This window comes from Ischnura elegans, chromosome 12 (assembly GCF_921293095.1).
Source record: "Ischnura elegans chromosome 12, ioIscEleg1.1, whole genome shotgun sequence".
NCBI lineage: Eukaryota > Metazoa > Arthropoda > Insecta > Odonata > Coenagrionidae > Ischnura > Ischnura elegans.
In genome coordinates, this window is record NC_060257.1 from 4066138 (window position 1) to 4201108 (window position 134971).

Sequence of the window (134971 nt, forward strand, 5' to 3'; positions counted from 1 at the left end):
ACTCCTAATTGTATGTTTTTTTTCTTTGGATCTGGAGCGTTGTACACTTGAGGTTCCACTATATAACGAAACTGCAACATGCTCCCTCACTCACACACTGACTGACTCATTGATACAAAAGATGATTGCCTGGGAGGTTTCAGATATTTCTGAGCGTCTTATTAATAATCCAATGAGTTGACACGCAATAGCAAATCACAAACAAGTGGCCCCTTAGTACCCAAAAAATTTCAATACCGAGGAAGCAAAACATTTCATTCAGCCAGGCAGGATTTATTATTTCATATAAATTACAAAAAGAATAATCTATGAACTTAAGACTTTAACGAGGGAAAATGAGTAAATAGATGGTATTGCAATCCTCAGATTGGTATACGTATATACTAGAGATGTGCGAATAGTATCCGCGAATACTCGAATACCTCGAATATTAGAAAGTATTCGATATTCGAGGTTTCGAATAGTTATGCGAAAAGTACCGCCTCGAATACCTCGAATACTTTGAATTACGCGTCATACACTGTCGCACGCACGTCGTTGGTAGTTGACTCGGAAAAATGTAGAGAACTGTAGTCATTTAGTGCTCGCAGCGCCGTTTTACGCAAGTTGACGAATTAAATCAAATTCGTGGATTTTAGCGGTGAAAAGAGTTCGACGAGGGGAACCGAAAATCGTCGGGTGAAAAAATCCGAAAATCCCCGATTCCCCCCACCAGGAGAACCTCAGTGCCGTGGGATAGCAACCTTAGGGCATTTCCCACGATCCGCTATCCCCCTCCATTCAGCACTCGCCTCAACCACTCTGACGCTTTCCTCTTCTCCGAAATCAAACAAAAGGTCCCAGCTCGCGCAGGGATCGCATTACGAAGACCCCTGCTTCGAAAAAAAGATCGAGTTACGAGAACAATAAAAACGTGTTTCACTCCCTCCCCCTTTTTCTCACCCACTGACCTTTTTCTGGCTACCTGCTTCGAAGTTACCCATTTCTGGAGGTCAACTGCTGTGTGAGTACCGTGGGATACTTACATTAGCGCATTTCCCAAGATCCGGTATCCCTCTCCATTCAGCACTAGCCCACCCCTCTGCGGCTTTCCTCTTCTTCGATATAAAAAAAGGTCACAGCTCGCGCAGGGATCATATTACGAAGACCTTAGCTTCGAAAAAATACCGGGTTACACGAGAACAATAGAAACGTGTTTCCGGCCCTCCCTTTCCTCCCCCACTGACCTTTTTTTTCCTACCAGCTTCGAAGTTCTCCATTTCTGTGGAGGTCAACCGCTGCATGAGTCATCTATTAGCACAAAAGGTGTCTAAGAATAACTTTCGTCGATTGATGTTACACCTTTATTGAATTGAAATATTAGTAATGTGCGCGTAATTTCAAAAAGAATAAGACCAAACACGACGTATTTCTGAGTTTATTTAAGCATTTTACGCAAAGAAATAAATGTCAAAATACGACGGAGACTTAGCATTCTGGCGAAACTCGATATGAGCAGCAGAGCTTCTCGGAAGTTGATGCGGTATTTTTTTCCGAAAGCATATATCAAGTTACAATTAATGAGTGGTGCTATAAATCTTTATTTTTACAGTCCCAGACAAAGGGATATTTTCACAGAATATTTGGTTTCTCCCTGATAGCAATTCCAATTCATCTTCTTATCCCGTGAGAACTCTCAAAGATGGACTGAAAATAATTGAAGAAAATCCGGTGGAAAAGAGCTTGTATTTTGCAAAATGCCTCAGATTGTCAGCTAGCACTTGGCAGCAGAAGTGGGGGTAAAGCGATGTTAGTTGAATTAATTATATGCCCAATTGTTTCCATAAAATTAAAATATTCATTAATCAGCTAAATTCCTGTTCGAATCCTTTTAAGGAAATCAAAATTACTCCCCAAAATCTTGTGTTGCCTGCTGCATAGGCAACCGAGTCAAACATTCCAGCATTCATCATTTAGTATTCGAGGTATTCGAAATTCGAGGTATTCGAAATTCGAGGTATTCGAATATTTGAGCAATGATTTAATATTCGAATTCGATATTCGAGAAATCTGCTATTCGACCCATCTCTAGTATATACCCTCAATTTGTCCTCATCCTTTGCTAGTTCTTTCTGCCTCCCCAAGCCCTTTCTTCCCCATATTCTTCTTGAAATTGTCTCTTGGTCTTTTCTGGAGACTTTTTCATCAATCCTCCCTGCTTCCCACATGTCTCAGTACATGGGCAATCCATCATGTTCTTCTTTGACCAATGATCCAAAGAGTCCTTTCTTCTCCTATTTTCCTCAAACTCCTCTATTTTTTTCCGATCACTTATTCCAATTGGTCTATTCTTCTAAACCATGGAGTGCCACTGCCTACACCAATGTTTTCACATCATGTTTCCTGGTCGCCACTTTTATGCTCCACCATCATGTGGCCTCTTTTTCATAAACGCTGCCTTTGCTTGAGCAACTCAACGCTCATTGTCATTCGTGGTTCTACAGTCTCAGGTAATGGTGCTCCCAAGGTAGATGAATGTCTCCTAATGTTCTTTTTGGGTGAATGTCAGCCACAGTTTTCCCTCCTCCACCTGCATGTCAAGTCTTGGGATTCTTCCCATTTATGTATTTTCATATTGTGCTCTTGAAATAAACTTTGTTCATCAAGTGCCATAGGTTTCTCTCGCAGCCTGTGATGATTGCAACATCATCTGCATATCATAGCATGTTTCATTCTTCTCCATACACCCAATTTGTTCTTGGCTTTCATTGCTTCCTCCATGCACACAGTGATGAGCACCGTTGATGGGTTAAATTCCTGCAAGACCTATTGATTTCATTTATTAAATTTTCCCTCTATATTTAATTCCCTTTCATGCCACCTAGTCCCTGCAGAGTAAGTTGCTGGTACTTCTGTCTTGCAGTCTTAAGTTTCTCTATTTTATTGAACATCTTATTCCATTTGACATTATCGAATGCCTCTTCAAGGTTCACAAAGGCTACATATGGTGGCTCCCTTACATTGACAATTTTCTAACCAGTGGTCTCAGACATAGAATTGCCTCCCTATTGCTTTTCAGACAACTTTCTTTGATTTTGCCTTGGTTCTGACTTCCTATTATCAAGTGATGATTTTAAAGGCATGAGATACCAGCCTCTAGGATCCTCACATTTGTCAGATCTTGCCTTTTTCAGTAAGGTTACCATTGAGCTCCTCTTAAGAAGCCTCTGACAGCTTTCTGGATCTACCTCTCTAACAGTTCTCTCTCATTCTCTTCTTACAATTAGTATTACAAGACCACCTTTGTTTTCCTCAACTTAGTCATCAGGGACTTTCTTTGAGGGGTTTAGGGTCTCAGCACATGTAGTCTTTCTAGGTATTGTTTCCATCTATTGCTTACCTCTTATCATCCATTAAGTTTCCCAATGGCTTTGCAACTTGTCCAAAGCATCTTTTGATTAGGCTGTATGCCGATTCCCCTTCATCGCATTTTCTTTTCAAGTTCTCACAGCAGCAACAGGAAAATGAGTAGTTTCTTATTTTAACAGCCATTTATTTCCTCTCAATCTCCATCCACACATTAATTTCAGCGTGACTTTTTGATGATTTTTATTGTCATTAGTGGTACGGTTGCTAAAACAACTTCCAGCATAGTTAAAAGCAAATAGCGTATTCCATGAATATTTATTGCTAATAAATGACATGTTTAGATTATTTTGGTACCTGGAACTGCATATGCACATAACAGGGGAAAACATGTGGCCTATTTATGTTTCTACACCTATGATTACCTACTTCTAAGCATTAATCAACTCTTTGTACATACTTTGTAACCATATGAACTTATATACCTGATTATGTTGCCTATGTGAAGAGGTCCTAATTTTCAATTGACCAATTGGTTTCGAAGTTAGCAGAGATTTGCATTGTTTACAACAAATTCATCAATTTTTGTCGTATAAACAATTTGTTTTCTGAAAATTGTCAATAATAGATCTGGCTTTCTCATATCAAAATTACAAGTAATTGGAACAAAAACTACAGGAATACCAAGCGCTCAAAGTTGGGCAACATGATTTCACGCACAAAAAACTGGTTCTTTTTTTAGAAAAAATTAAGTAGAGGAAATACTGTGGAGTGGAAATTTTTTTTTAGTAAATGATCCAACGTAGAACTTAATTCTCTTTCATATGCTTTTTGTTGCATTGAAATTGATTACCTTGTTTAGATGATAGAGCTCCTCAAACTCAGGTGTCTTGCTTTTGTTTTACAGACAGTAGTGCAGTATAATCTTAATTCTCTCAATTGGAAATCTCAAGTAATAGGTGGTTCTGGTCAAAAAACATCAGCATTTCCCGAGGATTTCAAAGGAAATTTAAACAGGTGCATTTATCATTCAATTACTTTACACCACATTTAAAATCCAATCGCTTCACCCACATCTCCTCTCAAAAATATACTTAAGGTATTTTTCAAAACAGAACTGGGCAACACAATGAAGATTTTAATAACTAATGTGAGAAAAATTTAAAGCAGCACTTAGTCGTTGACCTAATTCTAGTGATTCCTTGTTCAGAGAATAATTGGAAACAATATAATTACTTTCAAATTTTCCCAATTTATTGTCAATCAGTCCAATTATAACCCTTAAGAATTTTCCCATAAGTGTTTACTGCATAGGATTCAACAAATATGTAAGGATAAATGATTTGAAGATTGAAAAATAATTTATTCACGATAAGCTCTACTTCACCTCATTCCTGGAAACTTTAAAATGAGAAACTCTAATACCACGACGCTTGCAGGAAGAAAATGTCCAGACTAATTATCATTTAAAATTTAATCATTTATCTACAATGTCTTTGGATATTTAATATATACATAAGTGTACAATGGTTTTGATGCACCATACAATGCCCACCGACCACGTCTTCACACTGGACTCCAGCATAAGAGATCACCATAAAGGCAGGATTCAACGTGATGGGAAATAAACGCAATTAAGAGGGACAACTGCACTAGGTTCATACTAAGAATTTCACAAACAACCTTGGCCCTTATGTAGCAGAGTTTTGTCACCATCACATCCTCTGCAATACTCCACAAATATTATTTCGTTCCCGACTGGTTTCAACACAATAGCTGTGATTTCAAGAGATTGGCAAGTTTGGAGCAGGAGAGGAGTCTCAGTCTCACTTAGCAAACTAGGGCACGGGAGTGACAACGCAGCAGTGGAATGTTGAGGGGGGGAGGGGTGCCTGCCCATTCTCCACCCCACGCAATTCCTATACGTACTATTGAAAAGATTTCCATCATCTTTCAATTAGTTTTCATTTCACCAGCTTGAAAAAATGGTGTTGAAAAATGATCAAATAAAATCCTCGTAATTGGCCTCCTCTTCTAAACCTTCATATTACAATCCTTCAAAACCCATCCAAGCACAGATCTTATAAATTTTAGAAAAGTGTTGAATGATGCTGTTTCCAGGCATTTTACTTTCATGCACGCCCTGATGGTCAAAATCTAGGAGTAGACAATTTCTAAAATATTAAACCATTCATCTAATGGAAAAATAAATTTAAATATAATCCTTCAGCTGTCCATTGCAAATCAAAGGGCAGCACGATGAATGGCTGGCAGTCAATGTGAGAGCAAAAAAGGTGGGCCACAATACCCCGAGAGGCGAGAACTTCAGTAGCACAGTGGTCACTAGGCAATTACGTGGATGTTGATTCTCCATTTTTGGGGTCAGCAGAAACAAGATAAAAGAGAGGAAAGACTGTACAGCCATGGAAAAGTCTGTGAATCACAGTCACCACAAAGCCAAAGCACACTTCTCATAATGCCTTATGTCACCGACACTTAGGAGAGACAATCCAGAATTCTCAGTAAAAATGACGTCGTCACTGAATATAGAAGTACATCGAAGACAGTAGACTTACTTCCAGGACCGAAGCAGAAAATCCTGTAAGACCTTCAAGAAGGCTCATTAAATGTGCCATGTTCATATGGCGGCAATTACATTGAGAGAAAGGCAGAGATTTAAAAAGCCACAAGAGCACAAGAAAGCCACCGAGATAAGGCATTTCATCCTCTCCATGACTGCAGAGCATGCTTTGAGTGGACACGGCCACAAATTATAAAACTATAAATAAAGAGAAATGCTATTAAGAGGAACAATTGAGATCACAAAAACCCAGAACAACATGAACCGATAGATGGGTTATCCACTCCACCAGTCACAGAAGAAAAGGAAACCAATCAGCAAACAGATAGACAAAAAGATAGCAAGGCAGAGCTATATCACAACAAAGAAAAATGCAGAGTAGAACCCTCGACCTTAAGACCCCAAGAGGATCACTGGCAAAATGGTTGTCAACGGCTTATCTGGATGCAGTGTAACCCGAAAAATTAGAGTTGATAGTCACTCCGCGGAAACCCGAGATGCATAATTACGCAGAACAATTCACCCACACCACTGTGCCTGTTTAAGTGAATCAACAAGCTTCCGCCTCATTAACCCATAATGCTTGTATAATGTGAAATTTTACCACCATATGTCATCACACCTCCTGCTCAACCATAGTTATTGTTGATGCATAATTCACAGAAAAGTAGACCATATTCAACATTTTGCTCTATCTCAGTTTTGTAACTTTTACCTCACTGTTTTCTTAGATGCAATTTTTTCATACTTGAGAAACGTCCAATTTGGGCCTAGATCTACTTTAATGTTCTGAAAATTTCAAGATGATAGCATACCTTTAAATCACTAAAGCCTCACCAAATATATATAAAGTACAATTATTCAAGAGGTAGAGATTAGATCTCTGAACACATTCAGTCAATCGATATGGTCACGTGAGTTTTTCAAAAGCCCTATCGGCTGAGTTCTGTCTCGTGGCTATGACCTTCAGCAGACTCCATTCTTTTACTGTCTTGTCTTAGACCTGATTTCAGCCTAATTTCAGACTTCTTCTCATGGGCTCAAAAAAAAGTAGGACTCATATTCAGAAGAGGTTTAAAGAGTGTGTCCCTCCTTTAATGCGTTCAGCCATTGATATAAAATCACTCTTGTGCATTACGTAAGACTTCTCTAAGCATACACCAGAGTGACAATTGCAATTTTTAAAATCATTTCCTTTGGCCAGGATTTCAACCCAGATCTTCTGATCGAGGGTCAGGTATGCTAACAGTTGCAACACTTCTTTAAGCTCCAAACTTGTTACCCCCAAGACGATGACACCTAATACATTGAAACCAGTCAAGGAAAAAAAAAATTCGTGTAGTATGTATAACAAAGCATATCAGTTAAAAAAAGACAGACAGATAGGATAGGGAGTCCTCCAGAAACATCATCAAGGATTCACATTCATCACACTCATTTTTAAAACTCGGAATATTATTATTATTATTATTGTTCAGTACAACTTTTTCACCGGCTCAAAACATTCAATCCAAACTGTCTTTCACACTAGTAATCAAATTTCAAAAATCACTGTCAGTCTTCCTGTGGCCAAATCGTCCCACTCTAATGAAACATTCACTCTGTAAAAAACCATTCATCACAAATCTCCATACAACGTTCACGCCAATCACACAATCTGCTGCACGACCCAATCACACAACCCGTAGTTTCAAGCACACATCACTGGGAGGCTTACAAGTCGCTGCAAACAACGCAAGCACAACGCTCACGTGTTTTGGACTGATACAATCTCAAGAGTTAACCACTGGAAAAGATATTACATACGTACCTACATACACATATCATCATATTTTTACTTAAGGATCTGTGCTTAAAATTTATTATCACATTCAAGGATGCCTTTTTTCCTGCACTCAAGGGAAGGATTAGACTACCAAAAGCCATTTATCACAAAATGACTCGGGATAAAAATAACTGTCTATACAATTTGCCAATAATTTGAAAGCATTGAAAGAAGGAATTATACAAAAGATAGAGAGTAGTAGAAAGTAACAAAATATACATCTATCCTTATATAGTATAGATTACCATAAAAGCTCAAGCTCATAAATATCAAGAAAATAAACACTATATTTTTAATCCCCAAGAATTTAAAATAATAATATCTATCAGATCTAATAGAGTAGAACAGCTAGGGAAAGTTGAGTCAGAGAGGAGGAGAATAGACTAGAGGGGGCATAGCAGGGCTTCTCAGCACAAATAACAACCACAGCCAAACCGTGAGACTACAGACTCATTAATCAGTACACGCACAGAACAGTGGCTCAGTTCCGTCTCTGACTCGGAACTGTTGGAGCATCGTCGTCTTTGTAATCAAGCAGTGGCCGAGGTGTGCATTAAAACAAGCTTAAAAACTAAAAAGACACAGGGCTGTCACGAATGCAGCGGCAGGCAAAGCTATGGTGAGATGATCGTCACCCGTGTCTCTCCCGTCTTTTCTTTCCAATTGGATTCACTTAAAAACTACACGCAATTTACAATCAACCACTCATGTTAACAGTCACAAAAAATATATCTCCTCCGATCTAAACTAAATTCCACATTCTATTGGATTTGGGAACGTAATAACAAAAAACCCTTCATTGACCGCAGTGACACACATTCTTCACCACAAATAACGAGATGCAGGCAAAAGAAACAATTCTAAAATTAGAACAGAAGGGATTTATCACCTCAAGTCAATGACTACTGGAGATGCCAAAAGACAAACTGGGAAAAAGATTATTCCAAAAAATCATAATTTCCCAATAGTATGAATGATTCTTCAAAACCCTTTAAGAACACCATAATATAACCTCCCAGACTAAAATTTCCTACAAAAACCAGGTAAAAATATAAATTTTCCTCTCTTGTTCCATAACTTACATACCTTAGCAAGATACTACCAAGCCCAAATGTTTACCAGGGCAAGTAATACACCTCTTACCCTCCTACGGATTGATATTTTTTTTATTAACTGACCTTTGCAGTGAATTTCTGACCACAGCTTTGGTATCACCCCTAAGAAAGCATCTGCCCTGACATGATATTCTTCCCTTCTGGTGGATGATATAGTATGTAATTAATTTCAAGCCATTATTACTCACACGCACACAGTATTACCTCCAAGGGGTACACGTGACTCATTTTCCCAAATATCTATCACATGATGGGCAACTATGCCAATTCTTTAGAATGCACACGGCCACGTCACACGTCTTCGGCTGCAAAAAAAAAACCACCTACTCTTGTCCAAAGCCCTCCGTCTCTTCAATGGCATAATTTAACTTTTCAACCAGCTGGTCATAGCTCTTGTATGGAGGTAAATCAAGACGATTGAAGCAAGTGTGCGACCTTGGAAGCCACGTCTCCTTGCCGACCTTCTCGACACAAAAACGTTGGGGCCCGTTGCTCCCTGCAAACAAATCACCACAACATACGTGATAATGTAAGTACAAAAAAAAAACAGTTTTTCCTTTACTAGCAAACGGAGGAAAAGACAAATCAATATAACATTCACATTCCTAAATGTAAACTAAAATCAAACCACCTTCTACTAAAGATGTTACTTTGATTAACTTACTTATTATGTTACTTTAATTAGGTGAGAAACTACTGGGACGCCACATGTTGCAATTTTTTCCTCAAAGCAGATAATTAAGTTGCATTCAAAAGAGTTTGCGTCACAGTGTGAGCTTTTGTGTCAAATTCAATGAATATAGCACTTGCAAATTAATAAGATAATAATATCTCTAACCACCATTAGGTAGGCTTGAAAAGTTAAAAATGATGTCACTTCAAAGCTGAAATTAAATTGGCTCCATAGAGGCTTTAAAGTTATACGTAGTCCAACACAATAATTGGAAGCTTTAAAATACTTACATGACATTAGTCCAGTTTTGGTGAATGCAATATTAATCAATACTTATCAAACATCAAAATAGCGCAATATTAGAGTAGGGTGTTTAATGTATTGACTAGGGATGATCGGACACCTCGGATCCAAATATCCGTGGATATTGCCCTTCATCGGATACTTTGGATCCTAATTCACTGCAGACATCGGATCTGGATTGGAAATTTTAAACTAATGCTTCAATGAATGCAACGATGTCCCATTCGAGGGAGTGGAAAGAGTTCTGCTGATCCTCTCTTTGCTTGCACCGCTGTTCTGCCATACTTGTCCTCTTACTCATGAATCAATTTGACCTACACACCAGGAATTATTTAATCATGAACCATTTCGTTTGGAAGGTTTCGTAGGAGTTATGCAACAAGAATTTCAGCCATGGAAAATTTTAAGGCAAAATACTAGGGATGAGTCGATTCCAAATGTTGATTCTCGATTCCACCGATTCTCGGGCACAGAACCGGAATCGAGAATTGCTCGCCTAAAGTCGATTCCGATTCCACCGATTCCTGGAAGATACGTGTTTTGAGCATAGACTATAAGTTTGGGGCATAAAGGCTGCCATACACCTAAGCGGTGTCTGCCTTGCCCACACGTAGGATACAGTGAGTCCTTGTTCTACGTCACCCCGTTTAACGTCATTTCACGATAACGTCACGAAAATTTTGAGATCGTCATTCGTTTATCGCCCCTTAGCTTCGCAATAACGTCTTTTAAATTTCGCGCGAGAAAAAAAGCGAAGTGGCAGGCGTTGCAGGTTGTTTGTTTCGTGGGCGGTAATACGGTCATTCTACACAAAGTGTAAAACGGTGTGTATATTGTTAATTGCGATTACGGTTTTAGTGAATTTAAGCATCAGAGACATTTCCACGAAAATGCCCAAGAGAACAATGTTCACAATAATTTTGGTTCATGTTACTGCGACGATGTTTCAGCGATATGATGCCCAGGCGACGCCCGCCCGCCTCAATTCGCAATAAAAACCATCTCTTCAATTTCATAATCCCAGTTTGCCCGCCCTCGTTCATTTCTACCATTTGCATTTCGCTCCAGACCGGTCCGAAAAGAAATTCTCATAGCAAACGTAGGGCCGGTTCTCCAGATCACTGTCTGTAGTGTCTGGGAAGCCGAAAAGCAATTGCGGGAAGATACAAAAATGGAGAAGGATTTACGTAACTGCTGCTATTGTCGTCGATGAAGACAGGAACTCGTATTTTAGCCATAGTTTGGCATTCCCATCATTAAAAAATGCCCCAGATATGATACGCTAAAATTTTTTCGCGTAGGAATTGTGAGGTCTAGGAGCCGATATTAACTTTTTACATTGTTTTTTATGGGATATTATGCTTCGATTAACGTCTTTTCGTTTATCGTCACATTTTTCAGGAACGGTAAGTGACGTTAAACGAGGACTCACTGTACGCCCGGCACAGGGGTGCTGCGACGAACATGCCTAAGAGGCCTCGGAAACATGAAAATGTCGGCAAGAGCGACAAACCGACGAACCCTGAAATAGCACGTGTTCATGAGCAACTCTCAGAGAAAAAAAAATTGGAAACCATGGGATCGGGAAGCAATACATGCGGTTGGAAGGAAATTACTTTGCTTTTCTACAAAACACACACTATATTGCCGACTAGTCCCAATTCGCTACCCATCTTCGGGAGGAAGGCCACCAAGTGGATTTTACCCCGGAATTACTGCACCGAGTCAAGAAAGGAACACAGCTGGACATCAGAGAACAGCTGGAAATTTTAAAAATTGTAAAGAGGAAAGAACCCATTGCTAATGACCACCTTTTCCCTTTCCACTCCCCCCTCCTAGACATTCCACTATTACACGCCAAAAAATCCTTGTGACGCCAACCCACGCTCCCCTCTGTAACTACCTCTGGTTTTTTCCCCTATCTCTTCCCACCTTCCCCCTTCCCGTCACTTACCTCCCCTCTCCCCTTCCCCTCCAATCACCCAACCACATAGTATATATCCCGGCAAATTCTAATGTGTATCACTAGTCTTGAAAATGGTACAGTGTAACCGAAACTAGTCGGCAATAAAGTGTGTGTTTTGTAGAAAAGCAAAGTAATTTCCTTCCAACCACATAATGGAATTCTACAAAGTAAAGGCCTCAACAATTCAGTGCAGCAATACATGCGTTTTCCGTTCTTTTATTAACCGCTGGTCACGGCAAATCAAATTATTGCGATTATGAATCACATTCGGAGAATTCTGGACCACCAATTTTAAAGTATAACAGACCGAAATACCGTATAAGCGTGTGTAAGAGGCGCACACGTGTAAGAGGCGCTCCCCTATTATGAGGATCGAAGCTATAAAGAAAAAAATTTTCCTACATTTATTTATCCTATCGTGCGGTGTTGCAGACGTACGCCTGGAATTTCGACAGTTATCGAAATGTCCTCTTTCAGTACTATTTGAAAGAGGAAATTTTGATGACTGCGGCGTTATAAGAGGGAGTAGAAAGAGTTCCGATCCTCTCTTTGCATACGCCATCGCTCTACGTTGCTTGTCCTACTCACGAACAATTTTGTTTGAAAGCTCTCACAGGAGTATTGCAATAGAATTGCAGCCGTGGAAAATTTTAAGGCAAAACACGACAGGCAAATGGCATGAGCTTTCCCAAGAGATTGAACAACAATCGGGGCAATCTCAGCGCCGTAGGATAATAACCACGTCGTAGATTTAAGGCCCCTTGCACACACACCGATTTTGGGCGGCCGGTAAAATATCGGCCGTCCACATTCCAATAGTGAACAATGGGAGAGCATTGGAGCTTGCACACGTACTGACCACACGCCGGCACAGGCAAAATGCCGGTTAGCTGCCGGCCATTGTCACTGTGGATCGCCGGCGCCGGCTCAAAAACATAGCAACGTATCATTTGACCGGTAAAAATCCGGCGTGTGTGCAAGCATCGCTTCGCCGGTAAAATATCGGCCAATATTTTACCGGCCGTCCAAAATCAGTGTGTGTACAAGGGGCCTAACGGAACTACACTCGGCCCTCCATCAGCCAATGCCTCTGCTGTTTTTTTCCTTTCCGAGACTCCACAGGAAAATATCAAGTTACAGGGGAACAATGGAAACGTGTTTCATCCCTACCCCATTTCACCAACTGACCTTTTTCGGTCTACCAGGTTCAATTCCCCGAGTTTCTGGAGGTCAAATGCTACGTGAGTCACCTTCTGAGCTCGAAGATATCTCGATATCTTTCAGCAATTGTATGACACGCACGAGGTTCTAAAAACAATTAGACCTAACGCGACGTATATCTGACAGCATTTAAGTTTTTTGAGCTCTAATTGATTGACACAAAGATTTATAGCTAAAATAAAGCTACTACTAATATTCAACATAGTCCAAACAGCACAATTTCGGAAGAAACAAGCGTAGCATAAGCGCATTCAAACAAGACGAAACGGACTGGAAACTCAGGCAACGCAAACTGCATATATCACATTGCTGCGCCTTCGCCCCTTCGCTTTAAAGGCAACGACGTCACATGCAAGATCGGACGTGTTCTTCCCTTGCTCCTTTGCTCGTAGCTTTAAATACGGAGGGGAGGGAGCGCGCTTTAAAAAGTGTTAAAATTAGTTTAAAACCCATTATTTAGTGCCCGGTTTTTTTTTTTTATTTTCCCCCCTGGTTTTGGATCCCCCCCCCCCCACGATTGAAAGTCCTGGCTACGCCACTGCTCCTTCCCCTCCACCTCTCCTTTACACGCTTCTGCTGCCCACTCCTTCCTCATGCTGAGCGGTCGAGCACCTCGTCGCACGTGACGATAATGCCGTTTTACATACTGTTAATTGTGTTGCTAATTGCGCAGTTGCAATTCAATTTAATGATACTCCGATAAAAATGTCTTTCATTGTGTATAAACATTTCCATTGAGATAAGGAGAACCAATGAATGCCGTGTGCGTGCACTGTGGCGTAAATTATCGCGAGGATGTGCTAAATCCACCTCACCATACTGAAGCATTTTCGGATGAAACACAAGTCCGTATGCGATGAGAAAGTAAAATTCGGGGGAAACGTGCGTGAGGAAAATTTGAATTCTGGCGATGGCAGGGGGGTAGCCAGGAATTTAGTTAAGGGGGTCCAAAACCAGGGGGGAAAATTTTTAAACAACAGGGTACAAATGAGAGGGTTTCAAACTAATTTTAACACCCTTCATAATAGAAAAAACCTTATTTTCCAAAGATTCATTTTTTTCATTTTTCATTTTTGTAAATTCATGATTTTTAAATATTTTGTTTCCTTTTATGAAGGAATCCTTTTATGAAGGAAAGTAATTGTGTTTTTATATTTTGGGGGTCCTCTCACTACGCCACTGGTCAGTGGTTCATCCTAAGATTTTTCCTATTTTCATTTCCAAACCCAAGCGTAACAGTTTAGGCCCTGAGTATGTAAAGATATTTAAAAAAAACAACTTGAAAGCCCATAAAATAAATTTTAATTTATAAAAATATTAATATGTGTATGAAAATCTAAAAAGGATTCCATTGATTGTATGTACCCAGAATAAACTTGAATAATGACTTTGTTTAATTGCAGGAATTTGAAAATGCATTTGGATTCGAAAATATCTGATTCGAAAGATCTGGCTCCAAAAATCCTAGATCCGTCCATCCCGAGTTATTTTATTCTATTCAATTCTTAAATTTTAATGACAGCAATGCTACAGATAAATCAAAATCCCACCTGTTAGAAGGAGTAAGAATCGATGGAATCGGAATCGAGAATCGGGAATCGATTTGAAGGAATTGGAATCGGAATCGAAAAAAAGTGGAATCGACTCATCCCTACAAAATACGAGTGGCACATAGTGTAACTCTTCCCAAAAGATTGAACAACCTCAGGGGAATCTCAGCACCGTAGGATAATTACCAATTGTTTAAGTAAACCGGGACTAGCCACGGTAACTTTAACTTTCACGGAGTCGCTCAAAATGCACAATTTCGCACAGTTGGTTTTTTCGCATGATAATTACCACGTAGAAAGTAACTATGTACATCACGTATTTCAAAAAACCACCTTCGGGCATCCATCAGCCTGTGCCTCTGATGTTTTCTTTTCCTTTCCGAGACCATCCAGACCATAAATCATTATCTTCAAAGGAAAATATCAAGTTACATGAGAACTATGGCAACGTATTTCATCTCAACCCCATCTCACCCACTGACCTTTTTCGTCCTGCCTGCTTCAATTCTCCGTTTCTAGAGGACAAATGCTAGGTGAGAGACTTTCTCGGCCTGAAATTGTCTCGATAGCTTTCGGCATTTGGATGACATGCATGAGATTCAAAAATAAAAAATGAGACCAAACGCGATGCATTTCTGACAGTATTTCGATTTTTTGATCTCTAATTGATTCATACAAAGTTTCTTAGTTAAAAAAAGACTATACCACTGGGATTATCAGATGAGTTGGATTATCACAAGGCCGGATTTCAGAGATTGTAGTGTACTACCAATTCTTGTAACTTCATGAAAACAAAGATATCACCTACTCTGCTGGACATCCACACCATTCAGACCAGCATCATACTCACCCATTAGTTCAGCAAAACCTCCCACAGGAACTCGGCACGTGCCCGTGACAAACTGCAACAGCCTCGCACGCTTCTCATTGTCCGTCTGCCGAACAAACTGCACCAACAGAAAAGAGAAATATGCAATGCATTAACTAACCAGGGATTGGGAAGTCCACACCAAACATATGACAGCTCATTTCCAATTCCAAACATGAACAGGAAAGAGCTGATGAGAGGATACTTACGAAAGAGTTTAAAGAAAAATCTATTGAAGAGTCTTATCTGGAGTGTAGTGCTTTACAGTGCGGAAACATGGGCTCAATATGATCCCCTCCTCAAACGTACGCCAATATTTTTACATGTCATCAGTGCCATAAATATTCCATGGAGCATTTTGTAAATCAGACCACTTATCTCCCCAACTTGGACTTCCCTCTTTAAATTGCAATAAGCCATACTCCATTTCATTCTATCTAAAAATCCCATTCTCTTCCTTCCCCTCCCTCACTTCCCAAACATTCAGTTTTTAACAAATCCCCTTCCCACACGGACTCCCTCCATCCTAACCCTCAAAGGCTAACCTCCGTAAGAATCCCCTCCTCACATCACCTCCCTCAAAGCACGTGAATATTTGGCATATAATCAGCAACCATTGCCATTGATATTTCACATCAAGTAGCTCTTACCTTGGAATTGAATAAAACCAAGCCACAAAACTAAGATGTTCCAATCATCCTCGCCTAAAATATATCATTGAGGAGGAGAGAGGAAATACATAAGGCACAAGCATCGTATAATTTGTGCAGTATTGTTGAGGCCCTAACCTTGCAGAATTCCTTTTTAAGATAGGAAAAATAACAACACTGCTTTCTACAACTTAACCTTTATTTAACTAATAACTTCAGGCTTTACTTTGTGAAACCTCTCCATATTGGAAGTAAGGAAGTGTAACCTTTATTCGTTGATAAGTTTCAATACTCTGTATCATTTTCAAGTCTGATGGTACAAAAACATAGCATAAAAAGCATGAGCTTTGTACCACTAGCCTTGAAAATGATACAGTGTATTGAAACTAGTTGACAATTAAAGGTTAAGTTGTAGAAAGCAAATTTGTTATTTTATCTAACTAATTGTACAATTTTTTTAAATCCTGGCTTCAAACAGATTCAAAGATTAAGGTTTCATCATTTCAGTTTTTAAACACCGCCGTCACATAAAGAAACTCATGACCCAGTTTTCAACCCTCTGTATCATCATCAGGAAATGGATGGAGGTGTTCTTGTCCAATTATCTTGCTAATGGTGGGTGAGGGGTATGAGAATCTAGGGTTTAAGAGTGGTTGATTTCCATTGTGAGAGTCTGGGGTGTAAGGGGTAACGATGTGGAGGGTGGGGAGCCTGGCTGTGGCTTCAGGAGAGAGAAGGGAGGCATACAATTATGCATAAGGATGATGGGGGATGAGACAATATCTCACTGAAAACAATGCCTTCGGGCTCATGTGATATTTTGAAAAAGTTCCACTGCCTTGAGTGAGGCCAGTCATAAATAATTCACACTAATTTCTCTGTTCCAAAAATTTTTGAATTCAAGGGTCATGTGTAGCTGACACACATAACATCTCCTCATTAAAAGTGCTCAAATGAACGACAAACGAAGTACAAACCTGCCAAAACCACACAATCTGCTTTGAGTTTCTCGTGTAGTGCCTGTAGATGGTGTTCCGCTGCCAGTCCTCCACGTCAATCTCCTGCATTCCACACAGCATCAACTCCAACTCCCGCTCGTCAAAATACTTGAGCCACTCCAGGGGCACCACCTCGTTGAATCCATCGAGGAAGGCTTTTGTCTGCTGCTCAATCCCCCTCGTCATCCGCCACTCCGTCATAAGCCTGCATCGGGGGGACAAGTCCTGAATCGTGAATACTCTGCCCCTCTCCCTCATCCTCATTTAAACAAACAAACAAACTCACCTTATGTACTCCTCTTTGTTTTCCTCCGTCACGCGTACTTTATCTCCACCTTCCTTTAACTCGTGATGAATTACCTTGAATAAATGAGCCATACAATTATTAAATGGCACCACTCACTCAGACCAGAAACTGCAATTCATTACATGAATTTGGCAGGTGGAAGTGACATGGAAATTGGAACCCTGGGCAGGCCAGAAGGGGTACACTCGTGGAGCAAAGCTGCCAAGTTAGAGACTGTTATTCCCAGACCCCAGAACAAGGGAGAAGAAGGGGAAAGGGAAGGAGGTGCCACAGTGACAAGTGGAGCCCACCGATGCCTTCAGGGTAGGAATGGGTGCGGAGGGAAAAGGATCCCAGCATCACTTGGGCCATGAGGGCTAACACCAAGGGCAAAACCAAGTTTCCTGGAGACCTTCCTATGTGAAGAATTATCCCAATTTTTTCTTTAAATGACAGAATAGAGAGATAATGTACAAAAAAATGCCAATATTCCTCATTTGGTCACTCTCTAATACAGTAAAAATTGAATAAAAAATTGGGTAAGTTGGCTTGCACTTCATGTGAGTTGGTGAAGTCAGTACAGTGGAACCTCGTTAAAGCGAGTACGGGCTATAGCGACACTCCCGCTATAACGAGAGATAGCCGATGCACCGTCAATTGACCCTATAATAAGCGTGTAAAAAAATTTGTTTTTACGAGACCCTTTTGGTGCTGGCTCTCGCCATAGCGAGGGTTTCACCACCGGAAGACTTTCATCAAGACTCCTTAACCTCTGTAATTGCTAGCGATCTGTTAGAAATGAAGTTAATGGAGTGCTCAGTCTCAAATTTATGTGGTAAATTGTCGTTCGATAAAGAAGTAGTTAATTTTAGTGAAAATATTGTGGCACTAGCATTCGCGAATGCTTTATCTTCTTTTGTTCCTCGGCCGGCAGAAAGCAGTCGGCAGCATATCCGCACGTCCGTGAGTTGCGTGAATAGAAAGCATTTGATGGCAGTCACCACGGCCAAAAAACACCAAACACGTCTAAGCGAGAAAATAATAATAAAGGAGTAATATGAGAGTGTCGAAATTAATTTATCTTCCTGTTCGCTCTGCAAAATTATAAAAACACAGAAGCGCCCAAGGAATGCAGACGATGAATAGTTATAAGGAGCTTTGTTCGGGTGGTTTTGCTCATTCCAATCTGCGGGAACTTCTGAGAAAGGGGCTACGCCCAAGCCTAAAGCGGAACATTTCAGGGATAGATTGCGAATCGAGAATTTTAAGAGTGCAGAAGGTTGATTATACTAATGCGAAGCACCAAAGCGTTATCTCCCCTCATAATTGCTGGTGATGCCTGCGGTGTAAACCCGAAGTCGTAGAAGAAAGGACTCCGATCATAAGAATCTTTAGAAGTATTCCCCGCGTCATATAACATAGACGAAACGGAACTTTTTTACATACAACTCTCCGACAAAACCCTTGCAGTATGAGGTATTTCTCGCAATGATGCCTCCAAAGGTAGGTAGTGCGCCTTAGCGATGATGTAGGATGTACGAAGCAATGATACTCAGCGTGAATTGTCAGGATGGACGTATTTATTCTCCGTTGCGGATTTACAAGGGTGAACTATTCGCGTCAGTGGTCGGAGTCGTACTGGCGCTCTCTTTTGTAACGTGGGTAGCCGAGCATCCCCTGGTGGCCGCTGGAAGAACTCACAGAACAACTAATTCTCGTTTGCAGTGCCGTGGTAAACTCTGTGTATTATTTCAAATACGTCGCGAGCGTAACACTCAAAAAGAAACTTTTTTCAACAACGGCAATTTAAATCACATCACTTTTTAAGCTTAGCAAACTTTTTACCGTAGATGATGTAGATATTACATTATCTGATAGAAAAAGTCTTCCAAGGCAGGAACGTTATACAACCTTCCACCGTTTTCGCGTGTAGAAACAAATTTAATGCGTTATTTCACTTCACTGCCGCTTAACGTACAGAAACAATAAACATACACCAATGGAAACATTTGAGGCATTAAATAACCGCGATATGTACTGTTTTATCAGTTAATTTTTGAATTTTCAGTGGAAAATACCAAAATAATAGAATGATCACGTAAATGAACTAATTAAGTGCATAGAAAAATGGCTTCCTCGGTTGCGCATTGGCATAATGATTGACGAAACAATGCTTTCCATGATTTTTATTCAGTGCGGCGCTTATAAATTGTTTGAATAGTAAGTCGTTGTTTGAGTAAGGAAAATAAGTGATGCAAAAAAACATCGCCTTTCGTCTGGATTTATGCTTACGTTTATCGGATAGATGATTATCTGTCGCCGCACCACTCCTGTTCCTGTATATCTGTTCGAAACAGGTATATTGGCTATTATTTGCTCCACCTCCGGTAAAGCGACAATTCGCTATAGCGAGTGTTTATTAATGCACCGTGGGGTGTCGTTATATCGAGGTTGCACTGTATATTGCTGCTGTCTGTCAACTTGAATAGGGAGCACCACTTTTTGGGGGAAGATAGAACTCACAAGAGTGAAATAAGGAAGAAACCACTTTAGGCTGATACATGAGGCCGAGGAGAAGTGGAGAATCCCAGGGCAGGAGTTTGTGACTTCATCAACTTATCTGAGAAAGGGTAAAGGCTTCCAATTTTTTTGCTGCAAATAGTAACTCCGTACTCATTAGAATAATCATCCACCGTATATGTCATCAAAAATGTTCATGTAACAGAGCTACTGCAGAGCATGATGATCAATACACTCAGTAAATTTTTACGTAATTCATGGATTATTAAATCAGTGGAAAAATCTATAGTACATTGCAACCACATGAAATTTTCCAAATTTGACACGCCATGATAACGATATTGAGAAGGAAAATTTGATTTTTGGGTTGCAGCCTAGATAAAAGTAATAAAATAATTACCTGGCCAAGTATCTCGAAGTCTACGCCAAAGTACAGCTCCAGACCGCATTCTTCAATGTCATTGTCCCTGAACCACACAAGGGAGTTGTAGAATTCAGGATCAATTGATTCAATATCCTTGGTAGTTAGTTTTTTATTAAGCATACGCTTGTAAAATGGCATTGTGAAGCCAGAATAAATGAAACGTCCATGATAAAGAGCCTAGGGGAAGAAGATAAAATATTGGATGAGTTAAATAAAATTTCCTGAAAAAAAATCATCTAACTATTTCACCATGCCTTACCATAGCAATAAACCTCCCAATAAACTTGAAATATAACAAATGGTCTGGATTCACATAAGATGCTGGATTTATTTGTAAACTGTAGTTGTTTTTATTGGCATATTCAAAAAGGCAGTACATTGGGTTTAAGACTTCATGGGACAGCAAGAAAAACCACTCCCTAAATAAGAAAAACAAAAAAACAGAGTAGTTAACAACAACATTCCAAGACAATCAACTTGAATATCGAGCTTTCATTAAACCACAACAGTGAAACATACCACACTTAGCATTTTTCCATAATTTCATCAACAAACTATTTCCGCCTTTATTTGTTTAACATCATCACTCATACCCGATATTTAAATTGTGCACAAGCAAAAAGACAAACAGAAATAGCAATCATGACACATTTCACTAATAGTTTCTCTCACAAGTTAGCTTCAGCTAAATTTTTTAATAAAAATGTGTCCCAATCAAGTCCCAAAGACCCATCCACCCTCCCCTGGGACCATGACACGTCATCACTTATACAACACACTTACTTCATTCTCCTCAGTCTTACCATGTCTTCTGACACGCTAAGATGCATTCCCCTCTGCAATGATCATTGCCCAGCCAACCGAAAAACCGGTTTCAAACCTACTTTGGAGATGAATAAACGTTTCTCGGGTTTCCAAGCGAGTAAGAACATCTAAGAGTGCCAACGTTTTGGGTTCTGTCTCGTTACCCATTCTCAAGGCTACTGATTAAAAATTTGAAGTGACTGTTGAAGCTCAGCATCAGGAGGATTGGGATTGGTCGAGTGCCAATTGTTGTGGCAGAGGCCTGTGGACCAGCATAGACTTAGCATTGGCTATCATAATTCTTTTCAGAGTTTGATTCTAAGAGTTGCTGATCAAATAACCAGTATCTCTGTTGACATTTTTCAATTCATCAGTAGCCTTGAGAATGGGTGATGAGATAGAACCTGAAACGTCAGTGCTCTTATATTTTCTTACCTATGCAACTCGACAAAAGTTGATTCATTCTATTCGTCGGGAAAGTGTTAAATAATGCACTATTTAGGAGAATTCTATTTCAATTGGCTCTAGGACATACACTTCTAAATTTCACTTGAGCCAATTAATTAGCAACTCCAGCCGATTTGGTTAAACCCTAGTACTTACCTGGACACGCCTCCATAGTCAAGGCCCTCTTCCCCCCTGAAGATTATGTACAGCCTCCGCCTCAGCTCGTAAGCAGGCAGCCGCATCACTTGATGATACGAGTCCTCGAAGAGCGTGGCCCTGTTCACAGTGACCTTGATGTGAGAGGGGAGCGCGTTGCTCTGGCTGAGATATCGAAACTGGCTCAGTTTCCACCGGAACGATCGCTCATACGCCCGTGGAACACCATACACTCCTTTGGGCCTGAACGAAAGGGAAGCAAACCACTCATAAAACTAAATGAAAGAAGAAAAGTTAAGAGCTATACATATTTTTATGTATCGGGAAACATAATGAAGATACACTTTTGTATGTTCCACAAGAGTTTTTAATACCTACCCAGGTTTCGGCAGTACACACTGTCATTATCAAGGTGAATATACAAAAATTTTTTGCGAGCTTATACATACCTTAGGGAGAGAGGGATTAAGACAGGGAGGAGGTGGTGATGGTCACCACCTCCTCCCTGTCTTAACCCCCCTCTCCCTAAGGTATATATAAGCTCGCAAATTTTTGTACATTCACCTTGATAATGACATAGTGTACGGTCAAAACCTGGGTCGGTATTAAAAACTCTTGTGGAACATACAAAAGTGTATCTTCATTATGTTTCCCGTCAACAAGTTCCACCAAATATCGCCTTCCAACCTTAAGCTGATTTTTATGTATCATTAGAAATACTGGAAATCATAGTGTTATACTCTATAAATTCAATTTCTATATCCCAACTTTTAACCAAAGACAAAAAAAATCTTCTTCGTCGATTTTAAAAAGATAAAATACTGCTAAAACTCTCCTCTACTAAGAGTGTGCAGAGAATATAATGATAAGTGTAAGCTATATGATTTTACAATGGGTATATGTACATTTAAACTAACTAAGAATTTAAAAACTCATAAAAATATCTTCTCAAAACAAATGTGAAAGAAGTACAGTGAATTTAGCATAAATTGCATGGAGCTGTAAATTCTTAAACTATTCCAAAGCAATAGTAACCAAATGACTAACAGTCAACCAACCAAGAAATGAAATGCTTCCCTCCGTGTTTAAAAACAATTTGATAAGAATTTAAATTGATTTTTTTGAGCTATGTAGTAAAGAGGGTTTAACTTAAACACACTCCAACGGTTACGCAATTAATGTGACAGTGATGAGGGAGCCACACATACCCCTTCGGAGCTCCAGGGCGAGGATCTTGGAAAGTAGTCGTCCTGGTGTTGTGGTCGACAAAGTACCGCACGCCGTCTTCCGTGAGCCTGATCTCCCAGCCATCGGGGAGCGGGTGCTCTTCCACACCCCCCACCTCTTGCCTGCAAGCAAACAAACACTCTTCTCAACACGACTGCCGCACAATACACATTCTCAAATTCCTAGACCCTCTTCCGCAAATGGTAAAGAACATGGGCAAAGGAAATCACAGGGTCAGTATGCACACACAATGTCTGAAAAGAAGGAAAAGGAAGCATGAGCTCTGGAGAGGCAATTATTGAGCATTAAAGGTGAGAGACGAGTGCCGCCATGGCCAGATTCCAAGTTGAATAGAATGCTATGATCTTTATTGAATTAATTACAGTTCATAAAATAATCCATTAATTATATTTCTCAATTTAAGACCTTAAAAAAATACTACATGTTTTCCTAAATTCCTTATTTCCAGTGATATGATGTCCATTCCAGGAAGACTTTGATAAAATTTCAGTTTTACAATATTGCAGTACATTGTAACATGCTGCATATTTATACGACCCTCACTTGTACGATGACCTCACTAACACACTGATTTCTTTTGGTCACATGAATAACCCCATATGAACCCATGTACAGTGAGTCCTCGTTCTACGTCACCCCATTTAACGTCATTTCGCGATAACGTCACGAAAATTTTGAGACCGTCACTCGTTTATCGCACCTACGCTTCGCGATAACGTCAAGTCTTTTAAATTTCACGCGAAAAAAAAGGCGAAGCGGCGGGCGTTGCAGGTTGTTCGTTTTGTGGGCGGTAATACAGTCAGTCTAAACGAAGTATAAAACGGTGTGTTTATTCTTAATTGCGATTACGGTTTTAGCAAAAATTTCTTAACAATGAATTCTTGCGTAGGTGCGCAAGGTTTTACTTGACATAATGGTTTTCAGGAACCTAAAAAGTGAGTTCGAGTCATTTTTCCGTATAGAACTCAGAGATTTGTCGTCACTTTTTTCGCCGTGTTCACAATAATTTTGGTTCCCGTAACTGCGACGATGTTTCAGCAATGATGATGCCCAGGCGACACTCGCCCGGGCGACCACCATAGCGAAGCCGAAAAGCAAATGCTGGAAGATACAAAAATGGAGAAGGATTTACGTCACTGCTGCTATTGTCGTCGATGAAGGCAGGAACACGTATTTATGCCATAGTTTGGCATTCCTATCGTAAAAAATGCCCCAGATATGATACGCTAACATTTTTTTTCGCGTAGAAATTGTGAGGTCTAGGAGCCGATATTCACTTTTTACATTGTTTCTTATGGGATATTATGCTTCGATTAACGTCATTTCGTTTATCGTCACATTTTTCAGGAACGGTAAGTGACGTTAAACGAGGACTCACTGTATGAGATTCCATCAAACCTACCTATTGATTGATTTATGACTGATAATAATCTCTATAGTCACAGGCTCAACTTTGTGGAAGTTCATTTCAATAAATAAAAACGAACAAACTTTGTATTAATCCACCAATGACGGAGTCACCAACAACCTTCCGTTACTCCCGACCAACGGTCTTCCACACCCCGCCCCTCTCCAACTCTCACCACCCTCCCACAACGCCCAATCGCCCACCTCAGATTTCCCATCCACCCCTTCCACCTACCTTCTTCCTCCCCCACAGATACCACATGATATACAGTGGAACTTGGTTAGTACGTTCCTCCTTAGTACGTTTTCCTCCTTAGTACGACGATTTCTCTCGGTCCCGGTACCATCGGAACAAAATACAGGTAAAAGTATTTGGTTAGTACGTTTGAAAAAATTGCGCTTTCCTGGTTAGTACGCTAAATTGCTAGCCGTGACGCAACCCGCAATTCGTTCTCCAGTATCTTCTTAAGGGTCGTAAAGCTCCTAATTCATGATTTAATTTATTATTAATAGCCATTAAAATTCTTGCACTCATTCCACATATCTTTCTTCGACCGTGATTTATCCAAATGCATTTCTCAATTCTTATGACGCGATGAATAATAAAATATGGCCATTTATCAGCAATGTCTGACTATGCAAAACTGCAGCCAATGAGAAGCCCCAATTTTCCCCACCCCGAGCTCCTCACCTTCTGTTGCCTCTGGAGTGCCCACTGCGCACAAATTTCACGAGTGGGCAACTGTTGCTATTGCACGAGTTATCATGATGAAGAAATGAGTCTTATCCAATTCCCACTTTATCTAAAGCAGTACTGCACGACGTCAATGCTACGTAGTACTTGCGTATTTGACTACTGCTGCGGGAGCAGACGATGCTCTAGATCTCCACGCGATGCTTAGCTTAAAAATACTTGATCTCGGCACGAAAGCAGACGACATTAAACAAATTTTAAAAGTAAATTTCAACTGTATAATATAAAATCTTCTTGAAGAAAGATCTGAGGTTTTCCCGGCGTATGATGTTGTTGAAGTTTATTCGGGATTGCCACCGGATAAGGTTCTCCATCTCTGCCGACGTTTCGATGGCCGAGTCGTCCATCGTCATCAGGGCTTATGACGATGGACGATGACGATGAAGCCCTGATGACGATGGACGACTCTGCCATCGAAACGTCGGCAGAGATGGAGAACCTTATCCTGTGGCAATCCCGAATAAACTTCAATAAAACTTCTTGTAATTACGTCGTAATCTAATAATCTTGCGTGTTATTATTCGATATATCGATCGCTATAACAATCGATATGGCTTTATTCCAGAAGCGCAAATGTGTACGGCTGTAGCCGTAATTTAAGGTTAATATAATTTTGTACAATTTTTGATGTTTAAAAATGACCCGTTGACATACTCAGGGTTGTTGTTATATTCTCCGAGTATGCTGTGACAAAAAAGAAATGACTTAGCTATACTTGTCCTCTTTCTATAAATACATATAGGATAAATCACGGGAGAAAGACGTCGTTTTCATGTAATTGTCTTCGTGAAATCTATGAAACATTGTGATTTTTTATTCACATGGTATTGTTTTTCAATGTAGCGCCCATTTTCTTTATTTTAAAGGTGAAAAGAGTTCAGGAAGGCGATCCCACGAGAACTACCGATAGTAATTGTAATTATGACGACTTTTCCACAGATTGCAATTACCCCGACTGCTGTTATTTACTTTCCTCGTTAGCACGTTTTCCTGGTTAGTACGTTCATTTTTTGTGGTCCCTTCAGAAACGTACTAAACAGGTTCCACTGTATAAGGATGTTTGATTCTTTGTAACCTTTGTACCTGAGGATGACACCGCTGCGTCGAAACTAGTCGTACCGCGTAAATAAATTGGTGGATTAATACAAAGTTTGTTCGTTTTTATTTAATGAATGATAATGATGATGACGAAAGCATTCTACCATCTTGTAATTTTTAGGGTTAGTAGCTAATAGTATTGAGAATAGTATAGCCTTAGTCAACATTTTTCTTTATCATATACCGTATATCTCCGAATATAGTCCCCCCTTTTTTTCCAAAAATGGCCGCGGAAAAGTAAGGGGGGGGGACTATAATCGAGTGTAATCCAATTTAGCATACTAAAGGTGACCATAAAGTAATAAATAACGGCATAATGGCTAATGTTCTCGTAGTCTTTCTATTTGAGTATATTTATGAGGATTATAATCGGAGATATTAGTAAATACTGCCACGTTTTACCGGAAATTAAGACAATTTTTACCACAAATGTTGTACAGATACGATTATTCCGATTCAAATAGCATATCGAATATGCGTTTTCACGGAATCCATCGGGTAGCCGCTAACTTTTCTTGGAAAAGTATTGTTAGAATAATTCAATCGACACTGATCACTTAATGACGCAAAACAGTAAATAATTAAAATGAAAACTAAACACACACTATCATTACATTAATCGAACACTAGAATTGAATCAATAGTATATGTACCCGTCGCTCATTTAATAACTACACGATTTAAATAATTGCGAAAAATAAACAGATAAAGTGAACCTTTCGTGACGATTTAGCATTTCATTGCGTCCGTAGCTACTATACGTCCGTGCGGTTCGTGTTTACAACCACTGCCATAGAGTTTCTTCACAGAACAAGAATGCGCAATAGGTGATGCATTTGTTTCTGAAAAGGCGCAATAATCGACGACTTTAAACCAGAAGCGCCGGCATTACTGCATTTGATCGAAATACAGCGACTCAGCATCGAAAGTGTAATCAATTTATTGAGGAATATCTTCAATTCGTCAGGGTAAATAGGATCGATAAATTACGTCGCATAACGTTTCGCAATTATTTCCGCGATATTTTCTTTATTAAAAATAATTTTACGTTCAACAGTGAGGTGATGGATCAAGTAGAAAGATGAGGATCAATCCTGCCGCAGATTAGAGGCCTTCAAAGACGGAGTTTCGATGCCAATTTAAAAATAGCCGTTGCAGAATACGCCGTAAATCATAGTATTTACAGCGCTAGCAAAGCGCTAATACATCGCGGAAGTCATTTCGGGGGTCTCGATGCGGCAGATTCAAAGAATTAGAGGAAAATATCGTCGAATTTGTGCGCAAATGCAGAGCAGAAGCTCTTTGTGTAACTTATGCAATGATTCGCGACGAGGCATTGAAAATTGATATAATTTTTTTTCAGTTTTAATGTTTGTTGGAAAAAGTTTATTTCTTAATTTTATTACTTTGATATTTGTAAGTCCTGTAGTTTAATTGTTTTGCTTAGCAGGCATTTGATAGCAATATTTTTATAATATTTATAATTTATTTAACACAATTTTATTTAGATTTCCTAAATTCTTCAGGTCACTTGGATTTGTGATGACTTGATGGGTGTGTTACACTGGATCTAAGGAAGTTTCAGGGCCAAATGCAATACTGTTTATGGGCTTTAAGTTAAAGCTTATATATTGACATTGTCTGTAGTCATTTGGAAATCAAAAATATTAATAATTTGTGAAGGTTTAAAAAATACAATAGCCTTGGATAATTAAAAAAATTTCTCATTTCTTCATTACATCTGGTTAAGGAACAATAAATTACTGATACATGCAATGGATCACAACATGTTTTAGGTATAGTTATTTTGTTGTGATGGAAAATATGTGAACAGATTTGTTCTTAATCTTCACAGAAAATAATAGTTTTTATCGAATCTAGAATCTTAACTTGCTAACCACAGAAAAATTGCCTTCCTTTACATTTTAAAATTTTTCCCAAAACTGAGGTCTCAAAATTGGGGGGGGGGGGACTATATTCGGGGGGGGACTATATTCGGAGATATACGGTATTTGAAAATTTACCCTCGGTATCTTCTCAGGAACAAATTTACTGTATTTGACAAATGCAAATGCGTATGGTGTACTCTAAATTCTCTGAAAATTTCGATATTCTTATGGTAGCCAAGTGATGATGATGATGATGAAGGGGAATAAAGATGATGCTCACCCTTGTGTGCGTGGATCTTCCCATTGGGTGGTTCGGTTCGTGTGGTTGACAAAGTAGACACGCCCGTCCGGCTGCACCCTCTTCTCCCAGTCGGCTGGGAGCGGTTTCTCCGTGGGCGACACCCCTGCCGCCTCCCCAACGGCCCCCGCACCCTCTTCCTCCACGCCCCCTGCCCCAGCCGCTGCCGAGGCACCCTCGCCACCACTTCCCACGACACTCGCGCGAGACGAGCCGGCCGGCTGCAAAAGACAAAAGCCTCGCTTCTTAGATTGAAGCCATCGCTCAACTCATGATGATAATACAGGAGGCTTAATAATAAGATAAACCAAAATTTAAATCAATTAAGAAACAGAAGGGTTCATAAAAGCCTTAGAAGACAAGGTTATTTGCACCAAACACTGAGCAAAGATGGAATTAATGATAAAAGCACAACTTATGATAAATACAGATATTTCCAGGTACCAGAAACGATTCTGCAAGTCACTGCTGGTTGTAATATGCTAGACAATACAGATTATTTAAATAAAAATAATCATGTCACATTTTTCAGGAACAGTAAGTGATGTTAAACAGGGAGTTAAAGCGAAACACTGTAATCATTTCTGCTACAGAAACAATACCTCATTCATTGCAAAATGTAGGACAAAGACCAGAAAAATGTTGGACAGCCAAAAAGACTGTTTGTCTTTAAACTAGAGATGCGCGAATAGTATCCGCGAATACTCGAATACCTCGAATACTAGAAAGTATTCGATATTCGAGATCTCGAATAGTTATGCCAAAGGTGCCGTCTCGAATACCTCGAATACTTTGAATTTCGCGTCATACACTGTCGCTCGCACGTCGTTCGTAGCTGACTCGGAAAAATGGAGAGAACTCTATTCTTTTAGTGCATGCAGCGCCGTTTTAGGCAAGTTGACGAACTACATCAAATTTGCGGGTTAGATCGGCGAAAAGATTTCGACGTGGGGAACCGAAATTGATCGGGTAAAAAAATCCGAAAATCCCAGGTGTCCCCCATCAGGAGAACCTCAGTGCCGTGGGATAGCAACATTGTCGTATTTCCCACGATCCGCTATCCCCCTCCATTCAGCATTCGCCTCAGCCACTTTCACGATTTCTGCTTCTCCGAAATAAAAAAAAAGGTCCCAGCTCGTGCAGGGATCGTATTACGAAGACCTTAGCTTCGAAAATAATATCAAGTTACGCGAGAAAAATAAAATTGGTCTCGCGCCCACCCCCTTTTCTCACCCACTGACCTTTTTCTGCCTACCTGCTTCGAATTTCCCCCTTTCTGGAGGTCAACTGCTGCATGAGTCATCTACTAGCCCGAAAGGTGTCTAACAATGACTTTCGGCAATTATAATTACACCTTCATTGGATGGAAATATTAGTAATGTGCGCGTACTTTAAAAAAGAATAAGACCAAACACGACGTATTTCTGACTTTATTTAAGCATTTTACGCAAGAAAATAAATGCCGGAAAGACGAAGAAATACGACGGAGGCTTAGCATTTTGGCGTAATGCTCAAATAGGGCGCTTTCCTATTATTATTTTATTGCCTACATCGAAATATTAATACTCCTGTAGTACGTGTTTAACGCTTTTAGATTTTTATAAGACGATAACTATTTTTCGCGATTAATTTAAAAGTGAAAATTTTCAAGCGTGCGAGTAAGTATGATTGCCGGGAAAAACTCCGCGTGACGTCGTTCTGCTTCCCGCTGCCGCGAGTGAGGTGACCTTGGAGCGAGGCTCTGAGCGCTAATACGACGCAGGATGCTAGCAGGTAGCGCTTGGCTTAAATAAGGATTATTAATACCTTATCAAACGAAGAAAACTTTCCGAACTTAGTCAGTTTTAATAAGTGATTATTAAGACATGTTTCCATGAACCAAATAATATGTATATTATGAATACACCAATGGTTGTTAACGGATCACAATCAATGCCTTTCGTTTTCTTTAATGAAGGAAACTACCCTATTGTTTACATAAAATTAAAATATTCCATTAATCAGCTAAATTCCTGTTTGAATCCATTAAAGGCAATCACAATTACTCGCCAAAATCTCAGGTTTCCTGCTGTATAGGCGACCTAGTCAAACATTTTCACATTCATCGTTTAGTATTCGAGGTATTCGAAATTCGAGGTATTCGAATATTCGAGCAATGATTTGATATTCGAATTCGATATTCGAATTCGAGAAATCTACTATTCGACCCATCCCTACTTTAAACACATGTTGATTGCTTGGCTTATGCTGCCACTCGACGAATTCCCCGAGTTTTCCCCTTTGTTTTTCCAGGAGACTAAAATTCCTCGAAAGTAACAGGTTTTCCCGACTTCCCAGAGTAGAGCACCCTTTAATTGCGAAGACAGGTGAAACGAAATGAGAGACACTTACGTGAGGGTAGAGGAACCTCTGATTTCCCTGCTGCACAACGTGTGCCCTCTCTCCCTGCCATTGCTGGAAGTGCTGCAGCCGTTCGGACGACGGCCTCTGCCACGTCGTGGAGCGCGTGTTGTGGTCCACATAGTAGATACGCCCCCTTGGGTCACGGCGGCACTCCCAGCCGGGGGGAAGCGCCTGAGGACGCTCCCAAGATGTGCTCTTCGTGTTGTGGTCCACGTAATAGCGTCTCCCATACATGTCGTAGCGCATCTCCCACCTGACCAAAAACCAACACACCATTCATTACCATCAGGAGGAGGAGGGCAGACGAAGACGGCACATGAGGACATTTGAGGGAAAATGTAATCCACCAAAGAATGCATCCTATAAACATAGAGACCTGATTAAGCTATCTATACATCAAATTTTGGCACTGCTATTTCGAGAGAGCTATGTAATACATAAGAAACACGCACTGCATTCTTTGATGTGCCCAAGCGAGAATGGCATGGACATCCTGACTATGAGAACGGTTTACAAATTATTCAGTGTCTTCAGGTGGTTAATGATTGTGCAGAGACAGGGTTCGTTCATTTGCATCAATATCTCGCATTCTTTAAATAACTTTTATCAAAATGCGGCTGATTCCACATTCAAGTCTCCTGTTGATACATAAGTATGAGTCATCATGTGCGTTTAACAGAGGATAGTGTAATTACTTCCAATGTTGTGTTTAAAGAGGTCCTCTGACCTCAATTTGTACATGAACATTCCAATTAAATTTGTACATAAGACCCTGCCTTTTTTTCTACATTTTTAAATTAGAAACGCGCCTCTGTGGACCTGCATTGAAAACAGCGGGGGAAGCCAGCTGGGAGCGGGCGCATCACGCTCGTTTAATATTATTTTTGCACATTGTCTGTTATTTTAGATTGCTTACCGGAATCAATAAGAGATTTCTTTTCCTGAACGCGATCTTTTTAGCGACAATTGCGTGATTGTACTTGTATTCCTACTGCTCCGTGGTAATGCCTGGATTCTGAAAACCACGCACCCATGTCTACAAGGTCATGGATTCAGAAAATTGGTTCGCATGAATGCTTCAATGCTGCGCAAAGCCGCAAACTACAGCGTCAGGCACCACACTGCATAGTCATGTCTCGCACAAGTTGCCCAGTATGAACCTGCTGCAGGACGCAGTTCCGTGATTGCTGAATGCGAAACGTGCACACTAAAAATGTTTAGATAACATGAACACGGAGCTTCAGTGAAAGTAATGGGCACGCAATCACGTCATCGCGCAGCAGTAATTATAGGAAACCAGGACTTTTGGCAATTTGTCTACGCAGGCGAGTGGCTGGCTATGAATCATGCTATCTCTACTTCCAGTTTCCTTGCTGCCTTCACTGCTACTATATCCTTCCTCTCCATTTTGACCTTGACTAGTCACGGCGTAAACATGCCCGAGTGCGACGAAATCCTTGGTTCCCTTGGGCCATATTCAACCACATGCGAGTCCACGGCAACAATTGCACATTTGCTACATGAAATATACATTTAATGATCGTAGATAACATTTTTCTTAATTAACGATTGGCTAACCATTGAAGAATCTTCTAAAATTACTCAGGAGATTTTTTTCCTGCCGCTGATCGTCAATGCGTCCTGTAACATAATGTAAACAAGCCACCATGTTGTTTGTAAATAATTTAAAACTAACAATGGTAGTGAGGGACGCGGAGAGAGGATGGACAAGGGGGAGTCGTGTATGGAGAGAAGGAGGAGGTAGACGTGTTATAAAGAAAGGTCGGGAGAAAGACTAAAGTAGCGGTGTATTGAGAGAGCAGAGGAAGAGATACGGCAGAATTCAAGATCGGCAGGGAGAAGAAGAGAACGCAGAGAAAAGGAGGCGCCTACAAGAGGAGAAGAGAACGGGAGGAAAGGAATAAGGCAGAACTCAAGATCCCCACTGGTGCAGTTCATGGCATTGGCTCAGTGAGCGGTAGTACGGGTAGTACAAATGGTATTGTAATAGTCATGGTGGCTTTTTGTTTTTTGCTCCCAAGTTAAAAAATATAGAGCTTGTTTGTGAATTGTACTGAAATTATTTGTTAAGTTAGTAGTGGATATTTTGAAAACGTTACATTTTGGCGCCGCAACGTGTCGGGCACGACAGCAACACGTGACCCGATGAAATCTATGCATATGTAGAGATCTAGTTAGGCTACGGTGTTTGTTAATCCACGAGGATACCCTGAGGAAGCGGGATACATAAACAATTGCACGCGTAGTCTAACAACCACTACACACTTATATAATAAGTGAACTCTCGACCGGGTACACGAGAACTTGGAAAAATGGCGACGAAAGAGAAATGTTTTAAGGAATTAAAGAAGGCGGAGATAATAGAGGAATTAAAAGAGCTGGGTTTGAATACCGCTGGGATAAAACAAGAATTGATGGATAGACTGAGAACCGCGTTAGAGGAAAAGGGAATTAATATTGAAATGTATCAGTTTAAATTGAAAGTAGCACAGACAACAGAACCTGACATAGTTACGTGGCTGTAGGAATTCAAAAGAGAACAGGAGGAGAAAGACAGACTGCAAGAAGAGCAGAGAGAAAGGGAAAGAAGAGAACGAGAGGAGAAAGAAAGACTGCAAGAAGAGCAGAGGAGGAACATGGAAGGATTATTAAGAGAAGTGATCAGCAAACAGGTAGATGGAATAGCAGAAATTCAGCATGTAGTTAAGCAACTTATTGAAGAGAAAGTAGAAGGAATAAGAGAAGAATGGAATCAAAAGCTATCCGCACACAAAGAAGACATGGAGAAGGGGAAGAAAGAGATTAGTGAAGAGATTAGTGCATTAAAAGAAGATGCACGACAAGAGAGGATTGAAGTTCGCGTAGAATTGAAAGACCTACAAGGAAGAACAATGCAGGTGATTGAAAACATCGATGAAGAAACGAAGAGAAAATTTGATATAGTCAGCAAAAGAATACTGGAATGCGACGTGAAAATAGATCAGGTGTCGGAGAGAGCAAGCGTGGAAGCGGCAAGGCTAGAGAAACGGATGCAATCAATCGGCCGGAGGGAGACGGAGTGGTTGAGAATGCAGGGCGAACGGAGGAAGTGTATCACAAATACCTGCAATCAACGTGAAGATTCCACAGTTTGATGGACGAAAAGGAGCAAGACCGATGCGACATATGCATGAATTGGAGGAGTATCAAGGATTACATCAGCTGACGGATGGTGACATGCTCAAAATTATTCGGCAAGGCATGGTAGGACTGGCTGGGGAATGGATGACTGCCACGTATCATTTGCAGACTGATATGGAAAATTTCAATAAATTATTCTAGGCACAGTTTTGGGGAAAACAACAAAAGTTGGAAGCTACGGGAATTAAAGCCATTTTCTGTAGTGTACATCATCCACAAGGGAATCAAGTTGAACGTTACGACAGAACGGTGAAGACGTTGCTGAGAATATTTTCGGAAAGATGTATGAATGACACCAGAAATAGCACTATTGAAGTAACTCCTACTGAAGCACATTTCGGTCATAAGCCCGCACGTATTTGGCACAAATGGTTATCTAACGAAGACGCCGTGGAAGCGGAGAATGATGAAATTCTTATAACAAAAATCCGTGAACATATTGCGAAGAAAGGGGAGAAGAGGCGGTTGAGAGAAGAGAGAAAGCACAAAGTAAGGATAAAAAAGCTTGAAGTGGGAGACCTAGTATTGATACGCACGGATCCAGTTTCAAATAAGGAAAGAAAAATTTTCAAAGCATTCTTAACTATCTATGAGGGTCCATACGGGATCAAGGAGTCCAGGGGAAGGTTTACTTTTCTACTAAAACATCCCATAACGGAAGAAGAACGTGGTGTATTCCATATATCCAAGCTTAAACAGTATAAAGGAGAATAATGTAGGTTCGAAGATTTTCACGGCGTTGGTTAGATGATCTTTCCATTCTATTCGGGTTTTTTCACCGCGTTTGTTGTATTTTAAAGACAACAGTTTCGCCGGCGTTACAGTCGGCGTCTTCAGGTCGAAGGTAAAATTTTTGGAAAATTTTTCCGCCTTTTATAGGCATAAAATTTATAAGAAAACTTGACCTTATAGACGAAACCTTGGATTGTGCCACAGAAAGTATCCTAGCGAAAGGTTTCAACTTCGCCATTGCTCCTAAGACAATTCCGAAAGAAAAAATCATCACTGGAGTTGAATCCGCCATCCGGAAGCTGCCAAAAGGGATTGCAGATGAGATAAGGGAAGACGTGGGGAGTATCCTCCGCAAATCAAGACCACCGAGACCGAATATAACAGCTGCAGAGAGACGAGCGTTGAGAAAGCTCCAGGACAATGGTAATATTCTCATATTACCCGCAGATAAAGGGAACGCTACTGTTTTGATGCGAAAGGAAGACTACGAAAAGAAAATATTATCTCTTCTCCAGGAGCAAACCTACAGAAAGATGAAGGCCGATCCAACAAGCAAATTGGAACGAAATACCAGGGCCATCATCAAGAGTTCATCCATTCCAAGAGAATATCAACGAGGCCTCCTCCCTTCGGCTGCGAAACCACCGAGACTATACAGCCTACCAAAAATCCACAAAGAAAACGTACGTCTGAGGGCGATTGTGAGTCAAATCGACGCCCCAACTTACTGGCTATCCAAATATCTAGCCCAATCACTCCAGGAATACGTTGGACGGACTTCATCGCATGTGAAGAACTCATCCCATTTTATTGATATTCTTAATACGGTCTCCGTCACAAACGAAGACATCATAGCCAGCTTTGATGTGGTGTCTCTGTTTACAAACGTCCCTATCCAAGAATCAGTGGATATCATCCGACGACTCATCTCTGAAGGCATCCCGAATGACTTTCCCAAATTAGTGGAATATTGTCTAAGAAATTCTTATTTCTTATGGAATGGGGAATTTTACGAACAAACAGAGGGGGCAGCTATGGGGTCTCCACTATCTCCAGTTGTAGCGAACCTTTTCATGGAGGATTTCGAAGAAAAGGCCATCGCGTTGTACGAAAAGAAACCGTCGCTCTGGCTGAGATACGTTGACGACACGTTCATCATTTGGCCCCATGGTGCCGAAGAATTGCTGAAATTCCTACAGCATCTCAACTCGCAGCACCTCGCTATCAAATTCACAATGGAAATGGAATATGATGGTCAACTTCCCTTCCTGGATGTTTTGGTAAAAAGGAAAAGAAATGGGCTCCTAGGACATGCCATTCACAGAAAGAAAACGCATACTGACCGCTATCTGACCGCTATCTGAACGCTTCTTCGCACCACCACCCAGTGCAAAAAATCTCCTTGGTGGCAACATTAATACATCGTGCCTATGCCATCTCAGACACCGAGTCACTATCTGCGGAGAAGAAGCATCTCATTGAAGTGCTGGTAAGGAATGGCTACAGCAGTAGCATGTTGAATAGAAGATTTGTGGAGCAGGAGAACAAAGACGCAGCCCCAAAAAGGACCTCTGAGGAAGAGAGCCGGCCGGAGCCGGAAGCATACGCCACAATTCCCTTTGTGGCGGGCACATCAGAAAAGATTGCCAGAATGCTCAGAAAACAAAACGTAATTACACGTTTCAATTGCGTGGCAAAGATATCAGACATGCTACCCGGAGCGAAGGACAAACTCCCAATGGACCTTTATGAGGGTATATATCGAGTGCCTTGTTCATGTGGTAAATATTACATTGGCGAGACCTGCAGATCATTGAAAGTCCGATTGCAGGAACATCGGAGGGCTACGAAAAACAAGCAGCACCAACTCTCAGCCATATCTGAGCATGCTTGGAGTGAACCTGGGCATAACATCCTCTTTGAAGACGCCAGGATAATAGCTAAAGAGAATAAATACTTCCCTCGCTTGATCAGAGAAGCTATTGAGATAGCGAAAACGCCCGCAAATTTCAACAGAGATCAAGGCTACAGCTTGCATACCGCATGGAAGAGGATTCTCCGACCACCAACAATGAGAGATGGACAACCGGCCAATGAGAGAGCAGCAGCGGATCAGCAGCCGCCGCCGCCTATATAAGGCGAAAAATTTTATGCCTATCAAAGGCGGAAAAATGTTCCAAAAATTTTACCTTCGACCTGAAGACGCCGACTGTAACGCCGGCGAAACCGTTGTTTTTAAAATACAACAAACGCGGTGAAAAAACCCGAATAGAATGGAAAGATCATCTAGTATAAAGGAGAGTTCACAACACACACCACCAACCATAAACACCACACACAGCACGATTGGTACCCCTGGGGGGACACGCCACTGAAGTACACACACCAACGTCTGATGAGAGTATGATTCGCTGTGTCTAGCGAGGTAGGTGCCCGCGAAACGATAGGAGAGGGGAGTTGTTACATTGTATGTCGAGACATTGTATGTATTACGAGAGGTGTCGTAGAAGGTGGTGGTACTAGGGAAATTTAATGTGTAATGAAGATACTATCTTTTAATTTTAAAAGGTGGTTTGATATGACATTGTATTGTGTTAGTATTGTGGCATTTTTTAGTGTTCCCCCCCCCCCCAAAAATTTCTGGTACCCCTCCCCCCCCAGAAATTCCTCGAACTTCCTCCGAACTTATCCGCAGAACTTCTCCCGCCAAGAACTTTTCGCGCTAAGGTTTTTTCGCGCAAAGGATTTTTCGCGCAAAAGGCCTGTAGCAAAATCCTGTCTCTGCAAAATCCTGTCTCTGGAAAATCCTGTCTCTGAAAACCCTGCCTCTGGAAACTCAGCCTCTGGAATCAGCCTCTGAAACAGCCCCGAAACAACCCCGAACCAACCTACCTGCAATGCAAGACTTATATAGGACTACTGCGGAGAAATACTTACTCCTTGGCAAGCAAGGGGAAATCGGTGCTAAGGCTTTAGTATTGCACTTGGAGTGAGAAGTTTTACCATTGTCCTATCACAACTCTCTCTCCCTCCAACACCTCACCCAGTATCTCCTTCCCCTCCATGTGTTCCAATGAATATCCCTCTGATTCAACTGATGTCTCCAACCCAGAAGTTGAGGGGAAAATTCTGGCGGGTATGCTGTTGTCTCAAAACCAGGGAATGGTTTTTTGCGGAGCGGCCGTTTCTGCAGGAGCAGTGACGCATCAGTGGCGCAGTAGTTGAATTCGCCTGGCTACCCCTCCACTCCCTGGAAGAATCCCTCCCCTCACATCCTGTCTTGTCCTGCATAGCCAAGCTCTCTTGTGCTCGGGGAGTCGTCGTTGACACATGTCTAGTGAGACATGGCAAATTTAGTGCAATTTTTCTGCTGGTTTTTAGCTGGTAATGTTTCCTTTGGCATCATGAATTACTATCATTGTTTTATGTAATACTTATGATTTTTTGAATACTCTACTTTGAATAGATATCGTACGGTAATAACTCGTAAATTGTTTTTGGCTACCTTTTTCTTGTGAGCTGTTTTTCTTGTTTGTGGAGTCTTTCCCTGATCCAGCTTGAGACCGACGGTTGGAGTATTTCCCTTGTCTGGGCCTACGTGATAAATCAACTAGATTTACGACGTAACGTTACAGTATGTAAAGATGTTTATGGTTTAGGGGTATATAAATGTGGGAATAAAAAGTGTTTGTTTATTTTCAAGAAATGTGAAGGAACATATGGGTTGATGGGTGAGACAGAAGGGTTTATAGTGTGTATGGAAAGGGAAACGTTTAAGTGAAAACAGGTTGCCATGATACAAGGTTGACGGAGAACGCTATGCTGAGTGTCGTTATACGAACAGCTGTGTCACCATGGTAACGGACGGAGAATGGTGCGATGACTGAGTAGAAATCAGTGCAGCCAAGGGAAAGGGGATGTGAATAATTAAGTATAATATTGTTGTTTAAGTTAACGACTGAAGTGTTATTTTGTTTATTGGTATTTGGAGGGAGTAATATGGTATTCAGTGTCACTTGTTTAAAAGATAATATTTTGAAATTGTTTTGTAAGTGTATTTTGTAAGGCCTACAGGTTGGAATGCCGAAATTTTTAGAAAAGAAATACCAGTCAAATTAGAGGTGTCGGGGCACTTGCTCTCCACCCCCTCCCCACCTTCGGCAAAGTGAGACGTGTTTTAAGAGGACAAGTTAAGCTGAGTAATTTCTTCTTTCTCACAGCTTACTCGGAGAATATGACGATAACTCTTGAGTATACCATTTGTTTGTTTTAAAACATAATAAAAATTGGCAAAACTTTATTTACCATAGCTTCCGGCAACCACCTTAGGCATTCGATCTCGGAATTCGGATCTCAATTGATATATCAATATTGATACGACTTAAAGATTATTATAAGCACATTTTTAAACTTTACAGTTTAAATTCACTAAAAAATTTGTTCAATGTAGTCTAATTTCAATTTCTTGTACCGAGATCAAGTATTTTTGCGTTACGCTTAGCGTCGAGATCCAAAGAATCGTCTGCTCCCGCAACACGACTTGCGGGTGGAATCATGGAAAGAAATTGTGCGTTTCACCCAGGAGAGCCCACTACTATTTTAAACGTACAAACCAAATAGTTTTACCTGTATTTGGATGGTACCAGGACTGAGAGAAATCGCCATGTTAAGGAGGAAAACGTGCTAAAGAGGAATGTACTAACCAGATTCCACTGTATTTACTTAACCCATTGGCTTAAAGAGACGGCGATTCGCCGGCCTACGGGACTTTGCCGTAAACTAAAGAGCCGGCGATTCGCCGGTTGAATGCAGCGCTGTCTTTCAACACGCCTAATTAATTAACGAAATAAAATATTTGGATGAAATCTTAACATTTGTATCACAGAAACATTGTTCTTTAGGTCAAATGCATTTGCAGCTATCATTTTTCGGTATTTTTACTCTTTACCTCGAAATGTATAACTGCCATTTTTTAGGGGTGCGTCTTTCCGCCAGTTATTTTTCCTCACAGATGAAGGCCTACCCGTTGCCTTTCATAGGCACTTATTATTCACTGTTTATGCAATTTTTTTCAAAGTGATTACCTTTAGTATTTATCGGAGGCAATTTTTTGACTGTCTATTCATCTCTGCTGACGATAAGAAGGACGCATAAACGAGACCACTTCGTTTTCGTGGACTCAGACGCACCCATTGAAATGACTGAAATTTGGCTTCGTGCGTGCATGACATGACCGACAAACGGCTGTAATGATATTACTTTGTAATGTCTAGTTATCAATTTCACGAATCACTTAGTATTATTGCCTTGCAAGTGAGCAGTTCATTTCGGATTAAGAACCTCTCTTTCTCTCGCAGATGGCCGCAGAGGCCCGTCTCCCTTTCAAAATCACCTATCGGTTTACTATCAATGCTGACGTAGTGTTGTGTTTCACTTCCACTGCAGGTGCCTAACCTGATCCTTATACAGGTGTTTTATTTCTTTATACTTAGCTGACAATTGTGTTTTGATATCGGATTCATGTCTCTGGTAATATAATACGCAGTTATTTGAGAACCTTCTTTTCTGGGTTGAAAATTGGTGAGAAGCAATTACTTTGTTTTCGTTCGCTTTTTTATCAATTTGCTTCTTACTCAGACCTTTGTTGCTCACGTTACATTATCAGAACTAATCACATTGTAAGACATTCTTCTCTTCTCTACGGCTATATAAACCCTGGGTTTGGCATTCAGATGGTCAGTTCGGAAGCACGTAAGGATTTATTTCGTCGGTGTTTGTGCTCCTAGCGAAAATGGCAAGCAGAAAAATGAATTACTGTGAGAGTACCGATATCGAGAATGCTCTGTTTGACAGTAATAGTATAGGTAGTGGTGATGAAGATTCGTCCGATGAGCGGGGGAGCACCAATGAAACCGCGGACTGTGAGACAGGTAGCGAGGACTCTAGTGAAGAAGAGGTTGAGCGTCAACCAGTAAAGAAAAAAAGTAAAGGAAGACAGCTGAATGTGGAATACATGTAATAACCTCGTGAAAAAGTTTAATTTTTGTGGTGCACCTGGCATGAACTCGAGAATGCTTCGGCATTTTCCGGAAAATGCCAATGAACGGGATTATTTTTTACGCTTTTTTGCAACCTGACTTTTGGGAGTTGATTTGCCAAGAGACCACCAGATTTGCTGAAACGTTTTTGAATGCAGCGATGAATCGCAGAAGTAGTTTGATGGGCGAATGGTTTCCAACCACTTCTGAAGAATTACGAGCATATTTTGCATTGTGTGTTTTGATGGCACAGGTGAAGAAAAATAAAATTCAAAAGTATTGGAGTCCGCGAGCGGTCACTGAAACTTCTTTCTTCGGTAAAGTAATGCCCTATCAACGCTTTCTATTGCTGTCTAAATTTTTGCATTTCACTGATAATTCAACTCTCGATGAAAATGACAGGCTAAGAAAGATTTCTCCCATCATTCAGTAAGTGAACAAAAAATTTCAGCCTATATATATTGCCCTTCACAAAATCTTGCTGTCGATGAAAGCCTTATGAAGTTTCGCGGCAGACTTAGTTTTAGAAGTAAAACCGCAACAAGAGAGATAGATTTTGGATAAAGTTTTACAACATTTGTGAAAGTTCCTCAGGATATTGTCTCCAGTTTGAAATATAGTGAAAGTCGGAGGGAGTGTGAGCAGAGCTGTGTTGCTCTTCAAATACCCGAATGCTTCAAGGATTTTTATACCAAAAAACCATGAAGATAACGAAATTTACATTAAATAGTATTAGTTTATATTATTGTTCAGAGTACCTACCAACCAGAAATATACATTTAACATTAAATACGAATAAAAACAAAGTATGATGGCAACTTTCACTCAAGGAACTGATAAGTCAAAATTTTTTTTACAGATTTCCTGAAATGAATTCAACGTTTGATTGTTTCCATATAAGTGATTTGATCACTGTTAAAAAGAAATATATATAAAAACACACGTACCACTATTACTTTTTCCAATTTTACCTTCGAAATTTCACTTTGTTGCATTATTACAACAATTGTTGTAAAAATTTACAATTTTGCTATTGTTAATAATATCGCTTTGTAAATTCAAACTTCTTGTAACAAAAAATTAAATAACGTTCGAAATTGTTTCATTGTAGTTAAGTGAAATTTTCAAGTAAATAGCAACATTATATGCGTAGATAAAAAATATTATTCATTTAAAGAATTTGGCTGAAATAAATCGTAATCCTCGGTAAGGGAAACGCTCAAAAAATACTAAGCCAATGGGTTAAATTCATGGACAGAGTGAAAATGAACTGATCATTTTTTATTGGAAATTTTGTCGTGTCAACCAAATCCTTTCTAAGGAAAGCACATTTCATCACAGGCAAGATCTTGCCAGGAGACGCAAAGACTTGGCCGAATATGGGGAGGGGGTGGAGGGCAAGTTTCTAGTGTGGGTCGTACCTCAGCGGCACCATGGAACAGGGTGGTGGTAGGGTGTATCACATTACAATAGACGATATCTCATTAACACTTAGAGATACGTAAAAACAAACGGAAATTTGGCCGTTAAGAACACCCACGTTTTCCATTAGGATAGAGCCATTTCAACCCCAAAAAGCTCAATTGAAGGTCCACAGCACTTAGGGCCCTTGGAGTACAGGTTCCCATTATTTCAAAGGAACCAAGTTTTAGCACATGAATATAAACCACATTTGGATCATTTTGAGACAAGGAAATAAATTCTAAGAAAATGGACTGGCCTAAGGGATATTCACCAACACATGCTCACCTAACCATCAAATATCTTATAAAAGAATAAAAAATAGGAATAAACAACATTTTTTCCGACTCTATATCTTTACCCCCGTAATTATAATTCCTAAATTTCCTGTAATGTTCACTCATTTTGGAGCAAAATTCCAATATTTCATGTAGGGTAATACTAGTTGGGCATTATTCGCATTAAAAACAATTCACCCACATGTTTTATCACCAACATGAACATTTTGGAGGATGGAACTTTTCATCTGCATGATTTCTTCAAAAAATAGGCACCACCCTACCGCAGAGTTCTCTTTTCAGAGATTCCACGGCAAAGTTGAGACCAATGAAATGACGAACGCATCATGACTCACCCAGGGGGAAGCGGCTCCTCAACGCCAGTGGAGTGAGAGCGGTCCGTGGTGGAGGGTGCCGTGGTGGCGGCAGCGGCAGTGGTGGCCGGTGCAGGCGAAGGCGCCACAGAGGGAGAGGCGGACGAGGTGGTGACACTGGTCGCAGCAGGTGCGGACGACGGAGAGGAGGGCGTCTGGGAGGGGTTCCCATTGGCGATGGTGGTGGCGTTGGTAACGGACACGGATGAAGTCAAGCAAGTGCTCGACCCGGTTGTGTAGTTAGGGATGCCGACGAGTTGCTGCGGCATGGTGCCAGACGAGGGAGGCTCCATCTGGGGGGAGTTTCCAGCAGCTCCTACTCCATGAAAACGAAAATAATAAACTGAGAAACTAAGAAATCATAGAATCCTGTATTAATGAGAATAAAAAAATGACAGAACTTCCCTTACTTTCTGAAATATGTAGATCTTTACAGCCGATCAGGAGTAACCTGATTATTGTGACTGTTTATAGCTGCATCTCAACAATTTTTGTTCACTGAAAAGTATCTTTTAACCCCGATCTATTGACAAGTCGTTCCTTGACACATTGGTGATATAGAACACCCTAAACTTTGGGAAATCCTGAGAAGACTTCACACAAAGTAACTGTGATCTTCACTAAAACTTCATTACAAACCCTGCTAACTACTCTTTGCCATCCAATCAAACAGCGGGATTTTACTCCCTAAGACTTCTAAAATTGACAAAATGGAATATAAACTCCATTGAAAGACACTGTTTCACGCATGACTTGGTGGAAATAACCATTGTGAATGAAAAATAAGGACATGGTATAAAGGTTCTTTGAAGTGGCTCCACATTCTCACGGTTTGTCATCGACATTTCCTCTTCTCAGTTGGAGGCATCTTCAGGACAGCAATTTTAACAGGGACATTGGACAAAATATCAGTAATAGAAATGGCTTCTAGTAATGAAAACTAGAACATTTGAGAAGAAACACCCCACACCCTCCCATTCCACCTTATCCCACACATCCAAACAGACATAAAATCCAGGAAATGCACACTGTCAACCATTCCATCCTCAAGAGGTCTGCAGCAGCTGAGGAGAGACCTCAGGGGCAAACCATGGGAATGTGGAGCTACCCAAAACAACCATTTCACCATAAACGTATTGAACTAAGTGAACGCTAAAATCACCTGATTAAAAAAGCAAGGACTTGGTAATTCCACATAATTTATACGACAGAATATTATTTCAACACAGAAAAAACACCATCAGAGAAAAATGAGGGTGTGAACACACGGATGCACATTAATACTGTGATTTACCTAAATGATGACGTTTTATGTTGAAACAAGGGTCACTTAAATAAATTATGTGGAATCATGAAGGCCTTGGTTTTCATTCACAATAAACTCCAATCACCATAAGAATTCAATCTCCTTCATCCCGCTTACACAATAAATCAATGTGATGCTGTGCAGGAAGGGAATGGTTTCACCACAAGGACTCTCTACTGGAATTTTGACACAATCTCACACTTAATTAGCGGAATATGTATTAGATCCTTCGTATTGGCTAAATAAATCTAAAATCTGTTTTTTTCCCAGGCAAAAATGGGAGTAAGGATTTCTAGGGTTTCACACCAGGTAAAATTTTCCCTATCTCCCCCGAACATTTTGAGAGTGATTCTCCTAGAGGATGATGAGTATTACCCAGAATGAAACCCAAGAAATTTTCACTGCTACAATGGATCCTTTATAATGGCTTCCTCCGGGAAATTTGGAGCCATCTGTGTGAAATTATGAGTGGCTGTTTTACTGAAGGCTTTTAGAGTATTGGTGAATGGAACCAGACATCTTTGACAAGGCTCGTTCAGCCCTGTGAAGAATGCCAGGTTACTACAAATCATGAGGCATCCATAGGGTCCCTTCAAACAATCCTATACCATGGCTATCCCCAAGGAAATGTTTTTTTCAAGGCAGCATTCCATACGGGACACCGCATCAGAATTAGCAAATTAATAAGCATGCAAGAGTAAAAAAAAAATCACACCTTTTATCATCAAAAAGGCCAATTTGGTGGTTGGAACTACTTACTTGGCCAATTTTCGAAAGCAAACCACACCCTACCCCTTTCCACAACAAAGTTTAGACGGAAAAAACAACAACACTGTGACTCACTAAGGGGGCATGCAGTTTTCATGTTTTGAGTCATGCAGTACACTTTGTAACACTACAGAGCCCAATTTAACTTCGGCAAGAAAACAGAAAGCCAAAAATGATGAAGAAAGATTTATTGCTTTCCCAGCAAATAGGCTTCGTGAAGATATCTCAGGATTGCCAATGGGTCAGAAATTATGTTACTGCCAAAGTTTCCATGTCCTAATCGGCCATCGTCCTCAGGGCCAGTTATGCAATTCTTGACCACGTGGCAATCCCGAGTACTCTTAACGAAGCCAAAATTGATCTTTCATAAAAGCAGGTGATTAAACTGAAATTCTAAAACATTAAATGCTATGGAAAATAGACTGATGCATCAAGAAAACTGAGAAAATGAGATGAGATACATTTACTCAATTAATATAAAACCTCTAATTTATAATTCTAAAAGGAATGTGACTTCCAAAACTCGATAAATTGAACTGTTTGCTAATACAAGCTAACATAAGAATTAAACGTGATGCATGCATAAATCATTACGCAGGAATTTGAATGCACTGTAAAATAACCTGCATCCACTTTTTGTAACCGGCATTGGAGAACAAAATGCTGTAAAATTTTAACCAAAAGATGAACTACTCACTAATAGCAACTGCAAACACTGCAGATGGTGGAAACAGAATGATAATGATATAATATTTTCTCGCTGCGCTTATGGTGACAATGAAGCAGATTCAAATGCAAAACAATGCAAACGGATGCTCTGATGGAACATTAACTGACTCTCACAAAATCAGGGCTCACACCAACTGTCCTTTTTCCATTCCCCAGACTTCTCTCTGCTTTCCAGTACAATTTTTATTTCCCTGCCTAAACGAACGGCAAAGCACTTGCACATCGACACATGGATGAAAAAATGGAGCAAGCCACACAGGGAAATAAAATTTATTTATTCCACAAGTGTAGCACATTCCAGTTGAAATACAAAAATAAAATAAAACGTAAAACCAAAACAGCCTATGCTTAAAAAATGAGATAATTAAAAATTACGAAAACCATCATAAAAAACATTGAATCAAAATTTGCCATTCCATTGCAAACTCTCCCACTTGCTGCTATCCACCAAACTGGAAATCATTTACACTTATTTGTGCTGCCTATTCCGTTAAAAAACTTCTTGGCCTCAAAGTCAGCCTAGTTTTGCACCAATCACCTAATCTTCGCCTTCCTCACACACTTTTTCTGAACACAAACAAAGCAAATTGCCTACCTTGCCGCTCAAACACAGCAATGCTCTGCGCATTCTAATACTATTTTCACCTTTACACTATGCCTCTTAAGTTTTTTACTGACTATAATCTAATTTTTCCCGACATTTCCCTGACTTTTCTGTTGTCAATGAGACCATTACCGAACTGCTGATTATCGCAACAGGGGCCTCTGCCTCAGAACATTATTACATACTATTATTCCGGGTGCCTACGGGGTAGCAATAAAACGGCCCGAGATATCCTGGTTCCTGCTTAGTTTTTCAGGGTTCTCTCCTAAACATAACATATTTTGGCTAATTATTGCGGATGGGGTAGAAATTACTCAACACACTGCAGCTCACATGAAGAAAAAATAGCAGAATCAATTATCACATTATCCTGGTCTTTACTAATAAAACTATAGTAGACACTCCTTACAGCCTGCTCCCAAGAGAATTTAACACTGTAAATGCCACAGGTAGAAACCATGCAGTGACCTTCTTTTGGTTTCCAGTACACAAACAGTTCTACTCACTACATTCCAAATGTGAACTGTAAGTATGTCAGTAAGTGAAAAATATCAAGCAACCAGCTATCCTTCTTTAAACATAAAGTTATTGAAAGAGGAGCTTCAATGTAAAGGATTTTAATTTCTGGGAATGTTAAAACAAAAACAAAATAAAAATAGTTTCACCATTTTGCTAATATTTGGGTGTGTTGAGAGAACTCAAAGCATTGGTCAAGTTTTTTCCAGATGCTTCATGCGTCATAGATGGATTTTTCAAGGACACTTACAGAATTCCCTGAGATATTTTTCAGAACAGCAAAATTAGCTCAAAATTCCAGGTTTTCCTGGTTACGAATTATTTTTAAAAAGTGAAAAAAATTGCTTATTTCATTCAATAGAACATATGTACAAAGGATGGAAGAGAACACCAACTAGAGCAGTCCAGACAGAAAGCAGCAGCAGAGGCAAGCAAGAATAATGACGTAAGGGGTCAATTACCAGAGGTGGCTGCCGCCGTGGCTGACGGCAAATGCAGGGAGATAGCAGGAGTAGTGCTTGACTGGGCGTGGAGGCTGGGTGACTGCACCCCGCCGTGATGATGGAGGCTGTTCTGGTGGTGCTGATATTGGTGGGGCCAAACGCGGCTCGTGCGCTCACCACCTAGCGAGGCCGTGTCCGAGGGACGAGTTCGCGTCCTCGCCCGTATTCCCCCATTTAAAATCACCCTCGAATCACCTTGGCGACAGGAGAGAAACGCACACACTCACATCACACGAGGCATCAACAGAAAGCAACCACCACAGCACAGCTCAACACACTTGGACACTGATAACCACCAAGTCTTGATAAGCCCAATACTATGGCAGAGCTTCTAACTAATCTTCCAACATCTTTCTCAAACCTCAGCTTGAAAACAGACTTCTAAGTGCATGAAATGCAAAATAACCCTTCGATGACTTCATTTTACATTTTGTATCAAATTCATGTGTAAAAAATACAGTTTTAATAGGGTTGAAGAGTATGTGTGTCTGGAAAATGCTAAAGAAGCTTCACATGTATAATTTTCAATTTATACAGCAAAATATTCTGCACATCATATTGGTTTAAGATCAACGAATATCATTGACTATATGAACACCTAAAAATATAGAAAATTTGAGAAAAAATGTCCACGTTCAAAATAGGTGAGTCCTAGTCATGACGCGCACTGCATAGCTCCGGCCTCACTTTCAAACAGCAGTTGACCTATCAGCATCGCATGCAGATTTTTGATTTTTCCACAGATATGTCTTAAAACACCAAACGACTTCCTGCTCCGACTAAGTCAGCATTTCCCCTTTTTAAATGGTAGTTTCATCATATTTCAAGGAAAATGAGATATTAAATTGACGAGCCTTTGGTAATGGAAGGACACCCAAAACCTCACTTAATGATGATCATTTATATCAATTTTAAAAGATAAATTGAGATTTAATCAAATACACGAGACGATTAAAATTCATCACTTAAAAATAGTAAAATTTACATGAAAGAAGGCAGAGCACACTACCAGGATTTTTCCATCATTACCTTGAAAATATGAAATGTATTTTTATATTTTTTGGGGAAGGTTTAGTCAAAAACTGGTTGAAAACTCACTTAAAATGCGTTTTAATCTTATAAGAGCAATATGTTGAAATGCAACAAAACTATGAACACGTCATACGAGAACGTCAAAATCATCATCGAAAGAGGAGAAGGTAGGGGAGAGTATAGGAGGGAAGGGGAAGACATGCTGCTTTGTGAAGAGGGGTACTTCTTGCATGATGTGGTGTGCCTACTGTAAACTATCTGCATTCAAATATGCTCTTTGGCATCGATATTGGCGAGAGCTGGATTAAAATTTCATTCATGGAAATTGTGCTATGCAATCTCCACATTTAGAATGGCCCTAAATTAACCTGTAAATATCTTCTTTTAAATTACTGGGCATATCCTAATGCTAGAAGTGGCTTACATTCGTATGTGGAAATTCTGTGCATCCGTTGTTATTAGGCCCAATGCTGGGACCAAGACAGCTATACATATCCTAAATTCCAGCCCTAGAACAAAGTGATTTCTTGATATTTTGTGGTATGACATCATGAAATTGTCACACACATGTAGGAGAAACAATATTACTTCACTACGCAACACAATTTGCAAGGCTCACAAATATTACATCCACTGCAATGGAGGTCTTGAAATATCTGCGGACCAGCTCAAGACTTGGTTTTTCAAGCTTATTAATCTCAAAATAGAGCTGGAGTCAATCAGTAATATTTTCTTGCTCGAATTTAAAAAATCAAGATTCACTTAGCCCTAATTGCTAGAAATATAAGTGAGAGATTGGATAATCCATGTTTTCCAAACTCATACTGCCTCTTCCCATCATCAATCCGCATGTTGGCCCACTCGCTGGAAATAAGGAGGGAATTTCAAAACCATGTACGAATATTTTTTAACACGATAAAACGTCTTTGAATGCGTACCTACTATATTTAAAGATATTTTAAACTATAACTGTTTTTATAAATAAAGTTTTCTCCAAAACACAATTAAAGATCTAAATTAACTAATGCCATTCCGTCAAGGAGACGAGATAAATTACTTCGGTAGGTCGGCTACCCAGACGCATGACGAGTAACGTTTTCGGCTATTAGGCTGCAATGGATTTTGACCAATGTATAAACAAAGAAAAAGATTAGAGGCAAGCAATACTATTAAAATGTGAAAAATGAGAGTAATTTCATGAGTAATTGGCACAAGTTCATGTTTTATCAAGAGAATGTTAAGGTTATTTGATAAGGCCAAACAGTGCTGTGATGTTTCCTCAAGGGACGAATCTGCGCTATATCGAAATTGCGTTAAGGGAAGCATGAGTGGCATATTAATTGCAGATAAGCTACACACAAATATATATCTGTCTGTAACTGACTGCAAGCCAGTTGAAACACATGCTGTACAGTTTTGAAATTCAAATAAGCAGACAGTACTATATCTTTACAAGAACCAGCAAATTCACCGACGTCTCAACTCTTTACACCCATCTCCCCCACCCACAGATTTTCTTTGCCTTCCACCTACACCTTTCACCCTCCTCTTCGTCCGCCTGTCCTGCACAACAGGCAGCAGTGGCGCTCACCCTCTGAGGTGATGAGAGACAACAATAGAAAGGCAATACTTCACCAGGGAGATCAAGCGGTGATGGCCAACTGAATGTGAAAAATTTGCCAAAAAGCAAGGTAGAATCCTCTTCTAGCAACAATTCCTCTTAGGAATTGTTGCTAGAAGAGGAAGGTTGAAGGTTATCCTCTTTCAACAATTTGCGCAACTCTGTTCTACCCAAATTGGTGTTCTACTGAAAGTGGAAAGGGTGTTAGGTTTATCAACAGTGCAAATTGCGTGATTCCTGGCAACACCCCAAAAGAACTAGCTCGGCTTATTGTCTCTGATGTGCACTTGTGGAGAATTGATAACCCGGAAATCTAGTTATGTATACCCAAAACCCTATGCTGAGTTCATCGAATGGTTTGCTTCTCTTTCACTAATGGAATACACTACCACCTAATTATTACATGCTTGATTGCCTTCAGATGGAGCGTAAGACAGTTAGTTTATTCAATTTTCCTTTTCAATTCATGAGCATTGCAATAATATAGTATTCGGTTATATTAAAACCTATGAAGATGAACAATTGTTAATGGCATGTCTGGACAGGCTGTTTATGACACCAGAATTATGAGTCACATGTGGAGTGGGTTTCTAATGATTTCATAGTGTGCGAGCGTGACCTTGAACAGGACTTGTAAATTCTCAAGCTATTTTATGGTTGTTCCGGGTGTATAACAGGCTGTTTCAGATGAGATATGGTATGACGTTTTAATTATAAACTATATTATGTAATGCATCTTGACATATTACATCATTGCCACTGAATTTCTATTTTAATTCTTTACAAGGGAGCCTGTGCAAAGAGGTGAAACCCATGGCCAGAAAACATTGACCCCATTGCATTGACAGCAAACTGGAAGTAGCTATTTCTAAAGTGAAAAATATGAATAGTGTGTTTTACTTTAGTTATACTTTGTGTTATACTTTAGTGTTCCTGGCTGATGCTGGGACCAATTGCCTCAATGGTTCATTCACTGAGGGGGCATATGTGTTCGTGAAGCACTGCATAGCTTTAACATGTATTAGGCAGGGAGAACCGGAGGCTCTGTGCCAGGCTGATGCTTGAGCAATCACAAACAGATATCTATCACAGCAACATAAACAACATCATATTACAACATAAATATAAGAGATTTTGAAGGTTCCTATTTAAAATTCCACAAAACAACGAAAAAAATCCTTCAAAAGAACCATTTAAGTGGAACCAGCAAAACATCTTACATGATGATGGCACAGTTCCAACACATCTCACCATAAGCTATCAGTTTTAATCATATCAGATCCGCACTATATTTCTATAACTGACAGAAATGATAAAATAAGAGACACTTTCCCCAATGGATACGCACAGTAATCCCTCTTACCCCGAACCATGAATGACTTTAACAGAGAGTATGTGGGACTCGGCAGTCAAATATCTCCAAAGCACACCTTTTCTATCACTTTTGAAAATGGCTGGTGTCCGAACATTCCCCTCCCACAGCCTTGATTACTGAGGTGGTCAGTGGGGTAGGATTTAGACGCAGATGAACGGGATCGAGGGTGACAAGTGAGAATAGAAGGCGCACGCACGTACCTGGGAGTGGCGTGCACAGCTCTGGGTTGAGCCGCATCCCCGTCCACAGAGTGACCAGCTCACCAACTTTGGCCCTTTCGGTGCCATTCATGGCGGCACCAGAAGCCAAGACGACTGCGCCGTCCACGCCGCTGCCTGTACTGGCGCTCCTGTGGTGCTGGCCTCCATGGTGTGACCCGCTCGCCTCCCCATTGTGATGGCTGTGGTGCTTTGGCTCCGGTGCTGTCAGGTCCAGCGTAAGCTCTAGCCGGTCGCACCGCCCACGCAACTGCGCCAGCACATCGCGCAATCGAAACCGCTTCTCTCCCAGGATTGGATCCTTCCGGAATGAAGAGTGGTCGAGCACTCGGAAGTGTAGCTGCGAGTTGGGCGTGACGAGGCTGCAAGGAACATTTGAAATCAGAATGGAAGAAAATATCACAGGAGTGACACATCCCCTCTCTATCATGTTGACAGAACCAAAGTTAATTATAACTGGCTAATTATAAAACATATTTATATACATTCTCTTAGAACACTCAACTCACATGGTAAATTCATGATTCCACTTGGGTTGGTAAGTTGATTTTATCACATCTGTTTTCTTTGAAGGTATATCATCCACTAGCAAGTCCACATAAGGGTTGGGTTTAAGGAAGCTGGTCCCACTTCTTAAATGAGCACACTCGACTAAACACAAAAGGAAAAGATTTAAGATTACAAAACATTATTCACTCATAGATGCCTAAAAAAAAAGATTTTACCATGCAAGTGGATAAGTTATCCTTTCAGACAATGTTAGAAGATGGTTCAAATTTCAGTTTTTCAGTATGCTATCGCTAGTATTAATCAAAGTAGCTTTGCATAAATTTCACATTATGTAATTTATTATTGTAACAAAGACCTCCGTTCAGTGCTGAACATCAATCATCACCACCCTATAAGCACAAGCTAAGCAACATTTTCATGTGAAGCTAAAATACTTGACTAAGAGCAAAATGAGGAAGAAAAATGGAGGGCATTTCAACAGCATGGTCCTCCTTCCCCATCATCCTTATAACAAAGCACAGACAAACACAAGCTTTTCAGTGACGCCCAGCAGAACAATGAAATGCACAGAGAGAAAACAATAGTTAAATCAATGGTAAAGCATGGACATGGGCCCACAAGGCTCCTGACGCTAGGCAATAAATCCAAAACTTTTCTTTTCGGACCTCACGAGGAGGGAGGATGGTTAGAGAAGATGGTAAAAGGAAGAAGGCGCTGCCACGCTATGATTTACTCAAAATTACACTTGCTAAATTCTGAGTGCACTGATGGCAACTCAGGAAGGAGAACTTCATCGCTAATTGACACGATCCCAGTAGGTGAATGGGGAAATTAAATATTTGACAGAGCTTTCCATAGCATCTATCCTTTTTCTTAGATTTTATTACATATGAATAAGAATCAGCAAAAAGTGAATGTATCAGAAAATTTCCAAACAATTCCTCAAATATTAGTCTCCCTATATCTCACAAAGGCAGAAATCCTAATGCTGATAAGACTGGCATGGACAAAATAAATGTGGAGTTTCTGGTAATTATTCTCATTATTCTGCATCTCCAGGAGTTTCTTAAGCCCTATTTACAAGGCACATTAACACGTACGGGTTAATGTCTAAATGTATGAAGGCGAGAATGAACGCCAAAATGCACCGTGTAACCAACCAACTTGTGCGAATGCATGCACAGAAAATAGAATGTTTTAATTCGGTTCATGCATTCGTACATGTTCCGTTCCAGTCCACAAAAATGATTCACGAAGATGTACATTAACTCGTACCTCTTAATGTATCATGTAAACAGGCCTTTAAACTCAAGGTTATAATTCTACAAACTTATCTCTATGAAGATCATAGGGAGAATCGATTTTACGGAAGACATGTTCACATCATGCTTGCTTAACTATATGCAAGGAGAGTAAAAGTAAAAATTGTTACCACAAAAAATAAACCTGTAATTGGCAAAAATCTACAAATGTATGTACTGATAAAAAAAGTAAATCAGACGAATCCACGAATACTCCATTCTTTATGGCTTCAGAGTTACACTTTAACAAAGTAAATGGCAAATACGATTAATAGATTATGTTTTGCATCATTATTTAAATAATTTATACACTAGCACTACTGACATAATATACGTTACCACGATTTAAAATATAGAACAGCAACGGAAAACTTGATCACTCACTAGAGGATAGAAACGCCAACTTCCTCCATCCATGCTCCAAATAAAACGCACTAAAATAGGACATAACGCCAGACCTATCACAAAGGTCGTTTCACAGTTTAAGTTCAGTAGAAGTATCAAGATTTTATTCCTATTAATTCCGATTTGCATAACAAAACAGGGATACACTACTGTTTAAAAAAAACTGCGGCATTGCAAAGTAAGTACAAATTATAGCAATACTTTGAAGATGAAACTAACAACAGAAAAAAAACTTATTATTTCTATTCACGACTAAAAAGGACACGAAAAATTATTAATAATTTCACCATAGAGCTTACATTAGAAAGACCACAGTAAGAGAGGTTTAACAAGTCACATCCTCGTTATTAAACTTACTTGTGACATTTAGTTGGTATAATCCATTCGTCGGAGACTCAGACATTATCACAACTCTGGGAAGGAATTAGACAAAAATAATGCCAGTTTCCGAAAACCTTTGTCCAATCATCCAGTTAGGGGCATTCTGCCCATTTCACACGTACAACCTGGAAATTGAAAGCATTACCTTAAATTTGAGGAATGGTAAATATAATTACGTTTAACAGAGCAATAAGCCGACCAAGAGGAAACTATCACAAAAAGTAAGACGCACTCAAGAAGATTGCGAGATATCAATTATCAGCTTCCTGCATATCAGATTGAAACGTATTGTCTCGAGTGTTTTAATGATATTCCATATCATCTCACGGCAATTATTAACGACAGCAAGATACAACTGGGTAATCAAAATGAGACTGCTTTCTTAAATTCTTTACCCGTGATTTCACAAGGCAAAAGGCACTGACATCCGACACAAGAGAGAGCAATATACCACCAAAATGATCTTTTGCATCCGAGAAACCAGCCCAAATAAAGCAAAGAACTATGACAAATTTAGTCCCACTTACTTCCAAGAGAATGCTTCGAACGATCTTCAACCCACCATTGCAATTATCATGACGTCATTTAATTTTATATAAATGAACATATAAACAAATTATTGGTGGGGTTACTAATCCTCAAGCGCACACGTACAGCTGAAAACCACCCGTTTATATACAAACACACTCAAAAACCAAACATACTGAGAGATACAAAAAACAGTGGCCAGTATTGCACAAATCAACAAAAAACTTAGAATTTCTCCGATTACTCTGCGTGAAATTCAATTGCTTGCTATAGTCATCTACTGTTATCTTTTAGTATTAACGTGACGAACGTGACCTCTCCAACTCCTAGAACCAAACCGCCATCTTTTGAAAACCATTGGAACAACAAGCCCCGCGAGATTTGGTGCATTTAAAATTAACGTATCACAGCTAATGTAAAATTACTATATGTAATGGGAAAGACTAATACCTGTTGACGGGCACGCAGCTAGAATGGGAGCTTCAGAATGCCCCGCCGTAAATTTTTCCCATCCATGTTACGACTACCCGTGACATATTTGCTGAGGATACCTCTATCTAAAAGGAGCACCTACACTGCCACTCCGCTCTGATGGAGCTAAATTTCATAATCCCTGGTCAGTCAGTAGGTCAAAAACTCCTCCACAGGGCAATCGGCATTAAAATAGTTTACTTTTACGTTCACTTGATCATCAAAATTTTTAATGTATTTTTAGGAGTGATATTTACAATTTTTCAATATCAATCACAGTCACAAAAACTTCTCAGAAAAAATAATAGATAGGGCAGCAGAAGACTAATCCAAAAGTATGATACAGTTACAAAGTCAATTTCAATTTGCAAAAGTTCTGCTAAACATCCGGATCTTTCAATCACCAATATTAGGTACTATACCTATTCAATATCCATAATTTTAACAATAACACTGCTCTAAACATACAGATGACTGATCTGTGTAGAGATAATTGCTACTGTTTGGGTGCTAAAAACAGGTAGTGTCCCTTCCCAGATAACACGGCATTTGTATTACATCAATAATACACACAAAAAACGTGACCAAATACATATGTATAAGATGGAATACGATCGTATTACATCGGTATATTTCACGTAGAAGTGGTTCAAAAGTCCCTATGGATGTATGTATTCGTGCGTATTACAAATTGGAAATCTGAATACCCATACATGAATTATACATATGTATACAATGGAATACAATCGTATTACGTCTGTATATTTCACGTAAAAGTGGCTCAAAAGTCCCTCAGGATGTATGTATACATGCGTATTACAAATTGGAAATCTGAAAATCCTTACATGTAATATACATGTGTATCTGCAGGCCCTCGTACACGAATTATACATATTGATTTTCTGACCCACATCCACTTAATATCAATATGGATCAAACGGATGAATAAATATAAGGAAACCAGAACGTACAGATAATAAAACATTTATTCAAAGAGAAAAATAAAATAATACACACAAATAACAAGTGTGGCCATGAATATTGCTAACAAGCATTAAGGGCCAGCAAACAGTAGGTGAAACTTAGTTTAAAAAAAATGGCACAAAGATAAATCAAGTACAAACAATGGTTTGAGTTGGAAAATAGAAAAAAATGTTAGCACGGAACAAGCGTTGTAACCCATTGCACAAGAAGAAACCTGAATTCAGGAAACCAACTCTGCACAATTGGCCACTTTCTGAAAGGAGAAAAGAAGACGTCAAGTTTAAAAGTCATGCAAAAATATATCTTTTTGTAAGATCTGAATAGGAGCTCAAGGCCTTTCAATTTTATTTTTTTTCAATTCATATAGGCAGTCAGTAATCTGTGAAGTCTGTAATTTTAGTACTAATTCTGTATTCTGAATGCAAATGAAAGTTTGGCTTCTCTGCTAGGTTCCAGACATAAGTTTTAAATTTTTTCATTTACCAATTATGTCGAGGTCCCAGCTAGCACAGATTTGACCTTGTACTTTGATAAATCATATATTTTGGGGAAATGCTTTCATTTTACAAAATTAATAGCCTTTCTCTTAAGAAGAATGAGAAATATGAGAAAAGATCATATGACTACTTTTAAATATAAATTAACTAGGAAAACGTGAATCCATTGGTATGCTTATTTATTACATGATACTAATATATTACTACCATGATTTAGTAGCGGATGACTCACACAGAAAAAATATAAACTTGTGATATCAAATTTTCAAACAAATAAATTTCATACATAACCGATAATTTCAGGCTTAACTTTAAGAAACCTCTCCATTATGGTAAAAAAAAATTTCCCTCAAAGCTTACCTCGGTATTAACAATTCCACCTGGTCTTCTGGCTTTGCTTCGTCGTCTTTTCCGTAATCCATTCTCCTCTTGTCCAGGCCAAGCTATTTACATCGTCGCCTGCTGGGTATGCGCGAAAGAGCATGAAAAGAAAATTATAATTAATTAATTTGGCCCGTACGCACCTTTTTCTTACATATAATGACAAACTTTCGCATGAAAATTACGTATTTATCTTGTGTTAATAATAATGACGAAATGCACCTTGATTGACTGCATTTCAAGATGAAAGAAATATTACATTTTGCTTTAAGGGAACCGATATTACACGACCAATACTTCTTGTTCGTTAAATAATTAGAAGTAGAGGGCAAAACCGCTCGGAACCTCGAGGAATCTATCAGTGACAAGGCTACGCTGATAAGTCTACGGTCAAAGATGTTATGACTAAAGCATAGGATAACTAGGAATGCAAGAACTACAATACAGTAGGTTGTGGTAATAAACAGCGATAAAACAACTTACACGTGAACGAAAACATTCCTTCAAACAATTTTTTCTGCTCTTAATTAAGAGAAGTAAAAATGTAACTTCAGCCGCGAAGCACGGAATTACTATACGACGCATAATCTATTAATTTATACGTACAAGATTGACATTACTATGTTTTACCATATAACTTCAATGGACACTAGTCTCCTCGATACATAACTCAACAAAAAAGGAAAACAATAGCCAAACATAAACAAAATAATTACCTCTATTGGCGCAATGTGTTGACCACATTGCGCCAATAGTTGTATCCAAATATACTCAAATAACATAATTAATGTAGTCTATGTAGGCGTACAATACAATAAAAGATAAATCATACCTTACCTTACACTGCAGTGACAGGAAACTGCTGGAGCTGGCTTGCACGAATCGCAATAACGTGTGGGATTGAAGCACATTTCCAGCAAAACATAGAGCACACCATCCACACGCACCGGTTATCGAGGATTAAAACACTATGTCAATTCTTCCAATAAGTATAATAATACAAACAAATATAAAATTAACTATACATCAGTAGCTAGTTAATAACGGATTTCCTTTTGTTTATTAGCGTAGATGCCGGAGTTCCTCCTACAGCATGTTCTCGTAGTCTCGAACGAAATGCCGAGGCCGAGGTTTACTGTCAACGAGATTATAACTGTATCACTCCCACTCACTTCCCTAGCGACAGTGAGCCGCGGAATTGAGAATTTAATTTTTTGTCTAAACAGTTACATTAAAATATTGTTTAAAAAATCAAACTTCGCTTTTACTTTTGATCTGTGCAAGTACTATGTTTTGTATTTTTCATGTATTGTGAACCATTTTTCCATGTGTATATTTCGCGGATAGAAACTGAATTTTACATATGTAATACGTCTGTATTTCGCGTGCATTTACAAATTAACATAAATAGCCGCCATATTTACTACCCTTGCTCACATCGACCAGTATATGATTTATTTTTAAGCTTTCTGGGTATAAATTCGAATGGATGAATGATCATTAAAATAGGGAAATCTGGCGTTTGCTGTGAACATATTATTTCTGGAAAAAATGTTTATGAACGTTCCGCAAGACGCCACGAAAATCTACCTCCCAAGTATTACAGGAAATATACATAATGTATATTTTGTGTATTTTTGACCACATTTACATATGTATTTCCTCTGTATTCATACATATGTAAAAGTGGTACGTGTTACACGATAAATACATTTGTATTTTTGTGTATTTTTGACCACATTTACATAAGTATCCAAATTTCAAAATACACAAAAAATACAAATGTATTTATCGTGTAACAAGTGCCACTTTTACATATGTATGAATACAAAGGAAATACATTCAATAATACATATGTACTACAGATGTAATACATAACAAAAATATATATGTATGTGACCCATGAAAATACAATATATATACATATGTATATCCAAATGTGTGTTGTTGGGGTTAATGCAGTGGCGTAACTATAGGACATTGCTTGGTAGGGGATTTGGGGGCACGGAGGGGCAACGCCCCAGACAACGGGAAAATAAAAAAGAAGTGTAATTCCATGGGAAATCATCACAACAGGAAAACATTAATATATGTACTATAAAATTTGCACTGCACCCTAATTTTCAAAATATTTTTCCCTGAGTCTTTGGGTGGGATCTATCCTCATCCCCCCCGCAGTTACCCAAATGCCTTAATGGATTCCTCCTATCAATTAGAGGACACTCAAATAATCCTTCATGATGACAACTAACCTTGCTTAGATGTTGGCATACAGTTGTCTCTCCTATGGAGGTGAGACAGCTGTTTGAAAAATGTACCTCCTATGGCTAGCACGGGCATCCCAGACAGCACAATCGCTTGTATACAAATTGTAAATCTCTTGTGCAGTTAAAAATTGTCTTAATGTTCGTAAAACAATTGTATTCCAAAACCTCCAAACGAATAATTGTAATATAGTACACAAATATGAGCAAAATACAATTTTTTAAACCATTATATTGTATTTCCTTTGTAAAAAAAGAGAAATACGATCATACTTATGTTTTTTCAGGAAGCTCTACATCATTTTTGCCGTAAGTTAGACCAGCAAGTTCTTGTGCACACGTAAGTAGAAGTTAGCACTTACTTTAGTTAAAAGACTTTTAGTTCTTCTGAGATCTGACTTAAGATGAATAAGAAATGCAATTGGCGGCTCACTGGTCTCTCTATACCAAAAGGAAATCGTGAAGTAACTGTTTCACTGATGCCTCGGTGTGCACATTTTACATGCCAAGCCAAGATATGAATCGAGAGGCAGTTACCCTCCGATTTAGTTTGCAGCATGCTGGATGGAGAATATTTCAAACCTATCTCTACAAATCTCTTTTTTGGGGTGGCATTATCCTGGTATTCTTGTCTCCCCAAATTGGGACCCAATTCAATGGGCAGCCAGCTATCACCCCTGCCACTGGACTAAACCCATTCTTAGCACGAGGCCATGGTCAACTTATCGCATTACCAGGGTTTTTTTTTCCAAATTTTGCCTTTGATTTTCAATAATTTACCCTTACATGAGAATTACTAACATTTTTAATGCATAGTAGAATTTTAAATGGATTTCTTGCAATGATAATAACAAATTTGCAAAAATCATCGACAGTATAACCACTTCACATAGGAGTCTGCTATGAGTAGGATTATAAATGAGTGGGAGAGTTGGGACCAATAGCAAGGGACCAAACATCTCGCTAATAGCTGCATCTAAGGCACGCAGGGCCTGAATACCTCTGACCATGGCTACTTCAGGAGTCACTTTCCTTCCCCTGCATCGGCTCTGGTCAACGTCCATCCGTTTGCGTTGAAAAATCCATCATGGCTAGACCCGACGTTAGGTCTTTTGCATATGGAAATGCTCGTCGGCAATTGTCGACATTCAGTGCCAAAGGGTTAAGGTTCCCAATTTAATGTTCCCGAAACACGTGTTTTGGTTGCTGGATTTAATGATGCAGTTGGTACTATGGTCACCAAACGCTCGTACTTTTAGATCTAATGTTGCCTCAACCAATTGTGGTGTACCACAAGGCTCTATATTAGGACCTCTTTTATTCATCATTTTCATAAATGATCAACATAATAACTTTCCAAACAATGAAGTGATATTATATGCGGATGATACATCCACACTGAACATAGGTGACAATTTTCTAGATGCTAGCAGTGCAGCCCGTCAAACCTTAATAACTATGTCCAAATGGTGCCAGTCAAACAACCTACTTCTTAATGAAAACAAAACATGCTTCATTCATTTTCATATTAAAACAAACCCACCAATTCAAAGCCCTCTTCTCAGAACAGGCTCAAATAACACTACATATACTTCACTGTGACACCACTAAATTTCTCGGTTTATATCTCAGTATGAACCTTGACTGGCAGCCTCACATAACCAAATTAATCAATAAAATGAATACTGGGATCTATATGATCAGGAAACTTGCCCAAACTACCTCAACTCAGATTCTAAGTCTCATCTACTTCGCCAAAATCCATTCTTTTTTAGTTTACGGAATTGTATTCTGGGGTAATAGTAGTGCTGCAATAAAGGCATTTTCAATAGAAAAGAGGGCTATCAAGATTATGCTAAGGGTCTCAATTAGGACCCCAGGAAGACCCCTATTCAAAGAACTTAAAATACTTACTCTCCCCTGTGTTTATATCTTGAATTGCTGTACTTTTGTGAGAAACAATAGGCACCTGTTTATGCCCAACTCGTCAATCCATAACCACGGGACACGTGGTAAAGACAATGTCCATCTGAATAATCAGCCTTTTAATGTAAGCAGAAAAGGTCCTCACAACTCAGCCTCTATGGTTTATAATAAAGTTCCAAATCCAATAAAATGTGCAGTGAGTGATAATACTTTTAAAAATAAGCTAAAAGAACTGCTACTTAAGAAATGCTATTATAGCATTGATGAGTATCGTAATGACAAATTAATATAATTATGTATGTATTTAACTGCTTATCATTTATTGTAATTTCTATGTAACTTTTGTATATACTTTTCTTCCTTTTTTGACTAAATCCTATGTTATACTTGTATAGCCAACAGGAAATTAAATATTATTATTATTACCAACACCAAGCCCTATTCATTGCAGCTTGTAGCCTAGGGAGGTGGACAAGCACAAAGCAAGAAATTTATTCTGAGGGGGGAGTGGTGTGCAGGTTGCCTATATTGTAATTTTTTGTCAACTCCCATGCAACAGAAAACCATTATTTTTTTTTAATAAGCTATAAAATTCATTAGTAAAACGCAATTTACAATCATACTGTAGAACCTCTCTTAATCAGAATATTGGACTTTTCTGGATAATAAATGGTTGGAAATTTTTTAAGGTTAAATTTGAAAATATACACATTCGTATTGGATTTTTTCAATGCATATGAATGGACATGCAGAAAAATGCATGATGAGTAACTCACCCCCCCAACATGGTTGGATACTTATAAGAAATTTTCTTGTAAGAAAAATGCCCAATTTCTTATAAGAATTTTCCAACAGGGGGATGAGAGTGAGTTGGAGAGCCTTGCCAGGATTCTATTAAGGGAGGCAAAGGGGGTGAATGGATTGGAGGTGAATGAGGAGAAGACCAAATATCTTTGGGTAGGCCAACTCATGAACAGTGCTGAAGACTATGTAAGGTTGCATAGTTATAAATTGCAGGTTTTCTTACTTTTATACTATAATTTATACAAAATTCCAGGATAATAGAATACCCATTTTAGAATACCCAAAATTATGAACTTCAATTCTTTCAATAATACTTAATATCAGCCAAGAAGCTGCTTCGACCTCTTTATGAGGATGTTGGCATCACCAGGAATTGTATTCTTTGTTTTTTTGTTACTTACTTGAGTCAAGAGTGCCAGATATTTTGATTCTGTTGCCTTTTCTGACATTCCACGTTTCAATGTCATTGTAAAAATGCTACTAACCTACTGTACTTAAATTATGACAAACACATATTAGGCCAGAAAATGGGCGTTGACCTGGCAAAATTTTATGTGAAATGCATTTGAAATAAAAGATTTAAAAATTCCACTTTAGAGCAAAACTTCATGAATTACTCACACATAATTACAGGGAATAAAAATTCATGCACAATTCCCGGTCGCTGCATACACGATGCATTCATTCCCATATATTGGAGATGGAATACAGCAGACAGGAAATTATTAACCAAGTAAGAGGGTGCATGGCATGAACTGAGCATTATCACTTTAGGATTACAAATCCTTGAGATTGGCACATGCACTCCACGCCTACATTTCTCACTTTCCTGACCTTATTCCTACACTTCTTTCTTTGTCCTTCTTAAAAATGATAAGGCACCCAAATTCACTCTCATTTGTGCCCGCTTGTTCTTGGGTATAAAATGTGTTACAATACCTATTTTGTCATTGCTTCACCACTCAACTGGAGAGTTGGAAAGCCCGCAGAAAAGATATAGAATGTATGGACACATACAATTACCAGAAAATCATAAATCTTAAGTCACCCTAACTTGTTACACAAACAGAGATAAATTAATTAACACAAGGAAAAACAATGATGCCAAAGAAAAATTCAAGCAATAATAAAATTACCAGTGCTTCATTCAAAATTTTCACAAAGCAGAGGGTATTACAAAGTTTGCAATTACATGTGTATTACAAAATTTAATTGGACCCAGTCATTCAGTGTCATTAACTCAGCCAAAAAATCTGCAATAACAGAATAATTCATCTCAATTTCCCCATTATTCCATCTATTACCTCACTAAAAATTTCATTCCAGTTCCCATGTGAAATAAGATCAAAAATTGGTCTGGTTACATCTGGAATTGATGTCCTCGATAAAGTTAAAGCACTCAAGTCCTGATTCGGAACTTCAGTTGATAACTGATTTAATATTCTGCATCATGTTCCATGTCCGTTCCCGGCTGGCTTCCAACCATTTCCACGGAAACAGCTTTCCTCACTGTGCAATTTCAGACCTGAAATAAAATTTTCACTATAGTACAGGGATGAAAGAAGAATTCCCGAAGATTCCTTCACCCTAAAAGCACTCCAGCTCTGAGTCATTACCGATGTAATGATGCACACGCTGTCATTACTCCAGGCATTGAGTTTAAGGCATTTCAAGAGCGCTTGCGCACAGTCATGTGGCAGCCAGTCCACAAGCTCCCTTCCCCATCACCTTCTCAACCATCTCAACGCTCAAGTCCCACAAACGAGACGCCAGATCATTGTCCTGGGCAGCCGCGCTGGGAGGGCAACAGCAGCAATTGTTGAAATACAAGCCTCCGACACCATCAAGATCAGGAGATACAGCACAGTAGATTGATGTGCTGGCAGCTTGTTGCTGGGGACAAAAAAGTCAAAACCATCTTTAAGTCAATACATTCCTTACTCAGTCACACCACATTGTAAAAACTGCAGCAATTGAATTTTCAAGAAACTGTAAGGAACTTAAGAGTTACCATGAATGTGGAATAGGATGGATTATGGTCATCATTTTGGATGGGGGTTTACCATTATCTGTGATGCCTATACCTGGTTCAATTCATCTTTGGGTTTGAGTGGGTGTGGTTTTAAGCAAGAGGAGAAGGGTGAAAGCCCTGGCACTGCCTATGGACTTAGCTAAAGGGGGGAGGGGGATAGGAGAGCTGATAGGAAGAGAGCTGGAGCAAACTTCACACAGCCAATAGGCAATTTAGCAATGAGCCAAAAGCCGTAGACACCCTTGATTCCCAAAGAAAATGCCTGCATGAGACATGCCACAGGTATTTTGGACCAGCCACCGAGACAACATACTAACAGCAATTCCGAAAGGCACGCTGAGTCATGATCACTGAGCATCCACTACAAAAAAAAGGCCTCAATGGCAAATCCACGCTCCTCACTGTTCCACCAACACATGATGGCAACTGAACTGCATGGGATCTCAACTGTATATTTGCACCTCTGGAATGAAACCACTAGAGCTTCTCTACAACATCAACTACCAGAATGGCATACACTGTAAAGAAGGAACTTATGCTGCCACACTCCTAAGCACTACTATGTTGGAAAGAGTTATGACAAATGCCAGAAATCAGCGTACTGTGTATGGAGAATAGGAGACGTCACCTACCAGATTTGAAATTCAAAACTGTGTAAACAGAACTTTAAATATGTGCCTACATCAAAGAAGCAACTTAATCCACTGCACCTTAAATACACCAAAGGATGAAGTTCACCATGAAAAAATATATTTGACTTAGCCGGGATTCGAACCCGGATCTCCCGATTGCCGAAAAGGCGTGTTAACCAGTCACACCACCAAGCCATTTTCTCAGAGCGAACTTCAGAGGGATGGGTTTTTGTATTCAACTGTGCACCCGTGCGCGTGACGGCGTACAAAGTCACTCGTTCCTGCAGTGCACTGCTTCTCACCTTGCTTATCAACCACAAATATGGATATAGCTTACAAGCATCTACTCATTAGCATGTCCTACTAAGTTTCAAATTAAATCCACATGCCAACCTCTTAAGAAACTACACAAATATGAACTAGCTTAAAAAAAAGATGCCTCAAGTTCTTATAGAAATGAAATCTGATGGGAAATGTCACACATCGTTAAGGTTTGAAAAGTTTTGATCTTCAAAGAAATTTAAACTAAACCACATTTCCCCAAAAATATTTGATTGTTGACAGAGCTGATTACATTTCATATCGCATTTATTTATCAACAACAAGTATAGGCTAAAGATGGGTATATGTATTCAAATTCCACCATTTCTTAGTGGAATAGAAGATTGAAAACCTTCAAAGTGGATTACGAAGAAATAAAAACAAACCAAAACTTTGCTTTCACGTTTTTTTGTTACAATTTTTTAAGAGAACAAGCTAAATTACAACATATTTTTAAAACTCTTATTTGTTCAGAATTCTTTATAATGAAGTAAATATGGAAACTCCAAGACATATAATTCACATTCTTCACCAAATTTATTAGAGCTAAAAATTATTATTTTAAGACTTGGATTAATTCAATTTTAGTGTTGTTTTAAGATTTCATAAATATCAAAACCTAATTGCTCACAATATTTTACAGCTTAGTAATGTATAATTTATTGCTTATTTAAATATTTAAATGCTTAAAATTTACAATAGTGTACCAATTCGGACTCTAATAACAGTTGAGAATGGAAAAAGACAGGAATCGTGTTTCACATCAATTCATCCTTAGTAAAGAATCCATAATGCCGTTCACAATGCATGCACACACACTTTTGAACGACCACCAACCACGTTCTGGCATAAGAATCTCACCAATGATTTTGTAAACGGTCGCACCAACGCAAAGAGGAGCCTGTAGAGCCACCACGACCTGCTCAGGTTTGAGGAGACCATGTTTCCTGGGTGGAGTGAATTTGCAAAAACCCCTCGTTTTCCAGGCCCCCATCGCCGAAAGAGCTCCGCAGCAAATAACACATTGCACAGCTGAAAATATATCAATCTCTGATACTTATTGGTTCTGAATGTGCTCAAGAGTATCATAAAAATTAGAAAGAAAAATTACGAGAATTTAATAAAACAATATGAACATTAGAAATAAGATCTTTTCCCTGTTGAAGCAGGTAACAAAAAGGCATGTGAGTCACTATCATGAATGGAACTCGACCATCAAACAACAGATATCTCTACGATTTTTTAATTGTAATTATCAAGTTAAAAAATAAAATACTCTAAACACAAATGAATGCTTTAAGATTCATTGAACATAATTTACAAAATACGAATTTATGGTATCAGCAATGAAAAATTTGGTGGATTACTTGGTTTCACAGTCGTATTTTTCAAAATTATAAATTCATAGATGTTTTTGATGCATGAACTTTGTCATGTAGAAGTTCTATATAATGAAAAATCATGAAGCTTATGATGGATTGATTAGGAAAAAGAACAGCATGCTAACCTTTGAATCGTTATAAGCAGACATACCAGATGAATACTGAGATGGGACAGAAGGTGAAAGCCTTTCACAGCTAATATTTTCACATGTAATGTAAGAAAATCTGGAAAGAAAAACCACCACAACACATGAATTATTGAAGGTCTATTAAATTATACTTCATGATTTTAAAAGAAAATTCAACTTCAGTTAAATTTCTATTACTTTTAGCATTGGATGAAAATTAAGGCATAAAATATACTAGTTAAGTTTTTATGTACCTGTGGGATTCTGAGGATACAACAACCACTCGTGATGGTGAAGCCAACATCAGAGGCTCTTCCAATAACAGAGTGAGGTAAAATGGCCCTAAATGATTCACCTAGGAATGAGAAAAGAAATTACAAGGAAAAGCATGGTATCTTAGAATAAACTCTAATTCTACCTTATGAAAAAAATGCCACTGCCATAAAAAATAAGTATGAACTCAGTAAACATTACTGCATGGAATTTTCATTACTTTTATAAATGATGGATCCAATAGCGCTTCCTCAAGCAATGTAATTTTATACGCTGATGATAACACCATCCTGAAAACTGCTGAAAATGTGGGTGATCTATTTTCTAACATCACAACCTCACCAGAGGACACCAGCACTAAGCTGCGGGAGGGCCACCGGAATGACCCACAATGAATTATATTAATTTAAATTATTGTTTTGTATACTCAAGATGGTGTTAATTATTCTGCTAAATCATACACCATTGAAATGAAGTTAACTGATCAATATCGGTATTCTGACTGTAAAATTTGTCAGTTTGGGAACCAGAAGGTGCACTGGGATACGTCCTGGTGTCCTAGCACGGGCCTGTCCTAAAACTAGAAACACAGAGGGCCATTGACTCTCCCATCAAATTTATGGTCATTGTATTATCAGATGATCTAGACTGGGCATTGTATTGTATTAGAAAATTATTTATACATATATAATTCGTAATGTTCTTGTACAAGGGCAAACCTTTCACAAACATTTCTGTTCTTTAAGATAACAATTTATACTTTCAAAGTGGATCGTATTCATGAAGTTTTCTTTGCCTTAACACTGGGTAATAGGGCTGTAGACCAGCCCTTACTTAGGTATTTTACAGAATTTGAACCATTGTGTTTTCTTAGTTTCAAAATGAAGTTTATAATCATGCACTAAAACTTGGTAACTTTAATGATAACCCATGTCCCAAGGGCCCTGAATACTAAGGACTGAAAATAGGATTTTTTGGCAATGAAGAAACTATGCCTATGTCCAGAAAAGTATCCTAATTGATCTGCATTTAAGGAACTTGAAATTTTGACCTTCCTTTCTCTGAAAATATTGAACTGTTCAATTTTCATTCTAAACAATTCTAAGTACATATGTATTTTAATAAGGCATCAATATGCATGAACACTACACCAGAAAAAGACAAAACAAAGATGTTCATTAGAGAGATTTTCGCAGTACCTTTTCCAAAATGGTTCTTTGTATTCAGCTACAAAAACATGCAACAAACTTCTATCTTACATCAAGTTTCTCCCCAGTAAAATTTTAAATGCATACCATAAGAGTATCTAGTCGGCCAAAACCTTGTCAATCTAAAATTTCTTAAATTTTCTTTTTTTTTTCAAAATTCCTTTGAATTTTCATACAAAAATGTTTTTAAGGATTACTATTTTACTTTTAGCTGAATTATTTTAAGTGCATTTATACATGCACTGCATTTTATGAGATACTGGATATGTTTATCACATTCTTAATTTTTTCACCCCTTGAAATGAATAAAATTATTACTTTTTTACCTGGAAATGAGTTTCATAACTGTCCTCAGTCAAAGAGAAACCTAGCCCAAATACAGCAGCATTCAGAATAAGGATATCCAGGGTCCTTGAACAATTAGAAGGGATAAATGGATGGATTAGCAAAATGATTGTAATACTTCATTAACAGCATTGGGATAATACATCCATAAATTTCATGATAATAAAATATAAACTAAACACTGTGCTACACAATGGTACATACAAGTTATTCAGCTGAATTAAAATTATTACACATATAAGGTTAATGAAAAACATTGACTAGAAGCTCACACTGTAGTACTAAACACTTTAAGGTTAATATGTTCTTTAATTTGGCCTTGAACTGAATGGAGGAGTTAATGGAAACATACAATGATGGGAAAACAGTCTACTGTAAACATAGGCAATGGAATGGTATGGACCTTTTAACCCTTTCACTGCTGTGGACGTACCTAGTACGTCCGCACGACAGACTGCGGTGGACGTACTTTTTCTTCCTCCCTGCCATACGGTCAGCACTTCCACGAAGCACTTCGAAGGGACCCACTAATCCAGGACCCTTTCCTCGACGAACTCACCCACGCAAGACCGTCTCATCGGCCCTACCAGCTGGGGCCCTACCTCCAAAAAAGTGACCACTCTGACTGCAATTTGAAAATCAATCAATCAATCCGATCATCACAATATGATTGTTTTTATCGCACTCCTGCCAATCAAGCAATAAAGTACGTCTTTGAACCGTGTTTCTGCGATGAAAAATAATGATTTTGTTAACTTTGATATAATGGCCATTTTCCGGTGGTCCGCAGCCACGTTTTATTGCAAAGTTAACAAAATCGTTATTTTTTATCGCAGAGACACGGTTCAAAGACGTACTTGATTGCTTGATTGGCAGGAGTGCGATGAAAACTATCATATTTCGATGATCGGATTGATTGATTGATTTTCAAATTGCAGTCAGAGCGGTCACTTTTCCGGAGGTAGGGCCCCGCTGCTGGGGCCGATGAGACGGTCCTGCGAGGGTGAGTTCGTCGAGGATAGGGTCGGGGATTAGTGACCCTTCGGAGGGTGTACCACACCCATCCTGGAAGTACCTGCTCCATGGGCCCAGGAGACGCATTTTAACATTTTCGCCGCATGTGAGGAGAAGGTTTCCGGAGATTGAACAGCAGTGAAAGGGTTAAACATAGACTGCAGCAGCATTGGATAGTCTTTATGTTATTTCTAAACATGCATTAATGCTCTTTGGTAAACCAGTACATATCTATAAGAAATAGTGACATCAGCCCAAGTCTACTCAATGTCACATTCGACCTGAAGATGCCGGTTGGAATACCGGAGAAACTGTCGTCGCAAAGAAAATCCACGTGGTGAAACCCAGAAACATGGAGACATCATCTAGACAATGCCACGGAAAACTACGCATCAATGCCACACTCTACCTTCTGTGCACATGCCGTGCCATGGGAAGAAGTTCCACGAACAGAGAATCGAACCAGGGATCTTTAGCTTTCTGAGCCACACTATAATGCCATCCAGGTTCCTTAACTTCCATGGCATGTTACTGCAAGGGCCTAACATCTGACCCCATGAATACACCCATGTCTCGTATAGCGCAATTTCGATTAGCGCAATTTCGATATAGCGCAAATACGTTCCTCGGGGAAACATTGCAATGCAGTGTAGCCTAATCAAAACTCTTAAACGCTCTCGCGATAAAACGTGAACTTGCGCGAAGTACAAACGAAATTTCTATCATTTTACCCATATTAATGTTATTGCTTGCCTCAAAGCTTCTTTTTTGTTAACATATTAATCGAAATCTATTGCTGTGCAATGGCCAAAAGTATTACTCGTCATTGGGTCCAGATAGCCGGCTTACCGAAGTAATTTATCTTGTCTCCTTAACAGAATGATAATAAATAATTTAGATCGTTAATTAAGCGTGAGGCTAGTGGAAATGATTTTTTTTCAGCAATACGGTTTGAGACGTATTTTTGCCGTCATAGGTTATCGGGCGATTGACTTCCAGGTAGAGCGTCTACGCCGTCTACGCTGAAGCCTTCAAGGTCATCGGTATTCACGGGGGAGAAATGGAGCGGTGGCCGAGTTGCGCATGAATAGCATCAACACATAAAAGGGTCCGCTATAGAGTCTCAAACACAATGGCTTCGTTCCCTCCCCGCAGTCTTAGGCCTTCTGCGTCTCAGGAATACAGTTCAGCAGTGGAAGGTGATTTAGATAGAGCCATACAGAGTAAAAACCAAGAGAATATGGCAAAAAATAGGAATGCGTGTAGAAAAATCAAGAATTTATCAATAAAAACTATAAACCTAGAAGAGGAATTGAAAGAGGTCAATTGCTTTGAAAATGGAGAGCATCAAAGCGATATTGCGCGGAAGTTTAAACGTACGATGCCTTATTAAGAATAAAGACGAAGTTAAAACATCAGTGACCTCAGCCGCACCAACTTCAACCAAGCGGTCTACACATACGGAAAGTTCATAGAGAATCAGTACAAAAAGACGGGAGTGGTAATCGCTCAGAGACATTTAGTGAAAACTCCGGTTGGTTCCAGCATTTAAACGGCAAGCAGGTATTTTCAGTGCGGCGATATCAGGTGAATATGCAAATGTTGATAGCGCAGTCACCGCAACATTTTCTGATGAACTCCAAGCTGTGATTGAAAGTGGCTCCTTTCCCCCTCAACCAGTTTTTAGTGTTGACGAGACGATATTGTTTTGGAAAAGAATGCAATCTCGTTCATTCATTTTCAGGGAAGGAAAACCTGGGTCAGGTTTCAAGGCATTTAAAGACTGTTTCACGTAGCGGCTAATGACTCGGAGGACTTCAAATTAAAATGATTTATCATTCATAAACTCCGCTAGCTATGAAATGGCATTCGAAGTAGCATTTTCCTGTCATTTCGATGAGCGACAAAAGGGCCTGGGTGACACAATAGTTGTTTTTAGACTAGTTTGAAAATCGTCAACTGCCGGCAACGCATTACGATCCCCTGAGATAGCAGATGTTAGCCCACCCGCACGACAGGAGGGAATTTCAAAAGCACGTAAGAATTTTTTTAACGTGAATAAAAGTCTTTGAATGCGTGCATACTATCTTTAAAGATGTTTTAAACTATAAAAATTTATATAAATAATGTTTTCTAAGGCTTTTTATGGGAATATAGATGTTTTAGAGGAAATTCAATACCCAAGACCTATCCTACCAGGAACGCATCCCTATCTTCCCAATGATAAAACGCTTTCGAATAACACAAATTCGTATAGCGCAAAGACCCCGAGGAACGCATCCCTTGCGCTATACGAGACATGGGTGTATTGGTAAATAGCCAAAGGAATCAAGGAACCTGCCTGCAGACGTCTGCAAAGTTACCCCAGAAGTCAAAGTTCTGTGGTTCCTTAATTACATTCCAAGAAAGTTTTTTGCCCAGCCAATGTGAATTGTGAAAGTGATGTGAATTTTACTTCTGTTTATGCATAGTCATTAAAATATTCTGGGGTCATTGAAGTGCAATTACACTGTTGGCATTAAAACTCTGTCGTGTGGCGAGTCTATCAACGTTTGATCCTTGCCCTATTTCATGGCTGCTGAGAGAGACATTACAATTAGTGCGATTGATCATAAATAGGATTAGTATACCAGGAAAGACAAGCAAATTTTCCAGCTGTTATGGATTTATTATTTCATGCAAACAAAGAGTACAGAAAAATTTTCTGCAGACAAATGCAATAATACAATATGAGGAGTGTCTTACAGAGCTTATAGATTAAATATTCTTTTTTTATTCAGAAGTAATTAATTACAAGGCCATTATTTCTCAAAAATATAGTTCCATGGTCTAACATAAACTTTAAAAGGTGCCCTTGAAAATGAGCAATCAAAAATTAAATGTTTGCCCTTGTCCTTGAATAATCCTTATGCAGATAAGCTATGTGTAATCTAGGGAAGGAACTTAGATAGTATAAGGGTCTGTGCAGTGGACTGGAAAGCTATTCATATTCCAGGGAATTTTTTCCTATGATACTCATATCAATTTCGTCATCATTAAAGATGCAGAATTGGAACATTCCACAATTACAGCCTTCCGTTTTCGATTGCTAGTGAATATGTACATACATTACCTGTGCTTCAGCTTGAAGTTGGTGGCAAATGCTTTGACCGAATGCAGCTTGGACAGGTCCAGCTCCATGACTTCAACATCTGCTTGAACGACATGGGAGCCATTGACGTTTCCCACTCCCTTGGCCTCCTCACGAATTGCATCCGCCGCCTTCTCCCCCTCGGCCACTCGTCGACATGCCATGACGACAGTGCATCCATGCAGGGCGAGCGACCTCACAGTTTCAAAACCTGCACAGAATAATGCAGCAGCATTTGAGAGAAGCAGCCTTGAACTCATTCTTGATTTCAACAATAAAACCCCTTCATATGGAAACTGAAGAGGCCAAGACTTGGATAATTTTGATGGATGGAAATTCACTATTAATTCGTTAGCTGCGGGAAACATGCATGTACGTGAACCATACTGCAAGAAATATATTTAAGAACATTTGACCATCTCTTCTTCCTTGCTTTTCCAGATGGCTAAAACTCCTCAATTACATCTAGATTTTAAGAAAGATTGTGCCTCACAAAAAAATCATGTTACATGGGTTAAATGAAACTGTAATAAACTGGATGCACCACATTCTGTGTGATCCTGAGCAAAAAGTAATACTTGGCGGAATTATCTCTGATGTAGTCAACGAGACATCAGGTGTTCCACAAGGAAGTGTAATCAGCCCCCATATGTTCATTAACAGCATAAATGACCTCTGCTGCCAAATTAGCAGTATAAAACATGCATTTGCAAACAATGCTATCCTTTATTGCAAATTCAGAGATCCCTCTGACTTTGAAATTCTAACATCGGATTGAAACAACTTTCACGTGAGGAGCCAAGAGTAAGGGCAAGAACTTAATCTGAGCAAATGCACGGTATTACACTTCTTGCATGGGACTTCCAACCATTCCCATGTATATATATGCTGTGGAAGATGCCAACATATAGGCAACAAATGAAATGGAGTATCTGAAAGTTACAATAATTTTGAACCTATTGTGGAAAACACAAAGGCAAAGCCCTTAAGAAACTAGGATTCGTCATGCATGCTCTGGAAAGATTTTTGGATGAAAAAGTAAAAATAGAGGTGCTATTTTACACTCATCTGTTCACACATTGAATATGAAGCAAGCTTATATAGGATGCACCAAAGAAATACTTAGGGCCGTATTAATAGCCCTTCCCCGGAGAGTCCCCTAGGGGATCCATGGGGAGTCTTCAACATCAGTATTAATAAATGTCCCCTAGGAGTCTCCTGGTTAGGGGATCCCCAGCCGATTGACAAGACAAAATGTGAGATGCAACAGCAAATGATTTGTTTATCATTAGTAACTTGTTTTGATGCTAATAACTTGAAATGAACACAATATGTTTTTTTCAATAAGTACATGTAGTGGACGGAATATACTCAAGGTAACTACTTACTTGATAGCTGATCGTGGCATAAAATCTCAACGCTATCAATAATTCTATCAGTAACCCTCGTTAAGAATTTCTAACGAAATACAGTCACACCATTCAACAAAGGCCCATTCATGGTGAAAAATGTGAACGTGTAGTCACCTAAGTGATACACAGGAAAAGGTTGATGTGAAATTAATGAAAATGGGTGAAAACAAAAGGGTTTGGAAATGGGTGAATGAATAATATGACTGGGTGAATAAATGGTATGGAGGCATATAAAGGTATAAAAGTGAAACTTTTTAGCGAGAGCACAACAGTAACAAATGTGTTGGAACAAGCCAGACCATGAAGTCAACAAAATGCGATAGCAATGAAAGCGTTTGTTTACAATCCCAGTAGTTCGCAAGGCAAGGCTCACTCCGCTCCCAGTGTAGGGGACTGCAAGGGGGCCCCTACAGCCTAGGGGACAACTATTTATACCAGTTTTGTGCCTGGGGGACTGTAAGGGGCTATCTAGAGCTACGGGACTCGTGGGAGTCAACTAATAATACGGCCCTTAATCTGTGAACTCAATAAAATACCAAGGAAAGCTGTGCGATTGGTCAAAAACTGCTACAGATGTACAAAAAGCATGTACAAGCATTACAAAATTAGAGTTAAACGAGTTTGGCTGAGAACTGCTTGAGATTCAAAGAGGCTGTGCCTTAGATTAGATACTTGAGCCCTTGAAAATAGATATCTTTCAGAGTGACACAGAGAGCATCATATATTTCCAGGTCCGACAGAAGTGATAATTTAAGAGAGATATTTTACTAAACAGATAGGTATGGCTATTCATTTCTCCCCCAAACAATTGAGGACTTCAAAAACATGCTAGGTAGAATGCAGTGAGAGCATTTCGTTTTTATTAGTCAATGGCTTGTGCCCTACCACATGCCTATTGAGGCAGCTTGCGGAGAAGTATGTAGATGTGAATGAGACAATGGGAAAACCTCCCTTCATGCCCAAACAAGTTCCTCCCTTGCTTTTTCATAGTCACATCCAATTCCCCTGAAGGACTAGCCTGTCCTTCCGCTATCTTCTCAATGTGTTCTGGTGATTGGATGCAATAAATTGAATGCTCCTCTGTACCTCATCTGGAAGCTTCCTCTCCTCACCCGCCATGTCTAGAATTTCATCGTTCCTCTTACTCACCACCCACTCCACCTTCTCCATTCTCTCCCAATCCATCTCTCTCCAGTGTCTTCCCATTCCACTCCTCCATTGAAGAGTGCAACATTAAATAGACTCTTCACCAGCCTTTTAGTTACACTTTTACCCTGCAATCCTCTACCACTAGTATGATAATAAACAAATTTACTTACCTATGCCACAATTGGCACCTGTGACAACCGCTACCTTCCCCGCAAGGAGCCTGCCATGAAGGATCTGCAATGCTGATGTCGATGCATCAAAACGCTGCCGGAAGTCCCCGGGGTGCTCTTTTTCCTCCGAGGCAAAAGCCAGCCGTGGGTCCGAGTATGTGGTCCGTCGATTCACATGGTCAACAAAGAGCACTCGTCCATCATCACCCACGGCTCTCTCCCAACCTGGGGGGAGATCTAACAACAAGGAGGGAAAACTCACTCAAAAAGATCGGGAAGCAACTTTAAACTTCAGAAAATAAATGAATGAAGAAACACAATGATAGAGCGAGAGCAGGATACGTCCAGGATAGACAATTTACCAATGGAGTTGCTCACTCACATTCAAAATCGACTTCATTACAATTCATAAAAACACTTGGTGAATGGAAGAGAAAGATGAGTTGTGACGATATAAAATTTGCTATCGCTATTGCTATTTGCTATGATATATGCTAGCACACTGGAAAATTGCCTGAAAGTTGTAAATTACAATAAGTTATGATATTCATGATGAAAAGATAGTCCAGTATTTGGAGGAGACGACAAAAAACAAAAATCATTTGCACCATGTAGGGAAAGGAAGAATGGGTGGAGAGAACCTTGGCATCGGCATTGACCTGCTTATATCAAAAGGAGTCAAGGGGGCCACGGCCTAACGTTCCATCCCATGGCCAGAGAGTTGCCCTCCATTATGCACTCAAGGAAGGATTGGGCATTCTGTGAAAAATCTTCACCAGCCCCGGGATTTTGATCCTGACCCAAAATAGTCCTCTCAATTCGGCAACATCATTAGAGCTTCTGCTAATTTAACCGTAGTCCATGAACCTTTCATTGGAGGAAGGAATCTCTAACAAGAGTCTAACGAGAGTCAGGACCAAAATGTAGAGCCATAAATCGGCATCCAAAATGAAATCTTGAAGAAGTGGACTGTATTTATTTATAGGTCAGTTTCATTCCTCAGGATTTTACAAAACGTTAATGGTTTGTCTGTCAACAGCACTAAACAAAAATAGCAAGATTTAAAAAGTAATTAGCAAGGCACAAGGAAAAGGATACTGTTCCTCCATGACACAACTGTTAACTTCAAGCACTTGCAACAGGGAGCTTGATAAGGATGATGAACAAGGGCAAGAGGTAGCCAAGAAGCAGTGATGAGTTCTTCACATCAACGACTTCTCTGAAATGCAGTTAAACCCCTTGATTTATTGTCACAAGTATGCGATGCACGTGACAGATCAAAAAATGGAAAAATATACATTTCACTATTTTTCAGGGGGTTGCGTGGTAGCCTAATGTGACTGGCTGCTGATCAAGGGGTCCCTGCAAGGTGAAGCCTTTAGACAATACAAATCTAAATCCTCAGAGTTCGAGGTGGCCTAGGGAAATGAACTGGCCCCCCTACCCTGAATGCATGACATTCACAACAGTGACTTAGCCTGGGGTGATGTTATATCCTCTCACCCATCCAAACCAACCAGAAGAATGAATCACTCAGTGAAATGAGGGATTATTTTTCAAACTCTATCACAATTGACAACGAAAAGGAAATAAATGAACAAGCCCATTGCTCTCACTAACTCTCATAGAAATACCTTTGACCTTTGTTTAATTTACACTGAATTAAAAGGCAATGCATATCATAATCATAATTATAAGACAATCCTAAAATCATAAGCATGATGCTCTCTACATGGTTGAAGTGAAAAATAAAAATAATGTTAAAGTCAAGTTGAACTTAGTAGTAGTTGATGGTTTGATGAAGAGATGCTGCTGCATTGATGATTTTGGAAGTTTGTTTTTTGAGTTGTTGCAAGTAAGAGGGAACATAAAGTAAATAAAGACATTAGTATAGAATACATACGTAGCAGGGATAGAGTACATTGGAGCAATGCAAATGAGGGTTTTCTACATGCCTACAGCGACACAGATTTTGGAGGATACACATTGACAGGTTGCTCTACCTCTGGAGTCATTGTTAGGCATGAAGGAAGGGTGATTCCATGGATAAGCCAACCACAAGCTGTCACAGCAACTTCGACAACTGAAGTGGAGATCATTGAACAAGGGGCCGAAGTGGCAATTTGGCTCAGCAGACTGTTCAGGGGGATTATACAGCTTTAACTCGACTTTAACAATTCAAGCCAACAACACAGCCATGATGAGCCTCACTAAGAACACTGTATTTCATTGCAGGATGAAACACATTTTTATCAATCACTTTTTCATCAGAGAGAAAGAAGGCAAGGTTGAAGTATGATAGATCTCCACAGAACATCAAATGGTTAATACATGATGAAGCCAATGCCAAAGATACGTCTGAAGATTTTGTCTGTAATATTGGGACTGATGTGAATGAGAAAGTACAATGAACAATTACTGATGTGCTTTTGTGAGCTGTGATATTATTTGGCTGGGTTCCCACCATTAGTGACTTAAATACGAGACTACCAACACTACAAAAAACAGATACCAGCACTTTTGATATAAAGAAGCTGAAAGGATAACCAGATCAACCAGGCAGGTAGCCAGAAATTTGGTTCGGGTTGAGAGGGTGGTATGCACGTTGCCTATACTGGTAATTTATTGTCAATTCGCGTACACCAGAAAAAATAAATTCCATTTGATATGCTGTATATGTTTTTTGCATTGCGATGTAGTTTATAATCATCATTGCTTTTTACCAAAATAATGCCACTAAGGATTGGTCTTCATGAGATTTAGCCCCCAAAATTCACCTCATTTTTCAAAAAAAAAATTGACAACTTTATGGCTAGTATAATGCGATAAGTTTATTCATAGTGATTTGGGAGCAGAGGGGATGAAACGTAAATGTACTGAAAAACAGTGTCGGAGGAGAGATTTCAATAGGTAGGCTGGGCCTCCTCAGGAGATGTATCATAGGCAGTTACCACAAATGGCCACAAAAAATTCAGATGGACCCAAACTCTCTCCTCCCCCTAACTAGGTGCATGAACTGAACTGCTGACACAACACCAACTTACGTACAAGTAAAAAAAATAATGCATCTGGCATCAGGCCAATGTTTTTCTGAAACGCTACGTATCAATGCTCCTGGCATGGTCCCGGGTAATTTCCCCAATAAAGTAACATGCATTTCAAGCATTACAATAGATTTAAATGCAGTTTCCGACATACCTCCAGAAACAACTTTTTTCTTTCCAGTTCTAGGATGATGCCACTGGGTACCTTTAGTGGAATGACTGAAAAACACAACAATAAATTATGCTACAATAGCGCCTCTTGGTGCACACAAGTAACTCTTCCATTTATTGCATCCATTTTCAGGTTTGACGATGGAATATGCTTACTTAACATAGTACACACTACCATCTGTCGTAGCTCTCTCTTCCCAACACGGAGGTAATTCATCTTCACTATCCGAGTCTGGAATAATTGCAGCCATCTATAACAGCCAAAGCCTCAAATATCATACTAATATAATAAAAAATAATTGTTTTAATTTCTAGCTAATTTAATGCCGACAACTAAAATATTTAAACTGATATAAGAGACAATAATATGATACATCAAGACATAAGCTCTTTCACCCCAAAACATCTGCGAAACTCCATATTTAAATAATCTGCATCAATAAGTAAGAACATCTATAAGACAACTCGTCACATATCAAGTAAAATTACTATTTCACTGTAGATTTCTGATAAATATCGCTAGCCAAAAAATAATTCATCACAATGAACATTATTCTATAGTTATCTACACGATATTTCAAAGATAACACACTTACTTGGGAAACAAAACAACGATACTCAAAAGAGTAACAGAAATAAACTCAAATTGTTTCAGTCCACAGGATCGTACTCACAATGTTTAATAAAATACCGAGAACGGATGCCCCTTTGCTAAGTAAGTCGCTTTCGTATCTACAATCCAACTGGTCAAATTCCCACGAAATGCTGCCAACGATGATAACAAAACATACGCGGATATTTTCATTCACACCAAAAAACACGCCCCCAGCCGATACCGTCTGCGCTACGTGATATTTGATCGATCTCTCGAATGATATATCGACTGTAGGTTATTGCCATGCAAATTACAACGCTAACACTTCATACGATGGCCAAAATCATTCTAAATCATAAATAATTTGGTGCTAAATCGTTTATTTTCATTCTTATTAAATTAAAAATAATATGATAAGCAAAAATGGGGAAAACAATGGCATAAAACTATCGTTTTGTAATATCGAAAAAAAGCTATTTACAATGACGTAATTCGTGTTATTTCCTTGATTCTCCATTTTCCTTGATTTAGGAAAGAGATGGTAGAGAGCATTTCACGGCGAATGATTCAATGATAATTTTTCAATTATTTTATCAAGCTTTTTATTCATTCGGAAAAGAAAATATTTTTCTTATCGTCTATTCGCGTCTTATCAAGATTGTCGGGTATGGCGCCATGACCGCTAAGCGATTGTCCTTTTTTTGAGATTAGCTGTTCGGCAGTTGTCTTTGTTACATTCTGTCGTAATTTGTGTAAATATTCAAATATTTGGCACTTCTGTTGTGTGAAATTGCTCAATAATTGCTTTCAACGTTAAAATGAAGCTCGTCGATCACGTAGTGAGAAGTTTTAGGGTCGCGAAGGTGTTCCGTGAGAACACCGACAAGATCAACAGTATCGACTTTTCACCAAGCGGTGATACTCTGATCTCTTGCAGTGAAGATGATCAAATTGTCATTTATGACTGCGAAAAAGGAACTCAAACTAGAACGGTGAATAGTAAGAAGTATGGAGTGGATCTTATACATTTCACGCATGCGAAAAACACAGCCATCCACAGTTCAACCAAAGTGGACGACACCATCCGATACTTATCCTTGCATGACAATAAATACATTAGATACTTCCCGGGACATACAAAAAAAGTTGTCACTCTATGTATCTCTCCTGTTGAAGATACATTCTTGTCTGGGTCACTTGACAAGACGTTAAGGTTGTGGGATCTCAGGTCTCCAAACTGCCAAGGGTTGATGCATCTCTCTGGACGGCCAGTGGCAGCGTTCGATCCTGAGGTACGTGGTCAATGCTATTCTAATTATTTGTACTTTATTTTTTTATTCTTTTTTGAAATTCGTTTTGTGAGCTGTGGTAGCGTTCCGATTAATCGCAGTTAACTATATATTGAATCCGCCACCTTAACTATATGTAGGCGTTGTGTTTGTGAAGTCATTACAAGTGCCAATATTCAGTTGTCATTACCCGGCCTTTAATTCGGGCAAATTGTTATTGTCTCAATTTTGTAAACATGTTATGTGCCTTTGGTTTGTTAACTTATTGTATGAAGTCATTTAATTAAAAATATTTTAAAGTACATTGTAGTAATTGTTTATTAATATTTTAGGGCTTGATTTTTGCTGCTGGAGTCAACTCAGAATGCATAAAACTCTATGATCTTCGTTCTTTCGACAAAGGACCATTTGTCACTTTCAAATTAAGTCAAGAAAAAGAATGTGACTGGACGGGACTGAAGTTTAGTCGAGATGGAAAAACCATTCTTGTTTCTACAAACGGTTCGGTGATCCGCTTGGTAAGTCTGTGGAGCATACCTATTTTGAAACATGTCATTTGTCCGCAGTACTTCCAACTTCGTGAAATAGTATTTCAAGATACCACTTCAGTTACGATAAACTTAAAGTAGCCGTAAATATTGCGTAGTTGTTAAGTTTAAAGGTATATCCCCCTTGTTCAGAGCCTAAAAATCACACCGAGCTCATGAGTGTACGACGACCCATCGTCCAAAACATTTTTCCTGAGACATAATTAGCTCATCTCCACCATCATGGATTTGATTCATGTGAGTGACCCTATGTAGTCTTACAAAGATATGGAAGGTGTTGTATTTAAAATCAATTTAATTTCGCGTTAAAAATTACCCATTTTTATACCAATGTAAATTACTAAGATAATAATTTTTTGAGAACCATAAGGGTACAAAAAGGAGCCATGTGTTTCATGTTTGAGATATTATTGAACTACCTAAGTGCATTATGCTGAAATATCTTCACTCAGCAAATTAAGAATTATGTAATCGAATGTAAACTTTATAAATCAACACTGATTTTTCCTTGGAAGTCGTGGCAATATAGTCTGACCTTGAATATTTACATAAGTAAGGTGCCTTTTTCACATCTTCAAATACGTCAGTTCTTGTGTTCATTTTAGATTTGTGCTAATATGTGCTGTAAATTTTGTTCATCAAATTTGTTACTGGGCGTACGTACATGCTTTAAGTGCTGATATGTGATGTTCAAAATGGCCTGTCACAATTGATTTAACAGCATAAAGAGAATAGTATATTCATAGTCTATTTAAATTATGATGAATTTAAGGCGAATTTGACTGTTACCTCCTGTGGATGACCCATGGTTGTAGGCTACAGTTTGAAAACATTGAATTTATCTGATGCATATTTATTTTCTGGCTTACATTGTGTGGAAAGGGGTGCTTTTTGTTTTCTGTGAGCTACGTGTTTATTACCAACTGTGTGTTGTTCTGTTTTTGCACAAATATGACATGATAATGCATCCGTGCTCACGGAAGATAGAACTTATGGTCATTACGTTGTTAAAAGCAAAGTGAATTATATGCTACTGTATTTGTACTTACAGAGAAATAATTAGTATAAAATAAAATATGAAATATAGCCGAGCTGACAGATGTTTGTCTGACTAGCACCTTCTTTTGGCTGAGTAACACTTTTGAGCACATGTTCATTACAGCTATAGTGTTGCCAATTTCACCATCAAGAGCAAATAACTATGACTACCTATGATAATAAATGCCCCTCAAATTGTGGAAAAAATTCTGATATTTGAATGTGGTGAATAAATGATACTTTTAATGTATGAACACTGGGCCCAATGGTCCTTAACACATTCAGCACGGAGCAGGTCAATTGACGTGGTCCTGTCGGAGCTGAGATATGGATCACGGCAATTGATGTGCTCTGCCGGTCGGGCCGGGAGCCCTTTCTCTGCCTCCGTCTGCACGTGACTAATATCCTCTTCCGAGTCTTCTGTTCGTGTGCATGGCCTTCAGCAAGCTTCTTTTTTTTTTGACCCATTTGCGCTGTTTGTAAATGGCAGTATTTGAACGGAAGCTATGGTGCGAAAACCACTCTCTATTTTTCTTTCTTATTTTATCGGCCGATTCTGATGACTTCCATGAATCTTCAAAGGCCCGCATTGAATGTGTTTAAGAATTTTGTCAGTGCATATTTGTACAGTGGAAGCTACAAAATTGTTGAACTCCACAGAGAAAAACAAATGATTTTTTTCCTGTGTAGAATTTTTGCACATTTTTTACATTTTATGTGATTCCGTTATCACTGTGGCTAGTGCTGATATATTTAAATTAGACAAAATTATTATTACATATTCATCAGATCTGAATAATGCTCATGCCTGGAGCCAAGAATGGTGGCTAGAACTTAATCTGAGCAAATTTTTATTTATTAGTATTTACGGGGGCATTGTCCATATTTTCCACAGTTACATTATTTGATACATATACTGTATTAAAGTAAAATTAACATTAAATAGATGTAATAGGAACATAAAATTCCATTAATGAATGACTATACATTTCTTGTGTAGGTAACTATCCCCATGTCAATTTTGTCGATAGTGTTACAGTGAAGGTGGCAGATGAAGTGAAATATCTGGGAGATAATATTAAAATATAAAAGTATTGCTCATGGGAAACATGTCTAGAAGAAATATTTGTTACAGAGCCCAGAAGAAGGTAGGATTTGTCAAGTGTGTTGTGAGATGGTTTTTAGATGAAAAGAAAGAAAGAATTGCTATTTCACACCCATCTGACCACGCCTTGAATGTGCAGCGAGCAGATGGAATTTGTGAACTCAGTTAAATACAAGAGAAGATGTGTGAATAGTCAAAAACTGCTAGTAGCAAACACAACGTATTTCACAACTTTGAAACGAATTTGGTTGGGAGACTCTGAGGCTGCATCCCAGGCTTGGATTGCTTGAGCAATTAAGACTGGATTTCTTTCTCAGTGATATGGATAATATCATCTGAGAACCTCAACATATTTCTAGGTCCAACCGAAGTGATAAATTAACATATATATTTTGCTGACCAGATTGGTATGGGAATTTGTTTTTCTCCAAAACGGTAAAGGACTTCCATGACCTTACAATGAAGTAGACAAAAGAAGACAAACTCCATTTCCTCGCAATCCTTAGGTTGGTGTTTAGGTTGAAGTCAGCCAGTTTTCCCATGCCAGTTATTTTATTTCCATTCTCCTTCTCTCACTTTTCCTCATTCCTGAAGTCCATCTTTGTCGGCCCCTATTGCTTCCTGGGAGGACTTTTCCTGCTATTTTTCTCTCAATTATATTTATAATATATATCTTTTATCAATAAAATTTCTATTTCTTGTTTCCACGGGATTCTTTTTTTATAATGTAATTACTACATTTATCTTTTTATTGTTTACTTTCCTATTTCTAGAAATTAAGATGAATGTAGATTCCATTGTTACTTTAGACAACAATATCTCTTGGAAAAAATCACTCATACCACTCAAACAAGGATATTAAGGGGTTATGCATAAACTAACTTGGAATTTCCATGAAAGTTTAAAAGTCTATAATCTGTGTAAATGATTAACTTATACCATTTCAAAACAATTTAAGTGGTTTAAGTTATAATTATCCAACTAAGGAACCTTAAAATGGAATATCACGCAGTTAAAAATGAGTTGGTAAATTTTGATTTCATCTGTTGTTTTTTTTTTAAGCCACAATATGTATTATTCATTGCACTCCCTTCCTCTTTTTTAACCCTGAAGTAGTACTGTGGACTGTAAGTTGATGATTGAGACACATGAATGGGCTCGTTATGCATAATAGCAATCTCTCATAGAATTTATAGTTCTCTTGTACCTCTTCTCATTACTCACACTGAAGGATTTTAAAATGACCTACTAATTGGTTTTGCAGTTTGTGAACTGCCCCTTGCAATATTTGTTTTAGCGGTATGTGTGATTTTTGTGGTGAAATAACCTTTCCTCCATTCAATAAGAGTGCATTTACGGTACCTTAAGCTGTCATGGCTGGGTGGTAAGTATTAGGAAAGAACCTGTAACTGTTATGGAATTCTTGAAGTGTTGGAAATTCAGGGGATTCTAGCAAAATTCAGGCAGAAACTTGGATAGTAAATTCCCCTTATTTTACTGTCAATGTGTTAATATGACAGTCGTTCCCAATATTTTTCAACCATCAAAAACTAATTTTCGATTCTTTCATACATGGCATGCACCTCATTAATTCTTACTACTTCGGCCATTAGAATTGCACATTTGGGCAATTAAAACTTGCAACTAATACAAAGCCATCATGATCCTCTTTACCAAGCAGGCATGATAGTACATAGATGCAGAGAAAATATGATTTGGATGGTGGTTCATGAAGGTTTATTATATTTTACTCTAGGATGAACTTGTTGTTTTTTAATGGATTGGTTTCCACTTTTAACGCTTTCACGGAACTTAAATATATCAATAAAAAATACAATTTGTATTCCAGTAAACGATGATCTCTTGGTAATTGGTGAGGGATATTTGAAAATTGTCAGAGAAATGTGGATATAATCAACCAGCCAGAGTTTGATGTTGGCAGATTGAGTTCTGAGCATAGATGGCTTTTTCTAATGTGAGCCGACTTTGCAGGTGGATGCGTTCCATGGCACACCGCTGCAGACATTTGCGGGCCACTTGAACAACAAGGGCATTCCCATCGAGGCGTCCTTCAGCCCTGACTCTCAGTTTGTGTTTGGCGGCTCCACAGACGGCAGGGTGCACGTGTGGAATGCAGACACAGGCTGCAAAGTATGCGTCCTGAATGCCGATCACCCAGCTCCCGTGCAGTGCGTCCAGTTCAACCCAAAGTACATGATGCTGGCGTCGGCTTGCACAAATATGGCGTTCTGGCTGCCCACAGTCGAAGACAGCAACTGAAGCAATTGAAAAATGTTCTCTCTGACAGCTGTTCTGATTGTTCGCTCACGCCAATGTCCAAAAAGCAATGGTGGCTCCCTCATCAATGGCCAGAGTGTATCATCAACTGAAAGGAAATCATGTTGGTTCCCATCATCATGGGAGGAGGGATCTCTGTGTTCTGAGGGCAGTTTGTATGTTTTTTATCGTAAATCAAATGATTGACCTTGGCAACTTCGTTGGAGACTGAAGGCTGTGGTTCTAACGAACGCCATTTGCTGAGGACAAGAAGTGTTGCGTGGCAACCATAGCCTGAATTGTGATGGTTATATTATCGATGCTGGTGGCCTCATGTGCTGGGTTGATCAAAATTGCATGAAATAGGTGGAGAGGAAGGAGTGTCTGACAACATCCCATCTTAATTGATGTGGTCATCACACTTGTGAACAATGATCTCTCAGAATGCGCAATTGGTTACCAGGCATCAAGGCTTGTCAGTTGCCTGAGCGATATGAAGTAATGTTCGTGGCAGTAGCATCATGCTGGTGGAAGTGTCCTATGGATGAAATAATAATAATGGCTACCAACTATTCATTTTTTGGAACATGTGTCTTGTGCATGATTTTAAAGTCTGATTTGAGTTCATTTTATATTTTGGAAGTTGTGAATGATGTTGTTGTGCAATACGAACATAGTAAAATGGGAGCATTTTGATGTACAACTCAATACCTATGTTGTGAAAGCATGGGTTCCTTTCTTGTGTGTCTTCATTTCTGTGAGTACATTTCCATAGCTGTATGAACAAAGGCTTATCTCAAATTGAGAACCCGTTTATTACATTTTTAGTGAGATAATGATGTTCGTAAAGACATGTTTTATAGCATTTATTTGTTTCACATACAACATGTACGTCTGGAAGAATCTTAATGAACTTTTTTACCTGGAAGGTATATATTAAGGGGTTTTGAAAGTTGCATGTTGATTTTTGACCAAATTTAAGTCTTTATTTTTTTTGCATTGGATCCATTCGTTAGGAATGCATAGTATGTGGTTTGTGAACTCAATTAATTTGGGTGAAGCAAGCCTGTATCATGGACATTCTTCATTCTAGAATCGATGCGGGGGCTGAGAGCATTTCATCGACCATTATTGTTTGAATAGCTTCAAGGCAACAATCTTTTTACAATGAGATGGTTGTCATTGTTTAATTCCTCCATCTTTTAAATGTGATACTTCATCTGTATAATTTCAATTTATGTTATATTTTAAGAGTTATAAATGATATTTTCATATTCTTGATCTTCTTTTATATTTTCCAAATCAGAATTTGGAATAAATCTAAAATTGTAATTAAAAAATAATGAATCCCTTTTGAGTTAAAGGAAGAGCTTTGCTTTTGTAGTTGTCGTTGCTGCTACTTGCATATATATCCTTTGATTTTTTTATTAGCGGCATCTTTTTCCTTTTGTCATAGTTGGATTTCATTTAGTTCGCTAGACATAGCATTTTCTAGCTCATTCATGCAAAATATTCTAAATAGAAATCTGTACAGAGAGTGGATATTCCTGCGATTATACTAAATGGAGGACAAGGACTTTTTACGTGAAGGTTTCTTGGCCACTGTGGTCATTTTGTGACATTCTGATCACTTATTCGCACAGTATTTCTGACCACTAGTATCCAATGTCGTGAGTTAAGTAGGCTCTTTTGCTGTTTAAAATGAACAATCTATGTAACTTTTTGACACATGAAGCAGTATTGTTTGTGATAAATGTGAAACATTGTGATGGCATGTGTGTTTGTACAAAGTAAGTTCATTTTAGCTTGTCTATTGTGTTCCGTGATATTTTTAGAGGAATAACTAACTTTGTAATAAAGAAATTGAACAGTTTTTACAAATGCATTAAGTTCTAGCTTCAGAGGATAAATATATATCTCTAATTTTTTTCCTTTTCAAGAGTATTCTCTGGTTAATATTCAGGTTTAATGAATACTATCCTTAATATAAAAGTTTTGTAAATATGTTTTGATTGAAAAACTGAAGTTAGGTGTTTAGATATTCTTATGTTTAACCAAAATTATTTTGTACTAACTTAAATAGTTTCCTTGTTGTAAAGTCAATGCATGCATTTCAATGCAAAGATGTGAAATGTCAGTTCTTATAACTTCCTGGAAATGCTTTATTTGGATAAAATTGATTCTTTCCAATCAAATATTTTCAAAGAATTAATGCTCTGTGACTAGTCACTATGGTCAACCCACCGAGCGAGTTTTTCTCTAATGCTGTAATTTTCATTATTATTTAAACCTTATACTCTTTTTTACGATATTTCCTGCTGTTTCTTATGGAAAAATTTTCTGAAATAAAGAACTAGTATTAAATCACATTAAGGATTTTTCTGTTAACAGAACATTAAGGTCTGTGATTGCCAAGGAGAGTATAAACTATGTATTTGTCCTGGTGTTGAGTTGAGATATCCTAACTGCTGAGACTTATTCTTCAAGTCCACTGGTTTCTGGTCCTAGTGTTTCATCAAAGTGATTATTCTAACTTTTCTCACTGACATTTTTGTGGTCATGAACATTTTCTAGTTTATGTGAACAATATTTTGGCCACCCCAAGTCACTACAAATGATAGGGCAAGACAGTAGCGGATGCAGAAAAAACTCAAGGGGGGTGCGCAAGAGATATCTTGAGTTACCTTTACTCTATCGTTATAAAAAATACTCATGTCACATGCAATGGGAGCGGACTTGCAAGGGGGGTGCACACCCCCTGTTCCCCCATATGTACCCGCCACTGGGATGAGATGGAAATGAGTGGAGGAGTGACTTGAAATGGCTTCAGAAATACGTAGGCTGTAAATTTAGTTCATATCTATCATCGGTACCTAGAGGACACAAGGATGATTTAATGAGCTTGAAAACATATTGATTTTCACACCTCCATACATTGAATAATGCAGGTTAGTTACTTTTTAGAATGAAATATTGGAAATACGTTACATATTCACTATGGAAGAGTATGCTCACCAGTGGAGGGTTATCTAAGAATTTTATCAAAGTTGGAAGATAATAAAATTAGCTTCAAAAATAATATACATATCTTGGATCAAGGGCATCGTAACAGCTGATAAATGCAAAGGCTTTTGTGGTATTGCAAAGGTGAATATCCCATGTCTCTTGGGAAACAAGTGCATTGGGGAGGCAGTGAGAAAAATACAGCTAAATGGATATGGGAAAACCCATGGGTAGAAAGAGGACTCTAGTCGTGAGTGTAGAAAGACAAAAGAACCGCAAAAATAAAAAGGCCAAGGGGGGGTGGAGAAGAATAGAGAGAGTAGGGTGTAGTGATGTAGCCAGGAATTTCATTCAGGGGGGTCCCAAAATCGGGGGTAAAATGTTTGAAAAGCAGGGTTCTGAGTAGAGGGTTTTAAACTAATTTTAACACTTTTCATGATAAAAAGAACTTCATCTTTCAACAAACTTTTGAAAATGCATGATTTTTCAATATTTTGTTTTCTTTTATGATGAAGAAAAGTACATAATTGCTTTTATATTTTGGGGGAGGGTCTCGCTACCCCACTGGCAAAGGCGGAAGAGAGGCTGCACGTCATTAGAAATGGAGAGATGGGAGTATGAAAGGAAGAGGTGAGGCAGAGAAGACACCGAAAGGGTAACTATAGAAGGAGTGAGGATGGAATTAGCAGATAAGAGTTCAAGGAATGGATTGCAGGCAGAAAAAAATGTTATCACAGTCATAATTTTGAGATTGATAAAAAGTGGTTTGCAAATTCTACGTGGGAGGAAACTATCACGCATTCTTATGCATCTCTTCGGTAAGAGCAAAATGTCCACTCCATGAGTTGAATTACCCCATGTATGAAATATATCATGATATTCATTAATGTATCTCATCTGGAGTCAATTTTGTCTCTTGATGGACTTTCTGGATTTTTCTCCTTTTTGCTAGTCATATAAGGAAGGATGTCGTACACTTTTATCTTCACTCTTCTTCGATTGCCAGTGAATTTTTCGTCTGCATTCAATCTCGAAGGTTTTACTCAAGTCAGCACGTCCCACGAATGCCACATTTATTTTAAGCTCTTACTCACTAAAATAAAAATATTCAAATATCTCCAAGGCTCACAGTGTATGCCAGGGATTTTCAGATTTTGGTACAGAGGCATCGTGATGGGGACATTCGGGAGGTCTGAACCCCCCCTGAAATATAAAAGCAAAATTTAGTTGCTTCATATAAGAAAACAAAATATAAAAAAAAATCATCAATTTACAAAATATTTCCTTGAAAAAGAAAGTTTTTTAATCATAAAAGTGTTAAAATTACAGCGCACTCCTGATTATCCTAATGGCTAATGATGGCAGGGGGGGGGGGAGGGGGAAGGGCACAAATCATCAGAAAACATGGATAACCTAAACTTTCACTTTAATGTCTTGTCATATTCATAACTTATGTAAAACAAACAATATTTTATGTGAGTGCTTCCTGGACTCATTGAGAGCTTTCTTTGCCAGTGTGCAATCTTTTTAGCGGCAATAACAAGGTTGTACTCATATTATTACAGCTCCATGTAAGTACTGGTTTCGAAAACCACGCATCGGCGGCTGCGTGATCACGGATACAGAAAAGTGGAAAAATGCTTCAAAACCACTGCGGGATGTCAGAAACAACACTTTCATGCATCATGCCACGTAGTCGGGTCTCACACAAGTTGTCCAGGTTGCAACTCTGCGGGACATGTATCCATGATCACGGAGTGCAATTGTGCACTGCGAGACTTGGAAACCGGGAACACAGAGCTCTCGTGAATGCAGCTAGTGTGCAATCACTTCCGTTTAACAAAGGGGGAATCTAATGAAATAATAAACCCTGAATATCTTAGCATTCAAATGCAGTAATTCCAGTGATATTGCATCTGATTTTATTTTTTACAAAAATACTGAGAGTGAAAATCATGTACTGGTAAACTGCAGCCGCATAATCAGGAGTCTGCTGTAGATTAAAACCCTCTAATTAGTAGCCTGTTTTTCAAACATTTCCCCCCCTGGTTTTGGACCAAAATTCCTGGCTACCCCTACTGTTTTGGTACTTTGGGATTTATACCAGTCAGGAAGATGAAAGTACAGACTGGATGTTGAGGAAATTAAGTAATGGTCTGAGATATTATGTTACTGGTAACTGAGTATAACTAACTCAATTACCAGTACCTACCAATTAAATTTTAGCTATTTTTCTTGTGATCGTTGCACTTGAAAAAATATAACGGTTACTTGTAATCAACTGACTGCTTTCTGGAAGTAATTGCTACTTTCCCATTATGACTGCACCGACTGGCACAACCCAAGAACGTAGTGTGAACTGATATATTTCTACACCCATAACTTGCCAAAGTGCAACAGAAAGCATTGTAGTCACAGATCAAAACAGGAAAGGAAGTGAGAAACTCGAATTCCTCAAGACATCCAGCGTCCTTACACTCATTTGAATGAAAAGCTTTCTGATACTTATCTCTGCACCCAAGTTCTGATATCCGCAGCGACTGAATCCACAACTGAATTGTAACCCATCATTAACCTGAAATGGCTGCGAATACATGAAAAAGTACTCTTTTGGGTACTTAGAGCCATATTCGTGGATCCATATTTTTAATAGAACAGTATTTTTATATTAACTAGAGTCATATCTTAACTTCCTCCAGAGTCCCCAAGAGGTTACCCACGGCAACCTGTGTCAGTAGAGTTTTTGTGTGTGCGTGCGTGAGAGTCAAGGCTTTCTAGTTGAGAGGGTGTATTTGGTCTCTATACCATCACATGCTCTGCAAACCAAGGCAGTGAACCTTGGTCATGCTAAACAATGAGTTTAATACCTTACAGATGTTAGAGCAATTCAGTATCCTAAAAACATGGGAGAGATACGGCAGGTGCGATATGTGAATGTGCAAACATGAATAATTCGTCCATTATCAACAAGAGAACAGTTTAGACTCTTTAAGACCTTACTAAGGTATTAAATGTTATATTACATTCAGATGCAGGACCATTGTGTATAAATAGTTAGAAATAAACCTTACTTACACATATGTACTTTATTTTGAAGTCAGCTTCAATGCCTCTGTACTTCTTGAATTACATCGTGCAAAATAATAGGTATATCACCATGGCAACAGGGTAACTAAAGTTTGTGTCTGACAGGGAATTTTCTACTGCCCGTTTCGGGAGAAGTTTAGGTAAGTCGCCTACCCTGTGCCACTCAGGAGACCAACAAAATGCCGACCTTGACACTCGAACAATACAACACTCCAAGTAATCAGCCATGACTTTCACCTCTTCGCTGTGCCTCTTAAGTCGACCTGACCATACCACAGTTTCCCCTCACACTTCCATGAACCCTGTCATACTGGAGATTTCGGCCAGAAACTAACTAGGAAATAACTAGGAAAGGGAATATAATATTTGTATAGATTACAGTTAACTCATGCAATGATTCATCCACAATTACTCTTGCTCAATCCTAAGGACAACTCGGGAAGGAAATGTTGATGGCTATTTGACAAGTTCCCAGCATGCAAAAGGGGAATTTAAACATTCGAATATTAAATCATTGCTCAAATATTCGAATACCTCGAATTTCGAATACCTCGAATACTAAATGATGAATGCTGGAATATTTGACTCGGTTGCCTATTCAGCAGGCAACACAAGATTTTGGGGAGTAATTTTGATTTCCTTTGAAGGATTCGAACAGGAATTTAGCTGATTAATGGAATATTTTAATTTTATGGGAACAATTGGGCATATAATTAATTCAACTAACATCGCTTTACCCCCACTCCTGCTGCCAAGTGCTAGCTGACAATCTGAGGCATTTTGTAAAATACAAGCTCTTCTCCACCGGATTTTCTTCAATTATTTTCAGTCCATCTTTGGGAGTTCTCAGGAGATAAGAAGATGAATTGGAATTGCTATCAGGGAGAAACCAAATACACTGAGAAAATATCCCTTCGTCTGGGACTGTAACAATAAAGATTTATAGCACCACTCATAAATTGTAACTTGATACATATATGTTTTCGGAAAAAAATACCACATCAACTTCCGAGAAGCTCTGCTGCTCATATCGAGTCTCGCCAGAATGCCAAGCCTCCGTCATATTTTGACATTTATTTCCTCGCGTAAAATGCTTAAATAGTCAGAAATGTGTCACGTTTGGTCTTGTTCTTTTTTAAATTAGGCGCACATTACTAATATTTCAATCCAATAATGGTGTAATAATAATTTCCGAAAGTCATTGTTAGACACCTTTCGGGCTAGTAGATGACTCATGCAGCAGTTGACCTCCAGAAAGGGGGAAATTCGAAGCAGGTAGGTAGAAAAAGGTCAGTGTGTGAGAAAAGGGGGTGGGAGCGAGACACGTTTTTATTTTTCTCGCGTAACTTGATATTTTTTTCGAAGCTAAGGTCTTCGTAATACGATCCCTGCGCGAGCTGGGATCTATTGTTTGATATTGGAGAAGAGGAAATCGTCAGAGTGGTTGAGGCGAATGCTGAATGGAGGGGGATAGCCGATCGTGGGAAATGCGTTAATGTCACTATCCCACGGCACTGAGTTCCTCCCTATGGTAGTTTCATCTCCTGGGGAAGATTCAAAATAAGTGCCTGCCGTTATTAGCCAAGAAGGACACATGGTAAACACCTCGTCTTATTTTTATCAAGATGGACCCGGGAAAATGGTCTGTGGGGGAGAAATAGTGAAGGGTGAAACACGATTTTATTATTTTCCAGTAACTTGATATTTTTTCAAAGCTAAGGTCTTCGTAACACGATCCCTGCACGAGCTGGGACCTTTTGTTTGATTAGGTAGAAGAGGAAATCGTCAGATGGGGTGGGGTGAATGCTGAATGGAGGGGATAGCGGATCGTGGGAAATGCGCCAATGTTGCTATCCCACGGCACTGAGGTACTGCTGATGGGGGACACCTGGGATTTTTGGATTTTTTCACCCGATCAATTTCGGTTCCCCACGTCGAACTCTTTTCACCGCTCTAACCCGCGAATTTGATGTAGTTCGTCAGCTTGACTAAAACGGCGCTGCATGCACAAAACGACTAGAGTTCTCATTTTTCCGAGTCAACTACCAACGACATGCGAGCGACAGTGTATGACGCAAAATTCAAAGTATTCGAGGTATTCGATACGGTACCTTTGGCATAACTATTCGAGATCTCGAATACTTTCTATTATTCGAGTATTCACGGATACTATTCGCACATCTCTAATCTCCTATTTTCCCCAGATTTTATTACATATGGATAAGAACCATCAAAAGGTTGATGTATCAGTGGATTTTGACATAATCAAACAATTACCCTAACATTGGTCTCTCTCAATAGAGCACAGTGGAGCCCAAAACTGAAATCATAATGCAAGCATGACATACATTGACAAATAAATTTAGGAGGAGCTTCTGGCCCATATCCAGTTTTAAAATTCTGCCAAAACTAATGGAATTTCTTAAATCCTAAGACATCACTGACAGGAAGTACCCTGTTCAAAATTCCCCCCAACTGGATTTCCTCTTCAATTGGTCCCACTTCTAACAAGAGAAGACTACGAAAGAAAGGCAGACTCTGTGCCATAATTTTTGTTTAGTTCAAAAGGCAAATGGAAATATGTAGTTGTTTGGTAGTTATTCTGTCCAACTCTTCCTAGCAATTAATCATTTTAAATGGTAATCGGCCTAATCCCTAATCAGCCTCCCCATTTCCATTGCCCCCACCCTATTATTTGCTACGCAATCAGACTAGTGTGTTATACTCCAACTACATACATACTAAGGTTGCCGGTTTGAGGCGTGGTGAAGCTAATCCCCTTTCCTAAATTTAGCGACCTAATTCTTCTGGAATTCATCTGTCTTTGCCTCTAGGTGCTGACATAGATTTCGAAGTTCTTTGTTGTGTTTTTTCTTTAGCCCTTCATATAGTGATTTCCTACAAGATGTTATTCTCCCTCAAGCTTTGTCTTCTTCTCAGTCAGCTCTACCAAACTACAGCTTTTATTCAACAGCTTATGTCTTCCTTCCTCTTCTGAGTCGTCACTCTTGGTACCAGCTATAACAAAGATTGGATCAGTACCAATCAGTTGACAAAACACAAGACCATTGTCTTTCAGAGGTTTTGTTGGCAGGGGGAGACAGTAGGCCGATGAATTAAGTAGATTAGGAAATTAGAATCTACTGTGTAAGGAAATGAATACCATTTTGTACGTTCCACACGCTTTATGTAGTATTAGTTATTCGTATTTCCTTTCTCTCACACTTGGCTGTTATGGCCCACAACAGATATTTGGAACCTAGAGGAAGATAGCAGAGGAAAAATTGAAGAGCATCCTTACAATTTTATATATATTTCTATGCTGCTGATATCTGTTAACCATTGCATATGGTACAGTAAACTTGTCCAAATCGGAATTAATGGCAATGCTTTAGCTAGGATAAAATCCTATTTTACTAATCGTAAGCAGGTAGTGCAATTAAACACTAATTGTAATGGTGATGCTAATCAGAATTACTCTGATGTCCTTATTTCAAACTGTGGAGTGCCCCAAGGATCCATTCTAGGGCCACTATTATTCATCATTTTTATTAACGACCTACCATCTCATCTGCATCAGAGTAAAGTCATTTTATATGCTGACGATGCTACTACTCTGAGTTTTGGTAATAAGACAGGGGAGGTGATTGATATGGCACGCTCATCAGTAGCACAGATGATTGGCTGGTGTAAAAGTAATAACTTAAAATTGAATGGAAATAAAACATGTTTTTTAAATTTCCATCACAAAATTAGTCCTCCAGAAACGAGTCCTCTACTAAAGACTAATTCATCAACAGCCATTCAGCAGTCTAGCTCTACAAAATTTATAGGGTTGAAATTAACTGAAAAACTTGATTGGCAATATCATATTGAGGATTTAGTTAGCAAAATGGCAACGGGAATATATATGATTTGCAAATTGGCTCCAACTACTTCATTAGAAATACTGAAATTGATATATTATGCCAAAATTCATTCTCACTTGGCTTATTGTGTAGTTTTACTGGGAAACACAAGTGCTGCTGCTAGGGCATTCTCTATTCAAAAAAGAGCTTTGAAAGTTATGGCAAATGTGTCGATCAGGTCTCCTGGAAAGCCATTATTTCTAAAATATAATATAATGACACTACCAAGCATGTACATTTTTTACTGTGCATTATTTGTAAAAAAGAACCCTACCTTATTTTTACCAAACTCCTCGGTTCATGATTATCTGACCCGTGGAAGTGAAAATATACATATCTTACAACAATTATGTGCCAAAAGAGGTCCACATCACTCTGCCTCGCTTATTTATAACAAATTGCCTATGAGTATAAAAAACATATTTCAAATATTAATGTTTTTAAGACAGAATTTAAAAAATTTCTACAGCCTAAGGGTTATTACAATGTAAATGAATTTTTGTCTGATAGTTTATGACAACATGTATGTTTTGATGTCCTCCCTGACAATGTTCTATGTCGCATGTATGACCTACAGAACAATAAAGATATTATTATATTATTATTATTATTATCTGTACAAAAATTTTCACATTTATGTACATTAAGCATTAGTAAAAATGCAATTTTTATGCACAATTATCAAGAAATGCATACAATTCATCAATATGATGTGGCATAGAGCACGACAGTACATAGTGAATTATACTCTAAATGTATCTTACTTTAGCAATAAATAAATTTCACGTTTGCCCTTTTGGCAACTTGATGCTGATGTGATACAGGTCAAGTTCTTCCTGAGTCACAGCTGAAGGCGAGCCGGCCATTATGTCCTGGCCATCGGACCCTTTGGGGAAGGCCATCACTTCACGGACACTTTCTGCACCCACGGCCAAAGCCACCATGCGATCTAGGCCTGCAAAATAAATATCATCACTCATGCAACACTCGGAAAGGCAAAGTACTCTAGGTTCCAAATATCTGTTGTGGGCCATAACAGCCAAGTGTGAGAGAAAGGAAATATGAATCACTAATACTACATAAAGCGTGTGGAATGTACACAATGGTATTCATTTCCTTACACAGTAGATCCTCACTTCATGCTATTAATCTGTTTGTGAGGACTGATTGTAAAGTGAATTCCATCACACCTTGAATCTGCACTTTTTCCTAATGAGAAATCAGTTTTAAGATACAGTACACTCACAATTATCAGTGCTGATAATAGGGAGAGACGGCACGAATAATCGAAAAACACAGATAATCCAAACTTTCATTCAAATTTCATGTAATGTTCATAATTTACGTAAAGCAAACAATATATGTATTATTATCCATGCAGTTGTTCTGTTACTTAAGAGTGCTTCCCAGACTAATTGAGAGCTTTCTTCGCCAGTTCGCGATCTTTTTAGCGGCGATAACATGGTTGTACTCGTATTATTAATGCTCCATGTAAGGCCTGATTTCGAAAACCACACATCCCTGGCTGTGTGATCACGGATGCAGGAAAGTGGTCCGCACGAAACTGCGAGGCTTGGAAAACAGGAGCACGGAGCTCCTGAGAATGCAGCTAGGGCGCAACCGCCTCCGTTTTACAAAGAGGATTCTAACGGAAATAATAAGTGTATCCTCGCATTAATGCTGTAATTCTGATGATTTTGCATCCAATTTTTAAAATAAAGATCGCGGTAAAAATTGAGCAAGCTGTAGTTTTATTTTTTACAATTGGTCCTCACAAACAGATTAATACATAGCATGAAGTGAGGATCTACTGTCTAAGGAAATGAATACCATTTTGCACTTTCCACATGCTTTATGTAGTGTTAGTGATTCGTATTTCCCTTCTCTCATTGGGTGCAAGTGGGAACAAAACCGGCAAAATTTGAAATATTACAAAGCACACGCAAAATCAGCTCAGATCACATGCTGATGATAAGAATTATTTATAGAACCCACTTATGCTGCATTATTTATAGAACCCATTGTAAAACAAGGGCCTACTGTATTGTGGTTCCACAAACAAAAGTCTGACATCTTACATCGGGAGAATGAAGTTCCAAATTCCACAGCTAAGCAAATATGTACTTTGAACTTCTTCAAGTCTTATCAGGGTGTCAACTGGTAAAAAATTACAAAATTCCCAGAGATTTCCAGGTTATCCAGGGGAATAGGGTAGTTTCCTTCATCAAATAAAACAAAAGGCATTGATCGCGATTCGTTACCCAACATTAGTGTATACATAACATGCAAATTGTTTGGTTTTAGAAATCCCAGTTTAGACGAATGGTAATGGTCAATTTTAACCTCACTTGAAAAAGGTCAGATTGGCACCCACGCGATGCCAATCCACGTGACGTCACAGGGACCTAGATTCCATACGAGCAGATAGGAGTTTTACATCGTCTGAGATTACCAATGCATGCATGAGGCACAGAGCTCAGGGAAACATGTCTTAATAATCACCTATTAAAATTGCCCAAGGTCGGAAAGTTTTCTTCGTTTGATAGGGTATTAATACCGTATAAGCGTGTGTAAGAGGTGCACACGTGTAAGAGGCGCACCCCTATTTTGAGCATCGGAGCTACGAAGAAAAAATTTTTGCAGCATTTTTTTTAATACAATCGCGCGGTGTTGCAGATGTACGCCTGGAATTTCGTCAGTTATCGAACTTTCCTCTTTCAATATTAATTGAAAGAGGAAATTTTGATAACTGCGGCGGTAATAGCGGCATAAGAGGGAGTAGAAAGAGTTCCGATCCTCTCTTCGCATACGCCGTTGCTCTACTATGCTTGTCCTATTCACGAACAATTTTGTTTAAATGCTCTCGCAGGAGTATTGCAATAGAATTGCAGCAGTGGAAAATTTTAAGGCAAAACACGACAGGCACATAGCATAAACCTTCCCAAGAGCTTGGACAACAATCGGGGCAATCTCAGCGCCGTAGGATAATAACCACGTCGTAGATTTAACAAAACCACATTCGGCCCTCCATCAGCCAATGCCTCTGCCGTTTTTTTCCTTTCCGAGACCCCACAGGAAAATAGGAAAACATCAAGTTACAGGGGAACAATGGAAACGTGTTTCATCCCTACCCCGTCTCACCAACTGACCTTGATCGATTTCCCAGTTTATGGAGGCCAAATGCTAGGTGAGTCATCTACTGAGCCCGAAGATATCTCGATAGCTTTCAATAATTGTATGACACGCACGAGGTTCAAAAAAAAGAAAGATCTAACGCGATGCATATCAGACAGAATTTGAGTTTTTTAAGCTCTAATTGTTTGACACAATGATTTATAGTTACAACAAGGCTACTAACATTCAAAATAGTCCAAACATGACAATTTCGGAAGAAACAAGCGTAGCATAAGCGCATTCAAACAAGACGAGACGGACTGGAAACTTTAGGCAACGCAAACTGCGTATATCACATTGCTGCGCCTTCACCCCTTCGCTTTGAAGGCAACGACGTCACATGCAAGATCGGACGTGTTCTTCCCGTGCTCCTTTGCTCATAGCCTCGTAGCTTGAAATACGGAGGGGAGGGAGCGCGCCCCTTCCCCTCCATATTTCGTTGCTTGCTTCGAAGACGGAGGGATCGCGCTCCTTCCCTGGACCTCTCCTTCCGCGCTCTTCACTTATAAGCATTTCTGATTTCTTCCATCCACAATTTAGTCCAACAATGAACACACTCGTTCGAATTTTTTAAAGCGCAGGTCTTGGCACCAATATAATTTTCAGTTGCAATAATCCTCATGAAGATGAAGAAGATTTTTGGAAAATCAGGTCCTCACCTTAATGGAAATTACTTGGCAAGACAGATATTGACTATTGACCAGGTATGTCATTCAAAAATACACGTTTCTTTACGTTTGATAACCGATTACTATATGCAGTATAAATGCCGCAGGATGCCCACTCGTGGCAGTAAATTTAGCGCGCCCTCCGGAGCAAAAAACCCTCGCGCAATCTTTTCCATGTTCACCTCTGGGGTACCGACAGGACGGCGCGATGCTTACAAGAAAAGCAAACAGGAGCATCTTAAAAAAACGTCACTAAGGGAGAAACTCCCCTGCCTGCCGCTTGTTTTTGACCTAGGATTACAGATGACTGACTCACACTGAAAACCAAGGCCACTCAGTTCCCCTTAGACTTGCGACCGGTGAAGGGGAGGGGGGAGGATAAGAAGTTTGTGTAAGAGGCGCACCCTCATTTTCGGCGGCAATTTCTGGGAAAAAAGGTGCGCCTCTTACACGCACTTATACTGTAATCCTTATTTAAGCCAAGCACTACCTGCTAGCAGTCTGCATCATAGCTGCGCTCATAGCCTCGCACCAAGGTGGCCTCACACGGCAGCAGCCGCTACCAGAACGACGTCACAAGGGCTTTTCCCAGCGTTCATACTTAGCCGTCGCATTTTCGTGCGCTTGAAATTTTTCACTTTTCATTTCATTGTGAAAATAGATATTTTCATTTAAAAATCTAAAAGAGTGAAATGCGTACTCCAGAAGTAATAATCTTTCAATTTATGCAATCAATAAAAAATAGGAAATTTGTTTTACATAGTTGCCATCCAGTCCTAAACGTTAGCATTTTTGGGGTAAAAATTACTGGGGCGGTAAAATTAGTAACCACAGGAGTACAGTTGAGTGAAAACGTCTTGTAATGATAGAAACTTATCTATGAATGCAAGTTATCCCAATTACATGAAGTTCAATAAACCGTCTACCAAGTCCATAAAACTACAGCTCATACATTAAAATTGCCATATGCCTATTGAGGTGCATTGAAGGGCGATACATACCTATGTAAATGACATGTATATGCACTCACGTACCGAGGGCAATTCCAGCATGTGGGGGGCATCCACTGCCGAGGGCCTGCAGTAAGTGAGACAAAGCCTCACTGTTGATGGCCAGTTTATCGAGGATCATTCGCTGCAACCCTTCGTCATGGATGCGGGCCGAGCCACCTCCAATCTCACAGCCATTGCACACCAGGTCATAGTGAAGACCTCTCACCTGAAGAAAAAAACACTTGCCCATCAACACAACATTTATAACTATGTAGACACTACTATTTTTTTCAAATCAGTGGATTGTAACAGGTCTCGGTGGGAGAGAATAGAAACATAAAGACATAATCTTGTAAACGAAATTGAGGCAGCTAAAAACTCCACCGAATTTCAATGCAGATGGTTCCAGGGAGATGCTGCTAAATCAGCAGAAGATTGGTAGTTGGCGTCCACCTTGCATAATAATAATAATAATAATAATAATAATAATAATAAATTTATTAACCTTCAATTTTACAAGGCAAGGCAAGGCTTTTTTTAATTATGAGTAAAGTATTCCACGATGGGGAGGCGATCCCTCAAACTTTACAATACAAGCAGCACATGATATCCATAAGGCCACCGTACATCCTTGTAATGCAAGGTTTATACCACGCAAAGTAGAAATCAACAGTGCAAGCTGGGGCAAGTATGCAGTTAATGCACACAATACAATCATTAAATCTAACATAAATCGAAAAGGATGATACATTTGTAATAATGGAGTATCTTACCCATTCACACACAACAAAAGATTTGGGGTGATTAGCCAAGGACAACATAAGGAGTAAGGGAAACTACATATCCTTGAGAAGCAGAAGTGGCACCACAAACTTTGTCCTTAAACTTTTGAAAGTGACAGTACAATATCTTAGAAGTTATTTTTGTATTTATGGATGACACTGATGTACTTAACTTCTTTTTCATTCCATTTGCATGAGAACCTTGGGAAAATTAAATAATAATAATTTTTATTATTGCTTCGGAGGCCAGAGCCCTGCAGTGAGGCTGATGTGATGATGATGATAATTGTAAAGCACACCTTGAGTGGTTCCTGGGGCAGTAAGTGAAGGTCATCTGGGTGGGGTTGCGTAAAGGGATGGTGCGCAGACTCCAATTCTGTCCCTATCTCATTGCCTTCCTCCATGGGGAAGAACAAGGGGAAGTCCTCGACCCACAGGAAACGAAAGCCTTCTTCTCGCACTCTGACTCCTTTGGACTCCAGGAAGTCAGCCACTGTCAGCCGCAGCCTACCAAGAAAGGGCAACTGTGGCCCAGACACGCAAGACAAATACTCAATGTCAATGATTCAGTCAACACAAAGGCCACCAAAGATGTAAAATACAAAATAATGAATATAAATGTTACAAAAGCCTGGCATCAAAATCAAGGTACAAGACATTTCACTGGGGAAAAATTTAGATAAATTAATAAATTGATTAGATACGTTAACTCAAGCGACGCAGCATATGCATCCTTGCTATTACATTCATATATGGCGCTTTACATATTTATCACGCTTCAATTAAGATGAAAATTAAGCCAACAATTTAATTGGCTACATCATGAGTAGGCACACAGCCAGGCATCCACTTCAAAGGGTGTGTAGATGGTGTGTTGGTTGCCTATGCTGGCAATTCTTTTGTCAATTCCCAAGCATCGGAAAACCATAAAGTTCATAAAATGAGCCATGTATTTTGCTTGCAAAGTGCTGAAAATTTTAGCTGTCCTTGGTTTTTACTGAAATGACTGTAGTTACAATGGCTTAGTCTCCATAGGGTTATGTTTCCAAAATCCACCTGATTTTTCAAAACTTCAGGGCTCTTGGTGGTAGTTAATATTAGTAGATGGTGGTAGTAAATTGTAGGGATGAGTCGATTCCACTTTTTTTCGATTCCAATTCCGATTCCTTCAAATCGATTCCCGATTCTCGATTCCGATTCCATCGATTCTTACTCCTTCTAACAGGTGGGATTTTGATTTATCTGTAGCATTGCTGTCATTTAAATTTAAGAATTGAATAGAATAAAATAACTCGGGATGGACGGATCCAGGATTTTTGGAGCCATATCTTTCGAATCGGATATTTTCGAATCCAAATGCATTTTCAAATTCCTGCAATTATACAAAGTCATTATTCAAGTTTATTCTGGGTACATACAATCATTGGAATCCTTTTTAGATTTTCGTACACATTTTAATATTTTTATAAATTAAAATTTATTTTATGGGCTTTCAAATTGTTTTTTTTTAATATCTTTACATACTCAGGGCCTAAACTGTTACGCTTGGGTTTGGAAATGAAAATAGGAAAAATCTTAGGATGAACCACTGACCAGTGGCGTAGTGAGAGGACCCCCAAAATATAAAAACACAATTACTTTCCTTCATAAAAGGAAACAAAATATTTAAAAATCATGAATTTACAAAAATGAAAAATGAAAAAAATGAATCTTTGGAAAATAAGGTTTTTTCTATTATGAAGGGTGTTAAAATTAGTTTGAAACCCTCTCATTTGTACCCTTTTGTTTAAAAATTTTCCCCCCTGGTTTTGGACCCCCTTAACTAAATTCCTGGCTACCCCCCTGCCATCGCCTGAATTCAAATTTTCCTCACGCACGTTTCCCCCGAATTTTACTTTCTCATCGCATACGGACTTGTGTTTCATCCGAAAATGCTTCAGTATGGTGAGGTGGATTTAGCACATCCTCGCGATAATTTACGCCACAGTGCACGCACACGGCATTCATTGGTTCTCCTTATCTCAATGGAAATGTTTATACACAATGAAAGACATTTTTATCGGAGTATCATTAAATTGAATTGCAACTGCGCAATTAGCAACACAATTAACAGTATGTAAAACGGCATTATCGTCACGTGCGACGAGGTGCTCGACCGCTCAGCATGAGGAAGGAGTGGGCAGCAGAAGCGTGTAAAGGAGAGGAGAGGTGGAGGGGAAGGAGCAGTGGCGTAGCCAGGACTTTCAACCGTGGGGGGGGGATCCAAAACCAGGGGGGAAAATTAAAAAAAAAAAACCGGGTACTAAATAATGGGTTTTAAACTAATTTTAACACTTTTTATAATAAAAAAAACTTAATTTGCTAAATAAAAATTTGTAAATTCCTGATTTTTCAATATTTTGTTTTCTTTTGTGAAGGACAATAACCGTGTTTTTATATTTCGGGGGGTGGGGTCCGGACCCTCCCCATGGCTACGCCACTGGGAAAGAGCGCGTAAAGGAGAGGTGGAGAGGAAGGAGCACGCTCCCACCATATTTCAAACAACAAGGCTACAAATGAGGGAATCGGACGAAGAAGTCAGATCTTGCTTCAGTGACGTCGTTGCCTTCAAAGCGAAGCCGGGCGCGCTACGTGATATATGTAGTTGGCGTTTCCAATGCGTCTCTAATTGTTTGAGGGGTTAATGCTGCGCTTGTTTCTTTGAAAATTATGCTGTTTGGACAATGTTGCATACCAGTAAAGTCTAATTGTAGAATTGTAGATAGAAAACTGAGTGGCAATCAATTAGAGCTGAAAAATAAACAGAATTATCGTCAGGAATGCGTCTCGTTTGGTCTAATTCTTTTTTAAATCTCGTGCATGTCATCTAATTGTCGAAGCTATCAAGATATCTTTGGGCCCAGAAAGTCACTCTCCTAGCATTTGTCGTCTAGAAACGGAGAATTGACGCAGGTAGGCCAAAAAAGGTCAGTTGGTGAGACGAGTTAGGGATGAAACACGCTTCAATTGTTTTCCTGTGATTTCATATTTTCCTTAGACAATGATTTTTGGTCCGTGTTATTTTGGATACGAAAAAAAACAACAGAGGCACGGGCTGATGGACGGCCGAGGGTGGCTTTCTGAAATCTGCGACGTAGTTACTTTTGACGTGGTTATTATCCTACGGCGCTGAGATTCCTCCGATGATTGTTCTATCTCTTGGGAAGAGTCACACTATGTGCCAGTCGTATTTTGCCTTTTTTATTTTCTGGCTGAAAATCCTGGCCACAGCTGAAATTCTACTCGCAAGCTTTCAAACAAAACGGTTCATGAGTAGGACAAGAATTGCATGCGACAACGCATTTGAAGAGAGAATCGGAACTCTTTCCACCATTATGGGGCATTGCATTCACTGAAGCTATTATTTAAAATTTCGGATCCAGATCCGATGTCTTCCGCGACTTTGGATCCGATGTATCCGATGAAGGGCAATATCCGCGTATATTTGGATCCGAGGTATTCGATCCGACCATCCCTAAAAATAACAATAGCCGCGGTGGCTAAACAATAATATAGCGTTCATTGCGTCCATACATACTAGAGCAGCCTGGCTGGTGCGCTGTGGCGGCCGAACGCAACCTGTCGAGTCCGCCCGGAGGCCGCGGCGGCTTATGCCAAGCAAGTATCAACTTCCTCAAGGGTTGCATTGATGAAACTGGGCTATACAAATGCGAATGTGTCTAATTTTTTTATTATTGACGCAGATGCATGTTAGTCTAAAAAGGTTACATATATTAAAAAAACACGCTCTCAGCGCGTATTTATAAGAAACTTTTTTCACAGGAAAATTCGCTCCCTGCACGTTTTTATTATCATCAGACTTCAAATATCATTCGAAAATAAAAAAAATATATTTCGATCTATTATACTTTAAAATTGGTGGTCCAGATGAATTCTCCGAATGTGATTCATAATGCCACTCTTGCCGACATTTTCATGTTTCCGAGGCCTCTTAGGCATGTTCGTCGCAGCACCCGCGTGCCGGGCGTATCCTCCACACGGGCAAGGCTGGCACCGCAGCCGCGTAGGTGTGTGGCAGCCTTTATGCCCCAAACTTATAGTCTATGCTTAAAGCATTTTTCTTCCTGGAATCGATGGAATCGGAATCGACTTTAGGCGATCGATTCTCGATTCTGATTCCGTGCCCGAGAATCGGTGGAATCGAGAATCGACATTTGGAATCGACTCATCCCTAGTAAATTGTTTCATCAGATTTATTATAGAAAATTTCAAATCTGAGACCATGACTTCGGTCCATAACTTTTAATAGATGCGAGAAACTCAGAGGATAGGTGACCTGGTGAGCTGGTTGTCTCAGGCCTCTGGGATAGCATGGCAGGGAAGCAGTCACCGCAAGGGACAATATTCTGTGGGGTGCAGGGGTCCCCCAAAGGCCAGAATCAATGATGATGTCATCTAACTGGGCCTTTTGTAATCACTTCCTTAAGACAAATATGGCTTACTATGTCACGTTTTTCTCCGACAGCAGCAAAAATCCAGTCACCTGGATTAGCAGATAGCGATGCAGCAAATCGCTGGTGATCTCCATCCAAAGACAGTTTTTCTGTAAAAACGTGCACTGATTTGGTCTCCTTGACTGCCTTCCTCACCTCATCCTCAAGTCTCTTTAAGACTGTCCTAGAAATGTAGTCACAACCCTGAATGATCGAATGGTAAAAAAAATAAAAGTTTATTTTCAGCTTGGGATTGGATTTGAAGACACTTTACATTGGATGGACACTAACAGTACTCCCTTAATTTATTTTCACTTACAAGTACTTTGGGAATCACGAAGCATGCAGCTCTAAAAGATGGTTTAGACTTGACTATGGAGCCAATTTTGGAACTTGATTCATTGAAGACTCCAGTTACATCTGTCAACTGAAAAGATTTTAAGAATTATTGATTTGTCCCAAGATTCCATGACTTGAGATACAAAACACAGGCACAAAAAGAAAATCAAGCATGCATGGTACAAAAATTTCACCCACAACAATCCAAACGACTTGTTCGATCAATGAAGGATAAGATATGAGGAATGCCATGAAATATGAGAATAAATGGACCGAAATATGCTACAACAGGAGGGGATGGCCGGATCGGATGTCTTGGATCCAAATACCTGCGGATATTTGCCCTTCATCGGATACTTGGGATCCAAATTTGCTGAAGACTGCCAAGTTCCGGGTTCTTTGGCACTTTGTACACACCTTCACATAGTTCCTGTGGGATATGATCTTTTGGTCGGGGAACAATGTTTTGTATCTTGGTCACGCAATTGAACCTTGTGGACATGCCATTCTTCCTCAGTATCCTAGCAATACATTCTGATACTCCTGCGATGAATGGAATTGTAAGTCGTGCTGCAGGCTTAGCCAATTCCCCCTCCTCTGTGTACAAAGAGTGTACTGTGCATTTAGAATGTGCCCTGTTTCTGCGGAAGATCATATGTTAGTGAAACATGCCGAGGAATGGCGACAAGGATAACTGAGGCATTTGCAGGTGAAACACAAGTCAGCATGCGATTAGAAAGTGACAAAATTCGGGGAAACATGCATGAGGAAAATTTGAATACAGCCAAATAACTTCAAAGTTTATAAAAATAATTTTTAATCGGTTAAAACATTAAAATGTGTATCAAAATCTAAATAGCATTCCTTAAATTGCATGAAACCAGAAGAAATATGAATGATTACTTCGTTTTATAGCAGGCAATTAAAAATGCATTTGGATCTGAAAATATCCGAAGATTCGACACCTAAAATCAAGTATCCGATCTGGAACCAAAATCAATCCTAGATCCGTCCATCCCTAAAAACATGTATACATGCTAAATATCAATATATATTTGTAAAAGAAATCAGTTCAGCATACTTAAGCAAAATAATACACATTGTTAAAAAAAAGTCTTTTCAATTACAGTTTGGACAAATAAGTTTTACTCACAGATTTTATGCATTTATTTGGCAGTTTATTTCACCCTTTTACTGCTGAGAACGTATCTGATATGTTCGCATGGCAGGCTGCTGTGAATGTACTTTTTCTTCCTACCTGCCATGTGCTCAGCACTTTCGTCGAAGCACTTCGAAGGGTCCCTAATCCGGGACCCTTTCCTCGAAAAGCTCACCCTCACTGGCCCCTCTCCTCGACCCTCCGAGCGGGGGCCTCCCTCCCCAAATGTGACCGCTCTGACTGCATTTTGAAAATCTATCAATCAACGCGATCGTCAAAAAATGATTATTTGCATCGCTTTCCTGCCAATCAGGCAATCAAGTACGTCTTTGAACCGTGTTTCTGCGATTAAAAATAACGATTTTGTTAACTTTGCTAAAATGGCCATTTTCCGGTGGTCCACAGCCACATTTTTAGCAAAGTTAATAAAATTGTTATTTTTCATCGCAGAAACACAGTTCAAAGACATACTTGATTGCTTGATTGGCAGGAGTGCGATGCAAACAATCATTCTTTGACAATCGGATTGATTGGTTGATTTTCAAATTGCAGTGTCAGGGCGGTCACTTTTCAGGAGGGAGGCCCCCCGCTCGGAGGGTCCAAGAGATGGGCCAGCAAGGGTGACCTCTCGTCGAAGAAAGGGTCCCAGATTAGCAACCCTATGGATGGTATACCACGCCCATTCTAGAAGTACCTGCTCCATGGCCCAATGAAATACATTTAAACCTTTTCGCTGCATGTGAGGAGAAGGTTTACGGAGATTGAACATCAGTGAAAGGGATAAGTAAATCTGAGTGTCCATTACATTGGGTCCCATTTAGCCACATTAGCACTCACAAAATAATAAAAAATTAAATTTTTCATTCTTTTCAGGTAATTATGAAAAATGCTGTGTTGACTCAAGTGTCCCAAAACCATATTCATATGCTAAAAAGTTTCACATACAGAGATACAAGTACAACATTAAGGAAGAAGGGACTGGAGAGGGTATTTCACAAAACACTCCTTGGAAATCTACCTCATTAAATAAGTGGAAGACTTCAATACATGATGTATGGCATATTGGAGGAGGTGACAGACAGATGAGGTTATTTGCACCACGAGGGAATAGTAGAAAAGGAAGAATGGATAGAAACCTGACACTGGCATTAAGCTGCTTTTCATACCAAGGTGACCACGGCTTGGCATCCCACCTGATGAATGGAGTGTTGTACTTTAAATGTTCTCTACACAATAAGCAAGCAGGGATTCGAACCCGAGCCCACAGGGTGGGAAGCAAACACTCTGGCTACCACACCAACCCAATCCTCCTTCAATAAATGACTTTGCACTGCAATTCAAACAGGATTCTAGCCATTAAACTTACCATCATTTCAAACCTCGTATCAGGTTTGTCCGTACCATATGATGCCATTGCCTCCTCGTAAGCGATTCGAGGGAACGGAGGTGGATTGGAGTTTGTTGTGCACACGTGCCAACTGTGCAACAATATCTCCTCCACTAAATCCATCACACCATCACGGGAGCAGAAAGACATCTCAATGTCAAGCTGTAACAGCAAAAGTAATCGTCAGAATAACGAAGCTGAGCTACCACAGTTACAGCTCCATAAAACTTTTACATTCAATTTATTTTCAAATAAGACTCCTTAAAATTATATGTAAGAATAATTGTAAATATTAGCAATTGTGACAGGGTTGTTAGGGTGTGGACACGTTTCAACATAACAAAATGCAGAACAAACTTGTTTCTGCAATTCCCATTAATTATATAAATGAGTGTACAGAATGATATCCTTGATTATGTATATTGTTAATAATATGAAATGAATGAAATTTAATTATTGTCCTGGGGCTATACCCCTCATGAACAAAAAAGATTTTTTTTAGCTAGATAAATTGAATAATCAACAAATTGGAACCATAATAGTGGAAAAATTAAATATAAATTAATGCCAAACATTAATGAATTTTTCATGGGATCTCAGTCGGGTTAATTCTTTCATATAAGCCAACGTTTCGAGCGACGACTTATCTCCCATCTTCAAGGTCGTGTTACTCTATGGAAATCCAATTTAACACTCATAATTAATAACTTAATTTCACTTCATTTTCCATAGAGGTACACGGCCTTGAAGATGGAAGACAAGTCGTCTCTTGAAATATCGGCTTATATCAAAGAATTAACCTGGCTGAGATCCCGAGAAAAATTCATAAATACATAGTATTCACCATGAGAAATTAAAATCGTTCATTAATGTCAAACATATAACTCAGTTTGAAAGACTTATGACAGCTCACTTAAGCCAAACTTTCCGTGCAAACCTAAATGAAAAACCATTTGGTTCCTTGCCTAATGCATATTAATATGTAATTGTATATTATTTATGATGTGAGTTCAATCAATCAAAAAGGTATCTCCAGAAATGTAGTGTTGCCATTTCCTCTCCTAAACCACATATGACTCTCTATTGCTGTATGTACGTTATTCTAGGCCACAAACATGAAGATCGATAAACAAGTATGGTACTATCGGATATTTGCTGAGGTTTGATGCAGCATAATACCTTTTAGAAAAGTGTAGCTTGAAAGCAGGCAAATGGGCTTGAAAGTAAGCATACCCGTAATAATTTGGAAGCAATACCAAGGAATAGACAAACTGTTCATAAAATTGGCCTGTAGTTTATGAACTCACTCACACATTACCGACCCTGTCTCTTCTACTTAATCCATATCACTATTTATGAGTTGTCTACTAAATAAAACTTGAAAATGTCCCACAAACTGAGTTGCAATCAATTTTATCTGAAATAATAGTAACACAAATTAAACTATCTCAATTAAAAATCAAATACTTTAAATCCTAGCGAAATTTATTCCTTTCAGAACAAGCCAAATTTAAACACATGAGCTACAAAATATACCTGTGTAAATTCCGGTTGTCTATCAGGTCTAGCAGATTCATCTCTGTAGCATCTTGCCACCTAGGATTCACAAAAACAGAATACATTAATTAAAAACATCAAAAGCCACAGGGGGGCGGAGGAACCAATCATAAGATAGCACCATTAAAGGGGCGATGAAAGAAAAAGTTTTAAAATTATCGTAGGCACTACAGTATATTCAGAGAAAAATACCAATCAAAATTTTCAGGGGTCAAACAAATTTAGGAGTGCCAAAATGCCCTCTAAATACAGTGGAACTTGGTTAGTACGTTCCTCCTTAGTACGACGATTTCTCTCGGTCCCGGTACCAACGGAACAAAATACAGGTAAAAGTATTTGGTTAGTACGTTTGAAAAAATTGCGCTTTCCTGGTTAGTACGCTCAATTGCTAGCCGTGACGCAACCCGCAATTCGTTCTCCAGTATTTTCTTAAGGGTCGTAAAGCTCCGAATTCATGATTTAATTTACTTTAACTAGCCATTAAAATTCTTGCATTCATTCCACATATCTTTCTTCGACCGTGATTTATCCAAATGCATTTCTCAATTGTTATGACGCGATGAATTATAAAATATGGCCATATGAATGTCTGACTATGCAAAACTGCAGCCAATGAGAAGCCCCAATTTTCCCCACCCCGAGCTCCTCACCTTCTGTTGCCTCCGGAGTGCCCACTGCGCACAAATTTCACGAGTGGGCAATTATTGCTATTACACGAGTTATCATGATGAAGAAATGAGTCTTATTCAATTCCCACTTTATCTAAAGCAGTACTGCACGACGTCAATGCTACGTGTAGTACGTGCGTATTTGACTACTGCTGCGGGAGCAGACGATGCTCTGGATCTCCACGCGAAGCTTAGCTTAAAAATACTCGATCTCGGCACGAAAGCAGACGACATTAAACAAATTTTAAAAGTAAATTTCAACTGTATAATATAAAATCTTCTTGTAATTACGTCGTAATCTAATAATCTTGCGTGTTATTATTCGATATATCGATCGCTATAACAATCGATATGGCTTTAAGAAGCGCGAATGTGTACGGCTGTTGCCGTAATTTAAGGTTAATATAATTTTGACCAATTTTTATGATGTTTAAAAACAACCCGTTGACATACTCAGGGTTGTTTTTATATTCTCCGAGTATGCTGTGACAAAAAAGAAGTGACTTAGCTATACTTGTCCTCTTTCTATAAATACATATAGGATAAATCACGGGAGAAAGACGCCGTTTTCATGTAACTGTCTTCGGGAAATCTATGAAACATTGTGATTTTTACTCACATGGTATTGTTTTTCATTGTAGCGCCCATTTTCTTTATTTTAAAGGTTAAAAGAGTTCAGGAAGGCGATCTTACGAGAACTACCGATAGTAATTGTAATAGGGAACTTGCATATATTTCAGATATAATCAATAGCCCCAAAATTATATAAAAATATATGTTTGCATACCTCGGTGAAAGTTTTTTTATTATTTTATGACGTAGTTTGCGATATTTAATGCATCAAAGTTCACGAGAATTTTCAAATGCAAGCGAGAAGCGAAAACGCCCGATGATTGGCTGGCAGAAAAGTGACGTCATAGTTCAGTACGAGGAGGCACGGCGGACGGCGGCACGGCCAAAGTAGAGGTTGCACACTTGAATGCATGCGACAGCGTGGTTATGATTCATTTATTGAAGTGCAGACGTATCGGAGTTGTTCATTGTGACTTCAGGGCTATTATTTGATCTATTTCTCCTCCATTGAAAGCGATAGATTGCGTAAAGATGAAGGAATATGGTTATTCTTAGGCTGATCCTAGCAAGCTTCCTGTTACTGATTCCATCATAATAATAGGGTACTTTAGTGAAACTGTAGACTTCGTCGGCGCGGAAAGTCGATGCCGAGAAATGGAAAGGAAGCTGATGTGCATCTGAAATGTTTTATAGTTCATAACAAAGTGAGACTTGCGTATAATATTGGCGAAAGCGTATACTCATGTGAAATGTGTATTCTTTGGGCAGTCCGGTGGAGAGTCTTGTGATGAACTTATTTCCACCTCGAAGCTGTCGATGATACATTCAACTTAAAAATACCTTGCCTGGAGGGCGACAGGAAGCTCTGAGGAAGCCAGACTATTAATGTTTCAATTTAGTAGCGATAATATGGACGAACTTCCAACACAATCTACCATCTTGTAACTCAAAACCCCGAAACCACTTCCTATTCTGCAGAAAGAATCGGTCAATCGCATTTCGATTAATATAATAAATACAACGTCTTCAGGTGTTAATAAGTTACTTATGTAATTAGAAGGCCTTCCTAAAGTAACATTAAAATTTGAATATTTTCCAATCAGAGTCTTTAATACATTTTGGGAGCTTTTCTCACGATATATCTGAAACCTACTCTAAAGGCGAGCTCATCGTCATTGCGATCGGTTGTCACTTAAAAATTCCGTATCGGAAATCCTAGAGGGATGACCTTCGACGATGACCATGATCACCTGCACTCTCACTATCACTGGAACCCGTGGTGAAAATATCATCCCAATCTAATTTCTATTTGGTTTTAACTGGGAAAGAGCAACATAGAACTGCACATTCTTTGGACAACTTTGGGTTTGACTTTCCCTCAAACATCCCATTTTCCCTGTGGTGCACATCAGTCCTATCTTTATACGATGGCCAAACAACCTTTAAATGGATCCTTGGTTTATCCTGGCAACCAACTAAATGGAAATTGCTGATCCACACGTCTTCCTCTATCTCCACAGTTTCCAAATCAAGGGCCGCGGAACATTCCTCATTGTGACTCAACTTTTTCTGAAAAGCAAGCCGGCGTAGAATAACATCAAAGAATGCTGCGATTCATTTTTTGTGACCACCTCTGGATTCCATTCTTTTTCCATCTACAACTTCCTTTATCTTTGGGACAAGATAATGTTTAAATATTTTCATTAATTTATAACAAAATATAAGTTCTAAAAATACCCCAGACGGCACAGAACCCTCCGTATCTAATTCGTATGTACATAGTACCCATTGACTAAGGGGATAATATGCCGCTCCGTCGCTTTTCGTCAATGGATACATTCCATTCGCGGCCTGTCGACGAAGCGCGTACGCAGCATGTGAATGTCCGCTACTAAGCACGTACGATTGGATACAAAGCGCGCAGGAACACGGCACTCAGGCTAATCTCAATCGATTAGGTCGAAATTAGTTATATCGTAACTCGCACGATCGAAAAATGTATCGAACGCAACACAATCGATAACTACCGACCGTAGCGAGAACCTTGATACGAATCATTATGAATTGTAAGTTCTCAATAGGTAAATAACACCATATCATGAATTCTAATTACCATGAAAGACTCACGACCGACAAAGTTTTTGTCGGTTGTGAGTTTTTCATGGTAATTAGAATTCATGATATAGTATTATTTACCCATTGAGAACTTACAAAACTTACTCGGCCACTTAAATAACTCTGCGAAAAATGAGATTCTCACGGCTAATTCACGCATCCCCAGCATCCAGAATTCTTAAGTGGCTCGTACTTACATGGAAACCTTGAGATGTTAATGAGAGTAAATTCTTATTAACTTTGACACTAAATAAGACATCACATAGCCCACGAGCATTAAAAAGCTTACCCTAAAGCCTGACGAAATAAAAGTTTTAAATAAAAATTGCCGATGAAACAGGATTGCTGACACATCTGCTATTAGTATGATCGAATTCATCAAAATGCAAGCAAAAATTAACGTATAGTTCAGTCTCAGCTACTAAAACTTACCCATATCAGGCGCTAAAGTATTTGAAAAATTATTTGGGATGAGTAAAAGTCTCTAGGTCACTGCAGTAAATGTATCAACCTATTAAAAATATGAAAGTCCTGCCAAATCACCAGCATAAACACTTGTAAAATGAAACATGTTATCTCTTAGATCACACCTCCGATTTTATACTTACTTTGCATGAAGTCACCACCGCAAGAAATTTTAAAGAGGCAGGAAAGAAAAAACCCACAGAAATACAATACATATATTATGTATTTTCTATTGTCAACCACAATAATATTTCCAATTTTCTCTTCTATCCCACATCTAATTTAGCGAAACAATTACTCTTATTCTCTTTCGAATAGAAAATAATTTAAAAGAGGACTGGTCGATACATACAAACTATCGTCAATACTTTCTCCGATAAACGTCCACTATCACTGCACCAACTTGCACAAATCAAATCCACATCCACAAATATGTCACTTCTGCCACAATGTCTGTCTTCTTGGCGACAGGTAACAGTGAAGCAATGGTACCCTCCTCCAATCTGGGTAACTTCAATTCAGCAAGAATTTTCTCCTCGTCTTCTCGTCCAAGGCCACAGATTATTTTCTGATATCACAAGGTGCGATGTGAATCTCACACACCTAAAATTAATAAATAATAAAATACCATGTAACTTATTAGGTCAAATAATTTCCAATTTTTGGTATTTCTGCATGAGAAATCAAATTACTATAGTCTCGTAAATATAGTAAATATTTTTATGCCTGATATTTTTATTGTTTTAAACTATAGCATAAGATAATTTGAAATGATAAAAGCCGACGTGTAATACACCATAGGGCAAGCTAAGAAGCAATATTCGATCCTATAAACTTGGCAGCTTATTCCTAGTTTCTCCTTTAACCACACGTTTACCGAATGAATTAATACAAAAAAAGACAACTAAAATGCAAGAATTTTCAAAAGAATTGCTGCTACAATATTTTGAATCACCATTTTTAGTACTGAATAGTACTATAGTACTTCAGTACTGAATAGTTCGGAATGTTGATGCATCAACATCCCGAAGCCACTTCTAACTTAAAATTACATCCAAATAATTACAGCGAGAAAGAGTACATACCTCACAGTTTTTCGTGGGGGTGAAATGTTTTCTTCTTATCGCCCAAATGCACTTCTTCTTCAACTCAGGATCTTTTGGAAAGCTAAAAACTTGAGCCATGTCCCGGAGTTTCCATTACATCCCGACATTACACACACGGAAGGCATTTTTAACAAAAATATCTCACAAACACGTTTCTGAAGCCCAGAGAATGAAATTAAAGAATAAGGGAAACTTCACCATTACCAGACACTATTTTTCACAAACTTAACCACAAAAATCCCTGAAATGTGGTGAGACGTGACGTTAACCATGTCATCTCCAACGGCTTGTGAAGGCATGTGATCTTTCTAGGAGGATATGGCACGATGGCACCAGATGGCACCACCCGCGAAAGAAAATAGTCCCAGACCGAATACAGTTTTATCGATGAGATACAATTTTATCGATGCATATGAATTTGCCAGTCCTCTTGCATCTTTTTTCGTCATTAAAGGAAATAAAGAAACAAAACCTTCTAAGTAACTTCCTAAGCGCGATTTTTGTATCTTGATTGTCCACCCTCGTATTTAGGTACGAAAACTTCCTGTGCCGTCTGGGACCCAAAAGCCATTTTATTAATCCGCACTGACGAGTGTAAATTAATGTGGAAGATGAATGCTGTAGACGTAGTAGTTTTCCTTAGGTTGAGTTGCAAAGTTCATGAAGTTGACAAAACGGCTAATTTTTCGGTGCGCGGAGTCATTTATATTGCACTGGCCGTGTCTACATTTTTCAATTTTTTTGTAATAAAATAAATCAGAATTTAGGATAAAATTTCCTTTAAAATGACATATAGTTCATTATTATAGCATGTAGTGAAGCCAGGATATTAATTTGCAAAGTACTGCGGCACATCATTTTGACGCCGACAGTAGAAGAAAACGCTGTCTTCTTGGCTGGCACTCGAATGCATGAGGATCAACCTTGCTCTGTATTTTCATATTTCCTCCATTGATTTTAAACATCAAGGAATGTTCTATGTCCTTCCGTAACTGAAATTGAACAAGTGCCATAAATAATTTGAGTCCATCATAAACATCGAGAAACACCTATCTCGATTTTTGCTGTGAAGTTGAGTTTTTATTCTACGGCGTCCGAATTATCGAAAAATCTCAGTTTCAAGTTATTCAGTCAATGAAATATGGATATATTATTAATATTAAAGTTATCTTCGCTCACATAGCACACGGGTTTATCATTCCGTTTATTATACTCTTATTTTTCCGTTACGCTCATCCCGACAGACGGCATGCATCGAGGCTTTTCTTCTAATTTCCTCCGTGGGAATGCAGACGAAATTTTTTTCTGGGGTGTTATTGCACAGAGGAACAATGCACCACTTGTAATTTTTCCTTATTTCAGCCATGTTCTCCTTAAACGCAACGCGGCTCTTCCAAACCTGCAGTTACTGGGCTTGGATCTGGACTCCTACTGAACTATGACGTCACGGCCAAAGATTAGTGGGGGCGGTATTTTTTAGCCCGCGAAACTCGGGAGACTTTTGGGAGTCATTTTCTAGGGTAAAAACTGAATTTTAACCGGAAAAAAGTATATTGCGGTACTAAGTGTTTACTGTAGTATATCAGCATACTGTTTATAAAAAGTATGCAATATCCCTATTATGACGACTTTTCCACAGATTGCAATTACCCCGACTGCTATTTATTACTTTCCTCGTTAGCACGTTTTCCTGGTTAGTACGTTCATTTTTTGTGGTCCCTTCAGAAACGTACTAAACAGGTTCCACTGTATTAGATGCATCACCATATTGTAATGGTCGGCCCCATTACACCATGTGCTCCTTTGCTAGATTTTTTTCCCCACGCTCTATTGACCCGACCATACCATTACCCCACCCCCTCTAAACTCGTCCCACGGAGGACGGTGGGTGAGATAGTGAGAGAGAGGTGTATTGAACAGCGTCAAGGTTATTGGAGTTGAGCGTGGAACGACTAAGAAGCGAAAGTAGCTACACATTGGATTTTTGACCCAACCCCTCTAGAGTGGCCCACCACATTGAGAGCCCAACCCCACTAGCAGCAGAGGGATGTAAAAGCAGCAATGCCTAGGATTAATTGATTTGTTATTGGTTCGCTGGCAGAGCTCATGCCCATCGAGGCTTACTCAGGTTTGTGGAATGAAGGAGTGGGCATTTGGGGAAAGACGTCCACGAGAAGAAGCTACAATGACAGCATCACATGGTCCCACATATGGTCGATGACAAGGGACCCCTCCTTCATTCAGAATAATAGTGTGGACTGTCAACATCGTGAGCTTAAACTTATGCGCAATATCTCTATATTCAAAGCAAGTGATCACTTTCAATTTCTTTTCTTGGTTCATGCTTTTCATTGATAGCTCCTTAATAATCTGCGTCGAAGAAACACGGCCAGAAGGAGAACGCAGAACATTGCTTGCCAGGCACTGCTTCCATCCAAATGTGAACTTGCTGTCGGAAGAGTCCAGGCCGCAGCTGTCATCTAGTGGTCCCATAAGAATGTTGCCACCTGACAGATATTCACTATAGTGCTCGCAGGGTTTCTGTGCACTAGAGAGTTTCCCCGAGCCCAGTTGCCCATGGTAGAGGAACTACGATTGGCTGCCGGCGTCCAATCCCGTTAACCGGTTCTTGACTCAATGCGCGCCGGGTACGAACCTTCGAAAGTGTTCACCTGAAAGAATCGCCGAAAGCGAACGTAATGCCTCGCCAACGCGCCGGTATTTAGCATAGAAATTCTATTTATAATTAACTACAATATATAATATATCGGGTCTAAACTTTAAGTGATTCCACTATTCATCGTTGGGTGTTGAGAAGGTTATTCTCATCGGCTATCTCCATGACTACGCAAAAATTAAGCAGAACATAAAATTCTTCACCAACCAATTAAAAAAATCGATTGTAATCGAGTAGGAGGTAATCGCCTTTGCGGTTATAAATGAGAATCAAACCCTATAAATCTCTAAAAGCGGATGTAGAAATTCATAATACCAAATTGAACTAATTCCCATGAATTCCAAAATATACGGAAGCTTTTCATTTCATTGCATTTTCCTTTGATTATTCGTTTTTACCTGAAGTCCATTGGTTATAAATTTTCAGCACTGATTCGAACGTATGCATTCCACCACTTGATCATCTGATGTTTGGGTTTTGGGGGAAAACCCTTGAAACGGAAAATTCTACCGTGGAGATATTTCGCAGCCATGATACCACCAAGCAAAAGGAGCGGCCTTGTTCGATGGTCGCATGAAGATCCAGCACTTCAAATTCTGGGAAAAACTCATTAGCAGGTATTTCCAAGTGCCGTTGGTATGAACCCTTGAGGTGTTCACGTACGACCGCGAAAGAAAGGATACGGGGCGATCCGCGGGGGCGCTTCAAAATGAAGATAATCCGCGCTGACCCTAGTTTTCAGAAATATGTCCACTTCGGTGGTCAATTCTTTATCCTATAGATTTACGGGATTCTAAGAAATTTTTAATGAGCTTACTGGGCCTTCGAACGTCGAATTGTGGCTAAACCACTGCAGGTGTCAGTCCATCGATACCCTCCGAGCAAATCTCAACTTCAGTGGTCTGTGTAATTCTCTTGTGTTACCATGCCTAAGGAATTTTCCGCAGAGCTAAGGGAACGCGTTATGTGCGTTTACAAATTCTTTTGCAAGGAAATTGTGGCAACTCGTCCTGATACTCTCGGTGATAATTCCGTCGTGGATCGGGCAAGACTGTGTTTGGATGAAGTGTCGGGTAGCGAGCATTATGAATCCCTTGGAATTCGTTTACATCCACTCGCAACATCTCCAACGGCATCAACTCATATTGAAAATGACCAGAACGTCCCCAACCATGGAAAGGTGCATCGGAGTAAATTCGCTGCTTTCAACGTTGGATGTTCTCGCAATGAGAACGGCGAAGCTGTGAAAAAAACAGCCACGGCATGTAGCGTGTCCACCCGCTACGTTTATTCGCTGCTGAAGAACATCGGGAAAGAAACAGAGAGGAAAAAGAGAGGGCCATATCCGAATCGGAGTAAAATTGACGGATTCGATGAGGATTTAGTGGGTCGAATATTTCTCGATATGTACCACAAAGGTGTATATCCAACAGTGGAAAGGGTGAGAATTGCTTTCCAAGAAGCTGCAGGATATCGTGGTTCATATTCTTCTTTTAGAAAAATATTCAACAACCTGGGGTTTAGATATGTGCTGGGAAATGATGGCAGGAAAATATTGATGGAGCGCAGTGACATCAGGGAGTGCAGGAAGAAATTTCTGAAAATCATGCACTCTCACCGAGTGAACTCGCTGTACGAACAGATTGTGTACCTAGATGAAACTTGGGTCAACCAAAATTACTGCCAGCGTCATATTTGGGTGAACTCCCAGGGAGAAGGAGGTATGCGTGTGCCTACAGGGAAGGGTGGGCGATTAATCGTGACACATGCAGGATCTAGTGAGGTGGGCTTTATCGATGGAATGGGATTAGTTTTTAGATCAGGTAGTAGAGATCCGCTTTCCGACTACCACAAAGACATGAATGCGGATTGTTTTACTTGGTGGTTTGAAGAACTGTTGAGGAGGTTGGACCAGCCGTCAATTATAGTGATGGATAATGCGAGTTATCATTCCAAAATCTCTAATAAAATTCCCAACACAACGTACCGGAAAACACAAATTCAATCCTGGCTGCGACAGCAAAACGTACTGTTTAGTGATAGTAACACAGTGAAGGAACTACTCGATAAGGTAAAAGACTGCGTGGTGAAAAATAAAATCACGTCATCCTATCAGTTGGACGATTTAGCTCTTTCAATGGGCCATTTAGTGGTACGCCTTCCTCCCTACCACTGTAAATACAATCCGATAGAGTTAATTTGGGCGCAAGTGAAGAGGTTTGTCGCACAGAGGAAAACTACTTTCAGAATGATTGATGTTGAACGATTAACACACGAGGCATTAGCATCGATAAGTAAGGAAGATTGGATAAAGTGTGTTAAGCATGCGGAAAATATTCAGGAAGAAGACTACATTAAGGAATGTGTTCGTGATGAAGTTCCCCAGGTTGTTATTCCACTTGGCGAGGAATCAAGTGATAACACAAGTGATTAATTCTAAAAACCAGTGCTATGAGTATCAAAAAGTATCTGCGAGAACCTGCCTTCCCGGAACAAGAATGCTGCCTAGATGTATACTTCAGCCTCCAAAACCAGAGCGGTATGTAGTGGGATTTTCGCCATAATTATTTTATGTTAGAATATATTTTTTCTGCTGTCCATGTATCGTTTAGCAATCTTTGCCGTTAAAATTGACTCTTGTGAGGTTAATTTGATTCCTTTTCCGGTGGCTAAATCCAGCTTTTTATCAGGATTTTTGTAATTGGTTGGTGAAGAATTTTATGTTCTGCTTAATTTTTGCGTAGTCATGGGGATAGCCGATGAGAATAACCTTCTCAACACCCAACGATGAATAGTGGAATCACTTAAAGTTTAGACCCGATATATTATATATTGTAGTTATTTATAAATAGAATTTCTATGCTAAATACCGGCGCGTCGGCGAGGCATTACGTTCGCTTTCGGCGATTCTTTCAGGTGAACACTTTCGAAGGTTCGTACCCGGCGCGCATTGAGTCAAGAACCGGTTAACGGGATTGGACGCCGGCAGCCAATCGTAGTTCCTCTACCATGGGCAACTGGGCTCGGGGAAACTCTCTAGTGCACAGAAACTCTGCGAGCACTATAGGGTTGGCTAAATTAAGTTTTTTTCCAGATCAAATTTGCCCTTTCCGGGAAAGTTTCGAAATGATATCAGGATCTTGCACTCAAAATATTTTTGAAATCAGAAAATATTAACTACTGATGCCCGAGCAATAAAGTTTAAAATTTAGCAAAATATTACTCTGATTTTGGAATCAAATGGTTATGAAGACTAATTTTATGCAAACATGGGTTAATTAATCATATTAAAGAGTAGATACATGTTAATAGTTTACAGCAATGAAATTTAAAGTTTATTTGACAAAGTATATGGCTCAAGCAATGCCTATGAATAAAGAACTAAATTCGAGTATAGACCACCTGCACAACATAATGCATTTTTGCCTATGCTGAGCATTGTTTCAAATATTCAATATTGGGGGCTAAATGGATGATAAAATAATATATATTTGTTTTGATTGAATTTTATTTTCAATAGATATTTATTAAATAAAAAATGAAATTATTGATACACATTTATATGGGATATTTACCATAATTTGTCATTGTTATTTATTTTAACATACAAGAAAATTTTTCACTGTTAGAAGGTAGTATAAATAATGCCAAAGATTACAGTGCAGTAATTCATCAGAGAGAGCATTAAAAGCTTCATTTTTCTCAAATTAGTTTCTAATATGCACTACCATGCATCAATTTAGCTGCGGATATTCTTTGCAAAGCCAGAAAAGTTGTTTGTATTAAATGTTTCTTCTTAACCTTTTCCCTACTATACACGTATATATGCGTGTGGACGTTTCCTGACCCAGGAGACGACGTATATTTACGTGTGAGATTTTGCTAGCCAGGACAACAAAAGCTGTATAGTATAAACGTTTTCTAGCTCTCCCCCTTTTAGGACGGTTGCGGGTTTACGACGTCTTTGTTTCGGGACGCAACCCTGCAGGTTTAGGATTTACCCTCGGAATCCGGGAGCAGGTACCCGGACCCCTCGTCCTTTACAACCCCTCTTAGCAGTAAGGGACAGCGGTCATTCAATTGTTTATTCAGTCAGGTTTTGCAATAAATATTTTTTCATTTCTCAAGAAAAATAAACTAAGAATTGAATTATTTGTCTTTAGAGCAGCATTTACAATTTTTAAATGAAATTCTACGATAAATATTAACTTATATCTCGAGTTATGTATAAACATCAACATGGAAATTGTTGCTGCATTAAATGCGTTAATAATGGCCTTAGGACTTCGTTTAAAATTTGACAATGCTCAGATAAAAATGAGGAATTCAATTCAACATCTGCAATTTTCGTGAAAGCAACAATTATCCATTTGCTAAATACATATAAGCAATACATAAGTTGACCCCGAACCAATGCCGCAGGTATGGTCGTAAACCCGGAAAGGAGGAGGAAGTCCCTGCGTGGAGGGGTCATAAAAGGTTCAGCGAGACCCTTCTTAACGAATGCCCTCCAAAAATGCTCCGTACCACGAGAAAGAAGTCTCTTGGGGCTCAGTACAGCAGTCATGCTAAGACAAAAACTCCACCGTCTCGAAAGGGTTAATACTGCAAAGAAGTCAGTTCTCAATTTGGAGGCAAAGCGGGTTGCATGCATGAAATTTGTAACATTAATGCATCAAAGGATTTCTGACAATTGCAGAAGTTACAAATGCCCATCATAGCTACGGTTTACTAATCCAAAGATAGTAAATTTTCCCAGAACTTTGGTAAACTTTGGTGGTTCATTGCCAGGAAAGATTAAATGTTCAGCCCAATGATTAAATGATTAGCCCAATGACTGATATTCTCTACTATTCCCCCCTCCTGTTACCGTTACAGCAACTACCTTTCATTACGAATACCCCCTGTCCTCTGTGAACGTATAAACAAAGTCATTGATATTGCTGGTGTGTGTCGAGTGCACAAAGAAAAATGGCAATCAGTAATAATTACCTCCCTCTCATTGGAAAAACAATTCAAATTATTGCTACTAGCTCACCACCTATGAAGGGGTAACCTATTTTTTTGTATACATTATATTGCATCTTTTTGTCATTATGTTGCCATTAATGTTTCATAAATTCATTTCATTTGCTCATACTCCATTACTTGTAAGAGAGTTATCATATTTTGGTAAAATATGCCAGTTTCTGAAATAATTCTACATGTAAAATTCGAGGAATCAAGCGAGATGGAGTGGAATTGATTCATAATGAAACACTTACTTGCAATTTTCCACAAAAATTTTCGTGGAAAATTGCAAGTAAGTGTTTCATTATAATTCTACATGGTTAACTGAATGGCACAGTGTGTGAAAATTTCAACCATATTCATGAGTCAAGAGGTGAGTTTCTCCCGGCCCAAATTTTAATCTGGGTGGGCTGAAGACCATTACAATATTAGTTCTTCCTTTATGATACAACCTTACCTTTTGAAGTGCGACATGATTTGCTAAATTTGGTTGAAAACATTTGACTCCAAGGTACACTTTTGCCAATTTTTTTTATAAATTCAGGTGAAATGACCTAATTAATAATATATTCTGTCAATTTATACATAGGACCAGTAGGAAGTACCCACCTACATAAAAATATAACAATAAAGTCTCCATTACAAAAATTTACGAACCATAAATGTTTTAAACACATACCTGAAAGTAACGGTCTATGCCACCAACCATCAATAACTGCTTCAGCTGTTGTGGGCTCTGTACCAATGAATAAAATTGGCCTGCTTGCTGAGTTGGCACCAGAAACTCTTGAGCTCCCTAAAAAGTCACAAAGACACCCACTTAATAGATATTTATAAATGCATTTACATTAAATGAGACATAGCTATATTTTCACTGAATTGATTTTCAAACAAAGCACTTTGTTGATACAACAACATGTTCAAGGGCATGATGAGCAGTCAAGTTCTTCCTTATAAATTTCCTCCTGCGAAAGGAGAGGGATAAATAGTTTTGGGTGACGGGAGTTGGGAATATTGCAGGAGGAAGGGTCAATTTTTAGATTCTTGGGAGTAGTTCGGAGGGAAGAAATGTTCCAAGTTGAGGGTACACATGTGACTTCACCGTTGCCTTGAGGTTGTCAGGATGGAGTCGTCATTCCGGTTGATCTTCTGCTCTTGGGTGTTGACCTGTGAGCATCTTTGATTGGTCTTCCATGGTGTGGGGGAAGAAGCGGTGTTTGGGCAAGGTTGTGTATTGTTGTGTGCAAGGTGGTCACAGAAAAAGTTGAAAAACTCTTCAATCCCGAGCACTTTTTTGAAATCAATGCAGGAGGCTGGAAAATTAGGGTCTAGTCTCATAATAGGTGGCAACCCAATGCTTCCTCTTACACTCTCTCCTTAAGCAGTGGGTCATATTTGAGGAAGAACTTGGCAGCACATACACTTGAATAAGCTGTTTTAACTAAATAAGAGCATCGTGCAACAAGAATATGTAGGGATTACAATACTATATGTAAACAGTCAGGTTTATCATGGGATCTTTTATTTGTAATTATTAATTTGAGATTATTTGTATCTCAGATAAATATCATAATTAAGAATAATATGTCTTTGTAACCTGCAAAGTATGCATTGTTGAATTTTATTTAATATTTTCTTTGAAGATTATTGTAATAGTTCAATGTAAAAGTGTGTTTATAATTTATTTTTACATTTTTTTGGTACATCTTTTGTAAAGTGTTTTGAAATAAGTTTTTTGAAATGTTTTCCCTTGGATTATTAGGAAAACGTAAAATAAAATAAATAAATAAACAATCAATTCAGATGAAACATCGCAAGGCCTTAGTTTGACTGATATTAATAACTTCTACCACATCGTGTCACACACCTAACAAGAAATCCATTTGTTAATCTTTGCCACATAAATGTAGCTGTTGTGGGGTTTAACTACATTGAATTTTTCAATTCATAGAGAGGATGAAATTTAACCTTTATGGAGCTACTTCCATAAACTCATGCTGAGGAAACCACCCCTTTGCAGCAAACCTTAGCATCTACCTCGAATGATTCCTATTTGTTTATGATCTTGTGTGAGCTTCCCTCAGTGAGCAGTTCTCTCTAGTCGAGCTAGCGAGCCAAAACTCCAAATGATGTCAAAAACTCATGGAAAGTGAGTGGAAAATTTTGCATTTTTTTCATTTTAAGATTACGAGAGAATGGCTATATGAGGAATATTTATTTATCTATTTTCAACTTCCCTGTACAGAGCACAAAGAGGCCTTTACAATGCAGGAATTAACAATGCACGACACAAACATCCATGCCCTGGACAGGGACCACCTACCCAGGTGGGATTTGAACCCGCGACCTACGGTTTGGCAGGCGAGGACTTTACCCCACCGCCACCGGGGTCGGCAATATATAATAACATATTTACATATATGTACAACATATTTATACATACTAAATAATGTTTACATAATAACATATCATTCCCTTCTATCGACCCAATTACTTTGATAACTTGCAATAAATATTGATTCTGAGTGAATACCCTCTTTGAACATGGGATATTCATGAATTTTAGAAGTAATTCTTACATTTGGAGGGCCTTTACAAAAACACATTTCTGAAATTTCTTTTTGTTTCCAAATGCTGCGGGTTCAATTACTTTCATTTAAGCATTGAATATATTGATATTTAACGAAAGGATACTGTGGCCTTAATCTGAAAGAAGGGTAAATATGAGTGAAGGGCAATCCCCACTGATTTTTATTTCACTCATTGGTTTTTGCAGGCCTCTGCTGTAATTAACACTTATATCAATCATGATTGGAGAGAAGACAGGGGCAAAAGAATGTTTTTCTTCCGCAGGAGAATGACCATTTGAAATAGTTCGATGATGATTTGCAATATTGCTCTGAATTAACAATGTCACATCTATTGTGGATACTTATAATAATTTTTCATTTGATCAATTGTAGTTTTTTCAGGAGAATCCTCCAACTGTGATTTTGGGTCTGCATGAATGACCCCATTGCATGTGCTCCCTTCTTTTCCCTATTTTCTATGATAGATTAAATACATAAATGACTAAAGCATCTCGTACCTCCCCCACTAATAAATTCACAAAGAAATAAAAGCAAAGACGCCTACCCCAGGAGTCCTTCTGAACAGCGTTGGAGTTTCCACTTCCACAAAGGCACATGCCTTGATGAGGAACTTCCTCATCAAGTTTATCATTTGAGACCTTAAACGAAGATTCCGCTGCAATTCAGGAAAACGGAGAGAAAGGTATCGGTGCTTCATCTGCAAAAATTCTTTAGCCTGTATAAAAAATGATGGATGAAAAAAAGAGAGATATTACATTACATGCAAAGGGAAAGAGTGACTTTTACTTCAAGAAGTAATTTAGAGAGACATGAATCCTTCCAAGTGATTCACGGGTAAAAGTAGGTTGAATTAATTAACGTTAATTAAGAAATATCCTGATTTTATTAGAGATTGGTTAGTATTTTTATGAATCAATCAATATTTTCCCTGTAGTTATGCAATTTTCATTTTTTTCATCAATAGGGTTACATAAGTGCTTCAGTGACAAAGAGTACTAAAAATCTGAGGTGATTCTTTATATAACACCAAGAATATGAATATCTTTACTGGAGATATTAGTAACATTGTCAGTAAACGAAAGATCTGAGGTGTGCTTTATTCCAAGGTCTTTTACCTAATTTACTCTAGATAATATATTTTTAAGAACTGAAAATGTAACTTCAGTGCAGACACTTTGATGTTATAATAACAGAACGTGACTTTTCTTGAGATTCATGTAAAGGGTATTTCTTAGCAATCACGCTGAAAGTGAATAGGGGTCATTAAATGAATGGCATATTTTATACTAGACACAGTTAAAAACAATTTGAAATCATCCACACACAATAGTAAGTTCACAAACTTAAAGCAGGCAGTGAGGTCATCAATAAATAAAAAGAAGAGAGCAGGGCCAAGGTGGGAGCCATATGGTGCACCAGATGAAACATTAACAAAATCAGATTTAAACCTACCTGAAAAACTTAAATGCTAATGATGCATATCCTTGAAATTATTAAATATAAATGTTGTAATGTACCATGAACTCCAAATTATCCAGGCTAATGATGGGGATAGATGGTACGAACAATTTCTTAACTTATGATTGGTTGTTGAACAACTCTCATAAACTTAATCAAGATTTTTTTTCCACAGCTCATTGTCTTCCGCAATACCGAAGCAACTTTCTAAGTAAACTTGAAACATTCCTTGTCAGCAAGCAAAAAAAAACCACGTTTTAAAAAGGGAATTCTGATGGAAATATTGAGCCTTGTGTGTACCTGCATCCAAATGCAATAATTCTGTTTTTTTTTTCTCTGAAGATTGTGGAAAACATCAAAAGGAAGCTTGAAACTCATGCAAAGGATAACTTGAGTAGATAATAGGGAGTCCATTGCAACTACATTTCAAATTTTTTTCCAACATTTCTTTTCTGCATACGAAAATGCCCGTCAGCTCCACCCAACATTCGGCACAAAGGGATGAATATTTTTATCAAGCGATAATTAACAAGCACACATAATTCTCACAATTTAGTAAACCTTTTTATGAGTTAATTACTTTCTCCACTTGTGCTCTCATTAACATGTATGTGTCCTATAATATCCCAGGGTACAAATGAAGAATAATATGAAAATTATACCTACAGGCAAGGCTCTACTTACTTTATTGTACTTCCTTATGGAAAATGGCAAATCTTTATTAGCTGGATTTAGGACAGCAAAATCTTCAGCAACAACTTCGATTTTTCCAGTAGATAATGTCTACCAAAAGAGAGTTAAGGATTGTTAATCAACTTTCCAATTAATTGGAATACATTAAAAATATGCCGCTGAATAATCTGCAAACAAACCGTACATAGTGGACAGCTTCAGAGTTAAAGTAAACCTTAGCTTGACTTCACATTAGAGTACAACTAAACAGAGCTATATTACTTCAAAAAAATAACTATGAATAGAAATATATTCAGTACACATTCCTTCATTATCTTAAAATTCCACGGATGACAGGTTTCTGTAAGAATGGTATTCCTTATCAGATATATATGGTAATCACAATTTTGCCACGACTGTTTAATGTTAAATCCTCTACCAGTTTAAAAGTGCATTTATGCTCCATAACTTACATCATTCACTTGATCTGGAGGACGAAGAATTACTCTTCCGTTAACACGTACAACTGATTCAAAACTGGTTTCACTTAATTTATGAGCAAGATCCTTTCTCTACAAAGGTAAAAAATAATCCATCAACAACCCATAGTGGTAAAAAATGCACAATTTTAATATTTCCAGAGCACAAAAATATTGCGTAATAGACTTATTAGGGGGGAACATATATCATCTGGCATTTACTTACCTCATCCGGTATTATAACTTGGGTTAGCCCATAACTGTCCCTAATAATAGCAAATCGGCTCAGTCTACTATACTGCAACCATCCACACAGACGAACCGAGGACCCCACATCCTTTTCACTCAGCGAACCACATGTGTGAGTTCTCATTCCGACGAATTTGTTCTCTGGGGAACTTTCATTTATCGCATGACACTCTGTAAGAAGATTATGGTATCAAAAGGCCACTGCGTCTTCATCACCTCGAATAAACTACTACAATTAGGAATGAACAACACACACCACAATCAATTCGGCGCTAGGGCGCCGAGGAACCGACGTTAAATGAAGAAAGCAAAGCATGACAGGAATGTATGCATAAATTAAAAGGTACCGTGAGGATCTTCTTGCGCTCCAACAAATGCTGAGAACCATCTTATATGGGAGTAACTAGCAATGCTACAGTATTTAGAATCAACTCGATTAATACGCCTGATGTGAGAGACGAGTGGACACACTCTCAGGGGTGACCTACTACATAGGTGCGGTCGAGTGCAGCGGAAAATCAGGTTAACAGGTTTTACGGTACCCATTATTCCTTAGGGAATGCTTAGAGATCACAGAACTGAGAGTTATCTCACTATATTCACGACATATATAACTGTTTCAGTGCTACAAGTGAAGAAATTTTCATTCATATGCATTTAACTGCATGTGTTTACATCTACCGCAAGTTTCAACTTTCATTTTAATAATCGAATGACTATAATTTCGATAGTGGGCATTCTTTTGTTTTTTCTTGTGGCGTTTCTTTTGATTTTTCCGTAATAGTACATTTTCTTTCCAAAATACGATCTGGTTGCTCTCATAGCTTCTTTCTCGGGCAACATGATTGTAATTGCTGAAAGCTCTGTCCCCGGATGTCAATAATTCATCTGCCTACGGTATATTATGGTGTTTTAATGATATATCTGTGATGTTGGAACACTTGTACTGTAAATGGTAAACCATGGGGTAAACTTTCTACCTATAATTGATCTTTTAGATCTGCAAGGGCTAGTTTGACAGTCAGGATTAAAATTAAGTAAAAAATAAGTTGCTTTCGTGTTAGTGATTAGAAATGGAAGAACATGTTACTGTGCATTCAGGTTGGGGCGGCGAATCAACCATCCACAACCATCTCTTTTATTGTATCATGGTACCTTTTCCGAAAATTCGCCATCTCTCCTTCCATCATCCCTTAGCCCACCACTCTGACGCTTTCCATTTCTCCTAAACCACTCAACCATAGCCCCAGTCAATTCAGTGGTTCCGTGGATAGTCCCGTGGTTACGTTGTAGCCCAGCTCCAGCTCGATGTCCCGGTCCAACAGCGTCCGATCATGGAAGAAGGCCCGATCTTCCTCCATGGCCCGAATTCACCACCTGCCACGACCCTCGGAAGCCATCACTCCCCATCCCGGCATGATTTCAGCCCCCTCCAACCCAATTCTGCAGCTCCCACTCCTCCTCCCCGTCCCCAACCGATCGTCCCTGCGCGGCGTAGACGCGAAGATAAGCCGTGCCGGGCGATCGTCCTGCCAAGAGGAAAATTCAAAATCATGGAGATGGCAAGCGTTCGTTTGCTACTGGTGATCTCTCCCATCTCAACAGGTAAGTGTAGATTCTCAATCAGGGTGTTTTGATTAAAAATTTTGTTTGTAACCCCGGAACAACAAACCTGCAGTAAGTTATATTTGTTATTTTATCATTGCAGTATATTTTCTTTGCTGCAGTCGAAAAACTCATTTTATAATTATAAAAATTATTTTGTTTTATATCTATCTAAATTGTTTATACAATTGTTTCCATATCTTTGTCAACAGCTTTATTTCAAACTAATGGGTAAACCGGAGTTTAAGCCCCTTGTCGCATTGGCGGCGGTTTCTGGAACTATTTAGGAAAAATAAAATATATAAATATAATAATATATATATTTAATATGAAATATCTATCCACGTAAGATCGCCCGGGCGGGTTGGGTAGGACGGGTTGCACTAAAAGGAACGGGAAATCGTTTTATCAATGGTTTCGATAATGTTTTTTTGCAATAAATAGTTCCAGAAACCGCCGCCAATGCGACAAGGGGCTTAAACTCCGGTCGCGCCAAACTAATTTTTATCAAACGGTGACTTCCCTAGTAGCACAATTTGTGTTCAGAGTATGCTCAAGGCATTTTCAACACATATGTAAGATGTGTTCAACATAATTTGAGCACATGTAAATGTCCGGCAAGGCATATGCTCAACATATGTTCAACACAAGTTTTCAACATATGCTCAGCATGTTTTCCACACATGCTCAACATATGTTTTTAACATATGCTCAGCATATTAGCCACTTATGCTCAACATATGTTTTTAACATATGCTCAGCATGGTATCCAATTATGCCCAACATATGTTTTGAACATATGCCCATCATTCTCCCAAAATATGCTCAGCATACCCTAGTGAAAATATCTACAGGATTTTTTTTCCAGTAGTAATTTGACAATGGGAAACGTTTGTTTCTATAGGAAATTTTTATGTTCCTACAGGAAAATTTTATTTTCCCATAGGAACCTAAAATTTTCCTGTAGGAACAATCATTTTCCACTGTCAAATTACTAAAGGAAAAAGAAATCCTATGGAGATTTTCACTAGGGTGAGGTTGCATCCATTTATCCCCCTTAGGAAAAGTATTCCCTTACAACCTTGCAATACCTATAGATGCACAAATTCTCTCCTTTTTACCGCTCCTGCTTTCACTGTGGACTTAGGGCATGATGTCAGACCTACACATTGCATTCACTCAAGTTATCAGATTAGCACTTTAAATTGAAAATGTTTAATCATTAATACAACTAAATTTGGTCAAGGATTTGAAATCGCCAATGTTAATTTAAAATTTATAAATTATAAGCTTCGACAGAATAAAGCATCGATGGTACTGATTATCAGAAGGAAATAACCATGATCGTGCTTCTGATCCAACATCCTTATAATGACCAAAGATTAATAAATTACCAACTTAATTGCTGCTGCATCTAAACAGTCTACATCCCATATTGTGATTTAAGAGCAAATCCTACACATGAGATAGTCATGAGGGAGTACTACACCCTGAAACTTATTACATAAAAAATGGATTAACCTTCTACTATGAGAAGCAATAAAGTTTTAGTTACATGTGATGCCTTTCAGAAAAGCTGAAAATATTGCAAAATAAAATGGTTAATCAACCATAAGGAACAGCAAGGAATAAGTGAATCTCTGAAAAGAAAAGTCTCCCACAAATTGTTCAACTGAGATTTCCCCACTTCTATTGTTCGAAAACAATGAAAATTTTATGCATTCCAAATAATGTAATTAATTAGCCATATAATGTACGTAATTTGATCACGGATCATTCCTAAAGTTGAGCCAACGATAGTTGTCTGATGATAGGCAGAAGAGGCAAGTCAGTGGTAGGCAGCAATGCTATCTGGTCAGGATGGGAAACTCCCACGGAAGGTGTACAAAGGGTTTATGAAGACAATCCAGAAAAGAGGATGAAGAGAGAAGGGCAAACAAGAGGGATGCAGTCATTATTACCTTTTTCCTGTGACGAAATTGTATGAGTAGGCAAGGGTGAAAGGTGCATTTGGGTAATAGCGACTGCCTGCAAAACATTCATGTTGTCTAGCCCTTCAACGTCCTCTTTAGCCCTGTCATCGTACAGCTCTCACCAGCTCCACTGCACATGTGCTTCTGAAAGCATTACCCAAGTAACATTTTTGGTTGGCCCTCTGTTGGCAGATGGTGGGACACAGCGGTTGGCCCATGGTATGATTTGGCCACCTCGCCAACCGTATCCCAACCAACGATTCCCCAACGATGGGCCAACAGAGCATTACAGTCGGGCCTTCGTATTCCCAACCCAAGGCCAACAAATCTCCAACCGTTGGCCCTTTTAAATTCTGCCATCCGTTTCCCAACAAAAGCTATATTTTAATGGCATTTCTCATTTTTATAGAATGAGAGTTAAATTAATTTACCTTCTCACTTGATACGATACCGGTAGATAGAATCTTTACCTTTAACTCCCTATAAATCAAAATGAAATTAAATACATTAACAATCAATGCTATAGGACAAAGTAAGGTTACAGTGGTTAAAAGTGGAAAACAAAAAATCAATATCAGTTCAGAAGGTCCCCAACTTTTATTTTCGCAAATTAGGACAAAATTAGGAAAATTTCAACAGCACCTTTCCATATTACAATATGGCACACACAAAAACTGTCCATCTTCTTTGTAGGGCAACAAAACACACTTAGATAAAATCTGGGTGGACTGCAATTTGCATCCAGGTACTAATTTTTTCACTACAAATATACCAATGGTAAGTACCACTTCGAAGAGGTAAATAAAAGAAATCCTCCTTAATTTCAAACATGTCACACTGCAAGATGTACACCCATGAGTTATTTATTCCTATTCTCTGGTCTTCGGTAACGAAATCTTTAAGGTTAGTCCATTTTACTCAATTGGATTAATAAGTGCAAGTTTTAGGGATATTAATAGGAATCACAGAAACACTGATTGAGTGTAATAGTTGATGCATTTTCCATAAAATAATAGTAGTGCAGATGTTATTTAGGTTTCCTCATACAAATTCAATCTCATTCTCTTCAGAGGGGACTAAATCACTCACTTTGTCCATTGAAACACTGTTTTCATTAAAACTTCCACTTGTACTAGATATGCCACAATCTGAAAAAAATATACATATCGATCTATCTAAATTAATGATGAAAAGTTTAAAATTCCACGAAACTATCTGTTTAAGGTAACATGATTTTAGGATTGCCAGTTTTGTAAGACTTACCAAATGAGGTCAATGACTTATTTTTGTTAGAAGCACTCGACTTATTTTATTTAACTGCTATCACAAAAACATAGTGAATGATTAACATATAAAAGCAATCCCTAACAACCAAAACTTGTTTGGTTGTTAGGTTGCTAGGGAACCATGTGAACCGTATCCTGCAATGTATGCAATCGTAGTATACATCGTGCTTATTTTCGGCCCATATCGAACTTCCATCGGTTAAGTTAGACTCGAACCAGACAGATCTTATAAGTCTACAATTTTTCATGTGCCCTCCGGGATATATATATGTACTAACAAGTTGCATTAAAGAATCCTCCACTTCTTGGAACCATTTATGTCAAATACCATGCTGAAAACACCAGAAAATTAGCAGAACATTACTTAAAAAAGAGTTATACATAATTTCCAAAAAATTATCCTATGTAGAATTCCTTAAATAATTATCAGTTGCCAGCATAAGATATGGTGACACGCCTGCAGGATAAAAACCCGAAAGGTATGCGACCCGCACCACATTCTTATAGAATTCTGAGAAATGCAGAGTTCTTATAAGAATTTCTGTGAGACTTACAGAATCCTATAAGAATTTGTGTAAGACTTATAGAATCCTGTAAGTCTTACAGAATTCTCATAAGAATTTCTGTAAGACTTTTAAGAATTTTCCAATACGGCCTAGCCTTAAGGCTTAGTTAATTAATTAATTCTTAGCTGCGCCACTGCCGGCGGCTACCCAGTCAACACAACAATTATGGCCACAGTATGGCCGAACTGTGGTTTACCTGTGGCAACTATGGCTATGGCTAGCCACAGCTTGCCATACTATGGCCAGACTGTGGTTGCCTTGTGGCAAGCCATAGTGTGGCTTGCCATACACATATGCAACTATGGCCACACTTTGGAAAGCCACAACTGCCACAGATGATAAAGTTTGTTTACGGTTGCTATAGATGCAGACTTGTTGATGAGTTATCAAAATGAGAGTTGGCTGATTTCATTGATATAAAGAAAGTGTGTTAAAGAAAGAATAATATGTATTTATTTCAAGAGAAAAGGCTTCCACATTATTTATTGATTTAATCTATTTCAGCGTCTTTCCGTGAGTACTGTGATGTTGAAATGTGGAGAGGATTGGATAGACTACCGTAAATGTTGTAATGACTAAATATGTGATTTTACCTGTTACAGATTGGTCCATAAGCCTAGCTAAAATAACTTGAGGTGGATGTGTAACATGTTATTGTCTCAAATCCAAGGCAATATTGTAATACTAGCTTATCTGTTCTATTGTAATACTATTTATGTTATCCTACTCCACGTACTAATATCTACCAGAAATCATTTCTGATAACGGGATCAAAATTCTGGAATTCTCTCCCTGAGGATCTTAGACAGAGGGGCTCCATCCATGCTTTTAAAATTAAATTGTACATGGATTTACTCAGTGGAGAGCTAAAATAAACTCCCACGAAAATACAGCCTATTATGTATCATTATTATGTATTATGTACTATTGCCCAATATTCCGTCTGCCTATGATGTCAAATTTCAATCCTTGTTACGTGTTATTTCTTTTTTTTATAGATGCGTATCAAACAACTTTACTTGACATTTTTCATGAACTTTTGCTTTGATGAGCCATTTTTTGTAAATTGTGTTTTTTGCTCCAAGGGTTTTTTCCCAGAGCATAATAAATATCTATTCTATTCTATCTGCAATGTTGTTATGTTTTTTTAGTGGCTAACCTAGGCGATCATTAATGGTTATATTATGTTATTCATGGTTAATTTACTGCAATAATAAAGTACTTACAAACATTATTTACTGAGTAGGAACTTTTATTTGCATTTACCTTTCTGATACTCTATATCGCAAAGTGCTACTTGGGGTATTGGGTGCCAACCAGAGGGCATTTTATCGTATTTATTATTTAAATTGATGGTAAATTAAAATTTTTGGTTCGCATCTAATTTTCCAAAAAAATCATTATTTTTACATTGATGGGCATAGCTAGGATTGAAGGAGGCATAATAATACTATTAAAAAGGAATTATTATATGTATAAATATTAATATATTAGTGGTGGAGCATTGTGGCTAGCCAAAATGTGGCCATAGTGTGGCTATCCACACTAAAGCCACATTATGGCTAGCCACACTGTGGCCACAGTGTGGCCGGGGGTCAAAACCATTATGGCGCCATAATGGCAACCCAC

General features: G+C 38.9%; 4 protein-coding genes across 15 annotated transcripts; 1 reads left to right on the top strand and 3 right to left on the bottom strand.

The window, feature by feature from the left end:
* Positions 1 to 4801: 4801 nt before the first annotated feature.
* Positions 4802 to 55040, bottom strand: LOC124169710 (E3 ubiquitin-protein ligase Su(dx)). 3 transcript variants are annotated; one of them, XM_046548397.1, is made up of 16 exons: positions 54710 to 55040; positions 54159 to 54307; positions 52095 to 52236; positions 51568 to 51947; positions 47298 to 47534; positions 42896 to 43229; positions 30818 to 31082; positions 28409 to 28647; positions 22941 to 23081; positions 21733 to 21975; positions 20585 to 20744; positions 20302 to 20502; positions 17382 to 17455; positions 17075 to 17300; positions 15430 to 15526; positions 4802 to 9362 (listed from the first exon to the last, which is right to left on the bottom strand). In XM_046548397.1, exons 2-16 carry the CDS (start codon positions 54202 to 54204, stop codon positions 9190 to 9192), a joined length of 2958 nt encoding a protein of 985 aa, XP_046404353.1. In that variant the 5' UTR covers positions 54205 to 54307; positions 54710 to 55040; the 3' UTR covers positions 4802 to 9189. The 3 variants fall into 3 exon arrangements, with proteins under 3 accessions (XP_046404353.1, XP_046404354.1, XP_046404355.1); XM_046548398.1 differs by lacking the exon at positions 54710 to 55040 and adding an exon at positions 54415 to 54631; XM_046548399.1 differs by lacking the exon at positions 47298 to 47534 and having other exon boundaries at positions 54710 to 55039.
* Positions 55041 to 63161: 8121 nt separating this feature from the next.
* On the bottom strand, positions 63162 to 79265 carry LOC124169210 (WW domain-containing oxidoreductase). 6 transcript variants are annotated; one of them, XR_006867053.1, is made up of 11 exons: positions 79123 to 79265; positions 78605 to 78699; positions 78432 to 78496; positions 75234 to 75470; positions 72485 to 72713; positions 68340 to 68424; positions 66787 to 66887; positions 66530 to 66629; positions 65884 to 66054; positions 63654 to 63930; positions 63162 to 63562 (listed from the first exon to the last, which is right to left on the bottom strand). XR_006867053.1 is itself a non-coding variant. In XM_046547727.1 (10 exons), the coding sequence occupies exons 2-10, from the start codon at positions 78697 to 78699 to the stop codon at positions 63727 to 63729; spliced, it is 1287 nt and encodes a 428-aa protein (XP_046403683.1). In that variant the 5' UTR covers positions 79123 to 79265; the 3' UTR covers positions 63162 to 63726. The 6 variants fall into 6 exon arrangements, 2 of the variants coding, with proteins under 2 accessions (XP_046403683.1, XP_046403684.1); XR_006867056.1 differs by having other exon boundaries at positions 78605 to 78728; XR_006867054.1 differs by having other exon boundaries at positions 79045 to 79265.
* Positions 79266 to 79693: 428 nt separating this feature from the next.
* Positions 79694 to 87669, top strand: LOC124168969 (WD repeat-containing protein 82). Its single transcript, XM_046547392.1, has 3 exons — positions 79694 to 80335; positions 80665 to 80850; positions 85016 to 87669. Exons 1-3 carry the CDS (start codon positions 79862 to 79864, stop codon positions 85301 to 85303), a joined length of 948 nt encoding a protein of 315 aa, XP_046403348.1. The 5' UTR covers positions 79694 to 79861; the 3' UTR covers positions 85304 to 87669.
* An 8277-nt stretch (positions 87670 to 95946) lies between these two features.
* On the bottom strand, positions 95947 to 129520 carry LOC124169216 (aspartate--tRNA ligase, mitochondrial). 5 transcript variants are annotated; one of them, XM_046547737.1, is made up of 13 exons: positions 129068 to 129520; positions 127890 to 128083; positions 127658 to 127756; positions 127197 to 127295; positions 125599 to 125769; positions 123143 to 123259; positions 109829 to 109888; positions 108272 to 108454; positions 105727 to 105834; positions 105417 to 105611; positions 101214 to 101438; positions 100175 to 100358; positions 95947 to 96253 (listed from the first exon to the last, which is right to left on the bottom strand). In XM_046547737.1, exons 2-13 carry the CDS (start codon positions 128034 to 128036, stop codon positions 96081 to 96083), a joined length of 1761 nt encoding a protein of 586 aa, XP_046403693.1. In that variant the 5' UTR covers positions 128037 to 128083; positions 129068 to 129520; the 3' UTR covers positions 95947 to 96080. The 5 variants fall into 5 exon arrangements, with proteins under 5 accessions (XP_046403693.1, XP_046403691.1, XP_046403694.1 ...); XM_046547735.1 differs by lacking the exon at positions 129068 to 129520 and adding an exon at positions 128260 to 128979; XM_046547738.1 differs by lacking the exon at positions 129068 to 129520 and adding an exon at positions 128169 to 128254.
* Positions 129521 to 134971: the final 5451 nt, after the last annotated feature.

Coding starts and splice junctions, on each gene's coding strand:
- LOC124169216 (XM_046547735.1), bottom strand. CDS start 128,458: ATGGGTACCGTAAAACCTGTTAACCTGATTTTCCGCTGCACTCGACCG. Junction 105,612..105,726: donor TCGTGATTCCCAAAGTACTT/GTAAGTGAAAAT, acceptor TCGATCATTCAG/GGTTGTGACTACATTTCTAG. Junction 96,254..100,174: donor ACATGCTGGAATTGCCCTCG/GTACGTGAGTGC, acceptor TTTATTTTGCAG/GCCTAGATCGCATGGTGGCT.
- LOC124168969 (XM_046547392.1), top strand. CDS start 79,862: ATGAAGCTCGTCGATCACGTAGTGAGAAGTTTTAGGGTCGCGAAGGTG. Junction 80,336..80,664: donor TGGCAGCGTTCGATCCTGAG/GTACGTGGTCAA, acceptor TTAATATTTTAG/GGCTTGATTTTTGCTGCTGG. Junction 80,851..85,015: donor ACGGTTCGGTGATCCGCTTG/GTAAGTCTGTGG, acceptor CCGACTTTGCAG/GTGGATGCGTTCCATGGCAC.
- LOC124169210 (XM_046547727.1), bottom strand. CDS start 78,699: ATGGCTGCAATTATTCCAGACTCGGATAGTGAAGATGAATTACCTCCG. Junction 66,055..66,529: donor CTGCTTATAACGATTCAAAG/GTTAGCATGCTG, acceptor ATATATTTTCAG/CTGTGCAATGTGTTATTTGC. Junction 63,931..65,883: donor GACCGTTTACAAAATCATTG/GTGAGATTCTTA, acceptor TTTTGTCCCCAG/CAACAAGCTGCCAGCACATC.
- LOC124169710 (XM_046548397.1), bottom strand. CDS start 54,204: ATGTCTGAGTCTCCGACGAATGGATTATACCAACTAAATGTCACAA. Junction 47,535..51,567: donor GCTGTGCACGCCACTCCCAG/GTACGTGCGTGC, acceptor CCTGTCGCCAAG/GTGATTCGAGGGTGATTTTA. Junction 31,083..42,895: donor GAGGAGCCGCTTCCCCCTGG/GTGAGTCATGAT, acceptor GTTTTTGGTCAG/GTGGGAGATGCGCTACGACA.